This window comes from Vidua macroura, chromosome 15 (assembly GCF_024509145.1).
Source record: "Vidua macroura isolate BioBank_ID:100142 chromosome 15, ASM2450914v1, whole genome shotgun sequence".
In the NCBI taxonomy this organism is placed as follows: Eukaryota; Metazoa; Chordata; class Aves; order Passeriformes; family Viduidae; genus Vidua; species Vidua macroura.
This window is the reverse complement of record NC_071585.1, coordinates 7,228,870-7,373,048: the sequence shown is the minus strand read 5'-3', so window position 1 is coordinate 7,373,048 and position 144,179 is coordinate 7,228,870. Positions and strand designations below refer to the sequence as shown.

At 36.8% G+C, this 144,179-nt stretch overlaps 1 protein-coding gene across 2 annotated transcripts; it reads left to right on the top strand.

Annotated features, from left to right (window-relative positions):
* The first annotated feature begins 50,934 nt into the window (after positions 1 to 50,934).
* GABRG2 (gamma-aminobutyric acid type A receptor subunit gamma2) lies at positions 50,935 to 115,743 on the top strand. 2 transcript variants are annotated; one of them, XM_053991108.1, is made up of 10 exons: positions 50,935 to 51,041; positions 75,197 to 75,345; positions 76,948 to 77,015; positions 77,768 to 77,988; positions 79,484 to 79,566; positions 80,236 to 80,373; positions 108,592 to 108,744; positions 110,286 to 110,491; positions 112,277 to 112,300; positions 113,749 to 115,743. In XM_053991108.1, exons 1-10 carry the CDS (start codon positions 50,935 to 50,937, stop codon positions 114,022 to 114,024), a joined length of 1,425 nt encoding a protein of 474 aa, XP_053847083.1. In that variant the 3' UTR covers positions 114,025 to 115,743. The 2 variants fall into 2 exon arrangements, with proteins under 2 accessions (XP_053847083.1, XP_053847084.1); XM_053991109.1 differs by lacking the exon at positions 112,277 to 112,300 and having other exon boundaries at positions 50,949 to 51,041.
* The last annotated feature ends 28,436 nt before the right edge of the window (positions 115,744 to 144,179 follow it).

The window sequence follows — 144,179 nt, the reverse complement described above, 5'->3', positions numbered from 1 at the left end:
CAAGTCAGAAAAAAATCAGATTCTTCTTTTTTTTATTACTCCTAATTACTGTTTGCTTGAGTGGGAGGGAGGGGAGGATGGTAGAGTGTTTATCTCTATAAAATAATTTAAAATCATTTCTATGGCTAACATAACAGAAAGAGTGCAAAACCTGCTGACCCTTAGAGAAATTTGCATCAGCTCTGGGACTCTGCCAAAGGCACAAAGTCATTGAGGAAAAATAACTATGTGTTAAATATGTGTATTTAGAGCCTAAATTGTGGTATGATGAGGATGAACTCTTAAACTTAATGAAACAGTTCTAAACCTCTAATCAAATTATTAAAATGCTATCAAATTATTTTTAATTTATACACAAATATGAATTTTCACCCCAAATTCAATTGATTCTCCTATCTGCCATAGCTTTAGTGTTAACTTCCACTTCAAGTTTGATGTCTAGACATCTGCAGCACAACAGAATTCATGCACAGAATACCACACTGCATAATTTCCTGAGAAGCATGAACAGAACCACAGTTCCTCCTAAACTTTGTGAAAACAAATGGAAAATTTGGGGTTTGACACTCACTTCAAACTTTCTTTTTTACTTAAAGCCATATATAAAACATCACATGGTTTCAAATGAGCCAGAGCAATCCTCACGAGTGATGTCCATCTCAGTAACCCCCAAAATTTTGTTCCAATTTCCCATGGAGATAAATGGTGAGCTACTCAAATGTGTGAATGACATTGATGCACATAATTTGGAAATCTGATTCTAAATGGATATTTCAGTATCTACACAGAGGCAGAACTCTTCACTCATTTGCCACCTTTTTCTCCTCCTTTCTCCACAAATTCTTATTGTGTAGGCATAATTTGCTGTACAGTCTTGAAGTTTTCTACAAAGCTGTTTTTCAAGCTGTGTGTACCTAGACAGAGTTCTCGTGAGCTAGGAAAGTTAAGGTGGCCAAGTGTGATGACTGAGCATGTGATATACCTTAACCACAATTAACCGCTGAAATGTGGGTGCCTAAACCAATTTGAGGTCTTGGCCCATGTAGGCTGAAATGTGTTGAATTTCACTCTCAACAGATTTTGTTAAAATAATAAATGGATATTCTGTTCTCAGTGGTATTAACGGAACATTTGAGCTAGACTTCCCTTGCAGATTCCCTCAATTTTGCTAAACCTTCAATTACGTGCTTTTGTTTCACTCTTGCTTTTGCCAAGACTTGTTTAGGGCAAGATATAGGGAAGAAACTCAGGAAAAAAGTGAGATGACAGATTGTTTCATGCCACAAGGGACTGTGGGATTAAGAAACACAACAAGCTTGTAGAAAGATTTTGTGGCTGCAGGCAACCTATGTCAGAACTGGAGAGCAGTAGTCCTGGGACAGCAGTGCCCCAGAGCTGTGACTTGTAACAACTGTATATGGCCTAAATACCAAAACAAATCCCCATTTAGTCATTTCCAATCTAGTCAAAGGAGACAGTAAGACATAGAAAGGAATAACTAAGTAGTTGCTGCATTACAGTCCATTCTGAGACTCTTGTCCTAAACTAACACAGCCTTAGTATGCGATAAAAAATTAGCTTCTGGAGCAAAAGTGTATTGTTACTCTCTGTAAGATGATGAATCACCAAACTTGATCCTCTTCTATGGATACAAACCCCCTTTTGGTTTTTTTGATTTTTAAATATAATTTTCCTCCATATGATAAATGTATTTGGACTCAAAAAATAGAGAAATGAGTTTGACTCTAGTGAGTGTTAAACAAATACTGGAATTTACTTGGATTAGATGATACTTGATGAGCAGGTAAAATAACAACCTTTGTATAGTCCATTCTTAATGAATCAGTAACGTACCCTTTGAGAAACCTGAATTAGGAAGACCAATGTACAATTGTTCCATCTAAACTGTGCACAATCTGTGCAAGACTGAGCTATCAGTATAAAAAATAGCCTGGTAAATATAAAAACCATAAAATGTTACTGCCTGTGCTCCATAAGACTTTTTTTTTAAAAGAAACACTTATACTTTCTTTTGAGCAATATATTTTTGTTCTCAAAAAGAGTTTGATGAAATGATGTTGGTATTTTATTTCTAAGTTAATAGGCAATATAAGATGCTATTAAAAGAAATGTTGGTTTATATACCATCACTAAAATGCAAGGTTGAAATGTAGCAATGCTATTATTGTGTTATCAAATGATTCACATGAAATAGCCAGCAGACCAATACAATCCTGCTCAACTTCCATGAGTTAATAAAGGATATTATAAATGTTAGGTATATTCTGCTATATAAAACATTCTCATATCTGCAGTCTGTCTTGTATTTTATACTGAATAGTATAAAAAATGCATTCTGTACAAAAGACAAAAAGAGGAAGAAAAAAGCAGCCCAGATGATGGATTTCAGAGATTCAGCTGAAAAGCATTAAGAAGTAAAAAAGCCCTATGTACAATACTGGGAGATTCAAAGAAGCTAGAGCAGAAAAAAATAAGAGGGAATAAGCTTCCATCCACCAGTAATGAGGTTTGAGAATATTAAGCACATCCCAGTACTTTAGTTGAATTTGTGTTTCCACATTTTTGATTCACGTTAAGAAAGCAAGACCTAAGTAGTGGATTGACTTAGGATCCTCTCCAGCTACATTACAAAATTTTGCTAGTGTAGTAACTGAGCCAATATAAATATGATTAAAATGGGATTTAATTCCTGATTAATTTGGAGAAAAGTTATCCAAAAGGAAAAGAACAAGAAAAACATTCCTGCACCCTAATCAATATAATTGCCATGATCATTTCCTACCTGACCAAAATATCCAATGAGAAATTTCAGCCCTAATTAGAGGAATCAGTTTGAATCACCCAGCTCTAGACATGCACTCAGAGTTGACAATTAGGAGGGGTTTATCTGCGAGCTTTTTGCACCTCAACATTAAACAGAGATTTTAAAAATTTGATACAATTTGCAGGTTGTATGGTGCTGAGTCATGTGTGGAAAAAAGTGAGTGCCAGAATCAGGCTGTGATAAAATAAAAAGATTTTTAATCAAGTAACATGCTCAATTATGTAGAAATAGAGGATTCCAGAGAGATCCAGTGACCTTATTGACATCATGGGTGGCAGTTTTTAAGCAAAACTCCATCATCATAATCTTATGAGGTGATTAAAGACAAAGAGTCAATTAATAAGGATTGTTATAATGTGATTTGAAGTGGATTATAGTATCATTTTACTTCCTGGGCTTAGCAGATAGAAATAGCAGATGAGTGCAGGATCCTATTACCTAGCAATAAAATAAAAACCTATAAGCCCAAACTGGGAAAATAAAACAGAAAAACAAATTGTCAGTAAAACAAATGTCAGTAAAATTACTGACATGAGGTCTAGGTTTCTGCTGCTGCAAACTAACCAGGGCAGGGGTTTGAGAGCTGCTGCTGAAAATGTACAAATTTCAACCCAATACAATGCAGTCATGAAGTAGGAAAATGCAAATTGGAATCAGTGTTCCAAAGAGACTGAAATGGAACATAAATAAAAATAATTAGTGTTGGTATCTACTTTTTTTTTCATCTACAGTAATAGGATGTTAAATACAGAAATCCTATTCAATTCTGGATGAGAAAACTGAGACAAAAAACCAGATGAAGTGCCTGAGCAACACAACTAATGTACATCATATGACTTAATATAGATCAGAAAGATTTCTTAAAATATAATAAATTAAAAATTAAAAACTGTCTCTGGTAGAAGAGGTTAAGAAGAGATTAAAATATGTGGTATGAATAAGGAATCTGTGCAGTAGTTCGAGCAACTATACATAAAATGACATGCTACCTGTTTCATTAGGAAGCAGTAATCAAGCAAGTTGACTAAACCAATTAATATTATGCAGCAAAGTCAAATTAATTGCCCTACTGGGATATACTCTGTAAAGGTAGAATTATTATTTGTCAGAAAAGACAAATTCCCAGTCTGAAGTAAGGAAATTAATCTGCTTCATCACCAAATCCTACTGACATGTCAAGTGTAAGCCTCTAGGGCTAATTCTCCATCACAGCACACTGATGAGGAGCACATGAGCAGACCAGTCTGGGAGTCCTCCCTGTGTCATCTTGATTGATGACCAGTTCAAATGGATATTTGTAAATGTTTATTTGGCCCCCCATGAGTTTCAGTCAGCACAACAGACAGCTCAGAGTACCAGACAATACTGTGGCTTCCTTGAAAAAGGCACTTTTATATAAATGAGAGCTCTCTAGGAAATGACCATTAGCAAAGGAAGAGAAAGAAATGTTGATAAGGGACCCAGACACACAGATAAGAGCAGATCAGTATCAGAAAGAGAAGCAGTTCTTCCAAGTTTTGCCCAGTGTCACTTCCACACTATGCTATATCTTCATCAGGATATAAAAATTATATCTTAGACTCTTCCCCCTCACCCCTCTGCCTCATCCACCCCATCCCAATCACTGATTATTTCCATGTCCTTTCAGACACTGAAAGATGCTGAGACAACAGATTGGATGCTCACTTTCCAGCTCTGCTGGAACCATCCTCCAAAGATTTGAGAGAGATTGCATATAACCTCTTTATAAAATTAATCTCCATCCCCAACAGACCTCGCCACTCAAATACAAAATCAGTCTCTTCTAAATCACCATGATAATCAAAGTGCTATAGCCCTTGTAATAAATAGATTTAAGTGATCTTAGCTCACTTGTTCCGTCACTCTGCCATACAATCATGCTGTCACAAAAGGATTATCATAAATGACCTGGAAAATTTTGTTAACCCACAATGGTTCCAGAACAGTTATAGTGCAGGACACCTTAAAGCAGTTATTTCTGCCCTTAACCATTATTCATAAAAGAAAAACCTGTACTTGGGAGCACTCTTTTATCTACTTTTCTTTCTCCAGCTCTTACTTACCTTACAGAAAAACATTCTGAAAACAACAGACATGGTCCTAAAAAAACTCCAAAACCCCAAAAGAATGAAAATGCAAAAACTGAAATACATCTTTCCTTATTTTAGCTTTAAGATTCAAGAAGTCAAGGTTAGTTCTAAGGCATTTTCTTCAACATGTAACCGAATCCAAGCTCCTTGCACAGATACACTCCAATTAGCCTGTGATTGACAGCTGTCAGACTGGTTCATTATCAGGATTCTTTATAGTAGATATTCAAAGAGACTAAAGGAAAAAGTCATAGAAAATTGAATTTTGTTAGTGAGCTAGCACTAGTCAGATTACTGAGATTTTGTTGCTGCACGTTTTTTTATTCATTTCAAAGGCATTTAAAGACAAAGTCAGCTTTTCCATAGCAGAGACATCTACTGAGGTTTATAGATGAATGAAGTCATCCAGGAATGAAAAATTAAATGAGTTCACCTACACAGAATAACTCACTTCATGAATGTCTGTGCAATAGCTTAAACTAATGAACAAACATATGCAAAGAAAAACAAGCATATGCAAATAAGCAGCAAGCATACATGTACTATAATTTTACAAACTATAAAAAGGGAACTTACTACTGGAAATTAATATTTCTAAAATTAAGAATGCTTTCCTCTGCCAGACTTCTGATAATATTTTGTTCATTTAAACAAAGGCAAGATAGCAGGAATGGCCACCTGTTCCTCCTTAATGCCTCATAGTTAATGCCTGAGATTATTCATTCTCCCTGCCTTTATCATTATTCACATCATAAGCAGCGATAATACTGTGTTGTTCCAGGTACTTTACACATGTGGGCTAAAGAAAGTAGTGTGGCCTGACTTTTTAAAGCTAGTTTTCCTCACCAGCTCTTTGACACAAAAAAAAGGGCACTTTTCTGTTTAAGGATTGGTGTAGCTGGAAATCACCAAATCCATTTTCATGCCTTCTCTCATTCCCTGCCTTCAGCACGGGTCTCACTAGAACAGTAATGTTTAAATTGATAAATTCTAGGAATTTTGTGCACTGAATTTAACCACCAGTGACTAGTCCAGAGAACCAGCTTGGTACTCCCAGGAAACAACAGCAGCCATGAAGTGATAATTACAGATAAGATCACATCATTTTACACTGAGAACAATGGCCCTAATTACCACTCTCTTTGCTTAAAAATTACTTCTGTGTTTTTCTCCTCTTGCATGTATTCGTATGTGGACCAAGAAAAGAAACTAAGTATTCTGGAATGTAACAACTAGAAACAGTCTGGGAATGGCCTTGTCTTACTGTGCTGATTTCATTGTGCTCCTAATTGTAGCATCAGTGGTCGTAATTAAAACATCACCAAGAAATTAAAAATGTTCCTACTTTGCGACATAAGTAAAGCTCTGTTTATTCAACCAGGAGAAGGATTTGTGACACAAAATACCCTTCTACATTAATTTAATGAGATCATTTTCTGGGGAGGATTAACTGATAAGATGTTTAGATGGAACTTAATTATTCTTTGTGAGATAAAGTAACAAATTAGGGTATACTGTGTGGATTAGCAAATAAGTAATTTATTTTTCTATAATTAAGACCCAAGTTCAAGAACCAAGTAAGATGGGTCATGTTATCAAGAGACTGTATGCTACATTTTCCCAGCATTCCCGAGTTTCATCACGTTAGTTTATTATCCAGAATTGAAGGGCATTAAAAAAAAAAAAAAGAAGATACAGGGAGAAAATAAGTGAAAAAAAAGCTATAAGCTTTCATGATAAATATTTACATGTGAAGCACATTTTGCATTCAGATTTCAGAAGCATTTAAGCTATAAAGTCCAACTATTTTCAGAATCACAAGACGACAAATGGAGTCTTTTATGTCTGTTCTATTGTTTGTGTGAGGCTTTTTATGAATTAGCTATATCTATATAGTCACAGAAAGATTGTTAATGCAGATTGTGTAGTTATTCAGACACTTAACGCTCCAGTAGCATTATACATGCTCATTCAGTACTACATCACGAGGATAGAAGCCACAGACAAAAATCTGGATATTTTTCCATGGTTTTCTTGCTGTGATTTTTGAGTCTGAAGTTTCATAAAATACTTCAGATCAGTGAAAGCTCTTGTTTTAGATAAACTACCCATATTCAGCATGTTTAAACTGCATGTCTGTGGCTGGAATACAGAACCCATAGAATCACAGGACAAATGCCAAACCACTGTTAGGGTTTTGTGAGTTCTCCTTTTGGATTTTTTTTTTTTTTTTTCTCCCTCTTAAGAGGAGGTTACATACCTTCCTTAGCAGACACCTGTCATTCAAACCAAGACAATCACCTAAGAAAAGCTGGCATTTTTTTCAGTTTGGTTTCATTTGAATTGAAACAGGTCCATAATTTAAAGTCTTGTGCTCCATATCATCAAGAGAAGTGATACACCTGGGTCTCTTGAGCAATGCTCTAACTCAGGCTCATTCGGGACTTAAAGCAAACAGAGCGTCAGCATCCAAAGTGTCACTGTGCTCTTGGTAGAGAACCAGAGAGATACCAGTCAATAATACAAGTTCATAACCTCTTGAAACTCACTTTGTTCTTGTGTATTAGCATTTGCAATCAAGCTGTTAGCTGCAATTTCTGAAAACAAATGCATAAATAATGACTGATATGTAAATTAGGTCATCTATTAGAATGTCTCCTAGAACTCTCATTTAGAGTGTGCATGTACTCTCTAAAAATATCATAGGGTTCAGTCTACCCATGGCAGGAAGCTGGGGAAGGTCTTACCTTTCCCAGTGCCTTGAGCCATTAGAGTTTGAGGATCTGCAACAGTATGCATGTCATCCTTTACTGCCCAACAAGGGCCATGTCAAAGAGAACACCTGTGGATATTCTCAGCTCAGTCAGAGAGAAAGAGAAAGGTTTTCTAACCAGGCAAGAGCCTGGGAAACAGTTGAGAAAGAATGTAAAAATTCTCTAATCTATCTTGTTATTCACATTGTTTATAGATATGTCCTGCCACTGTGCGTCATTCACTGCACACCAATGGTGGGGGATGTTTTTACTCTAAGACCAATGAAATTAATCTTCTCGATGTTCTCTATATATAGAGCGGTACATTTGAAATAAAGGGAGAGTTCATTTTCTTAGCCTTCTGATCTGGAGTTCTTTGTTCCCGTCCTGCTCAACAGCGTCAAACACCCACTGCCTTTTGACATTCAGGAAGACCACAGAATTTACTCCAAGTGTTTTCTTGAATTCTCGGGGTTTTTAGCTTCAGATTCCTTCCTTTCTGGTATTTTTCTCAATAAACTCAACATTGCTAACAACTAACCAACTGGGTGCAATGATTAACACACAAAAATGGACAAAGAACATTAGCTACAAATGGTTTAAAGACAGAAGACATATTTGACTTCCACCTTTTCCACCTCAGTATCTAAATGATCACAAAACATAAATGTTGCTGCTCTGATATTTTCCTTCTTTGTCTCTAATGGTTTTCTGGGTTTAATCAACCTTGTTTGTTTTGCTCCCTACAAGAGGATGTGGTATCCTAAAAACAGGTACTCAGGTTTCCAGTCTGTTTGATTCTTCTAGGAGATGGCACAAAACCAGACAGACATCTTGTGTTCATATTAGACAAACTACTGGGCAATTTATTGACAACATGGGGGCAAAGAGGGAGGCAAAAAAGCCAACCTGGCTTCACACTGCTACCTTCCCTTCCACAGACAAAGAAATCTTACATGTCGTTAGTTATTTAGCTTAAATCAATGAGAATATTCTAATCATATTTGGATGTGTCCACCTGCAATTTTTTTTTGCCTTTCCTACAAGACAAGTATTTATCTTTTAGTGAAATACAGCTCCCCTACCACAAAATTTCATTTCAACAGCTGTTATTTTACAGATGTCTACTGCTTCTTTGCCCTTAAGCTTCAATACTCTTTCCTCAGAGTTAACTTCAGACACTCAAAACACCCCAATGTTTATACCCAGACACCTTGTTTTGTTTCTATTGCTCCATATTTGCCAACAGGAACAACAAATAAAGAGAGTACAATCTGGTAACCATGTGAAAAATACATTATGATACATTACTTTTTTTTTTTTCTGGCTACCATGTTACCCTCTTCAGTTTATAAACTACCACAACCCTTGAGCCAGAGGGACTTCTCAGAGACAGTCCCCCATTCTTTTAAAATTTAACCCATGTTATTAGCTATCTAAATCTAATGAAATGCTTATTGCTCTTTTTAAACATTCACCTAAAGAATTCAGGTGATTCTGTATCGGTGAGCTTTCCTTTCCCTTCATTTGCCACATGCATTTATGTTTTCACTAAAAACAGAACTTCCTCTAGGGTAACAAATGGTGTAACAGTGCCAGTGCAGTGATAACACAACTTTATAAAATTTATACAGCTTCCATGCTTGGCAATGCTGTATGTCTCATGGTGGGATTCTTGAGATTTTCCTGTGAAGGACCAGTAGCTGGATTTCAATGATCCTCGTGGGTCACAATCCATGATTCCCTGCAAAAATGTGCAGTTTCACCTGAGATAAAATTCAGTACAAGTTGCATTGCAGTAATGGTCATAAGAACTACTTAAAAAATTATCTTTTGCTCCGCTGGAAAATGGGACAGACAGAAAGGAGCTGTTTCAATCCAATTCATAAATAATCTGTCATCATCTATTCTGCTCAAGCCTAACAGTGTCACCATGTCCCTGTTTATTTTGAACTTGTCACTTAAGGCAACCAGACAAATTATTGATCTCTTCATCAAGCATCTCAGTGTAAACTTTGATTAATTGCTTATGTTTCTTTCTGAGAGTGAGGAAATTGCTGAACTGCAGTGGCAGATGAGAGGAAGCTGTGAGAGGCTGCTCCCAAAGTCACGAGTGTTCACCTGAAAGCCCTCAGAGCATGAACTCTGTGCTTGGGCACACTTGCACTTGTACCTCATTTGAAACATGAGCAACTGCTACAGCATTCAGGTCAAAGTCAACCCAAGGCCAAAAAGGCAAAACTTTGAGAATGCTTATAGATTTCAAAAGAAAATGCAGCTGAAGCAAAGCTTCCCACATCTCACTCACTGAACTAAAACAAGAGTGCTCAAAGAGCTTTTGCCAAAACAAAGTTTTATTCACAGAAAAAAGTTCAGAAAGCATGCATAGATTTTTTTTTTTTTTTTTTTTTGCTGCTTCTGGCTTTAGAAAAGTTTTTGCTAATACACACAGAAATTTTCAGTGAGACCTTTCTTTAACAAAAGGAATTACACCCCCTTGAATGATTTAAAAGGCCAGGACCCATAAGGAAAAATGAGAAACTCAGCTTGATGGGAGAGGACACAAAGCATCAGCCTCCCCTCCAAGGCCATTGTATTTTTGTGAAAAGGTGAGGAGCTGGAAATACCCTCAGTTTCCCTTTTATCATAATGAAAGGCCTGCTCTTCTCTGGGAGATGCTCTTAGATGTATTTTTTTTTTTTTGCCTTTTCCCTTTTTTTACCTCTTTTTGTTCTAGCCACTATTTTTTCTCTGCAGAAGAAATTGCTTTCCTTCCACTTTTACTTAGCTGCATGTCATGCAACAAAGCTATCATTGATAAGTGAATTGAAATAAATGCAGTGCTTCAGTTTGCAATTCACTAAGGCTCATGTGCCTGGGAGCCAACACTGTGCCCACTGAACATTAAGTTTCACAAAAGGTTCACAAAACCATGGCAGGCTCAGAAGTGGGAGACTGAAAGGTCTGAGGCTGAGTGGGTGGAGGTCAATGACCAAAAAGAAGAAACCTCAACCAATACATGAAACTTATTTGAGTATCAAATAGACACACAACGTTGTATTGTGTTTCTGTACCCTATGTTATTTCTGTAATGGTTTGCCTCTGTACCCCCCACTTTCCCCTATGGTTCTACCCTTACTCTGCTGATACTTGTCTGTTCCCTGCAAATTCCAATGCAGAAGTTTCTTTGACTTAAAGACCTTATTCAGCCTTATCTCTTGAATTAATATATCTGGACTCTGATTTTTCTATGAAAGGAACTTCTTAAAACATGGTTTATTGTCAGCTCCACTCAGGATGAAGGTACCTCATTGTCTCCCTTCCAGCTTGCTCAAGAACACCAGCTTGCAAGGTCATGTTGAACCTCACAATTACTGTCTCCACACTCTCTGATGGGCAGAAGAGAGTGAGAGAAGAGTTAACACATGGTGGGGATAGATGAACTGGAAAATGGTGGGAAACAGTCTGAGAGAAGAATAAGGAACTTCCAAAAAGCACTACAGTACATCTTATAAATGGGAAGTTTATTCATGCACACCACTTAATGACAACTTACCTAACATTTTGATTCATAAATGCTTTAATTTTCCAATTATTTCATTTGCAAATAATTTTTTAATTTTTTAAAACAACCATCGCAAATACCAGTGATCTCAGACAACATGACAAAAGCCTTGCTGGTTTCCTGATTGTAGCTGTGAAGTGTCATCCCCATCTCCCAAATGTGAGAGGGGGATGTTGGGGTCTAAAAGAAGAGAAGAAAAGAATTATTTTAAAAATGTGTTTGCCAATAGTTAATAAGTCAGTTGAGTAGGTAACCTTGCTAAATTGAAACTTCTCAGGAGTGGAGAAAAATCCTGTAAGATGACTGTGCCTTTTGCTACTTTTACCATTCTCCAACCAGATGTGACCTTTTCCAAAATATATTTTTTCTTTTAACTGATTTTGTCTTGTGATATTGCAAACACAGAGCAGAAGGAAGCCTCTTGTTCCTAACCAGTTCCCTTAAAGAACTGTGTACTAGAGAAGAGATCCAGCATGGCAATCCTGTGGAATTCAGCAGCTTATAGACATCACCAGCAAAATGCCTTTTCAGTTTTAGTCATTTTGAGCAAATGTAGATATTAATCATTGCAGAAAGACCAAAGTAACCAAGGTTCCAAACCATGCTGGGTTTTATCTAATGCTTAAATTATTATTTAAATAATTCATCTTCTTTAGTATAAAATACTGCTAGGTCCTTTTATTCCCCCACAGAGAATTGAGTGGGCTTTCCCTTACTCTCCCCATTTAATGGACCTTTTTTCAACTAGAAAGTTCATAAAGTGGATCAAATTGTGATTCTATTGAAGTCAGCTACAAATTATCATTGACTTTGAAAGGATTTCAGGCTTCAAAGATGATTACCTGCATATATGTAATGTTATCCCTGAATTTCCTGTATCTCTATAGGACTAGGAAGAAAGTATAAACAGGTAGGCTGATCTCCACATTTCTCAGATGGTCCTTCTTCAAAGATTCTTATATCTTTGAATTTTTAACTTTGAAGTGCTTAGATTCAAGGCAGCAAATATGATTATTCTCTGGGAGACTTTAACCATCTTAAGATTTTTTTTTTTTCTGGAAGTGTTCTACTTATAGCAGTAAACTAATTATATGCAATTAGAACACAGCAAAAGTCTCAGAAAATGAGAAGCTGATAGAAAGCTATAAAATCATAGTAAAATGAAAGCATAACTATTTTTGAATACAGAGTTCCATCTTTCAGTCTTAATCTTTTAAACCCTGCATTGTATAAAACAATTATATAATTTAACTTTGCCAAGTGAACATAAATGAATATACATGTATATTCTAAATTAATTAACTGACAACTTTGTGTTTGCTTTTCATGAATATTTTAGTAAATAGCCTAATAGGAGAAAAAATTGCAGAAGCTGCAATGCTAATATCAAAGTTAGAAAATATTAACAAAAATGCACTCATGAAAGCAAAGTCATATATATGAACATCTATTAAAATAAATTCTTTGTATTTTCCCCATTTAAAGAGAAACACCTATATTTAAGTATCTGGGGTTAAATCAGTTAGGTTAGAAAGTAAGCAGAACTCAAGTGACTTCAGAATGTTTGTGTAATTTTTTAGAAAACCACTATTCCTGTTCTTTTAAAATAAATCCTACCACAGTTTCATCTGAGCTCAGCTGAGATACTAAATAATGGTATAGATACTGTGTGAGGGACCCAAATGACCTAGTTAAGTGGCCAATACTGAAATAATGAAAATCACATAAGGGTATTAATCCACAAGCCACATTCCAGCCATTCACTTAACACCCAAAGCCTCATGATGTTTGCTATGCAAACACAAATATTATCAGCCTCCCTCAAAAAATTACAAAATACTTTACCAACATTCGCACAAGAGGGAAAAAAAAATTGCATTTGTATAGTTTCACTGATTTCAAATAAGAAAAACTCATTTACTCGCTCCTGTCTCTACTCCATCACTCCGTATCCAATAATGATAAGAATGGAACAGGAGAGGAGCAAATGGCACAGTAACACCCATTAGTTTGGCTGCTTTTGGTTGTTTTTAACATTGCATTTACAACTAATACTGTTCCTTAAAGTTTCTAAAACATATAATTATAGAAACACAATTTTTATACTCCCATTAAGGAAGAACCTTGGGAAACAAAACGGACCCTGCTGTTGGCAGACAATGTCTCTGCTGCTGCTCGCTCCTTGATGCAAAGGCTGGTATTGAAAAATGAAAACAGTAGCCTGGGGGCTGGGAACGTCATCTGTCTTCATTAACCACCATCTCCAGTGCTATGGACTCAGAGATAGCCTGAGGGGAAACAATGTGCCACAGAAAAATATCCTCCAAATAAATCACATTTTTAAAGAAACAAGTCAAGCACTCAAACAAATGGCAGCCAGCTGCTAGTGTTAAAAAAAGAAACCCAGCCTTTACTTTTTATGTATACTTTCCTAAGCTTGTAATGGGAAATTATTGCCATTTGAAAGGAAAAAGCAACCGGCAACAACCCTGTTTGGCACCATCCTACATTATATCACAAATCAGACTTTCTGGGGACAGGTAGATACTTTAATATTCTCATCCTAAATTTTAGACATGATAGGTGTGTGTGATAAAAGGATTTGCCTTCATGAGAACTAAGCAACAACATGGTTTCTCTTAGAAGTCTCCCTGTTCTGTTTGTCAAAATCTTCTTCCAAATATAAATCTTGGTGCAGTGACTGCATTTTTGCCATCTCAGTATTAGGTGTCTAACCCCACTGAAGTGCCAAATCAAATGCCAAATGCTTCTGCCTGCTCATGAGACTGAACAAACCTTTAGGATCCCTTTAGATCACTTCACTGATATTTCCACATTTGAGTGCCTGCACTCTTTCTACACTTTGGGGGAGCCATGGTAAAGGCCAGAACACACCTGAACTATAGCTCCTCCATTTAGAGAAGTGTTGACATGTTGCTCATGGTGAAAAATTATTATTCTCAGGACTTTCTGTTCTCTGGCATCCAGCAGGAGCATAGCTTGCCTCGAACAACAAACACCTGTTGTCTCACGGACCGAGAAAAGAGCGAGCTGTGCTAAAAAACCAGCAGTGACTAATCCTGATTTTGTGGGTTTTAGCTGATGTGACAGTCACCTCCATATGACTGTTTCAGTGCTCTGCACAGACACAGCACCTGCTCCCACGCCCAGCGTGACTGTGGGGCGCCTGCCCACGGCTTCAGCACGGCTGCTGCAGAGCTGGCCCTCAACAGCTCATCTCCCCTGTACAAACGGGCTGGGAGCTATCACCCCCTTCAGACACACAGCAGAGTCACCACTCGTGCTGCACTAATCTGTCCCTTTGAAGTATCTGAAACTGGCTGAAAAGACAGCAGTTTCTTTTGCTGAATGCAGTCTTGAAGTTAATTTTTAAAATAAGACTGGCTTCCTTAGCTTAGTGAAATGGAAGCAGAACCTGATGAAAATGCAGAATTTGGCAAAAAGGGGAAGTTTTTGCTTTTGCAAAAGAATAGAAGAGCTTCTAAAATACCATTCTTTTTGGATCACATACTCCAAACCCCCTAGATTAAACCAGGAATCTTACAGTGTGGCACTCCAGAAATAGCTATTGCTATAGCTTGCCAAAGATTTCCAGGACATACTTTTCTATAAGCATGCCTGGCTCTTTTGCAAACATGTCGTTTCTAAAACTAAGGAAGCTGGTCTGAGAAGGGGTATATTGATATAATTTGATCATATCTGCATTTATTTTACAAGCAGAAGTATCTGCTAAATCACATGTGAGCTGCTAACTGGGATCAACAACATGTTTGCCCTGGCAGTGGTGGTGAACAGAAGTGTTGAGAAAGCCCAAGGACAAGATCAAGTCACAAATGATTAAAATTCATTTCAAAATTATATTTCATATTTTAATATCAGTTGTACTTAATGTATAACCTTGCTTTGCAATTCATAGCTTTTCTTCAAGTTTCATTGCTACAAAACACTTTTATTTAAAATATGTGTGCATGGATATTTTGAGAAAATTCTTCCCAACATCTAAGTACAACAATGAAACAGAATTTTTGTATGGAGTAGCCCTAATCATCATGCATGGCTCTGCCTCTTGCAGGCCATACTTGTTCTTCAGTTACAAATTGCTGCTGTGTTTAGAGAAAACTGGCACACCATGATCTCCTTCCCAGCCAAGTGGTGGGATGGGTGTGGGACTGGCTTTAAGTCAGCTTGGTGCTGGTTTGAACTCTCGAGACTCAGAAAAAAAGGCTCAGTGACCTCAAAAGCTCAAAGCATGCCATGGAAAGAAAAGAACAGACACGTGGCCTACCTTTAAAGGGTTAGAATTTCCCTGGGGACCTAAGAGGAGACTGACAGAATTGCTTTAACCAAGAAAACCACTGATTTAGCAGTGTGAGTCTTATGAAGACATTTAAAGGAGATACAAGGGAGGGTGTGTGCAAAAAAGGATGTGCCATGCCTTACTCCAAGCTCTCAGTTTCCAAAAGAGCTATTCAGTATTCATAAATCTCTCTTTCAAAGCCCACACACCTTTTTGGACATTCCAAGTTTCTCACTGCAAAAGAAAGTCTAGGGACTCCCACTCAAGCTCTGCCCAAACTGAATCTTAGCACAGACACTTCCATCACAAAAACAAGGCAATCTTGTAAAGTTTAATGTTCATGAGACTTTCTGCTGTGGGATAACTGAGATATATCTATGGAAATATGGGGACATGTCATGCTTATGAAAGCACACCACAAACATCTAGAGAATAAATTAACTCCTAAAAACCGAAGCAAACTAAAATAACACACTACTTGCTAGCTAATCACATGGTTAAAGAGGTCCAGCTTGAGACTGTCTAAATAAGTAGGAGCAATGGGTGAGTCTGAACAGATGAACAGAAAACTGAGACATCTGGACAGGTCTCGGTATATCAAGTGACAAGTGATCAGTGTGTGGTGTCTTTATCACCATTCACTGCTCTTTAAACTATGCTGCCTTTTACACTATGGACAAAAAACAGCAGCAAAACCATGAAGTCTGACAGGCTGTCTCAAGCAACAACTTCAGCAGTTTCCTAGTATTCTTTTATTTCTCTATTTTTGGCATGTTCTGCTAGGGATAGGAAAAAAAATATTCAGCTGACAGTTCTGTAAAATCTCTGTCCTGTACACCTCACTTTTAGATAATTTTGGGCGAAGCAGGGCTTCTTTAAACAGGGCCAGGGTGTGAGAAGGGGTCATCTTCAAAAGTGAAAGAAGTAGAAAAAAATTATATTAAATAGTGCAAATTAATGTATATGATATGAGTATATGATAAACTGCAGATTCATGAAAAGAGTTGTTAACTCTTTTAAAGACCTGGAGTCTTTAAAAGGCTCACTGGTTTAGTCAAGCTAATAGCACACATTTTAAATAGAAGTGTTTTTATAGCAATGAAATTTGCAATTGCATTAATCAGCTTATGTTTTTTTGAGAATCAGTCAGATAATTTGATCTTTGTTCATATTTCTAAACCGGTAAAATTGCACTGCCCTTTATAAACCAAGCCCTCCTCAATTAGTTATTGCAGACATTTCCACTAAATTAAATGTGGAAAAGAAGGCATTTGGTAGAAATCACACTGCACAGAATCCTTTGGCAAAGATCTTCTGAGTCAAAATATGAAGCTTTATTTCTACTGTATTGAAAACTGAGACAACGACCAGCCTAATTCAAGCCACTATTTATAAAATGGCACAGCAGTGACTTTTATACATTAAATGTTGCTTATTGTCATGCAGGAAGTTATTATGCAGCACACCTTGTCTTGACACTGCTTGTGGGAATTGAAAGCTTTTGCTTGTCTCAGCTCCTTTCCAGTGGAATTCTATTCTTTAAAGAACAGAAAAGCCTAAAGCCAGTTCCTCTGCAATAGGACACCAGTTGAGACAAGACACCATCACCTACAGGTTGCACTGGAAAGGATCTTATTTTACTTCCAGAACGTTAGCTGTTGTTGGAACAGTCATCATCTGCTTTCTCTCCGTTATGCAGTTCTTAATGCAAAGTCTGGAGTGACATTTGCAGAAAATCAAACACTTGCCCCCAGAATTATGCTACAAGGGTCTAAGAATCAGTTGCACAAGTGCTTTGAAAATGGGGAGATATAATTAATGTTTGATGAAGAGGAACATGACAAAGGGAGAACAAAGACACAAACAAGTGAAAAGAGCAGACTAGAAAAATGTCCTTTGCCCAAACAGAGAACAGAATAGCATAAAGTAAACTATCCTAGCAGGAAATCGCAAAAAAAAAATACCCCTTAATTGTCATGCTGCTCAGTAGAAGATACCAAGTTCATATGATAAACTGGCAAGTGAGAAGCACATAGTAATTAAGTATTGATGGAAGTATGTAATTAGTAGGTCCTACTATATATGATTAGTTTAGAAATCAAAATAAGTCATCTCCTGCATCATTCTAGAATTGAAGTGACCCTTTGCAGTACTAGAATTGGACAAGTTAATTGTACCAAACATTAGTTTAATTCATTCTTTTAAATTATTTTAACAGACTAATTAGTTGAACTGACTTCTAAGCTATGCAAATTTGCTCATTTAAAATTATTTAGTGAATGATTTATGCACCATAATTATCCTGAATAAAGGTAAATATTTTAGTTCATCATCTAGATACCTTGAACATATTGACTGTGTAAACAGAATGACACAAACGTACCCTGACTGATGGAAGTGGCCTTCTCCTAAAATTACTAAAGAGGAAGATTATATATTTCGCAAACTGAGATAATTAAATAAATGAATTCTACACTAAGACCCTCTCTTCATGAATGAAGATTGAAGAATGAAGAGCTTTTCTCTTTATAGACAGCAGGTATGGGAGCTAACAAGTTGTAAGACCTAAAATTTTGTATGAATAAACATCCAGGAAATGCATATTAGTTGTAATACACCCCTGTTCAATGCCAGAAGAATGATACTTCGACTACCCTTTAAGTCACTTCTGACTGAGATTGTGAAGAATGTTTTACCACCACTTCTCAGAGACACAGCTGCTGAGCAGCCGTGTTCAGATGCAATGCTAAGGTCTGCCTGGTCTGGATTTAGTCCTCTTCTCACCTTGTCCTCTATTTTACTTATTTAAGTATTAGACCATTGGAGATCCTCATACACTGCTCTAGCTCAGTCAGTGCTTTGGATTTCAAAGAACACTGAAAATAGAAATGGGCCTACTGTGATTTAGCTCAAAATCACCAGCTGTCTTCAACTCTGACGTTAGGAACATATGCCATTTTTATTTATCACAGCCACCCTTCTGGACTATGTAAGAACCAAACATATGTACACATTTTGGCCAGGAAACTAAAAACACTCATGGAAGAAGTTAGTGAACAGATTTGGCTTGTGTTAAACCTGCTTTTTACCTTGCACTCCTCTCACTATGCAAATTAGATAGCGATTATCTAAATAATGATATACATCACAGGATTCCAAAGGGTGGAGAAACTCAATATAAAGCCATACATGGTTCTTTTGACAGCTTTCAGCAGAAAGACATCAGGTGTGAGCAGGCTTGTGATAGTGTCCATCTGTTAAATAGCCCCTCAGAGATTATCACAGCTGGATGTGAAACAGCAGTCACCAGGGAGCTCTTATTTACACCTGTGATTGAAGTGCCCAGCAGTAACATTGTGATAGAAAACTGCTTTTGCCGTAACTGCCATCTGTTTCTTTGCCAAATGTAGTCCCACTGATTCAAATGGCCCTAAAACTTACCACACGTTTTTTTACAAAATATGAGTCTTTAGTAACAGCTTGTAAAAATCACTTAATCATAATTCATTAGATTACAATAACTATTTATGTTAACAAGATGTGATTATTTCAAATTTGTTTCAAGGTGACTCTGCTCTATCTTAAAAAGAAATAAAACAAAGAAATAGAATAGAAGCCCAACAGTCTCTCCCTATCAACCAGCTCCAGGCTGTTGTACCCAGCCAGCCCATTCTTTTACTGGCAACAGCTTGAATTAAAACACATTCTCCATGTTTGTGGAGAACATTTTGTCATCTTAAATTAAGATTCTGTTTTGTCCTCCTTACCCAGACCAGTGAGTAGAGGCACACATTCAGCTGAAGTGAAAAAGCACTGGGATCTATATGACTGGAATTTAGAAGTCTTTATTATAAGCCAAATATTCGATTTAGTCCAGCCGTCTTTTCATTGTGTAAATGCTCCCTGCATACAGATTTGACTTTGCAAAAAGAGCAGCTTTGCACACAAGTTCCTGCATGCTAATGCAGGCACAGAGAGGATGCATTTGTTATCAGCTTAGTATGGCACTCAGTGTTTCCAGAGACACTCCCTCAAAAGAAAAATGCACCAGCTTTGGCACACACCTGAAGAGTATTAGAACACTTTTTTTTTTTTTTTTTTTTTTTCCCCAGTATCTACGCATGAATTTCACTGTAAAACAATCTTTAGAAGAAATGTGTACTTGGCTCTGAAACATTCCAAATGTCATTGTCTCAGACAAAGGTGTACCTAAGCCTTTCAGTGACATGGTGAGACCATTCAAATTAGGAGACACAGAGCAGCAAATGCAGGAAATTTTTCCCATATTCCTTTTCCAACATTTCTTCTTCCTCTTTTTTTTTTTCTTCCTCCCTCCTGTCCCCCCACTCCATACATCCCCCCCTCTCCCCGGCTTTGTTTTTATTTTTGTGTTCTCTTTCTGTTAGCTCCATTAGGAGGAGCTCTTGCAGTATTTGGGCTGGATGGGATTCTGGTTTATCTAGTATCATCCAAACTGATCATCACCCAGTAGGAAGGGACACACTGAGGTTTAAAATACAAAATACACTGCAAGAAGTATGACTTCAACCATACAACTTTCACTAACATTACCTAAAGACAGCAGACTGGTCAGTAAAATGCAAAAACCCAGTGCTAACATTTTTGTGTTTCAGGGCATATTCACACCTTCAGACATTCCCACAACATATCAGCCTTAAAGCAGCATCACATATATAATAGCATCCATTTATATATATTCTGGAAACATAGATAAATCATGAAATACAGAAACAGTCACTCATAAAACACACCCTTTGCATAACAACAGTGAAAATATATCTTCACAGAAAAGTAGCAAGACATTCTGGTATTGCAACAAACACTACAGCACTGTGTGGTCCAATTTCTGGTATATTTGCTAACTCTGTTGTACTCCTTGATGGCACTGAATTGGCAAAGCTCAATGGACCACATTCTGAAGGTGGTTCTGAGAGATGAAATGGAATTCATCCAGCTCCTACCACACAAAGACAAGGAACTAATGTGCAAACTGATTTCTGCACACACTAACCACAGAACACAGGATCTCTACATATTGATGTGTTGATGAGACAACATTCAGTTCCAAAACTGATGATTTCAGCACTACTGACTTCAGCAGACTTAAGTTGTTAAGTAATGTGTACCGCTACCCTGGGTGTGTGTTTCTACTTCTCTGACTAACACAGAATCTGACACTTCTTGAAGAAGGAAATACTCCTCCCCCTACAAAATATTCAGCAGCTGAGCACCTACTGCAAGTTTGCTTCAGATACAGAACTGTGTGTAAATCAAAGGAGAAAAGATGGGAGATAGGAGATATGTAAATGTCAAATCACATGCTTAGATGCTATTAAATATATTATCAGAGCAGTGTCTGCCTGAGTCCAACCTAGAAAATCTCTAGATGCAAGGGAACATAAAGGTAAATTTGATTTAATATTTTAACAGCAATTTTCATAAAAATTTCAGCTTTGGTTGTGCTTACATTCAATGACATGGTGATTCTTTTTATGTAACTCCACTTGACAGAGATGAACCATTAGCTTTTTCAGTAAAATAACATTTATTGTACTTTTTTGAGAAAGGTAGGATCCAGTGTGTCATAAACCTTTCTGTCTGATGAAAATATTTAATAAGGTGATGTTTAAGCTAGTGTTTGTTTTTTCAAAGTATCTCATTTGAAGAAGCTTACATTTTAAGTCTACCAAAATAAGGATCAAGAGTAAGGAAGAATAGTGTGAAATAAACATTTGTCAGTTCTGGAAGGCATTATAGAATTCTAACTACTCAAGCTTTTTCTTTTTCTCTTCCTCTTTTTTTTTTTTTTTTTTTTTCTTTTTTATTCAACCCTTATACTGTATCCAAGTCCATATAAAATTTTAAGGCCACAGACTGTTTCATTGCAGTTTCAGGATCAGGATTCTCTTTCCACATAATAAATACTGAAATATTGACTTCAGCTAAATTAGGAGAATGCTGCATAAGTGGGGAAAACTGAGAGTTAAATTTGATTTAGCAGTTCAGCAGCCTTAATGTGAGGGGTTCCCATTGGTAATATCTGATTCATTTGCACAACGTTTCTTTGTTATAATTCTACAGAAAAGACTTCTACTTTTATTCTTATTTCTCCCTAATTGCAAAAGTATAATCTGATAAAGAAAGAACTGCCACCTGATGAATGGACAAATACCTACAGCTACATGCTCTAGACATTTTCTTCTCAGAAGTTATTGGCTTAGACATCATAACATATCACCTTGGGATACATAAAATCCTTCTCTCTGTGCAATGCAGAAAGGTCTACTGTCCTTTATTCTTGCCAGCAGCCCTTCCACACCACCTCAAACTGATGTCTTACACAGTTTCTGGGAAAGATCTACAGGCTAAGCTAGAGAAGGAAAAATTAGATCAAGTGTCTCTCAGCAGTTTTCACCCTCTTCAGCTCTTGCCATCTGCTGTATTATACAAAACCTCCACAGATCTCACAAATTTCAATGCTTTAATTCAAAAAGAAATGTGATGGAGGGCAAAATTTGTGTCATCAGCTTCTCCCAATCTCTGACTATATTGTTCTTTTTTCTGATGGACATATGGGTATATAGTAAGAAAGTTGTGGGATTTTTTTTTCCTTCACCATATTTACACCATTTTAAAAGACATTTTAAACACATTTCTTCATCTTCTGCAGCCTAAAGAGAAAGTGACATTTACCTCAAGGAATTTGTAAAAAACAAAGTCTGCAATACTGCAGGTCTAATTTAAAAGGCTAGAGATTTCATAGTTTATCTCAAATACCTATAAACAACCCTGCAGAATACATACCAAAATTTGAAAAACAATAAAACAAAATCCTTTCCAAAGGTCAACAGATATTAGGCTAACAAGACAAAGAATGGTTTAAATTCTAGCTCTCGTAGTGAATTAATTTACTCCAGTTGGTTCAAAGCAAATTTTTTATGTAGTTGTGCCCTAAGTTTTTGTTACCTAATATAAGTAAATAACAACTATGTTAATTTTAACTTTCCAACATCCCATTCACTTTAAAAGCTCCAAATATATTGGCTAGACATATACATTAATGTAATTCAATAATCTGAACATCATTTCTTATATGACAATTTATGAGGAAAAGGAATTATCTAGCTGCTATTTTTCTCCTTGACTTCTGAAAACCCAGAGTAATTTTATGCTTGATATTTTTCAGAGACGCTGTTTTCATTAATTAAATAAACACTTCACAAAGAGAAGTCTAATGAGAGATTGTATCCTGTGAGTCAAACTTAAAGAACAGCCCAGTCATTTCTTCCATCAGGGCTGGGACTCTGCTGGTAAATAGTTCATGTAGTGCCATTGTCAAGTACTATGAAATAAAAGCTCCAGTCAGAGGGGCATTTGCATAGCAGTGCTTTGATTTACCAAAAACCCTCCAGAAGAAGAGGACAGTGATCCACTGCTGCCTCTCAGCAGTTAAAAGTTTTTGAAAGAGAATGTTAAAATATGGCATCCTGAGAACCTCCGCAGTGGTTTAGTGAAAACAATTTAGCAACTAACTGGAAATATTAGGACAATTCCTGTCTCAAAGAGCAAAGTGGAGATGGTTACAGACAATCTTCTGAAATGTAATTAAAAAAAAAAGTTAGCATAACTAATCATCATATTTCAGGGGATCTGAGTGTGAAATGCTGGAAGACAAACTAATAATGAGATAATATTACCCTGCAAGTTCATCAATAGCCACAGTGTTTTAGAAAACCATACCTGCTAAACATTTCCTGAAGAAAATTCAGAATATTTAGCCATGACAGTTTACTTTACAAAAGTTTTCATATCTCAGAGCTGTTCTGGTAAAATTTAAAAATGGATATATGACAGATAAGTTTGTAATGACCATTCTATAAAAAATTTGAAACATGGTGCAAACAAAAATCTGAGCTTAGAGGCATGAGATCCCCAGAAAGGTCTGCCTGAAGTAGACCTTGTGCAAATGTAATCACACCCAACAACCAATGGAGCATTTTCTTACTTGAACATGTAGATTAGAGGCTGACATCACAAGTGATTACTGATCTCTTGGTTCTGGCTGACTACTTATGGAAAAGTTGACTGTAAAATTAAAATAGAGATAAATAGATTGTTTTTGATGTAAGAGGGAAGGAAAGGCACATCAATAAAGTTACAGGGTAAAGAAAAACATTTGTGAGGCAAATTACTTTTCACAGTGGTATTCTGGATTACTCCATAAAGTGTTTTAGGCCAACAGTATTGTAAAATACAGCAACTAGAGGCCAGAAGAAGAGACTTGAGAAAAGCCTTACTGATTGCATAGATAAGAAAGCCTATCAAACAGATAACCATAACAACCCAGATGCAAATGCCTTGATAAAAGCCTGAGCAAAACAGTGATGCACAGGAGAAAAATCAAAGAGCTGCTGTCTTTGAGAAAGGAGACAGCCAAAGGAAAACATGTATGTTTTTGTCTAAAGAGGAGATAGAGTTGTGTGTGAGGACAAGTCAGAAAAACATGTCATGATTTTCCATCGAACAGGTGGAATCATGTCACACTGTCATTCTAGAGGTGGGTTGAAACATCTGTGCTTGTAAATAAGAACCTTCATAAATCTGGCATGAAGCTAGAAAATAAAATAGCAAAAGTTCTGGGAAACGTGAAAAAGACACAAAGGAAATGACTGGCAGCAGATCAAAGGTTAAGAAAAGAGGACAATGACAAATAGCATACACATTTTTAGTACACCAAATCCAGAAACAAATCAAAATTTTTCTCCAATGTTCCTTTCCTAAACTAGTAGGATGCTTACTTATGCTGACTATAAGACAAATTGCTCCTTACTGAGTGACTTAATTTTTCCACACTCTTTAATTATTACTAAATGACACTGATTCCAAGCCAGATCATCCAATTTCTGCAAAAATCTAATTAAAGGCTTTCACTTGACCTTCTTTTGTGACATTAAACATTTTATGCTGTTCTTTTACAGTAAACAGTGATGTAAAATGCATCATCAGTCCCTGTGTGAACATTCAGTATCAACATTTATTCTTTTAGATGTGTGTACAAGCTACTTAACACCTATATAAGCAGACATGTACATGAGAAATACATAGAAACCTTCAAACTAATTATTTAAAAACATTTCACTAATCCTAAACATTTATAAGAAATAATTGTCTGATCATTCTATGAAGTGTTTGTCTTCAAGTGGAAGTGAAGGGACATTGCCCAAGGGACATACATTGCAAATGAAATGGGAATGGCAGTGGCAGGCTGGGCTTTCAAAAAAACCCTCCAAATCTGTTCACCCAAAGGGATATTCACAGAGAGTATTAACATATATTCACTGATTTTACATTCCTTAAAAAAAAATCCCATATGACAAACTCAGCATCTGGTAGAAAGGTTTCATTAGTCCAATTAGATGAGAACTCAAGAACCAATTTTCATGAAAGTCTGTTACAGCACTTAATCCCTTGAAAAATATTTTTACACCCTAAGAGCTCTTTTTTTTTCTCCTTTAAAAACGATGTTGGTAAATTCAATTGCCAAGTTAAGCTAAAATAAAAGAGAAACTACTAACCTTTCAAAAAATTCTTATGACCAATTGAATCCCATTATAAAAAAAATACGAAAAGACAAATAAAGAGTACTTAAAACCACACAAAAACTTGAAATCTCCCAGCGATGCCTTTTGTTACAATCTTAGAGCAAGTCTATTTGAATTAGGTTTTAAAATGCTGATCTGACTCTTGAACATGAATATAGACTTCTTCAGACACTGAGATACTTTTGCAAAAGGATTGTTAAGTGTTCTGGTGGCAAAGCATAATCCTTTATAAACCTAAAGGAGACAAATGGGATCAGATCAGATGGAGCTGAGTTGCACTACTATCCTTAGACAACAGAGATGGATCAGTAGGAATTTGCTGACCCTGCCTGTATTATTTTGAATCTCCCTCATCCTAAGCTTGACTCTGACAGCAACACAAAGCTTTAGAAAGTGTAATTCCATGACACTGTGCAACTTGGAGACACAAATCTTACTGCAGAGTCCATCCTTCTTCTGGAATGTCATTGCAGGATTCCTTAAAATGCACAATGGCTTTCCAGTTTGGAGTCATTAGGAGATGTCTAGCTGAGAGTATGGAAAAGACTTGAGCTGGGCCAGCTGGTACAGAATTCAACAGCACATCATTCAGTATGTATTGACAAGAGCCCACGTTTGCAGTTCAATAAGGAAAATGTTCTTATTTGCAAGGACAGTAACAGTGCCCAGGTGACCATGGGAAGGATGGAGGGGGACAAAGAGGCTCTATCTGACAACTGGCCTTGCTTTTGCCTTCTGCCAACTTCCTCCTTTGTTTCCCTCATTTCACAGCTCTTGTTGTTGAAAATGTTTGTTTTAATTCCTAAGTATGGGACCAGCACTATTCTACAGATACCAGAGGTCTGACACAATGGTGTAGTAAAGGGTGACAGTTTGGAAAATTCACATAGCTGAGACTTGAAATCCTGGACTATGGATAAACTTGTGTACAGCTGTGACAGAACTGGCAAACCTCCTTAACTTTAATTGCTTCAGAGTTTACTCATGAGTTCTTTTTTAAAAATCCCACTCTACAGCAATAAACGAGTGAAATATACTACCTGAATATCCTGAGGTATTGTATTCCTTTAACTGGAGGGTTTGAAACAGAAATAGGAATTATTTGCACAATGCTCTCCGACAAGTCCAGCCTGGAGATCATGTAATTTCATCATACCCTACATTGTTTTTCTGTCTCTCTGCAATGTCCTTGTTGCCTGAATAACTTGCCCAGCTGTACTGCACTCACATGATCTTCTTCCTGGAACTTGGGAGGTGATGTACAAGGAAGGCAAATGTAGCTTTTGGTAATGGACTTTAAATTGCAGACAGTTTCTATTAACTGCTTGCTTTAGGATTCCACTGGGTAAATAATAATTCTTTTTCTCATTAAGAGGAAGAAGAGCGGGGGAAAGGAAAATACTAAAATGGTATTATCAGGATTAAAAAAAAAAAGCAGCTAACAAAATAAAAAGGAAGGCTGAGTAGTCAAGGGATAAGAGATAAGCCACATTAATGAGGAAGGTGAACCTGATTGATTTAGAGACATTATTTAGAGGGGAGGAAGGGAAATTAGAAATAGATCCTATTTTTATATCATTGCATAATAACCTCAATAAACAAAGTGATGCACTAGAAGTTACTTAGGAAATCTAAAAATTGGAGGCACTTCAAGCTCTTAAAGCCTAGTAAAGGTATTTCAGAGCATGCTAACTTCCTGTTAAGGCAGAACCTGTCTTTTGTTATGCACTACTTTGGACTTGAGATTAAGATTTGGCTCCAGGTCCCAGGTAGTAAGGTTATGTTATGAAAAAAATTAAAGAACTTAGAAAGTAACCACCTGCAACATTCACTGGGGCTCCAGAACTTGAATAAATTGTGTGTTTGGATGGGATGTACTGTCTGTCACAGGAAAAATGGGATTTTTTACATGTAAATCCATATTAATGGAGATATTATTAGCCTATTAATCTGTTAGTCTATTAATCTGTTGAAATCAATAGGAGCTAGACAACAGACTGGATTTTGGTGTCTATGTTTTGCCTTCAGTCACCAGTAAGTCAATCGCAGAGAATGTAGTTGAGATCAGGCTCCTCCTGAAAGAAACAAACTGACTGCCAGCCCCTTCCTCTGAATTTAAACAGCGACGCTGGAGGGAAGCAGTGTGAGAGAGATGCTACACACTGTTAGAACAAACACAACCTCTAAATATTCACGTGTGGTGGTTTATTTATCTTAGAGCCTGTTACTTGCTTCAGTGGGGCTGTCATTCCCTTGGACTCTTGTTGGGCTTGCACATGTGGCAGAAAGGGTAAGAAACCTGCTTATGCTCTAGAAAATTAAATCCTTACGTGGCACAATCAAGAACTAATGAAAAGTGGAATGGTTGAATTTGATGAGCTCCACTGAATGTTTCATATCTTGGTAGAAAAATACAAGTAACCAAAAGAAGAATCCTGAAACACTGAATTTCATAGAAAAAGAGGGGAAAATGCACTGTCTCTAAAATTATTTTTCTGAGGGCAGGGGGCATAAGTGGAAATTGTAGGGTGTTCCATAGCAATATCACATCCTGTGTGACAGTGTTGTGCTCAAGGTCAACAGGCACATACCATTCTTTAGATATGTGATTCATGGGACACACTGATAATGCTGATCTGTCTATCATATAGAAGGAAAAAAAATTTAAAATAAAGTTATTCAAATGAAATAAAAAAAATAAGTTTTAAAAAAATCAGCTTGGAATGATGTATTAATGTACCATTTTGTTTCATTTGTATTCTAATACTGGTCTTAGAAAAGCACTCTGCCAGTTTGGGGTATTTAGTGTAATATTTAATTTAAACCTGTGATTGAATCCTGGAAAATCTAACAAGCATTTAGGTTCATTTATTAATATCTAAAGATGCAGTATTCATCATCAGTGATTTTGATTAATGCTCCCCTTTAGCAACGATACACAACAGTGAGGTGACCTTGGTGAGAGAACATTCCATGCTATTAAGTAAGAGACATCCAAAAGATTATTTTGATTCCTGTATCTGCCTGATTCATTCATTCCTTTGGCAAAAGTTGTTCTTGGTAGAATAAAGCCATGCATGGAATGCGACAACTCTTTAAATTTTAATTTATTTTTCTTTAACTTTTAAATTGAAGTTTTACTTCCTTTGGGGGTCATCACCACTAGATATTAAAGGTCACTTGCTAAAGAATCTTTTTTTTTCCAGTGACTGGCTTATGCTTTGGATTTTTTCTTGCATTTTCCAGATAATTATCATAATATATAACCATAAATTTAAAATTATTAATTAAATATTACATATTTATAAGACAAGTTGCATAAGTGCTTCTCTAGGATAATTTGGATGTAATTATTCACAGAACTTAATGAAAAGACTTCAAGGAAAATATTTTTACCTGCCACTTAACATGGAAATGATCCAAAGGTAGGGAAAAGCTCAATAAGAATGGGAGTCAAGAAATATATTTTTATGGATTAGGGTTTGATTTAATAAATAACATTTAATAATATAGAACTTTGAGGTGGGGTAAATGATTAAGTATTATTAGAAGAAAATAATTTGTCTTGAAAATTTATTCTTCAGTGTTCTACAATTTCAGTGCAGGGTCAGTTGCAGTCATGAACAGTATGGGACAAGTTAAGTTTAGTTATGATTGCTGAGACAGTCACATGGAAGAGAGAAATCTTATTTGGACACAAATACATTGGGCATAACTTTCTTTGAGTGCACTCTCTTCTACATCTGAGTCCTTTGAAATGCATATAATAACAGTACCACACATGTATCACCCCCTCCTTCTCATTAAATAAGATCAATATAAGATAAACATGAGCTAGTTTTGTTTCTAAGGTCCTGAAAAGTACCTTTCATTAGTATCACTTGTCTGCAGTAAGCTGCACATCAGTCCTTGAATTTGCTGATGGCACCAGTAATCATGCACAGGTGAGGGGATGTGCTTTAGAAAGTGCACTAAATGTATATTTATGTTCAGCCTCCTAAATACCTTTGAAATCCAGCCTCTGGATTTCAAAACTAAATCCTGTAGACGTTTGGTTTATAGGAATACTTGTGGGAAAGGCAGAGACTCTCTCCTAAGGAGCAGTTTGCATTCAGGAGGTCACATCTGCAGATGGTTGATTGTGTCCTCAGTGAAAGTGGGCTCAGGTGTGGGCACTCTAGTGAACGACCAGAGTCTATAAAAGACTGGTACCAGAGCAAAGGGGTGGAAGATACATGAAAAAATGCTTGAAATACTCTTTCAAATGTCTCTTCTTTCTGTTTTCTTTACTGTTTGTCATCTACTGTGACTTTTGCTCCTCCAGCTTCATATGGAGGCACTCAGAGTATATCCAAATGCCTAGTGTCCCTCAGCCTTGAGAGATGGAGGCTGTTCAGGTCAGGATGCTGTTTTATAGCAAGTCTTTGCTCAGGAATGAATGTCCAGTTGGGTAATAATGGATAACAACTTCCTCTGAAATTCTTTAAATTTTTTTTCTTTTTAAATTTGTGATTAAATGCTTAAGAGCAAAACAGATAAGCTTTCGCATCAAGATAGTAAATCAAATAATGCTTAGAAAGGAAAATCACATTGGAGAATTCCTTATCTTGTGGTTGAAAAGAGAATAGTCAAACAGTTTTGCTAAAGAGAAGGGAAAAAGAAAAATATCATAGAAACCAATGCAAATTAGACTTATGAGGTTACTTCAGGGATTTAGCAGCACAATTTTGTAGGCACACAGTTTGTGGTAATTGGGCTAGGGCTGCAGCCCCATCTGACTTTTACAGGTGACTGGCTTTCCATGGTTGGTTTGAAATATCTCCTGTTCTGCTATAAGATTAATGATTTCTAGTTTTATTAACCTTTGCAGATTTGGTGAAATGCATTATATTGTAAATCCTTTTTCTTCTGCTTAAAAAAATTACAGAAAAAAAAAAGTTTACTGTAGGTTTAAGAATCCCTTGAACTCTAATGTCTGGAAACAGTCTAGCACTGGTGCTGTGTCTGTTATGCTGACTACCCTGAAGCCACCCAAATTTATGAATGTTGAAGTCACTCTGTAATTTTGCTGTCACTCTTAATGTAAACACCATGGGCGAGATTTCCTCCTAAACCAACACCCTTCCTGCTCCTGTTCCTATAATTGCACTCACTTTCAAGTATATCTTATTTGAGTGTAGGTATCACTAAGAAATGCTTAGAGTCCAGCCTTTTCACTGCCACAAGCTCTGAAGCTGGATGCTTGAAAGACATAGATGAGATTTTCTCTATCATAACTTACATACTTAGAAAACTTAAATAATTTTTGTACAGCACAAACTAACCATCCTTTTAAAGAAAATCTGAGAAAGAAAAGCAAACTTAGAAAATTTATCTTCTGATGAGTAGGTAATTTTTGAATTTTGTAAGTGATGTAGATTTGGAAACCATAGTTATTGAAAACTTGGTTCCCATATAGTGCTGTCTTCAAAATCTGCAGAACTGCACCTGTTTTCCTTTTTTACTGCTTTCTGCCCACGGTTTTGCTATCACTCTTAATTTCTTTCTCTGGATCCATAGGGTCCTTTCTGGACTCTGCAGTAAGATTTGTGTCTCCAAGTTGCACAGTCCAGAGTGAAAGTACCCCTGTGAATTCCTGCCTGAGGACGGGGCAAAGCAAGAAGGACATCTCTAATTTCTTCATTTCCTCACTCACTCCATAGGAAGAAAAAGAGTAAGACAGAAAAACCGTAAGTTGTTCCTAAATAAAAATTTGATAGAAATGAATGAATGTCATTATTGATACATTATCTGAGCCCTCAGATAAGTCACTGACCATCTGGCAGCTGGCAACGTAATAACTCATGAAACTACTTTGGGGAAGCTGTGGATTGAAATATGACATTCCTGATTTCTTTTGCTTTTAACTGACACATAAAGCTGAACATTTTACAGATTCCGTCACAACAAATGTAACAGCTCCTATCTTCTCCACCATCTTAAATTCATTTTTTAAATAGTACTTTTCAGCAATCCACAGTGACATGCTGTAGGTGGGCTAGTGGCTCAGAATAACTTTTACATACCTTCTGATTTCATGAAGCATTTGGAATAGAAGCCTGTAGGAGGGAAAACCCTTTGCTGATACATTATTTGCAGGTCATGATGTATATGCCCCTATATATTTTCAAGATGACAATGTTAACAGTGCTAAAATTAGGTATAACATTTAGAAAAAAAAATATGCATAAGCAGTTTAGCAGTTTCAGCTTTCCAGAATATCATGTGCTTGGCAGTTGATACCAAGAATACAGCAGATAATTTTAAACATAATCTAAAATTGAAATTGAGCTACAAAAAGAACAATCAAGTAACAGACTGCTGCAGACATTTGAACAACAATACTATGTTTTCAGCCAACAGAACAGAATTTTTAATATGTATATGTTTCTCTAGTTTTTAAAAGAACTGATGAAATTAGATATTGACTAGTCAGTTCTGAAGACACAGACATAATACAGCACTTAGAATTGATAGAAATTTTCTTTGATGAGTATGACAGTACTTGTCATTTTAGAAAATCCTTCCATAATTTTTGGAGTTTTCCAAAAGCTTGTGTTGAATAAAAATAAAATTTAATAGACTTTAAGGCAAAAAGCAACAAAGGCTGAGTAAGCAACAGAAATACAAACATATTGTAATTGAAATGTATAAACAGGAATGAAGATATTCAGACTAATGCATAATTCAGGATTACGTGATGTAAAAGCAAAATCTCACTGATAAATTGAATACATCACTTGTTTTCTTAAATTCATCCAATTTTATGTATTTACAGCGTGACATACATTTTTTTCTCTTCATACTCAGGCTGGCTGCACTGCTGCAATTTGTGTAAGGCTTTGACTAGGTAAAGCTGGAATTCCTCCTGGCTGCACCGGGCTAGGACTGCTCCACTCACAGCCTGCTGGTCCCTTTGCTTACCCACCCTCCAGTATGAGCACAGATCAACAGGGGAGCATCCTTGCAGCTCATGTTTTATTTCATTAAATTGTTGTTAAATAGTTCATTCTGTTATCCCCCAATGGTTTCCCTGAGTTGGTTTTTCCCAAAGTTGTACCCTCCCTTTGTTCTAGTCCCTTCTCTGCCTGTCAAGGTGACCCTGCCCATTTTTCCAGAATGTCCCCTGCCACTCACCCTCTGGGCCAATCCCTGATTGAAACACCCACTTAGAAATCCCCTAATCCACGACGCCCCATTGGCCCACGTGAAAGGTCTTTCCCTTTCCCTCTCCTCCCCATATCCTGATTGGTCCTACAGTGTTGATGTAATCCCCTTGCTCCACCCTTGACATCCCCCTGTTGGTTGATTTTCTGTCTCCACCCCCTGGTTTGTAGCTGTATTTAACCCCTTGCACTGAAGTGCTCAGGGCCTTTCTGCTTTACCCACTTTACCTGGAGTAAATGTCCCATGGAACCTCAAGACAAAGAGCCTCCTCCTTTGCCTGGTCCCTGCTGTGGCTGTAACAGTGTGCACTGCAGCTCTTGTGGTTCAGCTGTGGGCAAACCCCAGTTCCCAGCTGTTCCCCACTCCTGCCGTGGCTACCAGAGCGTTAAGAGCTAGCCCAGGTTCTGGTGGGCTTTGGCAGAGCATCTCACCCATCTTTCCTGGAGGATGCAGGAGCTGATGGGTTGGAAGCTCTGTGGCCACCAGCTGCAGGTGCTGGGAGTTCTGTTGTCATGATCACAACTGCCTTTGTAAATGTTCCTAGGAAAGAGGCAACAAATGTCATCAATGCCAGAATTTTCCTCCATGTGTTCCAGTATGAGGTTCCTTAGTAGGAATCTGAATTGAGAATTTGAAATAACTTCTTTTTATAAAACCAGAAATTCTAGCCTTTCTAGCAAAAATAAAAATAAAACCATACAAAACATAGAATATAGTGCTCAAATAATGTAAAGTGGTCACAGATTAAGCTGTTCTTTGTTCTCTGCTAATAAAATACATGTCTGGTTTCCTTCCTTCTATGATTAAATCTTACCTGTCAAATTAATAAAGAGAATTTATCATTGTAGCAGCTGCAGCTGTTTATTTGCAGTGAGTAAAATTCAACTCTCTAGCATTAGAGGAAAACAAATAAATTTGTGCTTGAAATGTCCTTCATAGTCTGAGTTGCTTCTATTTCTCATATGTGCCTGTTACTAAGAGGATTAAGAGACCATATATTTTGTGTTTAATTAAAATTAGTAATATAAAGACTTATTAGAGGTGACATAATATCTGATGTTTGCTTAAGATCTTCAATCAGATTGAACAAGAGGGGTAACAAGATAGATTTTTCTTGCACTGAATGGCATTTAATTTGGTGTGGGAAACATCTGAGTCTAAGACCTGAGTGAAAAGAATAATGCTACTGTTTGCTCACATGAAGCTTTTAGAGTAAAATTTTTAAAATTTAGATACCAGCTGATATCACAATGATGGTTGACAACTCCAAAAGGAACCAATATCACCAACTTTCTCAGCATATTCACCTTCATTTTTTTCTGGTCTGAATTGCAAAAATAATTATTTACATTTATTGTCAGAATTGCCTCTGTGAGCAGAATAATTCCTCCCTACAAAATAAAACCATAGAGAAACGCATACTACAAGTGATGGAAACATCCTTTTAGCAGGTAAAGAAGGAAGTAAAACTCCAGACCAATTTTCTTACACCTGCCATGGACGTGCCATGTGCAGAATATTATGTCTTGATTTGAAAGCTTCATGGAAAAAAGAAAATGACGTGCTTGTTGTGAAGAACAGCTCATTTAATCATCAAAATCACTTTTAAGTGTCACTTAATAATGCAACCAAACTAATAGAGGACATGGTGATTTGATTGTAAGTGGCAAACCTGCATACAGTAACTCCTGTCATGATGTCATAGTGTTATTAACAGGATCCAGCTTGGTTTTGAGCTTAAGGGAGAGCCAGTGTGATCCTCTGCACAGGAGGAAAACTCAAATGGCTAACAAAGATTTCTGTGGCATTTATAAGCCTAATCTGATTTAATTTTCTGCTGTTCAATTTATCTCTGTTCTAATAGGACTCACAATTGGCACGTGTAGTTCACATGTATATCACAAACTGAATATTCCTTCTGAGATCTTACAATATACTTTGTTCAAAGAAACAGATGTGATCTTTAACTGCCTTTACAGAGAGGGAAATGAGACACAGAAAGTTGGTGGCAGAAGAGGTAACCCAAATTATCTTTTGATGTAAAAGTACAGTATCTTTGTTTCTATTGATTAATAAACTGGTATTTACCATTTTACTGGTATTTACCAGATTCTTTCATAGGAAGTAGATAAAGTTATATTAATTTTTCATTTTATTTAGAATGGGGATTAGAAACAAAGAGCCTGATGGCAACACTACAGATCTGTTCTTCCTTATTTAAAAGAATATTCCACTTAACCCCACAATGTGCTGGACAGTAAGATTTTGGAGTTGTCATAGGTTGAGGTCCTTGAGATCCTCTTCTTTCTTTTTTTTTTTTTTTTTTTTTTTAGATTTTTATTCCTCCTTTTTTTTTGCCCCAAGAAGAGAGAGGAAGGGTCTTCCCTGTGCTTTTGGCAATTTGTGAATTGTTGCCTTGCTATTGCTTCAAGTGTTGGGTAATTAAAAAAAAAAAAAAAAAAAAGAAAGGAAACCTTTGGGTTATATGAAGGTTTGCACTAACTCACATTTCCTTTTTCTGTTAGATAGCTGAAATGAAACAATCATTTTTTATGCAGTTTTAATAAAAAAAAACCTGTATACAAAGGAGTTCTCCATTCACTGCTGGAGAAAAAGTGATGTTTAAAAAAACCATAAGCATAATGTGAAAGTAGAATAGATGAACATAGAAAAAAGTACTGTAAATTATTTAACAGATTAATGTTTTATATCAATGTACAGGTTCCCTTGTATTCATGGTGAATATTTCATGTTAATATTGATTTAGATTTGACTCATAAAGTATTCTGATGCCTAAAATCCTAGCAATAGGTAGGAATATTTTTTCTTGAAGCATATGACTTGTCATGAAAATTTCTGTAGCAAATTTCTCTTCCCATTCACAAAAAAAGTTTATTTATTACAAGTTTATTCACATTACTATTTTTTTAAATTGTGATTTAGTGTACTTTGAAATGTTTTGAAACTTTCCATTCTAACCCTCCTGCACAGAATCAGTCATTGGCATTGTAATTGCTAATGGAGTTCATGTGAGAATGGTAAGTTATCATGGGAAAAAATTGTGTTATTGCTAAGCTCTGTTATAGTTACCCAAAATTAAAAATCCTTGTAGTTAATTCATGTCTCCCTTGTTTTCATTATTGAAAATAACTATTCTAATTAGTGGAAAAGAAGCTATTTGTAACAAACCTGAATTATTACAAAAGAAATAAAAAATACACGAGTGAAAATAAAACTAAAATTCATGTTGGAATTCCAAAGCAACTAGAGAAGAAAAATGTAACCAGTGTTGTCCCACTGATATCCAACAATGTATAAAGACTCAATAAATCAGTCTCACTTTTCTTGCTGGTGTGGCCTGATCATGAAATAATAGATCTAGAGCTGTGCATATTTGTTGTCACTGTGTTACAAACCCTTTAACCATGACTGAAAAGAAGAAAGGAGTTCATTTGGCACAAGTTCCTGACTACAGCAGCTGTGTGAAGGATTTGCACACAGCAAAAAGTTTTAAAAGTTTCTAGAACCACAGGAACCAAATATGCTCAGTACTGAAAGCCTTCATGGCATGCTTTTTGCCCAGCTTTATTTCACCAGTTTTCTTGCAATGCCTATCCAATCAAAGGGAATAAACTTAACTAAAATTAAAGAATAGATTGTATGGTTCCTAAACTACAAGAGAGTTTCTAAAAGAACTTTGAATATTATTTTAATAACATGATATGAATGGTCTATGGCAGTGAAGCACTCTTCTCAAAAAGAAAAATACACCTACAATAACTAACACAATTCAGATGGCGGATGATAACTGACCAGTTAAAGCTCTTTTTCTTCTCAGACCCACTGCTGGATCAATAATATAATGGTAGAATCCTCACCTCGCCTTAAGGCTGGTTTATTGTATTTCCACAAGTGCTTTTCTCCCTCTGATAGGATTTACATATATTGCAGGCTCAGCAGAACCTGAGAAAAGTTTATGGGAACATTTAAATCAAAACCAGGTATATTTAACAGATAGTGTTAATTTGTTCAATTGCTATGGGAAAAATACTGATTTTCTCTTGACTTCAGTTTTTTTCCTCTACCGCTAGCTTAAATAGGAATTCTTTTGCAACAAATTAAAGTTGGCCTCCCTGTAAATAAATCATTACCATTATTATGGCCTTCTAGGAGGGGAGCACATGTAGATAAAAGAATAGTTGAAAATATATATATTTGTTTTAATTATGATATACTTCTCCTCTTAATGTTATGAAACAATATCAACAATAAAATAAATATGACACACAAATATAAATCAGGCCAGATGTGAAAATACATTTAATTCCTACAATAATTTATTATAGTCAGATTTGTTTATGGATTTTTCTAGCATTTGATTAAATTTGATCACTGAGACATCACTGATAAAGAAGAGATATTTAAATGCTACAGTACAGTACAGTACAGTATTGTCTAACAAAGTGTAACTGAGCGTAGAAAAAGAAGCTTTCCAAAAATCTGTAAGGAATAAACAACCTTTGGTTGAGTTTAGGTAGTGAGTGGTGTGCTTTGAAAGGTTAATTTCCTAAGGTCTTTCTTCATATGCCTCTGATGCAATGTAAATCCCCCCAAACATTAATGGTGTGCTGGATTTTATCTGGATGGCTATTTTTACAGATTCTTGCCTGGCCTTGAGACAGTAGAATATTCTGAAAAAGCTTTAATCTTACATATATATTGTTGTGTTCTAACGTGTTCTAATATGATAGTTTAACAATCCCCTGAGGAGGAATCCAGGTTCCACATACTCACACACATACAAAAAAAGCTTTTGTCTGGTTCCAGCCAGTATGTTGAACAACCTTTCCCTGCAAAAAAATAAAATATGCAAGTGAGTCTACTCTGTTTTTCTTTTCACACAATAAAATAAGAAGTGCTGCCATCATTCACCTGAAAGTTTCTTGGCAATGTTACAAAAATTTGGGTAGTAACTGAGCTCCTAAATAAAGAGTCAGGCATTGGAGAAGTCACACATGAAGTGTGGTAGACAGCTTCAAGCCAGAAACTGCAGACACTCCTTTGAAGACACGTTGTGGCACTGTCTCTGAAGAATATTACTGTGCACTTAATTTGCAAATCAGCTGTGCAGATCTGATCACATAAAACAATAAATGTTTCCTTTCAAAGAAATGCAAAAGTCTTAAAAAACCACAGGATACTCATAATTGTTGTAGGTATCCTTACAGTTCCAATTTAACCAATTAACCAGTTTAATGTTGAAACTTGTACTATTTAGCAGTGTGGTTTTCAGTTTTCATATCCATACAATACAGAGAGAGTATCAACAGAACACTTCCACTATTAAAAAGGTTGGTATTTACCTTTTTAGTTTCCCTCCTACTACTTTATGTAATATAATATCTAAAAATGCTAACATACACCATCTGTTCTTATTCCTATTTCCAGCCCACTCTTTTTTTTTTTTTTTTTCCTAGTTAAACTGATTTTAGCAGCACTGGAGCTCATTCTGTGACATTTTGCTACAGGGAAAATTCATGTTTATTTCCATACAATTTAATAGACCAAATCAAACAATGAATATGCAAATTCCAAAAATAGCAAGATTTTTGAAAAATAGTTGTGAAAAAAGAGAAAAATATTGAGTTATAAAAACAGAACCAAAATGTTAGCAAGCATTGTAATGGATGTTACAACATAGAACAAAAAGAGTATGAATAGGCTCTAGACCATACAAAGAACTGTGAGTCACTGCCCAGATCAATAAATAAAATCGAGAAGATATTATTTAGTTACACTAAAAAAAGTCCGAGAAAAGCAATAGAACTCTGTGAAGTTTTACATATTAATAGTTTTTTCACTGCCAAAAGGAGAACAGAAGTGAGGAGATATATTTGCATATATGGATGGCATTGAAAGCAAGAAAAGGGAAATTTCTCTCAACATTTTGCTTTCCATGTTAGAGATAAGGACAAGGAAAAGTGGAAAAAAAAAAATGGCATCACCTTGGCTGGCATTACCTTTGGGATCCTGATGCCAGGAATCCCCCAGCTGATTAAGCAAATTTCTGCCCATATTTTGAAACAGTGCAAAAGAACCAGGGCTGGGAATTTGATCTGACAGAACCCATCTGAAATTTCAGTTAAACCATCCATAAAGAAAATGGAAGGAAGTAACTAAGCAAATGTTGTTGCGCATAAATAACTTCGGGCAGTCATTTTCCTGTTTAAAAGAGCCTAATTTATTTGTTTTCCCAGGATTTCCTTTCACAGATGCTGCAGAGATTTTTTTTTCTCCTCCTTCTTTCTGCAGGATTGTCACTGCAATGTCCATTAGGGAGGATTATTTTGAGAAACAGTCTCCCCATCTGTTGGCTCTTTTAAATGCTGTTAAGTAGTATTTTACCTCCCTGGGAAAAACCTGTCCATGTATCCCATTCCTGCTGTTCAGCAGCAGCAGCCTGGGATGAGCACCTGGGAAATGCAACTGAGTGGAGCAGGTTCAAAGAACAGCATTTGTTGACTGAAGGTAAGAGTGCTCTTACGTTATAGAACATGATACAGAGCCAAAGTGCACTGAACCCTGTGCCTGCAATCCTTGCACACCCCAAGAGTGCACAACTCTGGGGTAGGTGCATCTTTCCCTTCCTGGGTATTTCAAAACCAAACTCTGTGCAGTGGAGTAAGCTCATCTATTTCAAGATGGCCAGTAGGATAATCAGCTTTAAAATTTCTGCATTTTTGATTTCCTATATCTCCTCTGAGGATGTCTATGAAATGTCAGTTTTCATTCTAAATGTGTAATATTCAGCACAGCTCTCTGCATTCCTGTAACCTGTAACATAGGCCCTGGTGAATAACACATAGATAAATGTTTTTCTTGTAATTATGCAAACTCGCTAACTCAGAGGCATAAAAAGCTGATTCAATTTTTTTCTCAGGATTGTGATGAAACAATACAAAACTTAGTTAAGTAGTATCTCTTAAAAACCCAATCAATTTAATCTCTATTTGACTTCTGGCTTAAATGATGGTACAGGTGCCCACTGCTAAACTTCAGGCAGAAAAGCAGCAGGCTAACCTCTATTTCTGGATTCACCCTGACATTCACTGCTGTTGACATCATCTGACAAAGATCAAAGTGTGCAGCCCATTAATTTCTTGGCTTGTTCTTTGGGAGAAGTATGAAAGATTAAATCAATATTTGCTGAATGGAAAAAGATCAAAAGTTTCAGCAAAATAAATCTTGGTTTACAGCTCCTGAGATACTATTCTAAATAAAGAGGAATGTGTAACATCTAACCAATAATTAAAAAGCACTTGAAAGCCTCCTTTGAATGGTCTCTTGCTGTATCAATTCACTTATGGATTCACTGCTATGTCAGAGAGGACACTTCATTTTCAAGTGGATATATTTTTGGATTCTCCTAATTAATTCCTACCTGGTTCTATGTATCTGACAGTGACAATAGGTAGAGGAATATTCAAAATGAAGCTATCTCATAGTATTTGATTTAGTTATTTTTTCTTAATTTGGTATGTTATTAATATACACATTCATATTTAGTTTAGTCCAAGCCCCTGGAATAATAGCACACACATCATTTCAAACTAGACAATGCTGCCTCATCATGATTATCACATGATAAACTTTAATAATAGCACAATTGTTAAATAATTATAATTGCAATAATAATACATAACTTTACCTGATTATGCATTACAATGTTTTATGTTTAAACTTCTTTGAACTTTTTTTTCAGTTATTTTTGCTTCAAAATGAAGTTTAATTTACTGAAGTGTTAATGGGATTGTGTTGAAAAATGAGCATGGTACTGTATGGTCTCATTAGTTGTAACAGCCCCTCTGATAATAAAGCCTTTAGTGTAAAAGAACCCGGAAACTAAATAAGCATCCTTTGAAAATAGAGGCATTTAAGATTAATTATTTAAAATAATTTTTCCAAGAGAAGATGCACAAACAGGTATCATTCAAAGGAGGCACAAATAAATAAACCAAAATATACTCCTGGGAAGCTTCCAGTGATGGTACTGTACAGTAATTATTTTAATTTTAATTTTTTAGTGTAAAAGGAAAATTAACATAGTTTTTATCCCTCTAGTTTAGCTAGAGCCTTTAGATTTTGCGTTTTGTTGTTTATAAAACTGGGCACTAAAAGAAACCGGATGCATCAAGTTTGTGGATGACAGCAGCTGGGGCATGGTGTCAATGTGCTTGTGAGTAGGGCTGACATTCAGAGAGGCTGCATTTGGCTGAAGGAATGAAATGAAATTCAGTAAGAATAGCTATAAAGTACTGCAATGGGATGGACTAATCCTTCCCCAGATAGTGCTGGGGACTGACTGGCAGGGGAACAGGAGTCATGGCAGGGATGAAGGCAAAGCTGAGGAAGTCATCACTCACCTTTACCTGGCCTTCATCAGACCACATCTGGACCACTGTGTCGTCTGGGGGCTTCAAGACAAGAAATTGTACAGTTATTCAACTGACAAACACGAGCGAGCCCCCAGAGAACCACGGAAGTGGCCGCAGATGGAGCAGCTCCCTGGGGTCAGAAGGGGGTCAGAAGGCAGTGCCAGAGATAAGGGTCGTTATCAAAGGGGGAGAACAATGATTCACTGTCAGCACAATTAAAGATTAGAATGAATTGCTCAGAGAGGCTGTGAAATCTCTAACCGTGATGCTTTTCTAGACCTGAGCGGCAAGGTCTGGTTTAAATTCAATCAGCACTGACAGCTCTTTTGAATAGGAGCTGGATGAGGGATATCATGCTGTCCCTTCCTGCCTGACTCCCTGTGTACCTCCCAACAATGTACCCAGACCTCAGGCTTCAGCCTGGTGATGTTACATTTTTCTATGACAGGCTTTTAGAGAGATTTTGTGTTCTCTGTCCCAGTTCTGAGAGCTTCATAGTACTGAAAAGGGTCAAATACTAAATTGCTACAATTTCTATACTTACTGTCACTGTATGGTCTCAGAGCAGCTTCTGAAGCCTTATTTCATCTGAAAAAATAAACTGTGGTAGCCAGTTAGGGGCAGAGAAGTGAGTGTAAGCCTTCACAGTTTCTTTCAATATGAGCTTGACTTATTAAGTGGAATATATGGAACTACATCACTTCAGCACTTTTCCCTTGATGTGTCACTGCTTATATTAGGAAATTTATATTTTGGGGCAATAGGATTCTTGAAAGCTTAAAACTATAGAGAAACATTGCAGCAAAAATCTGTTAATACAGGTAAAAGCTAGGATCTGGTCTGCAGTTGAGATCATCACACAATCTACATTTCAGAGGAGAAGGGATGATTCAGATCCATTTTTTATTGTCATGAGTATATGGGCCACGTCACTTAGAGATGCAAAAAAAATCCACTATATATGCAAACAGGAAAGAAGAATAAAAGACATGTCTCTTGTAGTCCAAGCAGTTTGAAGAGATTTTCAATGCAGTTACTGTTCTGAGTACGTTGTTAGTTATACAAGATCAAATACCAGGAGAAGTAAAAGGGTTCAAGTTATTCCTAAGTTCTTCTTAGGAATATTTTCCTGGAAGTCATTGCTTAGTGGTGAACTTTCATGTCACAAAACGGAACTTAAGAGAGAGAGATGGAAAGCAACAATGAACTTTATATAACATCTTTAGAAATCACTTTTTTCCCTTCCATTTTCTTTTGATCTTGCAAGCAATATACTTTTTTTTTCTCATCTAAATAATGAATATTGCATACCTTTATTTTTGTGGCAACAAAAGTTTTCATTGCCCCTATTAAATTAATTAATTTCCATTAGTTCTTTCAGATAAAAATATATGTACGAGACTGCCTTTTTTCTTTTTTGTTTAAAAGCTTATCTGAACAAGTCTCAGTTTAATTTCAGCCCATTATTTAGCTTATACAGAGCACTTACCTATCATCTGTAGAAAGCATCACTGAAGGAACCTCATATTTGATCTCAGAAAACTGTTTCAGTGCTCTGGGGTTCCCACCATAGGGCATTTTTTTGACTTATCCAAAGATAATTAATCTAAGAAGCTGTGATAAATCTCAATCACCCTACAAAGCAGAAACACCAGCTATTCATGAATCATTACACCTGCACATATTTCAATACTTGACATAATTCCTCTCAGACTAAACTGCATTTACCCCTTTTTCTCATGCAGCCTTTAACAACAGTTTTAAAGACCTCTGGTCACTCTTTCTGAATGTTCTGAATTAATTTTTTTTTTTTTTTTTTTTTTTTCTTTCAGATCAGCTTTTGTTTTTCAGGTCTAATCCTGTTCCCATCACTCTCCTGCCTGTGGCTTGGCATCCTTACTGAATATAGTAAGGATACTATTCATACTACCATCCAGATCATTATTTAATATATTTAGTACTAAAAAGAGTAATCCTATTCAGTACCCAACTGCACTGTAAAGCATACCACTGAAAACTACTGAGGAGAAATTTCTAGAACTAGATCAAATATCCTTAGCTTGCCCATAAGTATGTCATAGCACGGCATCAAAAGTCCAGCGTGAAAAAACATTCTCCTGCTAGCACACAGGAGCTGTTATCAGCTATCACTCCCAGAGTGCATTTGCATCCACTGCAAATCCATCACTGGAAAGTGATCCTTCCCAATGCTGAAAGATCAAAAAGCTTACTTTGAACAGAAACATGGCCAAACTATGAGATTTCTTCTTCAGCTTTATGTAAAGTGAAAAAGATTAAAGTAAGCCAGACTTACAGCTCAAATGCATACATGAAAAACAGATTTTGAATACTGTATTGAAAACTATACTCTTGCGTATCCTTACATTGCAGAATTAGTAAAATGAGTTAGCAGACTTTTTTTCCTGTTTTATCTTCTTTCTCAAACAGAGACAATGGGCTGCCTCCTTCTGCATGAAGAAAACATTCTTTATGGCCTTTTACTTCCATTACTTCCTGTTTTTTGGAGGAAGAATTGAAAACCATTTGCAATGATTATACAGAATGGACATAACATTCCCTTGGCAGGGCTAGCTGTAAGGCTTTCACAGACCTCAGCACCCTGGATCCATTCCCATGTAGCTATTCCTGCTCCACTCAGCCTATATGAAACCATATTTGTGTCCCAATGTGCACACAAATGGCAGGAAGATTTCCTCACAGTTACTTTGCTGCTGAAAATAGACTTTGAATATTGCAATCATATGAAATAATGACACACCAAAATAGGTCTTAAGATTATGTAAACTGTCTAAAGGAAATACCAAATCTGGCCTGGAAATACAGAGCTTTTGGATCAGTGTTAGTGAACACTCTGCAAAATGCCAGAAAAACAATACATATCAAATCAGATTTTCTGTACAAAAGGGATAACAACTACAGAAAGTCAGTGATGCTGTGTCTGATAGAAGGAGTGGCATCCCTGAGTGTGTGCTATCACACAGGCTTTGGAGACTGGTGTCTTAAAATATTCACTGCTGAACAAATTCAGGATTTATACTGCCAAATCTCACCTTCTTTACTTTTAGATCTCACTTTCTTGGTAAGAGAGAAAAACAGAAACAGTAAAAATATCTTTACTGAAAATATAGAGATTACAATTGTGAAAAGTGACATTCTGAGGCTTTTCTGTCAGGTAGTGGCCTTTTCTTGCAATAATGGAAAAGAAGGCTGCACCTCCTTGTGCAAAGCCCTGGGCTCAGACCGCAGTTCAATATACTCTTAAGTTGCATCAAGGTTTGTTGAGACTTCCTAAGCATGCATTTCAAACTGCTTCCTTTGGCCTCTTGTCAGGATTTCTAGACTACTCTTCTGAAAAAAATACATCTATTCATAGGAAAACTGATAATTCACTTCTTTTTGAAAGTAATCATTCCCTTAAAGTAGCCAAGCTATTTTTATCAGGCAGAAACCAAGCATCTGATTTTGATGTTCTTGTTGCATTATATATTGTGAAAAACTAATAAATGAATGAACCATGATTTCCTGGTCTATGAGAATTTTCATTCTTCATATGGGAATAAAAATAATACTGTAGATGTGCATAGCTTAAATAAACAGATGTAGCAGCCTCAAGAGTATTATTCCTTTGTAGTAGTAAATAAGAAAAATTGTATATACAATGACTTGGAACAAAAACATATAATTTACAGAACTCATTAATCCTGCCAAATGTGAGTATATACTGATGAAATTACATTTGCAAGCATATTGGTCCATGAAATGTGCTGTTTCATAGGTGGTTTGAAGAAGACCTGTTTCATTTCATTCCAATACACGTATATTCACGTAGTAGAACACAGTAATGGAAAAATACTCTTTCAAAATTTCAAATGTGTCTTTCCCTTTGGTATTTAGTGCTGACTGTGCACAGGGTATTTCTTCCTTTCTCATTGCTAAATAGCCAATATATACAATTACAAATTACATGCAGGTAAATATCCAAAACAAGATGCAAGTAGGTTGAGTGGTCATGGGTAATAATCATATTTATGAACAATAGAATTCAACTTGTCCCACTATGTAAAAAGGATTCCCTTGTACTTTCATGTAGAGATTCTGTCATCAACCCAGAGCAGAGCCCAGCATTCCCACCCTCTCTCAACCCCAGGAGTGAGAGGTGGACAACTCCAGCATTCTCCTTTCCCCTTTGGCTGGTACTTGAGTACAGGAAGCAGAGTCTGGCAGTTTTAAAGTGGTCTTAAACTTAGAGACTCAGCACAAGGCAAGCATGGAGGGGAAGCTGTAGTTTGAACACGGGGTTTAGATCTAAGCTCTTAGTATAAACATGTGAAATATTGTGCACAAGACTGATATATGTGAATACATAGCAATAAATGACTCCTCAAAATCGTGCTTCTTCAAAACTCTTGGGAACAAGAAACTTCTCCTAGGCATTAACAAAACTGTTCAGAAAAAAAACCCATTCACATATTCCTCAGGAAGTGCCTTAGCATGGTGATTTCTTCACATAAGAATTTAGTGTGAAGGAACTGGGCCCTCTAGGTAATGTTACAGGGTAAGGAAGCTTAATCAGGTCAGTGGCAGGGAGATGGGGAATGCAGTTTGCTCCAAGAGTTTGATGATAACAGTATCTTAGATGTTTGCAGCACAAAACAACATTTGGTAAGTCTGTTCTGGCAGGAGCTTGTACATCTAAGCACAGTGTGAGAGCTCTTAGCCAACAACTTGTTTTCTTTACTGTTTTAGCACAAGATCAAAGCACCTAAGCAAACAGAGTATTTTAGGGTTGTGCTTTGGTTGTATTAGGCGACCAGAATTCTTTATTTTAAGTATACTTGGAATACTTGGAAAGTGATTGCTTTGAATAGAAACCTGGTGATACAGATTGAATAATATCTACCTGTAAAAATGTTCACTTTGCATTAAATCCTGAAGTGTTTTAAGAAACACTTCTCAATTTTAATTGCTAAGCTTTAAAATAATTCTTTAAAAATAATTTCCCAAGCACCAGAAGATTTTGGCTTTTTAAAAAAATGCAGTAAGTTGAATACTCTAAGAAGGTGGCTTCAGCTCGAAGGGTTTCTTGAAAGAATTACTATTTTTAACCCATTTAGTCTCTTCTTTTCTTTTATTCTGACAGTTTAAGTGAATCATCTTCCAAATAAATAGGACTGAAACAATGCTTAAACAATACTTTTCCAGTTAAATAAGTAATTATACCTTAGAGCCCTACTTCAAAATTCTGTGGCATCCATATTCTACACAATGATAGGCAATATTTCTGACTCCAGCCAATATTTACCAGGGAAAAGCAGCAGCGAGATTCAATATTAAGATGGGACTATTTTTTAATATTACAACAAATAGTTATATTTAGGTTACACTTGGAAAAAGAGACAGAACTATGGTTGGATACACTGTGCACTATACTTCTGAGTTCACCTACTTGGTTCTGACATGAATGTATGTATTTGTGCAGATGCAATAATGGTGTTGGACTTGGATCACAAAGCTCATTGAAAGGTCCAGATTTTGTGTTGATTCAGTCAATAATCATCTCCAAACTATGATTTTAGTCTAGCACTTATCTAGTGCAGTTTTTGTTCAGCCCACCCCCATACCCCTCCTTCACAGACTCACTGTGTTTTGAGCACATGGATTAAAAGAGAACTAGGTGTCTGGGTGTTCTAAATGAAATCCTCCCATGCACAACCATGAACACACATGTACAGTAATAAATGCATAAAACCATGACCTGCCTCCTAGAAGTGTTTCAAGATTAATTTTTAGGTTTTCCATGTTTCAGAATGTATTTATACACCTGTTGATGACCAGAAAATGTGTTATAAGATAGACCACGGGGGAAAAAAATAGAGATTATATCAAATCCTAGAATTCCATCAAAAATATGCCTTATATTGGATACTATTTTCCTCTGGAGTTCAGTATTAAGATATTCACCCAGGGCTAAAATATGCTAGGAGAGTTTTTGAAGAAAGCAAAATGTTATCAATGTTATATATACTATTATAAAATATATATTTATATATAGCTTTATACAAGCTATTTTTAAAAATATGTGGATTCATGCAGTTCAAAAGTATTTTTATTTATAACTAGGATATTTTATTTCAGAATAAGAATAATTTAAAACAGTAGTTAATGTATTTTTCTAAGCATTAAAACATTATTTGATATGTAATAAATAGTCTCATAAAGCATAATAGAAAATTTAACTACCTAGATGTTTCCTTCTTATGCCTTTAAGAAAGCATCATCAACATGACCCATATAAACCAGTTACCTCTACCCAAATCATGTGTCCTTTGAGAGAGAGTGAAATTAGCAATTGATTTTTGGTGGTTTGCTTTGTTTTTGTCTAAAGCAACACAAGAAACAACAATCTGAAACAGAAAGAATTTCCAGATAGGAATGTGTGATGAAAAACAATCTGGCAAGATATTGACATTGACAGCATTCTTTTTGTTACTTTATGCATCTTTTGTAACACCTACTTTGCATTTGCTTTTTTACATGTATCTTTTTCGTCTTTCTTTCTGATGTATGATCTAATATTTGATACACAGAAAATAAATAATTTTAGGGTAAGGAAAAGCCCTGTTTTCCTTGGACACGTAGGGAAATCATAGGAGCTGAGAACCCCTTTGTAAACGAACAAGGTGTCTGCCAAATTGACTAAGATACTCTTATAATATTCTAGTCTGATACAAAATGCACCTTTTTGGAACAATGACTTCTGTGTTTAATTATTCTTCATAAGACAATTTTTTCAAAAACTTGAAATGATTTGTTGTGAAGATACCACATTTGTGCCCAGGGACAAGTTACTATGTGGGATTGGTTTATCACACAAAAGGTGGCAGGAAAACATTTCACACTAGGCAGTGTCCTCATGTAAATTTGATCCTTTGTGATAATTTATTATGATGGAATCCTAAAATATCAGCATCTGATAGAGTTTGTGGGTACAGAAAGAAGAACAGTGTGCTTCAAAGACAATGTGTGTTCAGAGAGAAAACAGCCTGGCACATTTTTGTTTTTCTATGGCAGTTCTATCTGCTACAGATAAACAAAGTTTTTCCTAGCAGAGGTTATCAGTATAATATAGTAATATTGAAAATCTTGAAGCATAAAATATGGGGTTACATTCCCTTCCTTCAGACCGAGGTTGCAAAAAATTGCAAGGACAAATTTGCATTTAAAATTACTTAGAACCAAATTGGTATTGCTTGATTATTGGTGGATAAGTATTATCTATTGGGATCAAATATTTTAGCATTGAAATAATCTTATCTAGGAGCACTCAAAAGCCTGACTTGGCCATTGTGTGGCCTACTGACTGTAACAGAGGCCAAAGATCCTAATTCCCAACCTATTACTACCTAAGTCCATGCCTAAATGTCAATTGCAGGCAGCTGAAATAAAAATTAAAGCTGATGTGTCTGCAATGAAAAATTGATCATAATATGGTGCTGCAAGTTTTAATCTGCAGAAAAATCACAATCTTCAGAGTATGCTTGGCTATCAAAACCCACTGATAACCAATTAACAATGTGAATAGAAGGCACAGCTAATAAAGTACCCACAAGAATAATACTATCAATGGTCTTCTGCATCTTTTACATCTCTGAGCAATCCAGGATTAGTATTACAGTACCCAATTCTTTTTGACTTACCATCTGTGTGATGGGAAGCCTGGAAAAATCTCTCAAGCTTTCACACCCATAGGTTTTTCTTCTATTGCAGACCCCTTGCCTCTCTTAGCAGGAATAATGAGGTGACCCTCTGGAATGAAAGTGCATAAGAATTTTGTAGGGATCCAGGAGCTCTTTTCAGACAAGAAGGCTTTGCTAATAGAACAAATTTTCAGTAAAAAAGGGCAGAGTAAAGCTGTCATACTTGTGCAGACATGGTTACTGTAGCCAAGACAATAAATAAGTGTTTGCACAGTTCAAATTCTTAGCTATCAACAATTTTGATTCCCTCACCAAAATATACACAGCATTTTCACCCTTCAAAGGAACGTTGTGATAACTGATGAGAGAGATTACAGCAATAAAATCACAGAAGTGTCGTGTTTACAGGTAGTGAATTGAACCATGAGCAAATGTTGATATTTGAACATGCATACATACATACATACATACATATATATAAACACTGAGAGGAAGAGAGATATGGGGAGAGTTTTAAAAATATTTTATAGCTTTCTATCACTGAAGAGGCTGTATTGCACAAGTTGGTGGAATAACTTAATTAACAATAAGATCATTGACTGGAAATATTAAGTGACAGGTTGGCAACTTGTTACTTTGTTTGTAAACACTGATAAAAATACAGTGACTGGGTTAGATATTGGCTCCAATAATCATCCAACTATCAGGAACCAAGATGTATTTAATTCAACTAATAACATTCATCTGTTGATTACTGTTAAAGTGAAGTGCATTGTGTTTGGAAACAGAAAAAATTAATTTGATGGCTGAAGGCTGGATCTGTGTTTTTAGACTCTGAGAAAGCCACTACCGTATCTAATTCTGATGGATAAATTTCATTCTGCATTTTGATATTGGGAAATAACAGATTGTCCAGGATAATAGAAGGTTTGAGCAGAATCCAAGTGTCAAATTTGGCTCAGACAAGACTAAGTCCAGTGGGAAATTTTGATGCTTCTATTTTATTTGGAACATTTCACTTTCCCATAATTTAAGTTTTCTTTAGGATAATTTTTCATTTATTTCTCCATGAAGTTTTACAAAAGTGGGCTTGGGATGGAAAAAAACATGTTCCTTGTGATTAAATTTGCCCAATCTCCCAGTTCATAAATGTCTTTGGATAGGCTTGTTATTGTCTATATTTACTTTGATCTAGACAGAAAAAATAGGAGAGGTAAAAATAATATCACAGATCGTAGTCCAAGTACCTATTTTAGACTGAAGTGCTCTTACTTTAGGAATCATGAGATTCCCTAATTTTTTTACTCCACTAGTAGTTGCTAAATTGCATTTTTGGACAACAGAATTTGGGATTCTGGTTCCAAAATTTGGCAGCATTCATCTTCCATAGTCTGTAGTGTTTCCCCTCTGGCCAGGAAGTGTTTCCTGTCTGTGTAACCTCTTTTATTACGGGGAGGGGAGATAAAAACCTTGCATACTCCCCCTGATCCTATCAGACACCAAATCACCTCATTCATACTGACTCCACCAATGCTGCTTTCCCCATTTCCTGTGTTACTTAGCAACAACCATCCCTCCCTTTTCCACTCCCCCATCCAACCTTTCATTTTTTTCCCCATTTGCAATCACGATTTCCACGCTGTTTAGAAAAATGAGGATGCTCCGCAGCATAGGGCAAGCTCTTCCTTCCAACCTCCTTTTTTATGCCTGCCAAATCCTTCTCAGCTCCAAAATGAAAATCCAGGCTGCCTGCATATGTGTAATCAAAGGTTAAAAAGCACCCTGGCTGACACCACGCATGTGTTAATCTGTGCTGCAGCAGAGTGCATCATTTCCACTTTGACCTCAGAGTTAATCTGCATTCAGGCAGAAGCTCCATTGCTTTATTCTTTCTTTTTTTTTTTTTTTTTTTTTTTCCCTCTCATTTACTCTTTGTTGCTTTATTGGATTTTCCTGTATGTGTGTCAGCAGCTCCGTAAATGTGTATGTGCTCCTTTCCTTGACTGTTTTTATTCTGTGAGTGTCTGTGATTTTCGTGTTTTGTTTGGGTTTCATTTTTTTCCTTTTCTCCCAATTATATTATTTCCCTAGATTTGGAAGCTGCTGCCTGCTGCCTGAGCTGACGTTTTCTGATTATATCTGCAAAGGGCTTGTGCAGATCTAATTTCTCTCCCCCTGCATATTAATTCCCGCAGCTGGGCGCAATGTCTCATCCCACTGACGGGACCTGGTAGGGAGGAGGGAGAACTACTACCAAAAAAAAAAAAAAAAAAAATTAAAGAAGGGGACGGATCCATCTGCAACCAAGAGGAAAGGGGGGAAAAAAGCTGGGGGGGGGGGTGGGGGGGGCTGGAATAGAGATGATTCCTCCAAATCCAACAAGCCTGGGGATCACTGCATTCTTGAATCCTGCATTTTCTCTCAGAATGATGGTGTGGGCACTTCTGTTCCTCTCTCTCATCCAGTGGTAAGATGTGCTTTCTGATTCTGTTTGGGAGGGTGGGGGGAGAGGGAGGGCTGGGGGGGGGGGGGTTGAAGAATCTGCGAATTTGCTGAGCTGTCGTGAGAATGCCAGAGGTTTGGATAGTGGCATTGCATCCATCTATCTCTAGCAGCTGAGATCTTAGAATGTTTTATTTCTCTTACAATTGTTGTCGCTCTGACATGGACAGAGGGAGGGTGAGCAGCGGGTGTGTGTGATGGTGGTACATGCCGGAGTGTTCATAGAATTTGGTGCCATATTAATGAAGCCTTTTATCTCTGAATTAATTGCTTGCTCCGGTGCACGGAGCTCTACGGCGGCTGTGTTTTGCGGGCAGAATGTCCGTGCATTCCTGCTTGTTTTCCCGGAGCGGGCAGCCCCATCATGGCTGTGCGGGGCTGCGCGGCGAGCGCGGCCAGGGCTGGGTACCAAGGACAGGGATACGGGTCCCGCACGGCTTCTCCGGCTCCGCACGGCTTCCCCGGGTCCGCACGGCTTCCCCGGGTCCCTCACAGCCCCCTTGGGTCCCTCACAGGCCCCTTGGGTCCCTCCCAGCCCGCGGCCCCACGCATCCCTCCCGTGCGGGCGGCCGCGGCTTCCCAGGGGATGGATGCGATAGTTCTGGGGTTCGCAGCAGCTGAATGTTTCCAACACACCCGACTCGTTCTGCTGGCAGACACGCTGTGCATGCTGCATGTGTGCATCATGCACCTAAACGGAAAGGGGTGAAAATCCCGACAGCACAGGAAGCAGGAGTTCATCTGTGGATGAGCAGAAAGTGGAGGGCGGGAGAATTGCTGCAGTGCCAAGCTTTGCGCTGGAGCAGACATTCCTGCAAAAATGTGTGGACTGTGCATTTAACAGGTTAGATGAGCAAAAATCTCTGCACGGCAAAGTGTGTGGCCTTCCAAGTGGCAGCAAACCCCTCCCCACAGCTGCACAAGGCATGTTGTCACTAGCATCTTCCAGAAGTTTGTGCCCACTCTCTTTGCTACTACTAACGCTGGATTCGTACAGGCTCCTCAAATTTACCTTCTTTCCCCTTCCTTCCTTTTACATGGACACTGCCAAACCAAAAAGTGGATTCTTTCTCTGTTTTTTTTTTTCTTTTTTTTCTTTTGTTTGTTTTTCTGTTAGTTTTTTGTTTTGTTTTGTTTTGTTTTGTTTTTTTTTTTAATTTAAGAAAAATCAGACTTCATACCTGCAATGGTAGGATCTTAGTTCTAAGCCAAATAAAAGGCCAAAAGGATTGGCTGGGGAAATGAAAAGTTGCAAGGTTTCCAAGTAACTTTTTTCACACAGAAAGAACTTTGTAAATAATTCCTGTGAGAAGAAACTAAAAATGGTTGAAAATTGAGTAGAAAATGAGATAAAACTCGATGAGCCTACCATGAGGGTACTTTGGTGTTGGGAGTAAGACAGGTGTAAGGTATTTTTGACCCTTATAGAACCAGTAATGATTACTACCTGAATACAGAAATGGAAAATTCAATTTTTACAGGATTTTATGATGGGCTCTCATATTATTTTGACATAAAACTTCCACTAAAATAATCCCAGATACTTATTTTAACACACTTCCCTCTTTTCACTCATCTTTCAGAAAAGCATTGCCTGAGAGGAATTTTGCCAAAATTATTTCATAAGCTTTAAAAGAAACCCTTCATAATGCAATTTATAGTTTTATCTCAACAAAAAGTTCTGTGTTCTGTTCACAGCTATCTGATAGCCAAGATGGTTTCTTCTGACAGCCTCCTGACCTCATAATTTTGAAAAATAAGTCATAGACCAAGAAATAATAGCTACAAGTAAAGGGAAAATTATTCTTAGTGCTTTACAGAAACATTTTAAATGAGTCAATATGCATATAAGATTTTAATTCTAACCAGCAGGACATTTTCCTCCTCCCATTGTGGAAGAAGCCTTGTTATTAGTTTTGGAAACTCAAGGACCAAGACAGAGTTATAAAAGTTGAACTTAGATACCAATTATTTATAGCCAAGATTAAAGGTTTTCTTTGTTAAATACTCATCAAACACTTCAGAATGAGGGGAATATTATTGTATTTTGCATCACTTTTCTTGGACACTGAAATTCTGAAAGGCCAACTGAACACTAACAAAGATGCTCCATGTTAAACATCTGAATAAATGTGTTGGCATCAATCAGAATACACAGAGGTTTAAGAATTTGCAGAATTTGATGAAAGTAATGATTAGCATTAATGTGCAGAAGTTTGAACCCTATTAATACAAAAAATTATTATAGAGAGAAATTTATGGTTGCAAAATCATTAATATTTAGAAGATTGAAGAAAGAAGAGGAATGTTAAGACATCACTCAGGCATTAATGGAAGTAGCTAAAATTCTAGCACTGACTTCAGTAAATCATGAATGAATTCAGAAAAAATGTCATTTTACAATAGTGTGGTATTTTATCTTTAGAGAATTTGTATCAGTTTTATCAAATGCACAAAGTACATCCTTACAACTGGGCACAGTAAAGTTTTAGGTAGTGCTTTTTTCCAGTTGGTTTCTTGACATTCATAACTGGATTGCAAATTCTTGCCCAAAGTTCTCTCCTCCTCTTACCCCTCAGATCAGTGTCACAGCAGTGTGCAATCCATCACATGGGCTTGGAACTATGTTCAGTGAAAATCAGTCTGATCAAGCTCCCAATTTCTGAAAATTGCACGTAAAAAATCTTCAGATCAAGAGACAATTTAAAATTATTTAAGGAAATACCTTTGTACACCTGATGTGGTTTAATCAGAACTAATTATTTAATGGTCCTTATTCAACATAAAACATGTGTTTAAGCCATTACATGTAATAGAACTCACCAGCAAAGTTTCAAAATTTTTTAAAGCTGTATTCTGCACACAATATATATGGGGTTTATCAGTTATTTTTTGTAGAGCTTTAACAAATTGCCAGCAAAAGCTACATAATACAGTGGAAAATAATGTTCAGATGGGAAATGTGGGACTTTTTTTCACTTTTTTGTGTCCAAGGAGTTTCGTGGCAATATTTTTATGCTGCAACTACATGCCTAAAATTGAAGACTGTCAAGACTGATCGAACAAACCCCATAAACAAAGCAATCACTTTAGCATCAAAATAGTCTGGTGACTAAGTGAATATATGCATTTTTATTAGTAAAGTAATGAACATGGGTATAAATAAAATTCTTTTGCTCTTGTAAAGTGATGTGATATAATAGCAAGGATGAAGAGAATATCCTTCAGATGGACAGTCACTTAGAATTACTGTAAAACTTGCCAATATCAGTTTGGTGTTAATCCTGCAAGCCATAGTTATTCATACATTTCCAATAATTTCACACAGTGTATATCACTAACGCTAAGCCAGAGGTCCCATCACTGGAATAAGGAGTTGCTCAGCAAGAGGCAATTTCTCACCTCACAAGGATTGGTCCCCTTTAAAGAAGTGTCATGATAGAAGATGTGGATCTAAATCCTTTTAAAATATGACTTTGTCTATGATACCATGAAAGGGAATATTCTTTGTACTCCAGTGCTTGTATCAGCAGAGCTAAAGCTGTGTGGACACAGGACCTGCACTACTTGAGCATGCCAGGGGGAGCAAGGCCTACCTATGAGTTTTTCATGGCCATGCTGCATTCCTGACTGCTGGGAACTGCAATGCTGGGACACAAACTTAGAACAGCTATTATTGTCATAAAAACAGTACCAAAACTACTGACCTAAAGTAGATTTGAAAATTAGATTAAATTCTATTATTAATAACTTGATGGGACAAAAAAAGATGACAGTCACTGTTTCCCTACTCGAAAATATATAATTTAGAAATAGGGATGAAACCCTTTGACTAACTTCTGCTGTAGTGAATAAACCACCTAAACATAACCTGCAAGCCAAAACTCATGTATTCCAAAATACTCCAGTGAGTATGGAAAACCATATTAGATTTCTTTCAGAAAGTTTGAATCTTTGAAAATCTAAAAAGTGGAAGCTGGTAGTAAAAAAACTATAGAAACTAACTACAGTAAAAATACCTTAGGAAAATAATCTGCTCTTTTAATATACTATTTCCCATATTAATCATATTATATGTCTTCTTCATGGCCATGCTTTAGGGTCTTTAGGGTTTAAAATATTAAAGATTAATGATAATATGGAAAAAGTATCTTGTTGACTTGGACTGTGATTGCATTGTTTTCATTTATGCTACATTCGTACTATTGACATATGTCATTAAATTCTATAACAGTTGCACAAAAATTTAAAAGGGAAGAAGAGGAGTGAATGGATGAAGGGAAAAGAAGCAAATGTTTGGTCAAAGGGAAGTCTTTCCAAGTCTCAATCCCAGTACAATTAAACTCCTATATGCTTAAGTAATGACCATCACTTTCTTGAATTGAATTGTGAATCGAATAATGAATTATTAAATTATTAGATAAAGCATTAGACACAGCTGACCAGTAACAGATGCACATACTTACAGGATGGATGATTTTTTTACAGTACCTTGCAGACATACATTCCAGTAAGCTGCAAAGCAGAGGCAGTTTTAAGGTCAATAGCTGTGCCTGGCACTGTCCTGCAGAGAGAGATGCACTGGCTCAGGGCCCTTCAGCCTTGCCCTTGTTACACTGAGTGTCAGCCACTCCAGCTGTAAAAGTTACATATATTCCTACATATATATTCCCACATTCTATTAGGCTGATCATTTGATTACTTACTTTTTAGCATTCGTGGGGATAATTGGAGTGTACTGGGGTTCTCTCTTGGTGCAGTCTGAACCATGGCACCTGCAGCTCCACTCACAGAAACCTTTAATCCAGAAAGAGAGGTGGCTTGTGTGAGGCTGGCAGTGACTTGTGTAAGACTGCAAGTGAAGAACAAAGTGGAAGCTGGAGGGTGAATTAATGTGAATTCAAGCTCAGAAAGTCACAGAATCACTGAATCTTTAGGGTTGGAAAGGTCCTCTGGAGATCATCCAATTCAACCCCCCCTGCCAAGGCAGGGTCACCTGGAGCAGGTGACACAGGAACGTGTCCAGGTGGGTTTGGGATGTCTCCAGAGAGAGAGACTCCAGCAACTGCCCTGGGCAGCTGTTCCAAGGCTCTGCCAACCTTAACATAAAGAAATTCTTCCTCATGTTGAGGTGGAACTTCTTGCATTTCTGTTTATGGCCATAACTCCTCGTCCTATTGCTGGGCACCACTGAAAAGAATCTGGACACATACATATAAACACAGAGATTAAGAAAAAAAACCCAAAACCTGATACAGGATGTCAGTGTTGAAGAAGGTGTTTTTTTTTTTTTGTCATGCTCCATAGCCTATTTAGTGTTCTACTTTTTATAACAGATTTATATTGCAATACAAATTTCTTTTAATATGAATAATAAGATACAATTTTCCATTTTCCCAGTTTTGCCTAGTAAGAAACCAACATCATATCTAACACCTAATGCTGAAAATCTCAGCAGTTCTGGGAATCTTCTCACATGACAGGCCTCATTTTATCCTCTCAGTAATTCCTGTTCCACTGAAGTCAGTCCATTGCTGAGAAAAGCCAGGGCATATCCAGTATAGATTCATACAGGTAGTTTTGTGCTTATCTAAGTAGTGGGAAAACACCCAAAGTTAAATTATAACTCAGTAAGGATCTTCAAAAAGTGTTTCTTACACTGCATAATGCTTTTGCAGAAAGCTCTCAACCTACATTCCAGCTGATTTACAATACCTCTAAATATTTTTTCCTTCATTTCTTCTTTTTTATTCTGTACAGATCATCAGCTAAAACGTCACACTCCATTTCAGACCACAGACTGTAATGTAAATTGATCTTAAGTGGCACATAAGTCTTTCCCTGGCCCTCTGGACTAAAAGGATTTTCTCCATTCTAGAAAACGATCTGTTTTCTGTGAATAGAACTTCTGAACAAGCACCAGGAAGGCTTTTTGAGAATATAGGTGAAAGAGATGTATTCATTCTCTTTTTAGAAAAGATATGACAGCTGATGATAGAAATGGGCATACAGATAACTTCACTGGAAGTAGATGTAAACTTTCTGGGCTCAAAGCAGGAAGCTGTCTACCTAGAACAAGATATGTTTCTTGTTCTTGTTTCTTATACAATTACTAAAAAGACTTCAGAAAGTACCAGGAAAGAATCATAAATTCCAGAAAAAAAGAGCCCACCACCATAGTCAGGTGTCTATAATTATTATTAGGTAAGGAAGATCCTGAGACTAAAACTCATTGAGCACCAATGAAATTAGGGACTACAACTGCCCCTAGGGAAAATAGCCAACACACAAAAACCAGGGTGAAGAGATATTTTAGGTGATGGAGAGATGAGAAAGAAACAGTATAAAGTGTCCATTCTAGATGCACTGATTTTTTTAGACTCAATTTGGTGACTTTTGATGACTTTAAACAGCATTCACTGCATGCTTCCTTGTGATAATGGATTGTGGCCTAGATTGTCATGATGCTGTAAGGAGCCGAGTGTGAGAGTCTGAATTCACCTAGAATGTATACTTTTGCAGGTGTAATGTCTTTACAGGCATTTTATTTAGGTGAGCACCTACCTCAGAAGAGCTTTGGTGCAGTAAGTAGGAGCTTTGCTGTTTGAATTGGGTCAGGTTTCCTATTTTAATGTCCAGAATAACCTGCTTATTTGATTCTTCTAATTAAGAAGAAATTTAGCTTTGCATTAAGCCAAGAAGCGAAGAAAACAGCAAAACAGAAAATAATATTACTTGCTTTTACATTTTGCATATGAAGTGGTTAGAACATAATTTATATCAGAATGTGTAACCATCTCCTTCAATGTGAGAGATTTACAAAAGGACTATACTTTTTTTTTTTTCATCCATATGAAAAAAGAGTGGGTAGAGGGAGATACATATTTTCACAAGTTCCAACACCTGCCAACTGGCTCAGACAAACTGAGGTAAAAGAGGGGTGATTGTGGTAGGTTGAAGAAAACTATAGAGAGAATAGTGAGGATTATATCTAGTGTCATTCTGGGGTATTTGTATAGTTGTGACGGAGAATTAATATGCGAGTCTTGTCAGACTGAATATTGGGTATTCAGTCTGACACACAGTGATATCCTCTTATTTATATAACAGTAATATTTTTAACACAACTGCTGTCAAAAAAGGAGGCTTTAATGCTGATGAAAACCACCAGTGACTGCATAAGCAGAAGAGAAATGTAACAAATACCTTCCCATGTAAATGACTACCTCAGCTGCATAATGTTTTTTCATGTGATGTCCTAAGCAACACAGAAAAAGTTGACTACAGCAGCTTTACTTGTTCTCTTATATAAAGGACATAGAACATGCAATGATATTATCCCTGGCTGAAAACTTATGAAAATGTTTTTCTTTTTAATAAGTGAGGTGATGCAGAGGCCAAATATTTATATAGATTCAAAGAGAAGAAAAATATTTTAAAAACCATTAAACTTAGTGATAGCGTTTCATTATAGGAAATCTCTAGCTGCTTGTTTCTGGAAGAGGAGAGATTTTACCAGGGATATTTCTGCCCTTATCTTTTGCTCTTATTCTCTGCTGTTGGCAGCTGCCAGATGTAAAATACATGGCACAAAATACCACTCGTTTGACCCAGAGTAGTGACTGCATTATGGTTACTCTAAAGTGATAGTAGGCAATAGAAATTCAGTAAATCATACAAGAATCTTAATGCAACAGTTGATTATGACTAAAAAAGAAAATCACTTCTGTTTAGAACAGATTTTTGTATCTTGAGGATCAGTTCTATTTTTTCAGATCTAGTGGAAGGGCATTTTCACACATGTTCAGTAAAGAACAACACAATGTGTAGGCTTAGCTATGAAGTCTGGCCATTGTGTATGAAACTAAATATTAGTCTTACAAGGTAGAACTTTCATCTGTTTGCAGACAGCCAGTAAAACATTAAAGAAATATCATTATTACCATACCTAAACCAACATACACAGATTATTACCAAAAATAGAAGACTGATATATGTAAAAAAGCTATTTAAAATAAATGAAGGATAATAATGATCTTTTGGAAGGGATGGAATAAGAAGTTATTTACTTTTTATGCTTGAATAAGCTCTTTTTAAATGATGCAAGTAGTCATGTATGAAATTGTATTTTTTACCGAATGTCATCTTGGATTTTGATGTGAACCCTTGAGATAAAGACTACCTTTCTTTCTGAGCTATTTATCTTCAACTTTTTAAATGCTCTGTGTTCTGCTAAAAAAGACTTCTGGTTCTATACATTGATGAGAAATGCACCTTAAAGGGGATCTCATACATACCCCTAATAATCTTCTGCCAGAATTCCTCCCCCCAAAAAAGTGTATGATATGTGGAAATGAGTGTTTTCCCTCAGTAGTTGCTCAATGTTATATTGTGTAACACAAATAGCATGTTCTGGTCATATGAAGCTTTTGTTAATCCACACGATCTCTTCAGATCCAAACAGAACTCTGCCTGCTGCAACCGATTGAGGATTAGCCACTAAATTCCACTTTCATTTAATTCCCTTAGATTATTTTCCAAGAGAGAGAAAAAGAGATAGCAGGAGGAAGAATGAGAAAGAAAACCATTAAGAGCAATTAATTAGATAATGCTAGAAAGCCCTACTAAACTAATCAATGTATTAGTCAATATGTTATTAAGTAATGCACTTCTGGGACCTACTGAACCACAAGTATGTTTGCTAGAGGTGGAGAAGGGTGTCACCAAAGCAGAATGAGATGTGCCCATGATAACCAGGCCCCAAGATCAGTCATCTCTTGGACATTTTGTGTACATCCCATGGAAGGGTAGTAGAGTTTGTACTCCGCTTTTCCTCTCCAAAAACTGGTGAAGACACAAGAGACTTCACACTACAAAGTAACGCTAAAAGGGCTGCAATCAGGTGGACAGCAGATGTGGAAGCAGGCAAGGGAAACCAGTTTATCAAGAAGTCTGCAATGACTTTTCCCCTCTGCTACCCTGATCAATGCCTCTGGTTTCTACTTTTATATCCCTAAGAGACATTCTTCTAAAATTTAAGCTTTTGAACTGACTCTCTGTGCAGAAAAATAATCACCTGACCCCCCAAAAATCAATAACATAATTCTATATGTAAACAATCAGCTCATTCCTAGTTTGTGAATGGACAATATTTTCAGGAGAACTGTGATGCCATGGTCCATACAGATAAAACAGGAAATGCAAACAGGCACACAAATGTCAGTGAATGAAGAATGCCAATAAATAATTGATATATAATTAAAATTACAGTCAGCTTGACCTTCTTAGATGAATTACTGATAGCCCTTAGAGTTACTTAATTCAAGGAATAAGGACTTCAGCTAAGAGTGGAGGAAGGTTGTACACTTGCTATGAATAAGAGACAGAACTGAACCTGGTCTGGAAGTGAATTGTGAAAACTGGAATTACACAACATTGATAATATAGTGACAAGAAGCCTGCTATGCTTCAAATAGGAAAGAAGTGCAGGGGTTGGGAAGATGAGTTATTATGGTCAAATTAACAAAGATGAGAAATGCAGAGCAACCATTTGCATGAAGTGAAGACAGCCTAGTATATGTTTTGGGAGTCAGAGCCATTCCACACTTGAAGAACACAAGTGAGGAAGCTGGTAGTGTCTTCAGAAGGAAGATGGGGTGTGTGACCCATGTAATAATATTTACACTGCCAAGAACTGTCTTAGTAGCTGAACTTGAATACTGAAAAGACACCTTTTGGCTTCTCTATATGTAACTTAAATGATGCATTCTGCCCCTCTAGCCTATGAGGGCTCAAATGTGTTTGAGTATTAAAATTTTGTTTTGTCATGGAGTAAAGAAGTCACTATTTTCTGGCAAGGTGAGGATTTGGAAGAGGGGAAGGTTACCAGCAGTAAAATACTTGGAGGCCCTTGGAATGCAATTACTAATATTACTACTCTTTTAATGAAGCCAAATAGTTGACCAGTATTCACAGACCACATTGTATTGAATAAACATATTGGATATTTGTAAGCTCTTTGGGGCAAGAACAATAAATTAACAATGACTTTTCTCATTTTATTTCCTGGTTTCTAAAGGAAATGCTAAAAAACCTCACTAAGCTGCTTTAAGGACTTATAGCATGCACTTAAAATTACTTAAAACCTTAATAAGGCTCTAATGTAGCACACGAGATTAAAGTCATGACAAATCTTTCAGGCCAAATTCCTGAATTCCATGTCCAGCTCAACTAACAAGGCTCTGAAACCCATATTTAAATGGTGAACAACATGAAAATATTCTTCTTTGCACTGGTTATTGTGATCCAGATCCACAGCTCCGCCTCCTTTATGTCAAAAGGCTGTAAATCTAAGGTACTGATATTTTGTCCAGGTGAGGACAGCGTATCTTTCCTCTCACCACATGCCAGCAGCACCTCCAGGGACAGTTCATTACTCTGAAATTAAATTAAGCAATTCCAAATTACCTGCTATTAATATCCGACCACTTTCAACCACTGTTTTACCCACTTAATGCATTTTAACCACTTAATAGCCAACCACTTTTACTCTGGTATACCTGTTAATAAGGATTATTTCTATAATGAGTTCCAAAATTTACTATTCTGTCATCTAGGAATTATATGTGTGAAAAAAACCCATATATAGATTTGATATTACAAGGAAATAGGAATAATTTTAGCCTTACTGATTTCAAAAAGTGGATTTTATTTCAGGCTTTGAAATAAAATTAATCTTTGGCCAGAAACCAAGAAATTCAGCTCTTGTGGTAACTTTGAAAAAGTTCTGAGTATGTGAAGGCTTATGGTGAATACTAGAAGGGAAAATTGTGAGCAGCTCTAATTATACAATTCATTAAGGAAGGGAAAAAATGAAAGAGGAAAGGTACTATATCTGTAGAGTAAATTATTCTGTTACCATCCCCAAGGCTCTATCTCTCTTAATCTCTCTATAGTAGATAAGTACAGACGTGATTAAATTCAATGCAACGTATATTCAGACTAAAAAATGAGAAACATTTGTTATCTGCAATCATTACCTGCATATGCAATGTTCTGAGCTCCTCAATAAAATAGTAATGAAAGGATTTAATGAAAAGCCCAGAAGTTTAATAGTCAAATTACCTCCAATCATAAATAGTGTATATTTTAAATCGGACCTCTCATTTTAGTTAACGAGCAGCAATTCCAAGTGGTAGGTAAACAATGTATTTCTTTAACAAAGATGTCATGTCTGCAGTGACACCTCGGAAAACAGGCTGAGGCAGCTAAGCTGGGCTTCAGTTTTGCAAGGTTTTAAGCATTCAAACCTTTATTCAGGAAAACACTTTCATTTGTGTTTAAATGTTTACCAACATGGATTTCTGCACAAAGATTGGAATACTGAGCAGCTGGCAGTATGGAAAGCATAATCCTGGAAAATCTGACAGATATAAGCTAAAAATGCAACATTTGCCAGCAAATATATTCCATTTATGTCCTCTCTTCTAAATGATTTCTTCGGTAATCTGTCCTGAAAAACTGTAGAGCTTAGAATAGCACCTGTTTTTTATTAAACAAATTATCCTGAGGGGTGTTTGCCAAATTCCCCAGGATCTCAGGAGGATAAATTGCATGCAGAGTTTTACTTCAGTGGCTTCCAGTGGAATTTCTTCTTATCAATACTCTGTCAGTTCTTCTGCATAAGTCTGTAGCTCATAAAAAGCTGCTGGATCGGTAGCAAGGGAAAACTGAAGATGGATTTATCCATGTGGGAGATATGCTATGATTAGTAAAACATCTTCATCCTTAGCTTCTGCTCATCTCCCATTAATTTTAGGGGTTTACAGGTGTCCATCCTTACCTGATGGTCCCATCAGCATCTGCTCAAGTCATGGGAAGACTCTTGTTTTTAAAGAGTTCCTGATTAAGTAGTTTGGGTAAGATCCACAAACAACCAACAAAATCTCTGAAGCCTCATGGTGCCTTCTCTGTATCATAGAAAATGGGGTCTGAAACCCTCTGCATTTTGCCAATGAGCCTGTTCTGAGTTGCCATGATGCTTTGGGCAGCTGCCCTAAATTCCTGTGTGGACCTTGCTTCAGTGCTCACAAGTACAATCTCCATAAATGACCCCACATGTAGCTGGTGCTTACATCTCTTCTGAGGAGACCACACAGCTGGTCATGGACTAATCCAAGGTGACCTGGTAATGCCAGATGGTAACATCTGCCTATCCCTGCCTGGTGTTTAAAGCTCCTTGCTGTCATGCCATAGTGGCTGCTCTGCAGAGCTCTGATGGAGCCAAGGAAGCCAGATGAGGACCTGGACATTGTGGCCTGAATATAAGGACACCTAGGTTTTCAACTGAAACAGTCTCTGCAGCACATTTAGTGGATCCTTTGACGTAGCCACAGTACAGAGCTGCAGGAGATGAGGAGACAAGGAGAAAAGAAAATCCTCTTATATAATCTCTCAAACTGAAGGAAATATTTTCATCACTGTATAATTTTCTGGACTTTGTATCATTCTCTGTAGCATCTTCAGCACCCTGTATTCCATTGCTAAACATATTTTGAAATGCTAGTTACATGAGTCTACATCTCTTTGACCTGAATATGATTTCTTCTCTTCAGAAATTTCAGAAATAAATTGGTAATAGTGCTGGATAAACTTGGCTCCCAATGCAGTGTTTCAAAATGATGCTCTTGGAATATGTCTATGGTTATAGCCATACCACTACTGACCCTTGTAGCCAGTTATACTCATTAATCAAACCCACTCATAGCTTCTGCTTTTACTTGGTTATTGTTCTTATTCTTGCTCTTTTCCAGTGATGAGGCATCCAGCTTTCTCTAGCCCTGCATAACATCTACTTATAAAATAAGTTTCTAGTATCTTTCTCTGTAAAATTTTCATTCCTTTTACAAGGAAAAGCTTCTTCAACCATAATCAGAGCAATGACAATTTATAAAGTAAAATTCTGTAATGCTGACGAGAGTAAAAAAAGGTATGCCAAAATATTTGTGGAGGAAAAAAAGAATTCTGGGAGATACATGTTTGTATGTGTATGGAATAGAAATTGCTCCTACTTTCCTGGTGTTTTGACGAGCCTTAATAGTCACATTGAAATGCAAGGGATGGGAAGATTGGCTTTGCAGTGATCATTATGCCTAGCCCACTCAAACGTCAAAAACTTCAGAGCTAGGTAGAATTTGCATGTTATGTGCCTTACATTTTACTTATTGGAGATTGATAAAAAAAAAGAAAAAAGATAAGACACTGAGTGAGCCCATACACAGTTTCTTCTCACTAAAATAAAATTACAGATTCACCATCATATTTATTAGTTAGGACCTTTAAAACAATTCACAATATTTTCAGAAAAATATTCAGAAATTCTTGCCTATCGAGCTGAATATAGTGAGATAGCTGAATCTAGTTGAATAGTGAGATTTTCTTTTTATGGACTACATATCCAAAGTAAGCTTTTTAGAGAATTTTCAGGACCCCAGCATTTCCTATTGAAATTGTCTCTGGAAAAGTGGGGCATAAATAGGCAAGTAAGATGTAACAGCTTTGCATCACAATTTATGTGATGATTTTTGGAAGCACCATGTGTGAATTGCAGCTGTGGCCCAACAACACACCACAGGCACTGCTTTGCACTGAGTCTGCACGGCCTCAGGACAGAGGCTTGTCAGGGTCTGAACTCCTCTTGACCTGCCCACAGCTCCCTTTTACTTGGTTTAGCTGCCACAGCCATTTATCTAATTGACCAGGCATCTATGGCTAATTTATCTGACTTTTTGTATGGTACAACTAGAGTTTTATTTAGACAATAATAACAAGCCATGACTCCATGGAGAATGAGTTACTGACATCACTGTGCAGTGCAGAGAAATACAAGGCTGTTACAACAGCAGAGGCATTGAGAAGTGGACTTGGAATACAGCATGGCAGGGTAGAGGCACAGGATCATGGAATCATTGAGGCTGGAATAGGCTTCAAAAATCATTGAGTCCTGTCATTAACCCCACACTGCCATGTTCCCCACCAAACTGTGTTCCCAAGTATCACATCCACATGGCTGGAATACTTGGGCTGGTGACTCCAGCACTTCCCTGGGCAGTCTGTTCCAATGCCCAACAACCCTTCCAGTGAAGAAATTTTTTGTAACATCCAACTTAAACCTCCCCAGCTGCAACCTGAGGCTGTTCTCTCTTGTGCTATCCCTTGTTACCTGGCAGAGGAGACTGACCCCCAGCTGACTACAACCTCCTGTTGGGGAGATAGATGTAGGGAGTGATAAGGTCTCCCCACAAGCCTCCTTTTCTCCAGGGTAAACAGGCATGGGGTGAGTTGTGAAACCCTGCCTGGGTGCATTTTAGAGCACAGGTGCTGGCAGTCCTTACCCAGAAGCTGGCATGCTTATATGTCCCATGGGATTAAGAAGACCCTGACATGAAGCTGTCCTGATAGTACCAACCACCAAAGTCCATCAAAACAAATGAATTTGACAGGGGAATTGCAGAACACTTGTTGATGATTTTCCTACTCAGCTGACATAGAGACATTAGTTTACCACTTACATTCTTAATGTATCACACATCTACCCTGTTATCAGAACTAAATTCCACATCCACCTCTGCACAGTCTGTTTTATGAGCATGAGTGCAAACAGCGTCTTGCATGATATAAGTTGGTTTATGTGGGAACACATGGGTTACTATTGGTTACCATGCATTAAAAATGAAGTTAAATCAGAAGCATTGTTTAAAAAAGAAACAACAAAAACCAGTTTAATTTTCACCATTTGCTTACTCTTATTTTGTGAATGAGTTAGCTACATCATGATGTAATTAAAGACATGTGTATTGAGCAGCTATTTTCTGTTCATTCAGCTCTTTCTTCAGATGTATTTCTATCTAAAAGCATTCCAGTAATGATACTTCCATGATCTAAGAGAAGTAAGAATTACTGATACACTCAGAATAAAACTATACTAGTTTCACATTTATCTTTGACTGGCTCCCTAAACATTGAGGACTTACCTGACCCACTTGCTTTACCAACAATAAGGGCTTTAATGTTGCTGGTAAGCACAATGCGAAGTCATTCCCTAAGTAATGGTTAGGGATTGTTTCCTCCTCCATCATGAGATGGTTTAGCATTGTACCCAGTCTTCATCAAACACAAATAATAAGGGACGTTTATGTGCTTATTAATGTTGTAAAAATGGCTTACACTTACATGCAGAGAAGATATCACTTGCATAGTGATATCTTGGCTTACCACAGCAAATAGGACACTAGTCTTTTAGCTGGGGTAAGCATTCCATGTTCCTGGCTTCCAGCCCAACACCAGGAACACTTCATTATAGAGCTCTTCTGTGTACTGAGATGGAGAAGATGAGAATGAAAACATTCCCTGATAGATTTAATTCTAATAAGGATTTATATTCAGCTTAACATGAGTTTATGTTCAGCCTAACTTGAATTTATAGCTCATGCTAGTAGACCAATTAAAAAAAAAGTATTTTAAATTTGAAAAAAAAAATGCTCAGGAGTGCTACTCAATAAGCAAAACTGCTGACATTTCTAGCACCTCACATGTTTGTTTTTAAACATTGACAGATAGTGATGAGAAGATGACTACATCATGAGTGCTTGATTCCAGAAGTGACTTCCTTCTGGGTGAAATTACCATGCAGACAAAATACAGAAAAAAATTGTGTAAGAATTTTGAAAAACCACAAATATGGGTGCCTCATGGGGTACTACAGAACAAGGACCTATTTTTTCCATTTCTCAAGTCTAATTGAGCAATAGGATTGGGGGTTTTGAGTTAATGTTTTTTAAAGAGATGGCTGGAGGGCATCCATGATTTCCTAATCTTACTCACTGAGAAGAGAATTGAGCTTTTTAATTTAAAGTGAGATTTTAGAGCAATCATTTATAAAAGCAATCACTGGGGAAGAGATATCACATGGAATATAAACAGATGACAATTATATACAATAAAACACAGGCAGAAAAAATGAAGTGAGCTCAAGCTAAAACCGACCTAGTCAAATAACATTTCAGTAATGGTTGTTTAGTCTTTCTCTTGAGATTTGTTAGCTAGAGCAGAAATCAACAGGAGCTGAGTAATAGCAACAGGCAAAAATCATGCTCCAAGTGCCTTAGATTTCACATTCAGAGATGCATAGAATGGTTAAAAAAATTAAAAAAGGAGAGAAGGGGATGGGACAGGAGAGGAGTGGCAAAAAATGAATGTAAAACAAAACAGAAACCTTCTAACATTCACATAATTCCAAGATTAAACCCTTTACACTTAGATATAGCTAGATACTTTCAAATAAATCAGATCAACTCAAGCTAACCCTATAACTGATGCAGAAGAATAGCTGTAGCTATTTCTCCCTTTTCTGTTTGTTTCTAATGCTTTTGCTCACTGCTAACACAAATATACATAACCAGAGTGAAAAAAGATACAGAAGTAGATTATATAACCTCCAGTAAATAAAATATAAAGAAACATAGTCATACAAAATTCCAGCTTAAAAAAAAAAAAAAAAAAAAGACAAACATTGAAATAATCATCTTAAGTTACAGAGGCTTATCTGAATCATCTGATCACATCTTAGACTCCTCCAGAGCTCTAGTAACTATAAATGTTGCACTTCAAGCCCAGGCTGTTCAAAATGAATGATGTATGCTTGTTTCTATAATTATCTTTCTTTTCCTTACTGGCCAAAAGTTTCCTTCATCTCTTTACACTTTGCTGTCCTCCCTCGGGCTATCATACAATTCTTCTCCATACCCACGAGTTTTTTTTATTTTTTTGTGGTGTAATTCAGCTTTGGTTAATAACACCAATCTATTCTGATAGACCTGGAGATGTATATCCACTATCAATTTATTTAACAATATTCCTCAATGATCTACTGAAGAAACAGATTCTAGACTGGGTGCTACATTTCAGCTTTTGGTTCTTTGCCTGAGCTGCTACCACTGGTCTCTGTTTCTGGTAATTTTTGTGACAACTGGCTGTGAGGCCATATTGTTGCAACTAGAAATATTTTAAAAAGGACAATAACCCTCATGGTCACTCACGACTTGAATCCAATCAGTTGTGTAATGCAAAAATTGCACTACAATTTTTCAGCACAGTGAACTAGAAAACAATGTAAATACTGCAAACCAGAAGGTTTATTGTTAGCACTCTCAATAAATGCACTCCAAAGGGCTTTTTTAAAAAGTGTTTTCATGAACAAAACACAGGAATGAAACAAAACATAAACCAAGTTAAATTTTTCATTTTAAACCTTTCCTTATAAACACTTGCTGTAGCCAAATTCAGCTGAATCTGAAAATACGGAAAATAGATGCTTTAACAATAGCTAAAAATAGCTAAAAATTATTACATCTTAAGCACAGTAGTGAATGTGAGTGCGTGTCTTGGGCAATATGTAGAAGGACTGGAAGCTAAACCAGTCTGCTGTGATTGACAGTTTTACAGACACTGATACAAAACCACCACTGCCATATAATATTTTAGAAGTCTGTGAAGAGGTTTAAGACCTGGACTGCTTTACTCAGAATGGCTGACAAGCACCTGTGAGGTTGCTGGGAGTTGCTGAATGACTGCAGGAAAGCTTGTAAAATCCACAGCATGATCCATAGGTGCTGTGCTGCCACGTAGCATCTCTTCAGGGGAACAGAGTGTAAATGTTCACAGGAATCCAGACAGCCTTTAAATCTCAGGGCAGGCAGAGTTTTCAGAAATGACTGATTGCTGGCAGTTTGGGGCCTTCATGTTCACTAAAGATGACTGAGAAGTCATTGGTGGGAGCATTCATCTGTGCTCCTCTAGTAATTTCTGGCTCTTAAAAAAACATTTTGAGACTTGTATGCTCAGTCCCATGATCTAAGTGTTTCAGCTGTACCTATTTCTTTATGAGAACTGTAATATTGTTTTAATAATTATTTTCATATGTGCTTCAGTCCCTCTGTGACTTAGGGATGACAGAAAAATTTAGCTTTGCTTTGTTTTAAATAATCATTTCATGCCAAGATTTTAACTATCTTACATAATTTGAGTAGTACATGGATAGATAGCTGCAGCAGAAGCAGTGCCTAGGAAATAAACTATCTTCCACAGGTGACCTACCTAAAACCCACCCCACCCAAACCACTGAACAGAGGTCAAAATTATTTTCTTTCCTCCTGTAAACTCAGCGTCCCTTGCTACATGACTACAACAAATGGCCAAAATACAGCTGATACACCCTTGTGACCTTCACTGAAAACTCTGGGAATCCAGGATTTCAGGCTCTTCTGGAACATTACAGCTTCATCCAGAATTGTAGCTGCAGCAGCACCACAAATCTAGGTGAAGGAAGTAGGACTACAAGACAGTTTCTCAGTGATTTGTTAGCCCAAATTTTTCAACTTCATTTTCCGTTATGAAGCTTCTGATAACTGACTGGATCTTCACCTCTCTAAGAAAAGCATCCAAGTTTCCATCTTTGATGTGGGAAATGAGTTGGGAAGAGATTAATATTTGTATTACATGATTTGTAGTCCTAATAAAATTGAACTTGGGTATTTCTGATGAACATTTAGTAGTAAAAGAGAAAATAGGTGCCATTTTTATGGCAAAAACAGAAACTCAGTCCTGTACATAGCCTTGGGATTTAAACAAAACAAATGGACAGAACAGAAACACAAACAGGACAAGAGAATCCACGGTGCAGCTTTGTGAAAACATTTTCTGCTTCAGTCAAGATACCTTTACTTAAAATGTGAGTCAGCAAGGGAGAATTTAGACACAGTTAGATGTCCAGAGACACTGTATTCTCTTCCACATCTGCTATTTCCACATCCTCATACGTCACATCTGCACACAGCATCTCTGTACCCACAGTGGGAACCTGGAATGCATCTTGCCTTCCCACTGACCCTGTTACCATCATGAATAATGTATGAGCTACAGATTAAGGTAATTTTTTATGCACATCAGAGAATGAATCGAACTTGACTCTTCATTAAATTAAACAGAGCTAGTTAAACTGCTAGGTGAACTGGCAAGCCTTGTTTCACTTCTTCCCTGAGAGGTAGAAAACATCGGTGTTTTCAATGGAAAACTCAGTTTATATTCAAGTAGTTTATTAAATCTTTGCTGAAAGTTCTATAGCTTACTTTTTATAAAAGATGAAGTTGCCCAGATTTTTTGATAAATAACTTACATTTTAAATTAGATTTAAATTATTTCATCATTCAATACTGCTATAGGTCTTTCCCTTTAAGCTCTTAGTGGCTACTCTGATTCTCCTTGTAAACAACAAGGCAATATTAGCAATTAACTCTTAGGTGAAGTTTCACAACAAAATTCTTGGTAATAGTTAAAATTAATTTTGTATATTCAGAAAAATTAGAGGACAGAACCACAGCAGGTACAAACTGGCATAACTCATTTAAAGTCACTGCAACTACGGAGATTTTGACGAGTTTAAATGACCTCATATCTGAAGGCTGAAAGACTGACCAGCCATGAAAGGTTTTTTTGCCAGAGAAGAGTATCCTTTCCCTTCTACTCCTTGTAATAAGTTGTGAAAATCATGTTCTTGTGGATTAGGAAATATCTTATTTCAAAGGGATATCCTTTGAGAGTTATTGCTCACTACTTAAATAAGATGTGCCCAATCTGTAGACTGTAAAATTACTGCTGCTGTCTATGATACTAAATAATGCATAGCCTATATCTACCAACACATGGTAGTGCCTTTCCAAGAAGCATTACATATGATTCTCCTGGAAATCACATTAGAGTGTCTCTGATACAGAGATGACAGCAGAGAGCATCCAAAATTATAGTGTTGACTTTGTTAGCAATTAACTAAAGCACAGTAGTTTTGAAATGGGTAACCTATGCTTTATATTAATTTTTGAACTAAAGATTTAAGCCAAAGTCTTGAAAGCATAATGTAAGACAGTTCTATACCATTAACATAATTATTTGTTAAGTTTTACTAAAGTGAATATTATTTTTACATGGGCATCAAACTAACTTCTAGGGAAATGAAAGCACAAAACAAAAGAAATCATGCTGAATTTAATTAAAAAAAAAAAAAAAAAAAAAAAAAAAGAAAAAAAAAAGATTCCCAAATGATAATGTGGCCTTCCATGGCTTTGGTCTGCTAAGAGAATGATGTATCAGCACATTAATGAAACATTTAAATAATAGGTTTCAGAAGACCATGTCTTCTGAAGAAGGATCAATAAAGATGGAAAAAAATTGTTTTCCTAATGTATCAGTGATTTCCCAGCAGAGATATCCTTTTCTACAATTTTAATGTATTTCCAGTATAGAAATAATGCCTTTAGTGCTAAGGGGCCCATAAAGGAAGCTGTAACAATGGAAGTGAGCATATTTTCATTAATTCTTTTTCTCTTGGTTGGTGATCCTAACTCCACCTGCAGTGAGTACCTCTGCCCACAGGGATTACACTTGCACCAAAAATGATTAAATGTTGCCCAGAGAGTATTGCAAACAAATGTATGGATCAAATGCACTGGCAAAGATCTGAAGAATAAGCTCCTGAACACTTAGTTTGCATCAAGCTCAGTTTGTGCTAAACTTACTCCTCACCAATGAGCACTCAAAAGAGCTTTATAAATGTTATAAATCAAATGTTATAACAACTTCAATGCAGGATTGGGATTAGTATGTGTTTATTTTAGGAAGGAAGACAAAAAACATTAGTTTAGCCCCTGACATGGTAAAAATCTCATTGGCAGAATGAGATTTTTATATAATTGTAGAGTGAGATACCATTTTATAGATCTTTGAATATATTATTAAGAAAATCAGATCTAAATTAATAAATGCTTATTAGCAACAATAATTTCTGCCCTCTTCCTGATTTGTGAAGATATATTTGAAATAAATTAAGACATACAAATATCCCCCTGCATATTAAACACTTGTGGTTACACACAGACACACACACATATATATAAACTTGTAAGTGATTACCATCAGAACCACATGCAGACTCAGCTGGCAAACTGAGAAGGAATTGGATCAGATGATCTCCAAAAGTGCCTTCAACTTTAATTACTATACAGCTTGAAGTTTCAAGCTTGGGTTGTGACCCTTTTAAGTAATCTCTTTTCTAGCAAGGAAATGTATGGATTTATGTAAAGCAGTGTTGCAGACATCTTGCAGTGGCACTAATATCACAGTGAGAATATCTCAAATGGTGAGATTTTGTATCAGTATCAGAAAGATGAACCTTCAAAAAATTAAAGTTTACTCTTCAAATAGGTAAATATGTGTTTCTCTTCATATCTATATTATTAGATTTGAAAATTTCTAGCAGTCAGAAAAATAAAAATAGATTTCAATATGCATTTTGGTATAATCTAGGCTTTAACAAATTTGGATTGGGCATTAAAAGCATTTGCAAAATTTCAGCCATATAATCAGAAAGACTGATCTGAAAGTCTTAAGGAGATGAAAAGGGCTTTGTCCTTATAATTTTCATTGTATTAATGGCATTGCATGGCTAAAGCTCTGCTCATTTTGATAGAGAAGCACCTCTGATTTTTCTGACAGGAATGCAGGTTTCCACAGAGAGACAATTGCATACCCATGCTCCCTTCTGATCCTCATGGAACTCTCATAAAAGCTGGAATTCAGTAGCATTTTCCCCCCGCTGCATTGGCTGTGTTTTCACTCTGTCTCCTATCAATTTCATAAAGTATTTGCTGGTTTTGGAGATGTGGAGTACCAAAATGGCTTGAGATGAGAGACAAGCAAACAAACATCTGTGTCTGTGATACAAATAATTTCCAAGAAGGAATAGTAGTTTCAGTTACTGTGGGCTGTTGTTCAGTTTAGGTTGTTCTAGATCTGAGAAAACTTCTAGACAAATGTACTTCTAATCTTGCACTGTTCTAGTGGACCAGACTCTGCTACTTAGCTGGTTTGAGTTTTGAAGCTTTCTCATTCCACTGATATTCAGTAACATGTTGCCTTTCTGAAAGAATGCATTTGATTTATTTTTCTTTTCCATTCAGAAAAAAAAGATATTCTTTTCAGAGAATGGTTGTTTAATTGGTTATAAAAGAGGAAAAAGTTTTTTTATAAATAAAGTTATTTTTCTTCATTCACTTTGCATAGTTTGAAAACATATAATCTAGTGCCTTCTGTTTGCAAAGATTTATTTAGAAGTATTTCCTTTCCTCCAGGAGAGAGAATTTGGCTTCAATTATGTTTCTTTGAATTACAATTAAATCTTTGAACTCCAGACAACCAAATTAAAAAAAAAAAAAAAAAAATTCTCCCAATTTAATTAAATTGGCCTATTTGTCAGTACCAACAGAATACTATGGACCATATTGCCAATTAAAACTTTGCTTTTGATTCCTAATAAAACATGACAGGTCCAGGATTGTGCAGCCAGAATGAAGAGGCTGCATTGCCAATTCTTGACCTGGGAAGCTCCCAGACACCCACGGCTGGGGCAGCGTGGGTGAGGTGGTGCCTGGAGGCTGCAGTCGGTGCCTGGTACCCAGCACACACAACAAAGGTGTAGATCAGATTCATTAGCAGCTCCCAAGCTCAACTCAGAGCAAGACTAGCTCTCTCTCCATGCTGCACATTCCTAGTTGCTACAGCCCTATGCAATCTTGAGCTGCTTCAAATGTCCCTGTGCCTTCAGCACCTCCTGGGAAGCAGCGTCCTACACTGAGAGGCAGAAAGAGCTACAGCTCTTCCCTGTTAGGCTGTGCCCAGGGGGAGAAAGAACCCAAAGCCTCATTCCTAACGAGATTGTATTTGTGCAGCTGGCTTACAGCTCCCAGACACCAACATGGGAAAGCCTTTGGGCCATGCACTCTGGGTGGTACAAGCTGGATGCAGCAGGAGAGCAGTGTAGGGAAGAGGGCGCACGACCTCAGCTGGGCGAGATCGCTGTTAACAAAATGACTCTGTCAGGCTCTGGGACAAGTCATCCCTTCCCTACTGCACCCATGGCCATGGCCAGCTGGGCTTCTTTCAATCTCCTGTGCCACGCAGAAGATCCAGCCCCCGTGAGAACCTGCTTCTCTGTGCTCTTTCCCACTCCAGATTCTGGCTGCAACTGGAAAATAATTTTTCTGCTTTTCAGCCTATCACTCTATCCACCAACTCAAGACATTTGTAGTATCATTAAGATTTTCCATATCTAGCCAGCAGGGTTTAAACTTTGTCACAGAAGCAGGGCAGGAAAGAAGGGCACTGGCATATTATGCAAAAAACCATGGCTAGCACTGTTCAGCTGATTACCACTAACATTCTGAAATGAAAATATCTGATTATGTCATATTCTAAAGTAGTTTCAATGTTCTCCTCTAGAACTGGAAGCACTGATTTTGGGAAAACCAAACATCCATTAAGACTAGTCTACACATTTCTGACTCCAAACTTGCTTTTTTTACTACACTAAACAGGTTGAATTAGATCTGCTGTCATAGTTCTGAGAAGCAGAAAAACCCCAGCAGACAGACTTTTTATCCTCTGTGGGTTGTGGTTAGCAAAAGTGAAAAGGAAAACCCTTGGCAAAAATTTGTACTCAACTTTCCAAATGCACAGTAAACTCAAGTTCATCAGAGTGGAGAAAAGCTGCAGGAGAAGTTTGTCTGAATAAATATAATTATTGGTCTTGTCAGTATTGTGTTTCATCAAATCATTCCCTCCAACAGAAGTAAAGCAACAACAATGTGTACATAATAAGTGATATTTTGGTGGAGAGTTACATAAGCTAAATGACAGATTTGTTTCATAACAGGTCCCACCTGAGTCAATGAGAGAAAAAATAGCCATGACAGAGGTGATAAGCACTGATGATCTTCTGAACAGACAGAATGTGATCTCAACCATACTAAAACAAAATGCTGATAAAGTGAACTGTAACCTCAACTGATACTTGGCATCTTTACTGGGAGTCTAATTTTGAAAATGGGAAATTTTTAAAATGTGTTTACAGTATCACTAAAATCTAAAATGTGTGTATGTTGTCTTTCAAAGAAGTTACCTTCAAATTTGTATTTTTCAAGGCTTTTCTTTTCTTCATTTTTGTTTCTTTAATAGTTCCACACAAAAGGGAGATGATGATTATGAAGATTACACTTCGAATAAGACTTGGGTTTTAACTCCCAAAGTCCATGAGAGCGATGTGACTCTTATTTTAAATGGTTTGCTGGAAGGATATGACAACAAATTGAGACCTGACATAGGAGGTAGGTTGGTTTTCCTTTTAGGCTACTTTGATTAAGCAGTGAAGAGAATTTTCATGTCATATTATGGTACTCAGGAAGCAGAATCCATTCAAAGTAGTTACGAGAATAAAATGCAATGCAGAAAAACATCAGAGGCATGTAAATTAGTTGTGATTTTGGAAGTTGACATAAATTAAGATGGCTAAACCTATCCTAAGACATCTAATAAGAATATTATAATTTGCTGAATCAGGCAGCTTGTGATGATTTACCTGCATATGATGTTCAGAATTTAACTTCTGGGGAAAGAAAAAACAAGTTTTTATCTTCCTTTTGTAGCTAAGAGATTCTGTCCGAGAATCACAAATAATACATTGGAAAGAAAGGCCAAAAAGAGGCTAATCCAGCCTAATCTTTGTATGATGTGATAGATACAGAGCCTCCAACAGCAGCAGCCCTGCACAGACTGATGCAGCCTGGGCCCTCACTTGCCCAGCAGGGCAGGAATGACAGAATAGGGCACGGAGGAGGAGGCTCACAAAAGATAACTGCAGTCAAGCAAAGCCAATCTGCCCAGATGATTCCCACAGCCAATGTAGGTAGATAGAGCCAAGGCTGGACTCAGAATGGAAGTCTTATTTGACTGAATCACCTTGTGGAGGGATCTTCCTCTCCACTGATTACTGAGGTAACTTGAAGGAAAAAATCTCCCTGTCTTGCTGAAAGTCAGTTTGAGAAGGCCCATGAGAGCCCAGAGCAGGCAGACAATACCTCTGCAGGAGAGGATACAGCAGTACTAAGATTATAGAAATAGGCACAGATTTCATGGATGAGGTAGACAGAGGAAAGCAGAGAGCAGCAAGGTTAATGAAGGAAGCTAACAAGTTTGTAGATACTTATAAACTAAGGAACTTTTCACAGTGAAGGATAACATGAGTCTTTGACCTTCATTGTATGCATACAGTGTAAATTAGCAGAGGAATTTGTCTTCACTTAAACCAAGACTTTAGAAACAGAAAAGAAGTAAAGCATTCCTAAAATCATCTGGGATAAAAGCAATCATGCTGTAGCCAAGATATATAAGAAGAATAAAGCTGAAATGGAGTAATTTCAAAATAAATTAATGTAACAACTATTCTTAATTTCTGCCTTAGAGCCTTAAGTATTTTGGCTTTGGGCTCACAAAATTATTACTTATCTACAGGCACCTATGCAGGCCACAGCAGTCACATTGCATTTGGCATTACAATGTAAAACAAGTGATGCAAGGCATCATAAGAGAAATAAGCTTGCTTTTGTTGATAGTTTTGATGCTCTGCTGTGACCTGTGACCTGACTCCTCTCAGTCAGACGAGCTTCTCTAAGTTATCAACATGGTTTCAGTATTTGTTCTCATAGCATTAGGGAATTTGTTTTGATAGAATAAATGATACAAGAATCTGTCCAAAGTGTCTCCAGCTAATTTTGAACTGAAGACGTTGTTGCAAATTTGTATTTATTTTATATGCACATTTAAATGCGAGGCAACCACAGAGGGGAGATGCCAGAGTAACATGCTCGTGCTTGACTTTCACATAGTTGATTTTGACCTTCATTGGTTACTGATTCTTGTTTCTCTTGCAGTTAAACCGACAATAATTCACACTGACATGTACGTAAATAGCATTGGCCCTGTGAATGCTATCAATATGGTAGGTAAAGGATTGCCCACTTTCCTTGTTACAAAGTCTCCATCATTTTGACATTACAAGGCTTCCATTAGTTCTTAATGTTGTGGCATACCTATATTATTTTTTAAATCTCATTTTAATTATGGATGGGAGGACTCTATGAGCTACAAATCTGTACAAGTCAGAAAACCGAGCTATATGCTGAAAATGCAAAAATAATTGTTTTAACATATCCTCACACTTTTATGTGCTCTGCTTTCAAATGCTTTGCAACAGTTTAACTCTGGTAAAACCAATCTTCCAGATTGCTACAAAATTGGGAAAACCATTCATGAGTGATATTACCACTCTTGCCACCCTGAGATAATAAGTAAAAGGCCTAGAACTTCACCAAAGACTTCACCATAATTGAGATCAACCAGGGGGCACAGGCAATTAGTCAGCTCAAGCTTTTCCTGTTCTAGATCCAAGGAAATAAATTATTCTCTGACCTGAGCAGGGGTGGGCTGAGATGTGGGGACACAGAATTACATAGGTGCATATAACACTCACTTGCACCTTAGTTTTACCGTCAATGGTAAAATAATAAATTGTTTTAAAACAATAATGTTTGGTAAAACATGCCTCAAAACTTCAGCAAAAGAGATCGGTTTTATCAGTTCTAGTATCACCTAGCTCACAGTTTGTTCATATGAAATTAAGGAAAGCATATCAGGAGTTATGTGGACTGCTGAGTGCTATGTTTTCATCAGTATTTCTGGTTAACACAACAGGAATATACAATTGATATATTTTTCGCCCAAACGTGGTATGACAGACGTCTGAAGTTCAACAGCACTATAAAAGTGCTCAGATTAAACAGCAACATGGTTGGGAAGATTTGGATACCAGACACTTTTTTCCGAAATTCCAAGAAGGCTGATGCTCATTGGATAACAACTCCTAATAGGATGCTCAGGATCTGGAATGATGGCAGAGTCTTGTACACATTGAGGTATTTATACCTAGCTTTAATTTCATTTTCTCTAAGGAAAGCCAAAAAGGCCATTTGACATTAACCTGAAGGGAAGAAATATTGAGTTGGTGTTGAAATCCAATGCAAATCAAAGTTAGTCTGATAAAGATGAGCCTAGATCAACCTTCTAAATGTTAAATTTGGACTTGGCTACACTACTGTCTGTTTGGGTTTTATTACCTTTCTCTTCAAATTCCTCGGTTTCTCTCACTAGGAAGAGATGTATCTGGTAGAACTTGGAATCAGGTATCTACTATGAATGTATATTTAGTTGTGCTGGTGAGTCACAGCAAGCACCAATGATTCAACCACGATTAACCCAGAAATGAAATGTGGTAGTATCACACTGCTGGGATTCTGTCCTCAAGAGGGATCCAGAAGGGCTGGTTTATTTTCCTCAGTCACCTCCCCCAGGTTTAAGAACCACTCTGCCCAACAGGAAATCAAGTATCTGTGGTACTAGAGATGATGAAAATGAAAAGAGGAAGGGAAATTAGATTTCTTCCTAAATCCCTAATGCAGAAAGGTTGCCTTTGGACTCCATTAACTTGGTGGTCCCAGCATTCCTTTGCATCCCACAGGATGAGACTCAGCATCATTTGCCCATAATACCTTCACTCAGGAACCTGGAGACAAACCAGGGCTCATCATTTAGACACACCAGAATCAGCAAAGACCAGAAACCTACAGCTTTCCTAGAGACATCTTGTGGAAAAAATATTTTACCCCACCCTTTTCCTTTTTCCATCTCTCACCCCACCTCTTCCCTCTCTTCCAAAGTCCAAGTATCCTGCAGCTTATGGCTGAGTTGGGAGTGAATGAAAAATGGAGTTTTTAGCAGGCACACCAGAGGGTACATTTCATCTTACCTGGGATTTCTGAAAGTAATTGTCTTTACCTGAGCTTAGCACCTACACTACCTGAGTTATCATGGAGACTCTCCTAATATTCAGTGGTGAGAAACACCTTTTGGTACATTTTTCTTCTGATTAAATTTGAATGTCTTATTTTAGAGTGAGAGGAAGTGTATCCTCAGAGTGCCTCTGCACTAGCTGTGAAGGGAGTCTAGATGGCTGTCTTGGATGCAGATGTCTAAATTTGGACTCCTATCCATCATTTCTGAAATAGATTCTTTGTCACATAAAATACATTTTCCTAATGCTTTATGGCATGTTGTGACACAAAGATTTGTCACTGCTCATGAGATGACCTGTATATCTACCTACCTATGGATTTGTCAGTCATGAGTAATGTTGCCATTTCAGATGCACAGGAACAGAACTTTAATACCTTCTTCCATTACACAGTCCAGAAAGTAGATGATCATGGAACCAAAAAAGAAATATTGCTTATCAGTGACCATGATGTCTTCCTATGCTTGGAATATTCCAGTAATTACATAGATAGCAATACTTTACACACACACACACACACACACATATATATATATATATCCTGATCTCTTTCTTCTCAGGCTGACAATTGATGCTGAGTGCCAATTACAGTTACACAACTTCCCAATGGATGTCCACTCCTGCCCACTGGAATTTTCAAGCTGTAAGTAACATGGTTAAAAATATTCCTTTTTCTGACCCACACTAAACTTCTTATTATAAATTTATTTTTATGTACTTAGAGTCAGTGAAGGTTGTTAGACATACTCCACTGGGGCTTACTTTTATTTTGATTTTTTTTGCAGTACATGTATCATATATGTTCACAAATATCATTAAGGACTGCTATAAAAAATTCTGGACCCTATGTGATTAATTTATGCTTATATCTGACCATAAAACAAGAAATTTTTACTTTCAGCATCAAGGTGTTCTTGCCTTCCACTTTCTCTTTGTGCATGGGTGTTTTACTATTGCACTGGTTGCAGTCAAAAGTTTGACATTTTGTGCTTAGATCAAGGTGTGAATTCCCAGTCCAGCTGCAGATGCATCTGGAGGATGGGCAAAATTGCATCCTATTAGGTCCACAAAAGTGGAAAACCTATTTTTGAAAAATTTATCTCAAGTGCTATTATAATTTATAATTAATAAAATGTGGCATTAAGTAAAAGGCACTAGTAAGTAACTTGAGAAAAACATATCTATAATTTACTTGCAATATGCCTCCCCAGTTTTTTCCAGAAATAGCTAGTAGTATTTTTACTCCCCAAAGCACCCTAAAGCCTAGCAGTGACTATGAAACCAAGCATTGTGTATTTTCCATTGCAATAAGATGGCTACCCCAGAGAAGAGATCATTTACCAGTGGAAGCGCAGCTCGGTGGAGGTGGGGGACACCCGGTCCTGGAGGCTTTACCAGTTCGCCTTCACAGGACTAAGAAACACAACTGAGGTGGTGAAGACTACTTCAGGTAAGACAACTGAAGGCTTTGCCTCCAGGTCCAGTTAGGATTTTATTAACAGAATTAAAGAAAGATAGCTCTGGTTAGAACTTAGCATTTACACTCTGCTGAACAATTAAAACCTTTTCAATATCTATGGAACTGTCCAGGCTTTGGCATTTCTCACAGCAAGAAAAAACAGTTGTTGTCTCTTGTCCATTCTCATCCTCCATATAAAACTTCTGACTCTCAGGAAAAAGCCACTACTACAAAGGGTGGATGGGTGAGGGAAATTACACTGCTTCAGTGCAGAAAACAGCAGAACTGAGCCACTAAAGGATGATCTGACACTGCACTGAATGTTTTACAATCCCCTTCCCACTACCAGACACAGAAAGTAAGCCTGCACAGAAGTGAAACTCAAAGTTCCAACCTCTTTACTACAAAGGTTCCAAGTTTGTTTTGTTCCCTAAAATAAGGCACATTCAACTTTCATTAAAGAGAACAGCCTTACAAATCAGAGTCTCAGATGGCCTTCCTTCATATTTCTATCTCCTTGGAAACCAGCAACGGAATTCAGAATGATAAATGAGGAAGTACTCAGTGTTTAATAAAAATACAATTTTAACCCTACTAACTAAACAGAAAAATATATTTTTCTAGACATATGTATTGTTTTATTTCTTGATGGAAAGAAAACCAGTGAGGAGGAATGTAAAGAGGAACTGCATATTAATATTCTTGTGAATGCATGATATCTCTTGTCTTTCATTTCTTACTTTCAAAAAGAACAATGAAATATAAGCAGGTTGGGGATTTTTCTGGCTGCTTCCAATTTTTACCTTACTTTATAGTTCTGGCAAGTATCTTAATTTAAATTCAGACATCTGTGTTTATTCTGACTTCGGAAATACCCCCACCCATTTTATTTCTAAAAGGCCATCATGGCTGTTTTATTCAAAAAGGAAAGTGAGATACACTAGAGTTGAGAGAAGCCTCCTGTATATTACACAGGAGAACAAGCAAAGAGATGGAGAATTAATTCAAGTTCCAGCTCCTTCATTTCTGGACATTAAGCACCAATGATGTGTTCAGTCTCATGAGCAGGGCAAAACCAGAATGCAGCAATGTATGCCTCATGGAGCCTTCTGCCATTTTAGCCAAGGAAGGTATTTAGTCAAGTACTGAAGAAAGCAGTTAACTTTTCTCATTTTCTCAGGAAAACAAACATAAAGGTGCAAAAGAAGACAGGAGAGCAGCATGTTTGAGAGCCACAGCTGCTAATAACCACCATTACACAGGGCTCTCAAAACAGAAATATAAGCAGCAATAAAAGCATCTCCCCTCAGACAGCACAAATGGCAGCATTGCACCCAAGTGTGCTTCCAGTCTCATCCTGCCCACATTGAAAACTATCTATATTTCAGCCTTAATTTGAGTTTCTTCTATTTGCTATTTTCTTTAATTTTCTGCTTGAGCCATTCTCTAATCAACTCTTTTTATTTTTGACCAGAGATAGAAAATAATAAAATCTGGACATGCTACAAGCTTCCTATGCCCTGAGTACACTGGTGACTCAAAAACATTCTCTAGTGCTCTGTTAAAGTGAACGAGGTGCATACTGGAAATAAACAGTAATACACAAAAGAGCAAAAAATCCCTTTCTCATGCAAAGAAAACCGTTATTTTTTCACTGTATATTCATTCAAGTTGTTAGTACTCACTGGAGTACTCCCATAATTTGACATCCATAGTTTTTAATATGATGACACACACCAGTCCATTTTATTTGCATTAAGATAAAATAATTAGCAGCTAGCATGCCCATGAAAGCAGCGAAAAGTTATCACTCAATTCCTAAGTTAAAAATCACATGAAAGCTACTCAGCCTGCTGCTGCTGCTTTCACTGGCCTGTTGTGTATAAACATTTGGAAAATCTCCTGTGTATGTATTTCCTCTGCTGCCTGTGTTTGTTTTTATAACCACAGATATGCAAACTAAATTTTATTTTGATCTAGTTGTGGCATCTAAATAATAGAAGGCAGGAAAAAAACCCAACAACATAGCAGTTGACATGAATCCGGTCTATTTCCTACAAATATTTTTTTAAAGCCAGCAGAGCCTAAAGGATCTTCATGGCTTCCTTAAGTGACTTATTATCATGCTGGCAACTGCATTAAGTCCAGTATTCCTCAGCCAAACCCACATTCTACCTATAATTACATCCTTAGCCCGTGCATGTTTTCAAAAGTTCTATGAACAGTAAAGACAAAAAAAAAAAAACATCCAAGTTTAACAGCAACCTAGGTGCAGCCAGAGTACCCTAGTTAAATGTTTGAGTACCCATACAGCTAAAATCATCTTGACACTTTATGCAATTACTTTCAGTGCAGAATTTCAGTACAAACTAATGCCAATGCTCTGGTAGAGATAGAATCTGAGGTACAGTGGAGGAGGCAATGGAAAAATTAATGAGATGTTAGAAAGAGGGCTATACTATATTCCCACAAACTCTTCCCCAAAATTAAATTTAGGTGGAAAAAACCCCAGAGAAACCAGAACAAAAGAAGGGATGTTAGAGAATACAAAATTGAACAGTTAGAGAGCAAAAGGATCTTGGGGCTAGTGTTAAAAGGCATTTGAAGCTAGAGTAAACCTTCTGTGTCTCTACCCAATTGGAAAACAAATTATTGTTTCCAGCTTCATACCTCCCAGAAAGCAACACCTGCTGTTGAGGGCTGTGCTTGCTTTGTGTCTGGAGAGAGAACCAGGATGGCTGAGATTTGGCCATTACAAACTCCACTACTCTTTCTGTCATGTCAAAACTGAACATTAGAGCTGTGGGCTGGGTTGTGGGCAGAGAAGGACAAGGCTTGTTTGAGTGTAAGCTTCCTAAGACTCTTGCTGAAATTAATAAATTTATCTGCTGCTTTTCCTTTGCACGCACTGCAGAAATACAAGATTAACTCAAAGGGCCAGATGTCAGAATTCTGTCCCTTAGTTAGCAAATCCCAGCAAATCCCAGCAACAGCTGAAAAAACCCAACTGGAATATTACAAACCATCCTTCTGTTTCTCTTATCTGAAGTCATCCTGCATCACCAGCTTGTTTCACTCCAAACTGAACATTTACATGCAACTTTAATTTTCTTAGAAAGTCACTGACCAAGCAATAAGAAATAAGTTAGCAAATGGAATCCAATTTTAGAGTCCAGTAATAGTGGGGACTCTTAAAAAAGTTAACTATAAACCTTCTGCCTTATGGACATTTCATTAAAATAACTAAATAGTCCATATACGTTATCTGTATTTTTTTTTTTTTGCTTTTTCACTAAAATCTACCTTGTATAAACAGCATTGGTTTAGTTTAGATTATTTCCAATAGAGTACATGTTGAGACTTAATATCATCTGTGTTATATAAACTATTACAGTTGGCTTCACACACTTAGAGACTGAGATGGGTTTAAAATATTTTGTACTATCGATGTATGTGAATAATCACTGCTCAAAGAGTGCATATCTTATTAAGAAAGTAGCATTTCTTGTGTGTCACCTTCTTGCTCACAGTGTAAGGCCCCACCCAGTGAATGGCAATGAGATTCTCCAATAAAAAAGGGATGAACTGATGGAAACGTCTTGAGAACAAAAATTCAGCAACTTGCAAAATTTGGATGCACACTGCTAAAACAAACCATTAGCTTATTAAAACTATATTAAACTATTATAAATATAAATATATACTATATATATTATATAGTATAAATATAATATAGTTTATTATAAACTATATAATAAAACTATATTAAAACAAAAATTCACCAACTTGCAAAATTTGGATGCACACTGCAAAAACAAACTATTAGTTTATTAGTTTAAATTAGTTTATTAACTAATGATTAATTCTTACAAAGAAAGCAACAAGTAATACAGAAGTATAAGATTTGTTAAATATAATGCATGCATGGACCATATCGAGAAGGACATGTTGCACTTTGGGAACAGGAAAATAGGACATTTCAAAATTTTTAATTACCTTAAGAGGGAAAGATTGCAGGAAGGAAATAATCAACTGCACAAATATAAAAACATAAATAGTTTTGCAAAAAAAAAAAAAAAATTGGGGGGCTGTACTGCAGTAGTCCACAAAGGACAGAGAATGTGGTATTATGGCAAAAACCTGCCCCTGGGATGTGTTACTCAGTATTGTGTGTAAACTTGGGAGAAATATTCACTGTGTTGCTCTGGGAAAGATTTACGCCAAATGGTTGCTGCATTCTGCTTGATTAATAAAAAAATCACTTTTAAGTGCAATATTTTGAGAAATGATGGTGCAAGGAAATATAACAAGGAAGGAGTTTAGAAAACATGACTTATAGAAATACTTGGAAATATGGAACTAGTCTGGAAGAAAATGTTATTGATGATCAAGGGAGTGAAACAATCATACTGTTTTTAAATCATAGCAATGATCAACACTGGTAGAGAGGAAAATAGTGGAAGCTCTAAAATCAGAGAGTTTATGAAATCATACCATAGACCAAGAGGAAAGAAGTAGCTTAAATCTTGAAATTCTAGCAATAGGTTTCCCATTAATTTCATACAACCCCACGATAAATAGCACTTCTACTCACCATTCCAGTTGTTTTGAACATATAAAATATTGTACTATGCAAAACCACTTGTAAATGTGTAATTATTCAGGACAGATGGAGTTTCTAGTATTCCCAGTTCATTTGTATGACTGGGTAGTTCCTTTTTTTAGGCCATAAATTGTCTACTGCTTATTTACAGAGCCTGTCCTGAATTTTTAATTAGATACAAAGGCATTAGAAGACTAATAAATAGCAATTCAACAAGCTGCACAGGAGCCACAAGACTGGTCAGGCAATATTTGTAAATACCTTTTATTTTCTTCCTTTTCTGTGCTTTAGAGAGCTAATGGGAACTATGCAATAGAGACAGTGCATTGTTCAGAATTGATGAATGGGTAATTAAATATTCCTCTTGCTATGCATCTGTTAAACCACATAAGTAAATCTGGGTCTGGTTTCTGTTTTATCTGGAAAATATGGTCAGGGCTATTATTTTGCGGAAGAGGATGTATTTTCAGGCTTTTATACTTTATTTCAATTTTGTACCCTAATGAATTGAACTGTTGGCAGATACGCAGTCCCCAGAGGTTTCATAATGGTGAAAAAACCCCAGGAGTCATCTTCTGTTTCTTTATTAAGACAAAATATGACAGCTACAATCAGATTTGTAGATCTGCATTGGGAAATAGTCCTGACATTAAAAATGGGCATAAGTAGATCTCCACTGCACCTAGAAATCCCTGCCAGCCCATGCACAGCCTCAGGCTCTAGCATGGCTTGACTGTAGCATATGGCATTGCCAGGAAGACCTGTCTGAGAACTCAAAATATTTCCAGTCTGAAGATGCTGATCTACTGAATGGGTACAAGGTACTACTACCTGCATCTTGCTTTTGGCAGAATTTAAACATGTTTGTATCCACTTTATAGAGGAGCAAATAATGACCTAAGCTGTAAGTCAGAAAACCCAGATGACTATTAAAGTGTGCTGTGTGTTGTTATTGTTCTCTTTATGGTATGGGAAGGTATTTATCTCAATAACCTTATTTTTGAAAAAGCTATATTAAATTATTCCTTAAACATGCTTGCTAAAAGAATACTGTCTCTGTAGGACAGTGAAACATTTAAAGCAGAAGGCAGGCACAATAAACTAAAAGGCCTATTTTTATGTTTGCTGCCTCAATGGAAAGGCTCAGTTCTAAGCCAATAACCTTAAGATAACCCTTAATAGTTACACCCTAAGATTTTACTCCCATTAGGAATAGCCATCTATCCTAGTAAGAGAGTCAATAGGGAATATTTTTGCTTATAAATTCTTGTTTTTTCAAACTGTCCCTTATTCAACTTGCATGAACCACCATATTACTACATCCAAATATCATCATTTGAAAGAAAGCCCAGGAGGAGTCAAATTATTTGACTTTCATATAATACCATTACAGACACTTCTATGAGCAGGAATTCAGCTATGGTGGCAGCTTACAACAGTTTGATCTTGCTCTTAGGGGATAAAAACCAGTCTAAGATAACTACACTTGCAAATTCTTTTGGAGAATAATGGGTAAGAGAGATTTCTAAAATAATCCACATTCTCCTGCTGGCCCATCATGATTCAAATCATATTAATTAATGAACATTTACTAAAGTTTAACTGTTGAATAATTGGCTCACTGAAAATAATCTATATTTCAGGATTGTTTCTTCAAAGAGTAAAACTGAAATACAATTCCCTTCATTCCCTGACTTTTGTATATTGTACATTTTTTCCAGTTGGTTAGTTGTGTGGCAAGTAAGAATTTACATTAAAATGCACATGATTGAATAAACAAACTCATTCAGTAAACAGGCATTTTGAATCCTCCTGATCATGCAGACTTCCAAGATCTATGTATATGGACTTTTTTAGAACTGCAAAATCAGAACTCCCTGGTACCACTTATCCTTATATCATCCCTGTAAAGACAGACAGGACTACAGGGACAAACCAAAGGCTTCCCCGGACACCAGAGAATGAAGAGCAGACAAGAAGGACAGAGGCCTGACTGGAATGGCTGGGAGGGACTCAGAATTTGGGTCTCTTCTGTCCTGGCTGCTTCAGCCCTTGGCTAAAAATCTACAGTTGCCTTCCCACTTCTTTAGTCATTCAAATGCCTCTCTGCTCATCCTCTGCTCTGTAGTTCCTTTTCAAATCACTATGGACCCATCCAGTAGCAGTAGAGCAATAGGAAAACCATCCTTACAGCACAGGCTGAGGCCATGGAATTTAACACAAATGCCATATCCAACAAAAACCCAGTGGCTCCAAGCAATCCAGATAATTAATAGCCAGGGTTTGCCTGGTTTCAGGTCTGTGTTCAGTTATGACCACAATAGAAATGATGCTGCCAGTTTGTGGCAGGGGTAGTGGCACAGTCACTGCCATCACCGTGCTGGCTGCTGTGGCACTCCTGGGGAAGGTCTGGATGGAGAGCAGGGAGATCTGGCCGTGGCACTGCAGGGACATCACCCTTGGAGGTAGTGCAAAAAGCACCCCGAGTCACAACTCCTTCACTTTGCCATCTCTTTCACACTGACAAGTTAGATCTTTTTGGTATAATAGGCAGGAAAAAAGCAAACACTACTCCTAGGGAATCAATAGGTTTAAAAATCTCAGAGACTGAGAGAATCTGACTTTTCTGTTCAGGTTTGTATCTATAGAGATTCAGGCATTGAAATCCACCTGCTTCTATCTAATCATACAAAGAGTTGAAAGGCTCTTTGATGATTACTTTTCATTTTTTGAGAGAGGTTAAAGCCTTTCTTCCAATTTCAGTGACATTAATTCAGCCTTTTTTTTTCTCTCAAATTTTCGTAGACTCAATGGCAACTGACTTGCCTCAGCAAAACAAAATCATGACTATCCTGAGGAAAAGGGTTGTTGGGGCCTGAAATCCTCCCTGTAATTACTCCCCAATTGAACAAAAATTCTTGAGGGTCAAGGTTTTATTCTGAGTCTGTCCTTCATAAGGTTTTCCATATCTAAAAGCATGGCCTGCTAGAGCTTAAACTGAGCTTCAGAAAGGTCAGATAAGGATAAAAAGAATTAATATACAAGTAACCAGAGAATAAGGGATAATGTGGGATCTGACAAGAATTTTCACCGAGCTTATTGCTGGGTAATTACAAAAACACAGATGTTACAAGCAAGATTGGTTTTGCATTAAATATACTTATGTAGATATGATAGAACATAGTCTTTAAATAATATTTGTTCATTTAATAGCAAGAAAATAATTAGATCTTTTAGGATATTTGAATTATTAAAAAGAAAGAAAAACCAGAATTTGGAATGTTTCTAATTTTATTATAAAATCAGCAAGTTAAGAGGGTGAGTCTATATCTTAAATCGCTTCCTGGACATAACCAAGTATAAAATTCTTGTGATGCCACTTATGCCCCTATGAATATATTTTCATAAGTCCTGGTGACTCCTTGAGGCAAAACATATTATCCCAACTCCCTCCTACAATTCCTGTTTGGCAATGAAATCATCCTACTCCAACCACTGTGTGACTTTGAGAAACATCACAAGAGAAAATCGTTGTAATGTCACTCTTGCCAGTTGCAGCTAGATCTAATTATAGTGAATTGCAGGGAGAAATCTTTGGCTCAAAAGGATCAGACCAGGTGATGTTGTACTGAAAGAACAACGTGCAGTCACAATTACTTTAGAATTAAAATAAGTCTGAGTATTAAGCCTTTTTGCAATAGGTAATGACCATGTTTAAATCACTGGTATAAATAAATACTTTTAGTGCACTGTTCAAATAACTAAAGTTCAAGCTGTCCTGTGGTAAATCACAAGGTTCCCGAGCATCTCATCCTTTCATCTGCAGAGTACTGGATAATCTCTGTAGCCTGTAAGCTGATCAGTGTAGTACTGATGGTCAATTTCTGTACTGATGTTTCACTTCCAGACCCTTTTTATGTCAAAAAAACATGTTTGTAGTACCATGATTATAAGATAATGTCTTGGACATTTTGTTCCCTTGGCCTGATTTAGTAATTCACCATCTTCCTCATTTCTCAGTGGAGAAAAATTAATTCATTAGGATGTGTGAAGATGAGGACAGCTTAGTGTTCATAATGTGTATAGAGTAGGGATAGTTCATTTGAAATAGGTTTAGTTTTGCCTGGGGCACGTATATGTCCTAAATAATAAACATATTCCTCTAAGGCTGTTCTTACACAGTTAAATCCCTTCACTTTGCAAGTGCAATTTCTAGTTTCTCAAACCCCTGTCATTACATTGCATTTTTAGTAACCTACTTAGCTAAGATGCTGTTTTGTTGTCACTGTATTTGAATAGATATAATTGAAAGGCTGGTTGGAAATGAGACATACAAGTCTGTGTCACATGTAGCAAGAGCCAGGCAGCATTCATGGGAGCTAATAATACTCAAATTCTGCCATATGTTAAAAAAAGACATAAAAAAAGGAAATAAAACTAAGTTAACATCACTAACTTTGAAGAGACCTTCACAGTGAGCTTTAATTGTTAATTATTTTTTTCAAATGAAATGGGAGAAGCAAAAAGAGAATACAATGAGGTGTTAAATGAAAATGTGTACATGATGTACAAACTACTGAAACTCTCTGCTGTACTTTGTGACCACAAAATATTCTACTTACATTTTTAGATAAATGTTACCTACAATTCCAAATCCCATCCTACAACACGTTCTCACAGAGGAATATAGTAGCCTAACACTAAGCATGGTGTAGTGTTCAAATAGCTGTCATCATCATTGTATATTTCTCAAACATTAGCTTAAAACAAATTCTGAATTGTAAATAATGTGTGTTTTAACATTGCCTTTTGAAACAAGGCATAATTGCCCTCATTTCAATGTACATTACAGAAGCTAAAAATACGCCACTTATCTCAAAAAGTGATACAGTCTATTAAGTGAGTTCTTTGCTACTTTCAAGAAGATTGCATAATTAAGGCTAAAGAGCTGCAGGATAAAATTTATGTAATAATACTTTCTTGTATCATGCCCTACATAGGAGAATTTGAAAATATTTTTCAAGATTTAATGCCCTTTGTGTATCTTAATGCTAGAGACTAGAAATGTTTATGAAACTGGTCAGTGATTGTTATTTTTTCTTTCTTGTCTATTGTTCCAAAAATTGAGAAAATTATGAAAAATTTTGACAAACGCAAATAATGTGTTCTTGTTGATTGGAGCTCAATTTCTTCTATTTTAATCTGAAAGCCTGACTTTGAAGAGGAAGTAAAGTCGTAGGTAACAACCCATCACACAAACTTGCTTCCATTCTCAGTGCACAGGTTAAAAATACCCCCAACGCATCACTTCCTCTGCCTTCCTCCAAAAGTCCTACAGTGAGTTCACACCCTACCAGTTCCAATCACAAAGAGCAACAATTATTTGACCTTACTTAACTGCTCTACCTATGCAAAATGGAAAAACACACAGTCAACAAAGAATAAGCATTGATTTGATTATCTTCTGCTGCTACCCAGTAATACTTATGCAAAACCAGAAGAAAACAAGTTGGAATGCTTTCAAACATTCTTGTAGGTCATCAAAATTTCCTCTCTTTTTTTACAGTAGCAAATGTCTGGTCTGAAACAGAGCTGGTGGACTGTCCCCACTACAAAATCCTAAGGTGAAACAGCAGAATCTTGGAACAGCATTTATTGGCGTTGGTTATACAAATGCAAGAGCAATAACCAGGGCACTCATGACAGCATACTGTCACTCCAGTTTGCTCTAGTGCTAAGGATTTGATCGAAGGACAAGCATTCTTGAGTAATTCTATTATTTGATTTCATCTTGGAAAAAGCAAAAATATTATTGAAAATGAAGAAAATTAATTAGCTTTCTTCCATTATTTTGAAAAGCAAGGATTGTCAACAACTCTATGACAATACTTAGAGAAAAACTAGCATACTTTCAAGTATAAGTATAGGAAAACCTTTGGATATCCTTCCATTCTGAGAGAAAAAAATGTACCTCTGGTGACAAGAAAAGTAAAAAATTTAATCAGAAGAATTTATTATTAGAGAATAGTGCAAAGAGTAAAAAGCCAAAATCAAAAATAAATGTATGATAATCATTAGTATGCCTATCTTAATGCAGTGCTGTAGAGACTACTCATGGGGAAAAACATCTTACCATACAACATAAAAATAAATTTAAAGGAAAAACTAGCTTTTTAGAAAAGGGCAATGATGAGTATTAATATTATGACATTTAATTCATTTACTCTGTAAAAATAAACTTGGGAGATACAAACTCTTTTTTCTTTGAGATAAATTTCCTATGATAGTGGAATTGTATTCCAAAATCAAGGTTGCTAGCTCAAGGTAATTCAAATGGACAATAGATAAATTGTTTCATGTTGAGAGCTGCTTGAAGAACTTTGTTAATTCCTGTATTCATGTTTTCCAACATTCATTTAGCTTAAAAATGCGTTCACATTTTTAGGATGGTAGGATCAAAAAACAAGGAGGAAACCACATCAGTAAAACATGTATTTTTCAAAAACTACCATCAGTCATCTTCTTTTAAACTTCTAGAAATAATAAAATGTTTAAAATTGATCTGGTTGGGAGCTGCTGGGATGCAATTTGAAAACACTACTATCATTGATACATTAAAAAGTGAAAGTCGTGTTACAAATTTAGCCTCTGAATTCAGTAGAGTGAAAGAGAGTAAAGCAGTGTTTCCAATGCTCTTTTGGTTACTCCTTCTCCCCCACCTGCAGTATGTGCACACGAACAGCAAAGTGTTTCCTAGGGAATGTGGCCAGCAGAGCTGAGCCAGGAGCAGCCCCTGCTGCTGGGCATGGCACCATGGAGGAGCACTGCTGCATTTGCTGGTGGGCATCTCTGTTTCCTGAAGAACACTGGATGGCATTTCCATACCTACATCACTTCCAGGAGACTCATGAGCCACTTCAAAGCAAATATTTGTTGGGTGTGAGAAGTTAATGTTTGCAATTTTATTGCTTTGCCTCTTGGGCTTTGAGTATCCTTCTCTCTTTATGGCATCTGAGGTGACATCATGACTGTCCCAGAGGGAGTGAATGACCACTGCATCATTTCTGCAGCCAGCCTCTCACCCCCCACCCTGAAGTCTGGCAACCTCTGTAGAAAGATAAATGCAAAACGCTTTGAAAGACTCTTTTAGTCTTTGACTCTTTTAGTCAAAGCTTATCAACCTTTTCTGATGGCTGTCACTTGTTGCAGCCTTACCACTCTTACAAACACAGCTCCCAAACTTCTAAACAAATAACATAGGAGACCCCGCAGAGATGTGGCTTCCAGGGCCATCACATCCCATTGCCATGTGAAGGGTGCAGCCCAGCCTACAAGGCACAGCTCAATCCCCAGCTCCCTCACCACTGGCCTGTGAGACTCCAAGTGCATCCTTCTCTGTCTGTCTGTCTCACAGTGCTTTGGATCCACAACTGCCACTTCATTTTTAAAAGCCTTCCAGGACATAATATTTTCAAATGTTAAAAGAAAAAAGCTTAAAAAGACATTACCCATTGGATTCACATTTTTGTAACCTCACTATTAAGAAGATATTAAGAGGTTGCACTTCTGGGCCTGAAAACATACAATGGGATGGCAGTACACACTGTGACATGGAATGGGGACTCCCAGGGGAACCAATTTTATAGTAGCTGTGGACTTTTATCCTGAATATGTCTCTTTGAGAAACAAATAGTTCTTCAAAGGTCTCCCCTTGAAAAGAGCAAGCCATTTAAATACCTTGAAGGATTTGGACTAGGGTGATTACATACACCTAGAAGATCTACCTCTATCTGTGAGGCTGCTAACTGAAGCTTCAAGATGATTATCTGTAGTCTTTAAAGATTTTTTTCATGTCCTAAGCTTGATCTGTTTGACTTCAAATGGCAATACTGGGTATAAATTATTCATGATTCATAGCTGTCTCTTTTGAGGCATGATCTTCAAACCAAGCATCCTCTTTATCTCTGTTCCTCCCTTCAGGCCTGTTGCATGCAGGTCTGTGGCCTTACTCTTGGTATTAAGCACAGTTTTAGAACATCATCTCATTGTTTGCCGTTTTTCATAGTTTCTCACTCTTAGTTTCTTGAACATCTTCTATGTTTTTTTAAACTCTACATTTATGTACTATTTTAACAATGACCTAATTCCTTCTACTTCAGTGTCTTTATTTTTTTTCTGATTAAAAAAAAAAAAAATCCTTTCTTTCCCCTTCTAGTAGCTGAAGAGATAATGGTTTTAAAGGCTTTTTCTTCCCTTCAACACTTTTACTTTCTACCTGATGTCAATAACATCCTCTTAGAAAGCTAAAGAGGTTAAAAACACCCAAACACATTTACCATCTCCTTTCTTAGCATATAAATAACTGTTCTATTAGTGCTTGGTTTTTTTCCATTTCATTTCCTCACCAATCACACCTAAGACAATTTTGCAACTCCTACTTTTACCAGCGGATGTTTCTGCTGCTACCTCTGATTGTGAACAAGATTGATTTGCACAATGCTGAAGGTTTCCACCTGACTTCTGCAAGACAAAATACTTAATAAACCAGAAACAATTTGGAATCTGCACACAGAGCAGGCCTTGTCCTCAGGCAAACTGATAGCAGGAGAATGAAAATCATGTTTGCTCTCAAATACTACTCCACAATATGCTCTTCTAGAAGAACTTCTTAAATTGAAAAATATATTTATCATATTTTTATCGAAAATTGTTCTAAGTAGTTCTAAACACCAACAATAAGAACATAATATTTTTAATAATTACAGATGTGAACTCTGAAGCACTTTCTTCTAGGAATCTGGTAATCTCTTTATATGTTATGATTTTAAAGTATGGTTTTAACAGATTTTAGAAAATTTTGCAAAATGTTGACAATAAATGAGTTACTCTCAAACAAGTCAACTTAAACACAGGCCCAGATGCTTCTAGTGAAAATATTTTTCCTTTCATTCTGAGCTTTTGTATGTCAGATTTGTGGTAATTTAAAAGCAGAAGTTATGTGTGTATGGCTGTACATAATATAGTAATATAGTATAATAATATAGTAATATATGTATCACTTGTTTCTGTGATACACGTGACTTCATGCAATTTATATATTCCTTATATTGAGCTCAGTTCATGGAAAAATCTAACTACATTAAATCCTACGAGGCAGGTACCCTTCTTGAACTATGCCTACTAATGGGAGCAGCCTGCTCCTGTGTGGCCTTTCCCATGCCCAGCAGGAGAAAAGCACAGCTCACGTGGGAGTGAGTGCACTTATGTGAGACTGCTCTGCTCACGAAGGAGCTAGCAACAGCTATGGAATCACTGAGACAGAAGGTTGCTCTTCACATGCCTTTAACAGACCATGCAAGTTGAAGCAAATAACTGTTCTTTTCAGCACTGTAATACTCCATTAGAGCTAAAAACAGTTACAGCTATCTCAGCATCAGTTTTAGGCAGCTACATATTAATAATTAGAGGAAAACAAGGGCACTTTCATCCACCTTTGAAAAAACTCTAAGATCATCTACACTGTCACCCATAAAGCATCCAGGGAGGAACTCAAAACTATAGGTGGCAGGCATAGGTGGGAAGCTTCCTTGTACTTGATAGTCCAAGAAATCAGTACTTTTGTCAGACAACTGTTTCTAAGGGTCATTCTATCAGTGTCTGTGTCTAAAGAAAAATAATCATTCCATTCCTAAACAGTCCCAAGATATCTAAGTGTAGAAGAGAGATAACCCAGCCAATAAAAGATCAGTAGCAATGCAGGGAATGCTGACAGCAGCTCTGTTGGGCAGTGTGTTCAGAACAAGGTCAGGTAATATCTTTCCTGTTTTACAAAGGGACCATACAATGCTCCACACAGGTATTGAGATTGCCATAGTAATGAAAATTATAATCAGAAACTAACAAGCGAAACAACAACAATACAACACCTCAACAAAACTATGAATATTGAAACTTGACAAAAAATGTATTATTCTTCTCCCTTCTTTCCCCTTGTATGAAATACACATACACAGAAATGTTTAAAACTCATTCGAACAGCAAATCCTCCTGATGCACCCAATTTCCACATCCACCTGCTAACGAAGAACGAAGATGACCACTAAGATATACACTGGAATTCCTACACAAGAAATTAGCATTAGAGCTCAGGAAGGTGCACAGACTTCTGCAGGCTTTTTAACATTGACAGCCTCTATGATAAACCCATGAATTTTTAAGCAACACAATTATCTTTGCTATGTAATTTCATTTTAAGCCAAGATTCAACAGAGGCAAGTAAAAAGTTAAAAATGCATTTATGTTTTGCTGCCAGCTGTATCTATCACTGAGAAAGGAAACAGAAAATTGTGGACTGTCTCAATGGCATAATCACTACCTGGTTTATGCACTTACTCAGATTGCAATTAACTAGAAAATGAAACATTTGGTTACTCTTCAACTTCATAAATACCCAGTAAGAATCAAGGGTACAAGGAGGTTCAGAATTACCACAGTCATTTGAGAAGCCATATCACTGAGTGTTTCGTCATATTCTGAATATGGAAACATTTTTTATTGAAAGGTTCAGGGATCCAATCCTACACATCAATGACATAATAAAACACTCATGCACTTCTCACCTTTATTTTTCTTATTTTTTTTCAAGGCCCAGAGTATGGCAATTTTCATTACTTACAAAATTCCGTTTTCTGAAGTTTCTTATGCTTTATAGGCATGATCTTGTTTCCATGCTGTATAAAAACTTTTTCAAAACATACAGTCTTTTTTCTGGCATCCCAGAACCATGACAAGGCATGAATACAAAACTGAATGAATTTTGGTTTTCCCTTGCTATTTAAGAAAAATGTATTTGGAAAACAGCAGAAAATTTCAGACCAAGTTCATAGCTCTGGTTTTAGATAGGAATATTTGTGAATATATCTTTGCTTCTTTGTATGAATATACTTACATTGTCACTTTTTGTATCAAAGGAAACAAAGTAATAGTAAACAAATATTTTTGAATTTTCTTTCATGTGAGAAGCCAGAGAAAAATTATTATACAAGTATAAAAATGCATAAATGTTATGAAATTACATAATTTTCTTGTTTTCCTTTTTCAACTACTCCTGCTAATTTTTCCCACATGAGTTTAGAGCAGAATCCCCAGATGTTGTTGGAATACCGTGTGCATGTGCTCCAAATGACTTTGGTGGGCTGAAACAGCTGTCCTACAGCTGCTCCATCAAAGTGGGACTACACCCGAGATCTCTTGCCTGCTGCTTCAGCATCCTGATCAATAATCAACACTGATTCTTTGACATGGTTTTTGCTACAGTGTTTTCCAACAGGACTATTTACATTTTATCATGTGTCTTTGTTGGGTTTTTGTGCTCAAAGACATTTTCTTTTCTTACTGAGCTCTCTGAAGCTCACAACATTTGGTAGGTGACTCCCCTGCTTTGGGTCTGGTCTGTATAACTGTTGTTCTTTGATGTTTTGCCTTCCAGGGTCTCATACTCAAAATTTAGTCTTTTCTTGGTTAGTTAAATTGGTTTTCTGGGGGTTTAAAACTAAATATCCGCTGATGAAGTATCCCAAAATATTTAACGGAAGCTAAAAATGAATGGAATTGAAACACTTAAGAAAAAAAGAAAAAAAAAAAAAAGCCTGTCTAATGCTGGAAGCTGAGCAATAAAGGCAGATGTATCCCTCCCTCCCAGCACCCCTTGGGCTCTTTGTTTATGGGACTGTCTTCCCAGTCATCTCCCTGTGCACCCACTGGAAGCGAGATGCTGGTGTTTGAGTGGTATTTCCTTGTATAAATATTTCTTCTGCTGGGGCGTTCAGACAGAATGAATCTGTGAAATCTCAAGCTCCCCTGCAGAACATTGCCTCCACACAGTCATGCCTTCTCTCCTCTGGAGAGGAAGTAGAAGGAAACAGCAAGTTTTATTGCAGCCTCAGGTTATGTACTACTGTCTCCTGGCCCTGAAAATAACAACTGGAAACATCAAAACCAAAGATTAAATGTACTGTATCCTCAAATTCCTCTTCTCCCCAAATGAAAGGCATTCAGAGGAATTAAAAAATGACCTCTGCCCTGCAAGACAGTTCACAAAGTTGTATATAAAAGCAAATCTGAGAAGGGGTGTTAACAAACTACATTAGTCATGTTCAGTTATTTCAGTAACCAGGACTTGCACAAAGCTCATGAAACAGTGATAATTTCAAGGGAGTTCTCCAATATGTTGTTATTTAGACCAAAATTATTAAATACTTGATTTTTTTTTCCTCATGGCACTCACCAAATAGGCCTGTATCTAATTTTTATTAGCAGTTTTTAACCTAGACTTCAAAGTGTCACATTTATTTAATTCTCATTTTTACATCATACATTTTTCTTATTACCCCTGGACTTGCCCAGACTCTCTTTTCAGACAAATCCTTTGCAGAGTTGCCTAGAAAGTCCAAATATGTAGACCCATGGTATGGTATCAATCTTGTGCTTTGCCACCCCATGAAACAAAAACAATCCCATAAAACAACCACCATTTTGTGCTCTCTTTCTCAGACACAAATTGCTGCAAATGTCAACATGATAAAATTTACATCGTTTTGACAATCCCTATTCCATGCCATTTCATAATTCTGATAGTGTGTTTGATCTAAAGTACCAGGGATATGTTGTACTTCATGCTTTGAAGTACAGAAACAGAAGTTATTTCCAGTTATCCCTGCAGCAGGCAGATTTGGATACTGTCAGAAAGTGGTTATACCATCTGGATACCTTGAAATGAATGAAATATTACATAGAAAATACATGTAATATATGTAATATAAAGTTTTAGTATATAAACAGATTTCTTAGTTGCTTACATTGATGACTACATTATATCAAAACCTGTATTATTATGGCAATAGATTAAATAATCAAAATTAAGCAAGACATTATTTTAAACATGCACAGAGCCCTGCTGTAGGTGCATAATTTTCTTGAAGCAGACAGCTTTTCTTGAGGTATTCAGACAGCAACCAGAATCCGAAAAAGCCAAGGACCCAGGATGTGTCAGGCACATCAAAATTCCTGACAGAACAGCACCCCAGCTGGTGCTGCTGCCTGGAAATGGTGACTCTCTACTTTCTCTCTTTACTTGATTTTTCCTGTAATCCTCACATTTTCTAACCTCTGAACTGGATGGACTTTTTATCACAGTGAGTCAAAGAGGTTCTTTAGAGCCTGAACTCCTGAGTATTCAGAGATGAGATGTTGAGCTCTCATCCTTGGTTGATGGAGGCAAGGAGGAAAGGGAAAGAGATCAGAAGGCACTATAACTTGAAGATTATTTGCACACTGGAGCATAATGGTTCACTCACAGAAGCTGCAACCTATTGCTGCTGTCACATCCGAATACTAATCCTGCACACTAGAAACTCTCTTGTGTTTGCTAATGCCAATGTCATAGCTTATTCACCTTCACAGACAAGCAAAAAAAAAAAAAAATGGTTTTAATTAGGTCACAAACTAGGAAAAAAATCATATCATGGGCAAACACACACGGTCAGTAATGTTCATTTTCCTTTCAGACTTCTGGCACTCACAGATAAAACCTTAGAAACAAACACACCTAAGTTTCCCTTCAATACATTTCCACATACTGACATTTTTCAGCAATGAAAAATTCTCAGGTTTAATCTTGTCTCTGTGATTTCAAAGAGAAGGTGCAGACAACAGTAATAGATTTTAATTACTGCCTAGTGTCATTACATTATTTCCTCCTATAATTAGAAACTAATGAGAAACGGAACACATTCTGTCAAATGAACTGAGAAAACAGCACTTCAAGTGGAATGAGTGGCCAAGGACCAAACAAAATCCAGAACTGTTGGGCAGAAAGTCATGTCATACATAAAGAAATTTCATTTGCTTGGATGAGTGTAATGATTCATCTCATTTTGCAGAAGTTTCATCAGCTGAGATTGTCATTTCATAAACATAAACTAATTGCAGCTCTCTTCTGCCTGCTCCCACAGGAAATCAAGGTCTTTAATGTCAGACATATTAACACAGAGACATACACCTTACTGCCTTACTTTTTAAAAACTGCACCAAAAAAAAAAAAAAAAAAATCAGATCTCCTCCCATCTCCTACCCTCCATCCAGCTGTGCAATGCAGTTAGGATTCATCCCTTGGAAAGTAAATTGAAAACCAGGCTTGCAGCTATCTGAATCCCAGAGATAATCTTATATAAATGGACTACAGTGCAAGCTTTGTCAAAATCTTAATATTGTTTTACCTCATTGCATAATCAAACTATAATCACAGCTTAGAAATGGATATTAGGAATTTCTATTATTGGATTTTTTGGGGAAATCACTGGGTACAGTTGCTGTGCTGTACCAGCAATGACAATGGCTCATCCCATTTTTATGTAATGCCAGCTGTCAGGTAGGGAATGTCACTGCTTCCATGTGCAAGTCTGTTAAAAGGAAATACCTGCAATGCCATGGCATATTTTCTTTCGTTGTCCTAAAGGGCAAATATTTATTTCATGTCACATTATGACTTCTCTATGACACAATTACTGGTATTTTGCAGCTAAACCTCAGAGGGAAAGAGATTATTGAGCATTTTTGGAAAGGAAGAGACTCAATTTTTTTAACTGTCTGACCCTTATGCAGTCTAAAAATCTGTCAATGAAAGAAGAAAAAGCTGTGAGGGACAGAACCAATGAATCGGGCATTTGGCAAAGAATGAGAAAAGGAGAAGGTCTCCAGGTCAGATCCTGGGAACACTGTTCCCTCTGGTTTTATCTTTTCCCCAGACTTTTCACTTCTGGCTGTGACAACAAATAAATCTCACACATATCAGCAGATAATTAGTACTGTGATCAAATTTCTGTCCTGTCTTTATGAAAATGAATTCAGTCATGTTCCCAGTGATCAAACACTTCAGTCAAAATATTTTTTGTGCCATATATGTAAAAACATTGCACTGTGACAAAAGACCAGTTTTAGAAGGACATGGTACTGAACTTGACAGACTTATGAACTTTCTGATCTGTTGCAAAGTGAAAGAAAAAAAAAACCCTAGGTCACTTTATGTTTCACACAAGATAACTACTGGAATAGGCTAAATCTGAATCCTCAAAGAAAACTGCATGTTTAGAACAAATATCCTATTTTCTTTATGCCACTGTAACAGTGCAAGACATCTCTCTGAACCATATCTGCAAGCTGACTCAGTACCCTCACCAAGACAGTAAATGCCAGCAAAACTCCAAATATAGACCCTGTCAAGGCAAGAAAAGAGATGGCCACAAAAGCCAAATGAAAATGCACCAGGACAAATACACCAACCTTAAGCTATTTACATGATTATTCATCCTAGATTAGAGCTGTACTGTACAATGTAATCCACATCTGATACTTGCTTGATTTGGTAGAGAGATCTGATTTCTGACTCCCATTCTCCCCTTTTACTGCCTTTTCTGGGGGCAGGGATATGCCTCAGCCACTGCTGAGAAGAACATACACCAGAGCTCTGGTACCAACACCTGATTTGACATTTGTCTGCATTCTTTTCTTTTTCTTTCATTTTCTCTCCACCTGCAGCAGCTTTTGGGTAACCTTGCTGCGCTCCAGCGTGCCAGGAGGACACACAGTGGGAAGGAAATCAGCTGCTTTACAGGCAATGCTCACAAGCTTACCAATTAGTCATTTTCTCTTATTGCAGAATATCTGTCTAAAGACAGCACCAAGCCTCTTTTAATGAAGAGGGATGCATTTTGAATCCTTTTGATGCCATTTACTATTATTTTTATAGTCTGTACTAATCCAGCAACTTTTTAAGAACCAGAGAGATTTAGAAGCTCCTACAGGAGATGCTCATAGACATCATGCACTGCTGTTTTAATGGTATTTCCAGGTACCATGAGTAAACCCAAGAAAACACATCTATTCCATCAAACTACCATTTACCATTCCTTCTTTTAAAATAAGCCAAGAGCACTAGCTGTGTTCTCTGCCTAACAGAAAAGGAGACTGCTGGCCATGCTAACAGCAAAAGAGAGCGAGAACAAGGATGTATCTATTAGCTATTTATGAGGAAAAGAAGATAAATTCTGCTGCCACAGTTGTTCTTCATTAACAATTGATTCAGTTTATATTCATTACTTGTAACACAAAGTTGATGCTACTTTGGGGATATTTCTATCACACAAGACTTTTTTGGTTTTTAAAAGTGCTCCTCTAATAACAAACCCACACAAGTCAGTTGTGCCATTTCCATGTTTGTATAAACACTCAATGGCAAGAATAATTAGAAATTTTTAAGATTCAGTTTTCCACTGGCAGACTTGCAAGCTTTTCTCATTTCTATTCTGAGGTGACAGTGCCCTCCTGTGGCACGAGATTTTGTTTTTGCTTTTTCCCCTATGCGTACTCCATCCAGAAAGCTGAACTGGATAGGGTTTCCCATCTAGAAGCATGTCATTTATTTATATAGCTGTTTACATGAAGTAATTTTGAGAAAAGGTTCCATTTGTATATCTATTTTCACATGTCTCTTTAAGCAAACATTTTAAAAAGTGCTTGCTCCTCTCTGTATGGTTTCTGTGTAAATTTAGGGGATAAAAGCCCATTGGGAATCTGGACAGTGGGCGCATCTCTGTCTGTAGGAACCAGGTGGTTGGTATTTGCTGCACTAACAAAACTGTGCCTATTACATACCATATAATCTGTAACCTACACCAATCCTAGTGTTTTATATTAGTCATTTAATCTGTCCTTATGGAGCAGATGATGGCTAGAAATTCCGGGAGACTTTGGATAATGCATTACTCTTCTCCTAGCTGACTTTTGTTTGGCAGTTTAACAAATTCTTGTAGTGGAGAAAAACTTCAGATTTTAAAAGGATATAATAAAGGTATTTGGTAGTTTTTGTTGGTAATTATTGATTCATTACCAATATTCTGCTATGTAATTTGTTTTCTCCACAGATTTAAAAATTTTAAACACATAAGACTCTACATTATAAACATTATTAGAATTACTGAAACAGACATTGATTTTTATACTACTAAACATTGACAAAAATATTTAAGGTAACTAAATACACAAAGAAAATCCCGTTCAGACCCTGGAGTAGAAGACTTGTCATTACTCAGGGAGAAGATCTCCACAATGAAACTCCTGATACCCTGGAGTCAGCATGAGAAGATGAGTTCATGTGCTGTAAACTCTCAGCAGCACAGAGGAACTCTGGAGATTTTAGGTAGTAGATTATATAAAGGAACAAACACAGTTTGAGAAGAGAGCCACTTTGCTTCTGCCATTCAGAATGGTGTGTAGCTTTGTAAGAAACAGAGAGAAATAAAGTCTTCTTATAAACTCTTAAAAGCCTTATCCATATGGACATGTCTATGTACAGTCACTGTCTTCCAAAGCTTTTAAGTTAGCCATGAATGACTTAATAATGTGAACCCATAACAAGGCCAGCCCTTCACCTAATTGAATTTCCCTGTTCAAAACCCCATATCCTTAACAGAAATGAAACACTGAATTTTCCCCAGTCAAAAACCATCTGAGAATGAAATGAAGCAACACATACAAGTAAATTGACTATGTGGCCAATATATGATTTTTGAAGCTCTTCTGCTGTTCTTTTAATAATTTAAATCCAGCAGTGTTTTAAACAACAAAAAGAATCCTCATAATACTAAGTGTGAGATAATCTTAGCTCTAAGTGTTGCTACCTGAACTATAATTAAGACACCAATTTCTTGTGATGTTATAAAGCTGTTCTTTTCTCTTGCATTTGCACTAGCTTCCAAATAATTTCTATGTACAAATTGGAGGCTTTTCTCCCAGTACCTTACATTTTGCACAGTCACTTAAGCATGCATAAAGAGAGCACTAATGGGTGTAATTCCCCATTTGCTTTGCACAGGTATAAACGACTCCTCAACCAGGGAGCAATGAAGGATCACACCCACTGAGCTGATTAAATCACTTAAGTACAGTGTACATTCCCCCTGGCTGTGCTTCCTGGCACGACTAATTCCTTCTATTGAACCTTTGGGACCTAGGCCAGCACACATGCACAGATGGTTCCTCAAATCAGGAATTCACTTCCCCTACTGTAGAACAGAATCCTGGTATTCAAATCATTATGTCACACAAGTGTAGGGTAGGAGGAAGACCACAATTTCCAAAGTTCATACAGACTGCTATGAGCCTGTGTAAATTAGGATGGAACAGGACTGTTAGAAATAAAACCTTTTGCAAGGTTTTACTAAGGTCACAAGCACTGAATACTGATGCATTAGTCAAATTATCTCCTACTCTGGAAATGACTTAAGGTTCATGCACTTCCTCTGTGTGCCCCAAGAGAAATATTCAACAGTGTGGCAGCACGAAGATGCTGTGTCTCAAGTCAGAACACTGCTCTGCATCTCTTGATCTTCCTAACATAATTGGGAGTAATATGCACATAGAAAATATGATATGAGCATTTATACCTGACGATAAATATGACCTGGATACCACTTTCCTGAGGGATTGCATTCTGGTTTAAATATATGTCATTGAAGAAACTGGTTAACTTGTATCTTCAGATGACAAAGACTATGTCTGTCTACATGCAGATACAAACACAGATTACTACAAAGGAAAAGGAGAAATGTGTATATTCAGAGAAAGAAAGGAAGGGTCCAAATACATGAAGGATCAGTTTTTATACTCCTCAGTGTAATAAGATTATTTTTTCCAAGGAAATATTGTATTTCTTTAAAAATTGAAAATTATGGAGGTGTTATTTTCTAGATACATGTAATAAAAATTTACCTCAGAACAGACGATAGGAAGGTAAGGTCTCTGGTGAAAGGCTAAGTAATCCAAAATCTTTTAATTACAATGTCAAAAGTTGAGTGCTTAAGCATGTTTTCTTACAAAGACACTGCCAGGTTGCATTATCATTAATTTCTAGAAAACTCCAGAAGTGTATTAGTGCTCCAAAAAGCAATCTGGCAGTCTGAGAAGCTTTCTTGCTGCAGCAGACAATATTGGACAAACAAGAGAGTGCTCAAGGAAAGAGGATGAAGTAATAATGAAAAGATTATAAATTTGCCAAGTGAGGACTAATAAATGATATTGTGCTAAGGATCAAGTCTGGCCATTTTTTACTAAACTAATGTCTTAGTTTGACAGCTTCATGCAGACATCACACCAGGAGTGAAAAATCACCTGAGGCACAGAGGTAATCTGAAAATAAAAGAGTATTTAAGCTGGTCTCAGCTAAAGAGCTGAGAAGTGCATGAATAGAGTCAGAAAATAAAGCAAATCTGGATAAAAACAGGGCAAGATTCCATCGTGAAAGGTGTGATTAAAGCAAAGCACTGTCAAGTACATGTTCCACAGGGGACTTAATGCATTTGAGGTTTTGGATGTATGTGTTGTGACACCTGAGACCGAGTCCTAAACTTCACATCTTAGGTCTTGCATTATTTTGTATGTTCAGAGTACTTTTGTTATTCAAAATGTCAGAAGACCTGCTGTTATATTGTTCCAACATCACTTTAGTAAACTTGGCAATCCCAGCAAGATACTTCTCTGAAGCATTCCACCACTTAGTCCTCTTTTCCTTATCTCATTATTGTCACAGTTTTCCCTGGCTGGCAATTGAGTATATGTGGCTTTTCACTCACTCCCCACCCACCACCCCTCCCCAGTGGGGAAGAGAATCAGAAAGAAAAGGTAAACCTCATGGGCTGAGATAGGAACAACTTAATAATTAAAACAAAATATTACTATTATTACAAATATGCAAATAACACGAATTATAACTTCACCAAAAAGGGGAGAAAGTGACAGAATCTAAGAGAAGTAGGTGATGCACGATGCAGTTGGTCACTACCAAACACTGATATGCCCAGCCCGTGCTCAAGCAGTGACTGGCAGCTCCCAGCCCACTCCCCCCGTTCATGTACTGGGCAAGACATCCCAGGGTGTGCAATATCCCTTTGGCCAGTTTGGGTCAGATGTCCTGGCTATGCACCCCCCCAGCTTTTTCTGCAGCTACTCACCTGCAGAGCATGAGACAGAAAATTCCTGAACTTGGGGTAAAAACAGCTTAGCACCAACAAACATCAGTGTGGCATCAACATCATTCTATGCTAAATGCAAACACAGCCCTGTGCCAGCGACTCACAAGAAAATGCATCCTGTCCCAGACAAAACCAGAACATATTATTTCAAGGCTAGAAGAGATATTAAGTACATTACAGAATTATTAACTTGCTTTGCCTTGGCAATTCCTAAATTCCATTTGTTTTTCTTACTTTTACCTAAAAAAAAAGTAATCTGTACATCCCACTTCCCAAAACCCCAAGAAAGCAAGGTAAAACATTAACATTATTCCTTTCTTTTGTAAGGATCTGAAACATACCATAACACAACAGTGTCTGCAGCATCAGCAGGCTTTCAGATTAGAAAGATTAGTAATTTAAAAGAATTTACACATCCTTGAGTGACTCTTCACATTGGTCAATTCCACACTGCCTCACAAGTTATAGTTGACACAGAAGTTTTTACTTCCCCTGATTTAACTTCTCCATTAGTAGAAACCTTAAAACTCATATAAAATACATATATAGTCTCTTATTTCCTTGAGCTTTCAGTTAAACATTTCCGATTCTGCAATGCATGAGAAGTAAGGGCTGTCAGAACAATGCTGCAGACTTTTAAATAACAGAAACTGATAGAGTTTCCTACAAATATAATTCTGGAGTAGTTTGGATTTTTTTATTGCAAGTATCAGTTAGGGAAGAAAGTCTTTGTTTGCATAAAGGAATGTGTAATAATATTTTTAAGGGTTGAAAAGTCCTACAACAATTATATTGCTTTTGAACCTTTGGAACCTGTTAGCAGCGAGATGTTCTTTTTAAACATATTTGCTTATGAAGCTGCACGTTAAAAAAAAATAGAAGGAAAAGTAAAAGAAAAAAGGAAAGCAGAAGGAATTTTGTTTGATTAGATATGAAACACTTGCACCTAGAATATCCCCAGCTTGTGTGGCCAGTGTTCGGTGGACACTGTCAATGCTCTATGGGAATGAACTGCCCTCTCAAGTACACCTTCAAGATGACAGAGAATTCAAAGTTCTGTTTCACTGCCAGTGACTGGACAAAGGCCTTTACAAGTTTGGTTTATGTTTTAAAAGTTCTTATGGATTATGTTATGAACAACAACGAAAAAAAAAATTAAAATAATGCATGCAATATTGTAAAACTACTACTGTATAAAAAGCATTCCTTGGGTTAAGGCTAAAATCCAGACAAGTCTCCATGGACACCAGAGGATCACCACTACAACCAAACAAAACAAAAAGCAGTATTTGGAAATAGTCTATAAAATAGAAGGGCTGAGGATGTTCTCTCTCTACACACAGAGATGTATGTTCATATGGTATCCACAGCACCCCTGGGCTGGGTTTGCACACACAGCTGCTGAACAAGGACAGCCTGTGAGGGAGGGCTTGCACTATGCCTTGGTCTAGATCATCTCTATTTAGCTCTTCTCAGCACAGGTGCTGAGTTTTGGATTTAACTCTAATGCCTGTAGGAAAGTTCTGGCTCTTGTACTGGAGTCTGATATTTTCAGGGCAGAAGGGCTACAGCTGCCAAACAGTTGGGCGAAAAGACCTGTGCAAGTATAGGACAAAACAGAAGGAGTAAGTAGTTGCCTGGGACCTGGTACATCACTCATCTACTCCAAAAGAGTAGACTCAATTCTGGGCCTTTGGTACCTTTTAATGTTCTAATCTGTATTTGGGTTCATATTTACTCTCTAACTTCTGGCAATTCTTTGTCCCATTAAATTGATATAATAACTGAACACAAAATCCTTCTCTTTAAAAATGTTTGCATGGAAGTAAACCAGTTACTGCTTAAAGTGATCTCTGCCATATCATAGCAGAATACAATTGAAATAGCAATGCTATTAATAGCATATATGAAGGTGAATGAATAAAAGGATAATTCCAAAAACTGAAAAAAAAAATCATTCCTTGGGAAGTTAATATATAATCCAGAGAGATGAAGAATGAATAATACTGTAATTTTATGGCTTCAGCTTTGCAGTGCTGCTGATGAGTGCTGGTTTTTTTGATGGGTTGGTTGGACGTTTTTGGTATATGAAGCACATGCACATGCAATGCAAAGTTATCCGTGACCTAAGGAAATCATCAGACTGTACTTATTACACTTGTTTGCTCATATTCAGATATATCACTTTTAAAACTGCATATCTAAAATTTGGGGGCTTTATGTTTTTGGTTTAATTATAACAGAATATAATTAAACTAAAGCCAGTCAATCCCAGAAATATGGACATTCAAGTTCAAAAAAAAAAAAAAAAAACAAAGATGCAAAATATCTCTGAAGTTTCTTCTGTGGTCAGGTTCAAAGGGATTATTCTGGGAGATATTTAAATTTTTTTTGCCAGAAAAGAAGGAACTCAATTTTAACTAAAGGTACTGATCTAAGCAGAACTTGCATTAGCCACAGAGACTCTTTGATAATACTGGAAAACTAGCTCACTGTATATTTGCCAATCATATCCTGTGTCCATTAGGCTCTCTAGGCTGCATTTCACTGAATTGCAATTAAGTCTTTGTACCCTGGGGTTCTGTAGCTCCTTGGCAATCACAATTTTTCCCAGGAGTGCTGTAATCTGAAGTAAAGATAAGAACTAGGGATTTTCTTTGTTTAGGAAAAAAATCCCACAAGCAAAAACAACAAAAGACCCCAACAAAAAGAAAACAAAAACCCCACAAAATAGTACCAATGAACCAAAAAACCAGAAACAAATAAAGACCAAAAACAAGCCAAAAAACCTCAAAAATAAAAAAAAAAAAACCCACACAACAAAAACTAAAGCTTTGCTGTGTCCCTGAACCCAGGTAGAATTGACTGAATTTGAGAGGGGAAAAGACAATCACAAACTACTGAATAAAAATGATGTGTTACGTACACCTGAGTAACTTCTAGCCCAGCTTTTGGGGTCACTTAGGAAATGTGGGTTCAAATCATTTTAAAGGAGAAAATACAAGAGAAGAGCAGCAGGAAAATAAAATAAAAAAAATACTGACACAGCATAGCCCTGAAGAATAGTTAAGAACATGAAAAATTTCAGAAGTACATCTGAAAGCATGTGACACTCGAGAGTGGAGCTGGGAGCACCCTGATGGGGACACAGACACTGGAGGAAGGTTAGGCCCCCACCACACCCTGGGCTGCTGCAAGTGGATCATAGCAGGCAGGTGTGGATATGAGGAATTACTTGCATAGAAGTCCTGCTCTGCAAGGCAGGCTACCCTTGAAATCACACAGCAAAGTTCCCTGAGTGAATCTGCATGACTACTAGTTTTCCTAGTGTGGAAAACACACTGGTTCTCGAGCTAGAGCTGTGTTGAAGTTGGATATGTGTATTTGCCATCAGTACATCCGGTGAATCACTTTTATATTTAGGCACACACAGCCAAGAATAGGAAGCCCCTAGCTCTTACATACAGATTTTATGTTGGTTTTCTAATATATTATTCTATTTGTTCTGCTTTTGTTTTACAGGAGACTATGTAGTCATGTCTGTCTTCTTTAACCTGAGCAGGAGAATGGGTTATTTCACTATTCAGACCTACATTCCCTGCACACTTATTGTTGTCTTGTCCTGGGTCTCTTTCTGGATTAATAAGGATGCAGTTCCAGCCAGAACATCACTGGGTGAGTTTATCTTTCCTGTTTTCTTCAAGCATTTTGATGTTTAATTGACACCTCTGCAGATCACCAGTTTGTAAATATGAGAGCAAGACAACTTCACACAAACTCTCCTCATTTAGAGGAATGCAGTAATTGCCAAGGAATAACACAGACTGAGCTATATTTGCATCTCTTCCTTTTCATCATGTCAGATTCTGACTATTGCAGATTGTCAACAATAAAAGCTTTCACATTTTTTCTGATTACAGCAGAATTTTTATAAACATCAAGAGGATGGGGACACACAGCTGGATTGGAGGCAGGATGCATTAGTTTCACTTGTTCTACTTCCATATCACCGTGACTGGCAACACAAATTAAATAATTACCTAGAAGGAATCCACCTTTCTGGCTGTGTGTCCAAGTGCTAACAAGGGGAGAATGTACCACCATGACCACTTTAGAAACCAACAATCAAGTATAGACTTCAGGCAAAAAAAAAAAAAAATCAACTGAATTTGGTGGTATCCAAAATCTTACACATGAAAATGTGACATGCAATTAATTAGAATTAGAAATTTCTACACATTTAGCAACTGCTCCACAAATAATCTAAGAGACCAAATTAATCTTGCATGTGCAAAGCAGCTGTAACAGTAAGAAATAAAGCAGAAACATTCAGCTAGAGAAGCTTTAACACATTTTCTACTTTTACATTAAATCTACACAAGTGAAAATTATTTCCGTTTTTCCTTCTGCATTTTCATTTCTTCACAGAACCACAGCAGAGAGCACACACTGGAGTGTAAAACAGTGTACACAATTCTCATTCCAGACTCCCTAGAAAGAACATAACAGAGGACCAGTGGCTTGCATAAAAGAAAGCTTTAAGCATTTTTTTCACATCCTCTTTAAAAAGAGATTATAAAAACTGATTTAAAGAAGTACAAAATTAATAAAGGCATTCAGCTATTATTTTAAATTTTACCTAGATACACAAAACAGACTTGTCCCTCTGTTGAGAATTAGTCAATTTGCACCAGTAAGGTAAAACCAACAATGTGAAATTTGCCATAAAACATGTGGGAGATTTTTAACTGTTCTGATGCATTTTTTATTTTTTAACATTTTTCACATCGCAGTCCACGCAATAATGTTCTGAAAGGGAAGGGATGGTTAGGCATGTCACACTACTTCTGTTTTGTAGATCTTTCTCTTGCTCTCTTTAATCACTTGAGCATACAAACCCTAAACTTCAATTTTCAATAAAAATAAAAACTCCCCAGAAGTAAACTACAAAACCAAAACCTTAAATTTAGAATTAATCTACCCAAAGTACTCTACAGAGCAACACTGGCAGTGACCATGCAGAAATGTTGCATTACCCCTGTTAATCCTCTCAGCTCCCATTGAATTGACATTTTACTGCTAGAATGTGATACTGAATACCTCTGCTGTGTGCTTGAACTCCAGGCACACTTCAAAACCAATCACAGAGAGATAACTGGCAAAATCAGTTTGTTACTTGAAGTAATGTTTTTTTCTGTTTTTTTTCTATCTACTAGGAATTACAACGGTGCTGACAATGACCACCCTAAGTACAATTGCTCGTAAATCTCTTCCCAAGGTCTCCTATGTGACAGCCATGGATCTTTTTGTGTCAGTGTGCTTTATTTTTGTGTTCTCTGCACTGGTGGAATATGGAACTTTGCATTACTTTGTCAGCAACAGAAAGCCAAGCAAGGATAAAGACAAAAAGAAGAAAAACCCAGTATGTATCTTTTGACCAGCAAGGCCTAAAATTTAATTAGTTTTTCTGAGAGAGTATTTAAATCCCTCTTTATTACTGTCCTTTTTTTGTCATACTTCTCTATTACCTATATACCCATGCTTCATAACAACAGGAATGCAAATATTCACTTTGAGAATCAAAAGCTCATATATTACAGCTTTCTGGATGCCAGAAGAACTAATTTCTTAGGATAAAGATCTTTTTAACCAAAGTGTTCTGCCAACCACAACTACCAAAGCCATTATTTATGCTATAAATAGATCTCTTTATAGAAAATAGCTCTGTTTCTCTATATTAGTATTAGTAATATTCTATGCCATTAGCTTATGTCCACATCATTGACATGATTACCTTGCTTACCAGGACTACATTTAAACTTTTATATTCAAACTTTGGTGTGATTTTTGCAGCTTCCATTCAGCATCCGTTTCCTTTCTATTGCTTCCTTAAATTCTTTTTCTTATATTTTTACCTTATTTATCTAATTCTCTGCTTTAGAAAGTGATTTTGCAGTAGTTTATAATGATGTTTGTGGATATATGCGACCCAATAGTAAAAATAATGGGTATAATAGCAATAATTTAAAAATCCTGGAAATACCCTCAGTAGTGATTTGGGCTTTTGCCCAGACAAGGAAAGAATTTGATGCTTGTTTTGTCCAGGACAGATTTCTCCTTGCCTTTGGGCAACTTAGCTGACAAATGTGTTGTTTAGAATCTCTAACACATTTAGCCTAATCATCTACCAAAAAAAAAAAATCCCAGAAAATAACAAAAATCCCCAAACCCAAAACACCCCCATAAAGCAAAAAAATAATGAAAACAAACAAACAAACAAACAAAAAAAACCCTTAAAACAACCAAAGAGTGAAAAATGTGAAGGAAAATTGTTTAACATTAATAAAGAGTATTTTCATCTCCATTTCAGGCATGTAGCAAAGAATAAAGTAATTTGTATTTGCTCTGCTAAAATGTCCAAGGACTTTTGAAGATATTCTGTTTTAGTTTTAAAATATATCACAAAAATGGAGATAGGAAAAAATAGCAGTTAAGGAACCTATCACTACATACTATTCCTATAATTTCAAGTTTTAAAGCTGCTGAGTGGTAGACTGTAAAAAAACGTAAAATGATAAAGTGATGTGTTAGATGGACATAGAATCCTGTGTTAGATGGACATAGAAGTGTCTGTGTGTGTGTGTCTTATGCAGTCAGGTAAAGGAGTAAAATTAAATGCACCTCAGATTTAACAGTTTCACTTTAAGGCATCCACATGAGAAGGAATAACTTGTTCTTTATATTGCTTATCTATGAGCATCTGGGAAGAAATAGAACTATAAATGCTTGCCAGAATCCTAATCACAGAGTCTAAAAACCATAAAAGTAGAGTATTCAGGGCACAATTTGCAGGTAAAAAATCTTTCCAAAAGATGCTTCTATAAATTGTGAATGGTCTCTTTCAAAACAGTTCAGCATAAAAGACTAGCATTCCCTCAGGATATGAAAATCTAACAGGAGTTTGATATCTTATGTCTTTGGCCCAGATGTAAACAAGACAGTGACAAGTGGAAAATGTGGGGGATTTTCTGTTACAGATACTTGTTTCAATTGCCCTAATCCAAATCTCTCTATAAATTTAGTTATTTTTGACTTACCGTGTTTTTTAGAAACATATTTTTAATTTACATTATTTTTGTCTCTTTCTTTCCTTTCTTTAATTTAAAACAAAACCCTCTGATTCTCTTTTCTGTCTACAAAATGAAAGCTTCTTCGGATGTTTTCCTTCAAGGTATAACATTTTTTGGAATGGAAATTCACTGCATGCGACTGCTGAATTTAACTATTAGAGCTTAGATGAGAGTGGTGTTTTGTTTGGTCTTGTAATTAATGAGAAAACTACTCAAGTTACTTCCTAATTAAGTAGAATGGTTACAAATTTCTAAACAATTTGTAGAGTTAATTCAGCAGCCCAAATACCACTACGGGTCTGAACTTACCTAAGTTCAGGAGTGACCAATATTATTGGATCACATGAATTAAGAGAGTTTAACGTTAACACATTTCTGCTCCTCTCTCTCAATTTGCCATGGGATTCAATAGCACCAGCTAGCCTAAAACCTGCAATGCACCCTTTTAGAACTCAACTCTGACCCTGGATTTTTAACCTTTGTGATTTCACTCCTAATTATAATGTCAAATCTATTCTGATATTGACCTGAAAAAAACTTCAATCAATTACTCAAATGCTGTTCACCACGCAAAAAAAAAAAAAAAAAAAAAAAAAAGTCAGAGTTTTGAAAGGGTTTAAGATGCATATAGATTTTTAATGTTGTCACTGGATCAAATGTGATCATCACACTTGGAAAATTAGCTAATATATCTAGCCGTGTTCCATATCGAAACCTTATGTCTATTCAGAAATGCAGAGATTTAATTAAAAAAAAAATTTAAAGGGTGGAGGGGTGGGGGTGGGGTGGAAGAAGCAGCATAAAATAAATAACATTGAATTTGCATACTTATGGAATGGAGTTATGTTTCCCTAATAACTATCAGCATGAAATTTCAATGCCTATCATCCCAGCATTCACCCAGTGAATGTGTTTTAAACACTTGCTCAATTCATTCTAATTATATGTATGTATATATACATGTACAGCTACTATATAAAATTCAGAACATGTTGAACCTTCTAGTTGGTGAACATTAGTAGGTGGTAAGCTGCAAATATTCAAATAATTGGAGAGTCTTATAAAGACTCTCTTAATCTTATTCAAAAAACCTAGGTTTTGCCTTTTTCCTGTGTATACATACTCTTTTTTCTCAACATGAACCACCCCTTTTAAAATCCTGCATTGCCAATTGATTCAATTCCTTTCATGTGCAATACACAAATTGCCTTCAGATATCAAGCAGCTACATAAACTATAAAACAAAAACTAAAAATACCTTCAGTTACATTCCTGGATGCTTCAATTAACCTCTCGTGTTTACTCAGTTTAGCTTTGAAGCTAATTTCCCATAGCTGCTAACTTTAGATTGGGTTGTGCTGCTTTCCTCTAAAGGGTATGAACTTTTAGTAAGTTCAAGATAATATCACCACTAGAACACCTCAGCAGTTTCCCATGTACCCCCAGAGAACCATCATGCACATGTTGACCATCATCCCCATCTGGTCTGGTGATAATAACAAAGTTTCTCCCTCTACCGTCTTTTTCTTCTTTTGCTACTGCACCCTAGGCACCTACTATTGACATCCGCCCCCGATCAGCTACTATTCAAATGAACAATGCTACACACCTCCAAGAAAGGGATGAGGAGTATGGGTATGAGTGTCTCGATGGCAAGGACTGTGCCAGTTTTTTTTGCTGCTTTGAGGATTGTCGGACGGGGGCGTGGAGGCACGGCAGAATACACATCCGCATTGCCAAAATGGACTCCTATGCCCGCATCTTCTTCCCAACTGCCTTCTGCTTGTTCAACCTGGTCTATTGGGTATCATATCTGTACCTTTAAAAGCAGTAGGAAATCAGTGATATGAGCCTTACTCACTGAATTTCTTAGAGAGATGGTTTCCTAAATCCACTTGAAGTATTTATGATGCGCTTTATAGTGATCCGAATTCTTTAGTGCCATAATCCCGTAAATATCAGTCATATCATTCATCCAGAAAATTGCCATCAGGTTATTGTGAATTACATGTCCATTCCACATGCCAAAATAATTTAAAAATAAAATCATGTCAATAGGTAATATACACCTATACCTGCTGGAATAGAGAGAAACAGGGCAGACAGGACAAGGGGAGCATAGCAACATCACTTAATAGTTGATACTGTGATTCCAAACAGGAGTGAGAGAGAGGAGAATTCCCAGGTAAAGTGCTGTACAGTTTGTTAACATTGGCTATAATTATGCTATAGCTTTATTCTCTGTGGGCTTTTCTTTTTGGAAGAGTCATCTCTCACTTTGAATAGGTATTATTAAGCTAGGAAAATTAACTTCTACTCCCACCAAGATGAAAACAGACCTTTCCCTTTGCCATCCCTTTAAGAGCACATGTACAATGCTGTAAATATTTCAATACCTTATAGTACATAAAGCCTAGTGCATGCATCTTTTGGGGGCCAAAATAAATGAAAAAAAGGTACTATAAAGTTTTGTCTTTTATTTTGTGTCTCTGGATGTGCTATTGTAATTGAAATGTGGACAAACTTAATTTTCTTTTTTCTTGAAAAATTGCCCCTCTCCCTCATGCATGGAAGATCCAAGCAGACAGCGCTGTCATGCAAGATATTAGAGAAGCCTTAAGGATTCAACTAAATAATATAGACAAATCTGTTTGGCCAATATAATAGCTCATAAAGTGTAATGTATGTGTCCTCTGCAGTTGTAGCCTTCATTTCCCATTGATAATGTTGCTATATTTCAACTGAATCTCCAGTAATTATACATTGCAAGATCAGCTTCTGAATTTAATCCACATGCTTCTATTGTTCTTTTCCCATGTTGAGCTCCACTTTTTTCCTTACACAAGTGTTTGTGGGGGTCTTTTGTTCTTTAATCCAGTACAGGAAATAGCTTTTATTCTAGATGTTATTTTTACATAAGAGCTTCAAGTTAATTTTGAAACATTAGTCCTTCTATTGTATATACACACACAATTCTCTGCCCATTCATGTCTTTGATCAGCTCTAGTTGTTGTCAGTGATGCTTTCTCTCAGTGAGTACCTTTACTAAAACAAACCTTTACCATGGCTAGCACAGAGTTTATAGATAGCCTCAAAAACAAAAGGGAACAGAGGGTGTCTCGGCTACTAAACCACATGTATGCAGTTATGTATGTATTTAAAACCTTCAACCCACCTGGGTGAATCTTGAAAACCATTGGTTTTCAGAACCTGTATGATGCTCAATTATGCAACCTTAAGCACATGTAAATATGACTGACAGTTTGGTTTTTTTTTAATTGTCAAAGATGCAAAATGTCACCTCCAGAAAAGTGGGCTTGCAGCTTGAAAAGGGAGACCTATAGCTTATCACTACAGAATTATTATTAATCGAAATGGAGGAAAAGGAAAGTTTTCCAATGTCTGTATAGTTTTGGAAATAAAAATGTATAAAAAAGGAATATCTCTTGACCATCAATTGCTCCTAGTCCAATGTATTTGAAAACATTTTAATAAAGGAATTGCACACACCTGTGGATTTTTTCAATAAAATTACTGCACTCAACTCCATTTCTTCTGTGATGAGTTTGTTAAAAGCATGCTTTGAGAACTAGACTACTTGACCAATTGGATTCATCAGCTGCTTAAATATAAGTGATTATAATCCTTATAACCCTCTGCATTGTCTCATTTTATAGTCAAATGGCTCACACATAACTTTAAAGAATGGAGACTAACTCTTTTGAAGGTTATCTTACTCTAATTTAAAAAAAAAATTAAAAATCACTGGATTGGAAGTACTCCAAAGAAAAATAACTTTCCTTTATCTACTTAGGGAGTCTTCACTATCTCAATGAGTGTGAATCACCTTTCACATGGCTACCAGAGTGATCTTGAATTTTTTTTTCCCCAGTAGTCAGTGGTTTAAGAACTTTCTTTTATTTTCTTGCAATTAATAAGAGTGACTGATGCTATACATTTAAAGTTTCAATCTTTCCCTGCTCCCATACAGGTTTTATACATAATCACTATGAAACTCAGCCCAGATCAGCCTTTTAATGCCCTCAGTCTAAGTGCATTTTGGTTAACATACACAGAATTATTTTTTTGTCATGATCTGTGGAATTAATGTGACACTAAGCACTTTACTCTAGTTCAGCCATCAGGTTACCTGTGCCTAAGAAAACCTGCAGTATTGATGAATCAGATGCAATAATGAGGAACAAATGATCTGATCCCTCACTTGTGCAAGTTTGGCTTCTCCTTCCAGCAAGGGAGGGGTTTAGAATTTATATATCCCCACCTCAATAAGGTAAACCACACAAACTGGAAAAGTGAGCCACATCTGCTCTAAGGAGGTGAATGAACTTTTCTCACCATATATCACAACACAATGTAAAGGAAATGAGACCCTAATCAGTCATTACCCATTACTCCCTCCTGCCACACTTACTGAAGGGATTTGTCATTTCCTTCTGGAGAAAATGGAAGACCTTCAAAAGGATTGTTCATGAAGAAAATGTAATTCCCAGCAAGAAATTGACAAAGTGCAATCTAAGTGTTCCTCTAATAGGGATTATTTTAGCTATTCAGTACAGAAAAAAAAACCTTTGTGTTGTAAAGCCAGATTGCCATAAAACATTGGGTGTGATAAGTGTTATTATTCAGAAGAAAACTGCCCAGAAACCTATCTATATAATCATGTTCATGTATACATACCATAGAAAACATTATGCTAATGTTTATACATTTACATTATACATACTAACTCTCCCAGTTGTATTCCAGGGAAGAAACTCACTCCTGATGCACCAGGTTTGCTGAGATGTTTTCAAGCTCACAACACAGCAAATTAATATTACTGCTCTGAGATGTGTCTGAGGATGTTCAGACTGGCATTGGAAATTTTATCAAGTATACTCTAGTGGCACAATTATTTACTTGCTATTTACAAGAGTATGCAACATCCTGAGACTGTTGTCCCAGGGATTATACCAAAACAGGACACCTTCAAAGCATTTATAATCTTTATACATTTATAACATTTACAAACCCAGATTGTAAATAAAGAGCTGGTATTTCGGAAGATCACATGACTCAACAATAGTTCTCCTATTTTTTATGTTAGCCAGCCCCCCCAAAAAAACATATTTTGTCAAGCATGTATGGAATAATCTTAGCCTCTGTACAATAAAAAAAAAAAAAAAAGCTAAAGATACACACACACTAAAAGGAGTCTTTTTTAAAATCCACTCTACTTCGTTTCTACCTAATTTCCCCACAGTTACATAAATCTCTAACATGGTTGGACTGGCCCAATAACAATGTATCAGTTTCAATGACACATATTACAGCAACTATTGGAGATCCAAATATTTAGACCTCCTGCCACCTGTGCCCCAAAGCCCTTCAGTATTAAAACGTGTAGAAAAAGAAAGTATACTAATAAAATAATTAGGCAAGTGAATAATGTCAGAAAAGGACAAAGAAAGCTCTGTTAACTGCACAAATTTTAGTGGAGAACATTTTATTTTCCAAAATATATTTTGTTCCATATAAAACAGTTTTGGATTATCTGCCTTACCACTAAATCTGAATTTTGTAGGACCATGGTAGAGCTGACCTGCAAAAAATGATTGGAAGACAATAAGCAAGGACTTTTCCAGGTTTGCTGAAGAGTTTCTCATGCTTCAGAGAAAAGGCAGGACAATGCGAAAAAAAGAATTTGTAGGAGAATTTGGTAGTTAAGGAGAGAAACTGAGGCTTGGATATGACCCAGAGGCTGAAGTCAATATTAAGCTGATCTGCTCTATCCAGGCTGCAGCTGAGAACAGAATTAGACAAGCAAAGCAAAAGAATTTGCACATTAATGGACTAAAGTGGCAGCCCAGAACAACATGTTAAGAAGGCAAATTAGAGGCAAAATGATCTACAGGAAATAATTTTCAAGGCTAAAATAATGAAGGTTGCAGTTCTCTGGACTTTTAATAGAATACCTTTGGGATTCAGGCTTCATCTACATGCATGAAGGACCACATTTAGGGTATCCATAGTAGAAAGGTAATGTTATTTGGAAATTAATAGTTGCAAGATGAGGTCTTAATGAAAAATAAAGCCTGTTTGTGGGTTTCTGCACTTGAGGGACTGAGGCCTCTTCTTTTAAACTAAGGGATCATCCAGGGCAGAACCCAGTAGTAAGAGTGAAGAAAAGAAAACTAACATATCAAGAATCCATCTAAATGCAACCTAATTACAGCCCAAGGGACAAAATAACATTTTAAAAAGCAAGTGTTGTCTTTCAAACAAAATTTCAGTCACTTTGCTGAGAATTTAATTAAATCTTATGAAAAGCTTCACAGATAAATCGGTTTATTATACCCATGAGAGATCTATTGTTCCATTTATAAAAATTAAGAGCCAGTGCCCTTTCCCCTCCTTATTTAGAAGGATTCTGTAGATGAAAAGATTTAGACTTCCTGCTTACACATTACTGCGGGGCTTTTTTTTAAAGACAAGATTTACAATGAGAAACATACCTATTCAATATGAAAAAGAAAGCTCATGACCTTTAAAAGATCTTGAATAACAGACATGAACTAAAAGCTTGCTTACAAGTCAGCAAACACATTTGAATAATTCATTCCAGAATGTCAATTTACTTCACAAAAATATATTAAAAAAGCTTGTCTTTCCTGTGAGAAAAATACCCAGACCACTGGATGTTAAACTGGGTAAGATATTCTCATTTGGATTCACATAAAATTCATATTGATTATCAAAATGAGCAAAGGGAAAAACAAAATAAGAAAATATGAATGTACCTTTAATTCAGACAATATTAAAAACATTAGAAATATTGATCTTTCCACCAGAAACATGCTTTTTAATACTGGTATATTGAAACCTATATCTGATGAGATTTAATCTGCCATCACTCTTTAGAATTTTCAGGTATATGCTATAAGGCTAACTATATATTCAGTTATTTTGCTGTGAGAAACCTCATTTACCCATAGGAAAAAAAAAAAAAAAAAGGAACAAAACCCAAAACCACACAAAAATGCCACCAACCTTCCCCAAAAAGGCTCCAAATCAAGACTTCTCATTTCATTCCTAAAATGAGACAAAGGCACAGAGACATCTACACAGCTAATATATTTACAAGAAGTCTATAAAAACAGCAAACCAGACTATGAATGCTTGAAGGTCAGACAGACCTGCTAGAGAAGATTTAGCATAGCTGGATACTTTGCTGTATTAAAGAACAAAATACTCCATGTTAATATACCATGCTTTTACTAAGATTAAAAAAAAGTCTCCATGTTTGTATTGACAAAACAATGCATATCCATCAACTCTCAGAATTCATTTTAGTGCTTCCCTTAGGACTAGAAAGACTAGACAGATAGTTTTAGCACTTCTACAATCTCACAAACCTATTCCGATTTCAAAAGCTTTTCTGCTTCTCATTCTTGTTCTACTTACATCACAACACTTTGATCTGCTGCCACAGTGAGATTTCTTATAGAAGAGAGCTCTTTCCTTGGGCTCTTTCCAATTCCTTTGCCCTAAGTTACATTCACCTGAATTTGATGGCTTCCTACTGATTTAGCAGTGCTGCATCTTTCTTGCACAAATGCTTCTGTCCCCAAAATCACCATCCCACAGTTTCACCTAAATCATTTCAACCCTGAAAAATTTTTGCAATTTGAAAACTATTACTTCTAAAGAAGCTGTAAGTGGAATAATAAAGTTAATGGACTTGATATCAGGAAACAAAGAACTGGACAGAGAAACCAATTAGAAACTTCAAGCTCACCTTTATCTTGCTTGCTTTCAGAACTGATGCCAGCTCATGTTAAGGCCCATCCCTCTCTGCTGAACTGCTCAGAGAGTGCTCACACTGGCACGATCTGCAGACCCTGACAACATGCAGGTGTGGCATAAATCTCACCCAAACCATCCCCTCCCCATCCAGGAGCTGTCCTGCTGCCCTCAAACACCTGAGGATGCTTCCTAGAGCTGCTGAAGACCAAGTATTTCTGGAAAGCCAAGACAATGGTCATGCCAAAGGAGACACCATTAATTCTTTCAAGCCTCAGGTAACACTGCCTTACATTTTTGGCTGGTTCCAATAGCTTTGCCAGTTTCTTAGGGGTCTTCAGCAGTTCTGTTGGATAATTACACACTGGCCAATCTACCCTGGATGGCCCTTGGGAGATTCTCAGCATCAAAGAATCACAGGTAGAGACTGTACAGGCATGACAGAAGGTAGTTGACTGTACATTATGTTTAAATGAAGATAAAACATTTGTTCTTATTTAGCATAGAGAAGAAATAAGTCTAAAAAATGAAAACACTCCACGAAATTAAACTGCAGAAAAACCCACTTAAACAGTCATGTAGTAATAAAAGGGTTTTCCCCCTATTTATTTATACAGACTGTTTTGCAAATATACTACAGCAAAAAGAAAAAAACACAACCAAAATTTATGAAAACAAACTACAAATAATTTTAAGTACACCTCTAATTGTGATTTGTTAAAATAATTTGTTTACTTCTAAATTTACTGTAGAAACATCCTAAATCAGGCTTTGTTACAAAGGGGAATTAGCACCAGAGAGTGTGACTTTGTTTTGCTCCCCTCCAGGTCCTACAGAACATTTGCACAGACAGGTCCAAAACACCTCATGGGTGGTTTGGAGAGAATGTCACATGGGAAACACATTAGCTCAAGCTACAAATCTATCAAAAATCTGTAAAACACAAAGCAAAATTATGCTAAAAAATCCACCTTGCAAACTCAGTATACCTGAAGGCATTTGTTTCCAACTACTCTGCATGATCTGCCATAACTGATGAGAACTCACTATATTTGAGGAGTCATCTCATTCTAGTACATTTGTCTGTGCTTTAACAAAATCACATTTTTAGGCATTGGAAACCTTTTCTGTCCTTTGGAGCACTCACTTTCAAGAAGAGGTAGGGCAGTTCCTCCTTCCAGCTGTTGTCAACCTCACACACCCAGCATTTGTGTGCAAAGAAACAAATCTGAGTGCCAAGTACATCTGAAAGTAGGACTGAACAGAACCCAAAAAATTGAGATTTTTTTTTTTTTTAACCAAAACCATGGCTTCCTTCCAAAACCCTCTAAAGAGCCTTCTCACCTGCCCATGAAGGAATTGGGTGTGCTAGAGCCCGTGCAAGCTGGCAGGTCCCACCCACTGCCTGGGTTATTACTCAAGTGCTGCTGGCATCTCCTCCCTCATCTCTCCTGGTCCGAACCCAGTGCACTAACACAAGTCTTGAACAGCATGAGACAGGACAATGTGGGAAAGGTAATATTTGAAAGGTTCAGCATCAATGATAAACAGGAAAATTTATCAGCTATTCAGTGTTATTACTTTGTAATAGTTAATCATAAAGTGATGTTTCTACATAAATTTTTTAAGAACCGTAAGTTTTTGTTCCTCTCTCTACATCACTTCCGACTGTTTCTTTTAGCATTGGTATCAGCAGCTGGTACCAAATATTGCCCAAGTGTAAATGATACATCTCTTCTATAATTGCATAACTTAGAGCTTTTGAGAAGTGACCAAAACTACAGGATGCCTGTCTGGTAAAGCAGTGAAGTGGTTGCTCTGTTCAAAATCTCTGAAATTTGATAATAATCTGATCCACTTTTTTCTTTTTTTTTTTCCTCTGTTGGCAATTTTGTCCTTTACAGGGAATTTAAAGATAAAACAGGTAATTTAAGAATAAAATCCATTCCAAATCTGAAATAAGATTTGCTATGGTAATGTTTCCTAAGGGATAAGCTGAATATAAGCTTACTGCATGAACATGCATTTTAGTCTCCAGAGGATATTTTTCCTACCTGTACCAAGGGGAAGAGCCAATAATGCTGAGTTAATGCAGACACACGAGTTTTGATTATATAAACAGGCTGAAGTTCACATCTCATGTACATCTGAGATAATTGTAAAAATTCTTCTGGGGATTTTGCCAAATAAACGCTAAGTACCCTGTTATTGCTCCTTCTAGCTTCCCTCCCACTCTCCTGGCATCCAGGCACAGAAGAAATGATATCTCAGTACTCTTGAATTCGTACATGGTGGAAAGGAAGTTACAAGGGGAAAAGATGCTCCTTTTCAAAGATGCCCTTATTTTACCCTGTCATCCAAAAAAACAAACAAACAAACAAACAAAAAAAACCAAAAAAAACCACATAGAACTGAAAAGCACTATTTGGGAGGAAGTTTTTAAAAATAAAAACTCTAAATTAACTTTGCAATAATCTTTTCTAGGTAAAGAAAGAGACAAGCATTGGCAGCTTATTTTTTGTTCCCCATTTGTCTTTCTCAACATCTTAGAAAAATTCAGACCATAACAATTTAGTAAATTAACGTTGGTAGACTAAGACCATCGTGACCTTCCTGTAAGAAGTACTACCAGATCCCTACATCATTTTGATTACTAGTACTATTAAATAATTTTATCCTATCTGAATCACTTATCACAGTTCCAATCAATGGATTGACATTCTGATGTTGCCTAGAAAATGTATTCAATGAAGATTTTGAAACAGAAAAGGAAAGCACCACTTTCTCAGGTTTAGTAATAAAAATCTTACTAACTTGAAAAGTTCTGCTTAATTCATAGGGAGCAAGCAAAATATTTATTAAAATGCTAATCAAAGTCATTCATGCCACAGTAGAACAGAATGCATTTTATTCTAAGCAGCTGAAGTTTCTCAAGACGTTCTGCTATTATTATGAGGAACATGCTTTTCAAAGAGTTAAAATACAAAAGGCATACTTTACTTACTAAGAGGAAAATTAAAATAATTACATAGGAAATGAAAGTGAAAAGAAAGCAGTCAAAAGAACTATATCCCTGAAAATATGGTAAAATAACGGAAACCATAAATTAAAAACTCATTAGATACATTTTAAGAATTAACATTCTTAAAGTTTGCACCTTTTTCCCCACTCATTTGGAATACATTATTATTCAAAAATCAGAACCATTGGAGAGTTATGTCACAACTAGCAATGAATACATCCCCACCTGAAAGTGAAGTCACCATCTGTAATTAGCTCTAGATGTGCATTTTTACTTAATTTCCTCCTGTTCAGCACAAGATACCAATTTTATTTCAAAAGACTTCTTTACAGGAGTTTTTTTTTTTTTAATTTAAATTTCATGTCACCTATCCTTCGTCTATTTAGACAATCAAAACCGAAGGAGAGAAGTTAGATCACCAAAAAAAAAGTAACTTGGCAAGTTACTTAGTCATCTGTGGGAACTTCTGAATTCACATCTTCACTTTTTCTCTAGGTCTTATACAGAGAAAAAGCTGACATTTCATTGGTGTATGCTGTAAAACAGAGGAAATGGGCTTTCAACTGACATGGGACAGAGCTGCTTCCTGTGAGGTGGAGGAACCAAAGAGGGACCAAAGAAATCCCTGCTGGGATCTCCTACACAAGCTCACAACTGCAGAACAATGTTCTAACCTGTGTTAAGAAAAATACCCCCCAAAACTGAGAACCATCTCTTGGGTGTGACTTGGCACATTTTGTCAGGGATTTTGCTGACTCTACCCACGTTCAGAGATTTATATAGGCCAACTGAGATCTACAGATTAGCATAAAAATACAAATGTAGGAGAAAGGTACAAGGTTCTTCACAAGTTAACAAACATTTTTTCCTCAGACTGTTGGACAGGTACATACAGAATTTTAAGAAGTCATCACTTCAGTGATACATACTTTGTAACACTTTTTTTTATATAAAGCTAAATATTAAGGTGCATAAAGAATGAATAACAGTCATTGCTGTGAATCTCATTCATACCTTTAATATGTTTGCTCTACCACTAAATGGTTAAAGCTGGGGATACCATCTTCATAGATAATCTTCAGATTAACATACTACACATTTTACAGTAAATATTGAAAACAAGAAAATGGACCATTTTATGATATTCATAAACATTACCCAAATATTCTTTGTGAAATATCATTCTGCCTGGAGAGTACGTGAAGCATTGCTTTGCATTTTCAATTTGTCTAGCAAACTGCACAAGCCCATTAAGGAGGGAAGCACTATGAATACCACCTCTAGACAGAAGCAGACCCCTTTGTCTCAAGGGGGATTTTTGGTTTGGGTGTTTTTGCAGGCTGGGGGAGGACTTATAAAGATTTACTGCATTACTCCTATTTTGAATCTAAAATGTCCCTTTACCTCAAGTTAACAAAGCCTATAGCAACCTATAGCCAACATTCAGGCTCTTTCAGCTTATTTATTAACCTTATGAAATTAATCATCCTAGTCCCTTACCAGCAGCAGGCAAATATGATCTCACATGTCAGCAGGACACTCATGGGCAGTGAAAATCCCAGAATTTAGTCTCTCTGTCCCCATACTGATTCCCTAATCATTGACTAATAATGTTACATAAAATTAAGATTTTCCAGTTTCAGGAAACCAGAATCCTCCTCTAGGTGATGACCCTTCAGTTGTACCTCATATTAACTCATGCAGGCAATCTTGGAAGAAATTCCATTTGCTACCATAGAAACCAAGGATGTGGACTCTACACCCATCCCTTGAGTTTAATCCATTTAAAACTGAAATACATATTAGGAGGCAATGAGGAACAGAAAATGTATTTCTGAAAGCAGCCTTTGAAGAAGAATAAAAGTAGGAAATGAATGTAAATCCAGTGGATGGTTTCTGCATTGTTTAGGACAAAATGACAAAGTCCCAGTGAGACAGACTGCAGCAATCCTGGACACCTGCACAGAACCTTCCACCTAGAGTGCTCTATAATCTCCATGATCTGCAAGCAAAACCAGGATAAACTGGCTCACACTGCCAAGCAATTATTCCTACCAAGAACTTTTCTGATGATACTGCTATTGGGAGAAGTGGTAAATGCAAGGGCCATTTGTTCAAGCCTCTTCTCCATTCTTTCCATTTTCCATTCTTTCAGTTGATTCTTTTCTTCCTTGACCTATTTTACAGACTCTGGAAAAAGAGAGAAAACTTCTAGAGACACAATGCGCCTGTCTTGTAAATTTTAAAATTGGAAGTAAAGGACATCAGATAGCTCTCAAGGAGCCATTTAAGGTTTCATAATGTGCAATTAAAAACCAGCTTCCTAGTTTCACTAATTGGAAAAAAAAATGTTTTGTTTGCCAAACCATCACAAATTCATTTCTTTTGTTGGTGTGGAAATCTTGGCTTGATTAATACTGTAAGTCTAAAAGATTGAATATAATATGAGGGGTCACACAGCTGCCCAATGCACAAAACTTAGGTTAAGATAAAATAAGGCACATTACTCTCAGGTGAAAATGAACCTGATTTCATGGTAAGATGAACAGCATACAAGATGAGATAAACACACAATAAATAAATGTGAACATAAAAATATATTGTCTTCATGTCAGTCAACATGAGTAAAAAGTAATAGCTTCCAATAAGACTGTTTTAAAATGTTGATATGCATTTCAAACTCTACTGCAGTTGCCCTTGAAATATCCGCTGCTGTCTGTGCAGCACCAAAAAGATGAATATTCATTTCTGCTTGTAGTGCAGAGTTAGCAATACACTGCAATATAAACATACCCCCAGCACTGAAATTTGCTGAACGTTTGTACTATGTAAATTTCATATGGCTAATAGATGCATTGTTTGGTACATTGAATTTCTCTGATATGTGTTTCTTCAGCATCATGTGAGTGTATGGAGACACACTGTTAGTCTGACTTCCCACAGGGATTAGGCACAAGCAAAACTGCATCCCTGAACTGGAGGCTTAAATTTCAGATTACAGCAAAGTTTAGAGTTCTACTGCAAAAGACAACATTTTTGATACTATGACATCTAAATAAACAGAATTGCTATCCTTACAGAGAAAAGGAAAAAAAAATAATACATTCAATGTGAATTCTAAACTGACACCCATACAAAGTTGATATCAAAAGATGTAAACTGAACTAGAATCCTTTGAGACCCAATCTATGCCTTAATCACAAATCTGTCCTTTCTATGCCATAAAATAGAAAATCTCCCCACCTGCCTGTCAGCCAGTGACAGCATTATAAGAGGATTAAAGATGAAAGGTTTACAGAGTTTTTTAAACTGCAGATCTTAGAGATTTTTTGCTTTCTCTCTCATGAAGATTTTATATTTGTTCTCACTTTGTATTTCAGTTTTCCTAATCTAAAATGAAAGTAATTGAGACTGAAATGTATGTTTTGTTCTTTATGCACTGAAAACACAGCAAAGCAAGCTGTCAGTGAAAATACAACTGTGAACAACAACAAACTGCATAGAGCAAAGAGAAGGTGAAAAGGATTCTTGCATAAGAAATAATTAAAAAGAGCAAAACCAGTATGCAACCAAGCAAGAAAAGCAGCCTATTATGCAAACACAGAAGTTTGCATTTTAATTAAAAACATGTGAAAAGTCTCACTATCCCTCACAGCGGATCAGTAAATATTTTCTGCAAATGCTCCTGAATAAATGAGTTGTTTATAACAAATTCTGCAGCCCTAGTAATTTTCCCTGGTACTACCCATAGAATAAAGAATGACACAGTGCAAGTCCTAAAGTTATTCAGAATGATATCAACTGGGCAAGTTAATTTGCCTTTTCTTAAAGACACACAGAACTCTAACAAATTTTGCAGGAGGAGAGAAGAGGGTTTCTATTGAGGATAAAAGTGCATTAGAACTTCAATGTCTGAATGTGCAAATCTGGAGAGGAAGTACCTTCATGGCAATGTGATACAGAGCCTTGCACCCCCAACTGGTGCACCCACAAACTGTGAGCATCTTCCCTATCTCTTAGACCCCACCAGAGCTCTGTCACAGTGCATGGAAACCCAAGTGCCCCTGCTGCCAGCAGTACCAATCCTGCTGATAGTGCAGTGCAGCCTTGCATGTTCCCCAGGTCAGAACAGAACCAGAACCGTGTCTCACTAACAGTGGAAAACTCATTGGTCATATCTTACATGCACCAGCCAAAATCCCTGACCTGTTTTTGTCTCAAAATCACTTTGAAGCTTGGAAGATGCAGCAGAACATTGGCACTTGTGTGCTGTGGCCACACAATACAAAAGATGAGCTCTTGTGAGCCAATGTTTTCTGTCTATGGTGAATTTAATTGATCAGTTCCCAAGCTGTGGGTCTTGTAGGTTGTTTCTTCATGTCAAAACAAAACTCCAGGGGTGATGAGAGGTAGCAAGACTGACTGTTTTGATTCTACTGCATCTCATGGCTATAGCTGTTGCCTGAGATTGCTTAGAACACTCCCTCATGTTTCTCCCACAGGAATTTGGAAAACATGTTTGGTGTCCACCTGCTTGGGGTGACAAACTCCCATAACTAGGAAAAAACCCTACGAGCCATCACTGTCTCAAATACTGCTTCCTTTTTTTAGGAATACAAAGGATCATTTTGAAAGTGACACTTCTAAAGACCCCAAGATCATACTGATTTGGTTTTACATCCTTCTCTCATTGTACTTCTGCAGCTCCCTGAAGCTTTGACAACAGTTTCTAGGACTTCATTATCAATCCCCAAACTGTAATTCTTCCCTAGTCCTCCTACCTTAACAGCTGTTTGGAAATTTAAGAACAAAAGGTGTAAAACTGTGGGGACTCTAAAAAGTTGTGAAACAAAATATTCCCCATTTTTAACATGAAGTTCTTAAAGAACAAGTACAACAAATAAACCCATTTTCTAAAAGCCAAGCAGTAATATTTTCCAACTTTTGTAATGAAGTAATTCGTCAAAATTCCAAAGATTAATTTTTTCCTTATGATTCAGGCTGAAATAGTGCCACTTCTATTGATAGCCCAATATAACAGAGATCAGTATTGTCTCTGCCTCTGAACTATTTAGACTAGGTTCTTTTGTGCAACGTGTAACTTTAGACCTTCAGTAAGTGTGACTATTAAACATTCTGTATATGTATTTTATCTTTTCTGAAGCACTACAGCACTAATAAAAAACCCTAATGTACATTTCAATTTTCCTCTGAAGAAAAAATTTGTAATGTTTAATTTTAAAACTGTTGATGTTTTAAAAGCTGTTGATGTTTTTCTATTTTCTCTTTATTTTTAGTTTCCTTAAGACAGAAAAATAGGACAAATTTTTTTCAAAAGAAAGAAAAAAATCTCAAATTTATTCGTGAATTAATTTAGGAAAAGCATCTGATCTCATTTGTAGGCTTTCTGTAATCCATTCTGCTCCTAGAGTCTCCTGATTATTAATTAATTCAGAAAAAATGGAATATCAGACTGATTTAGAGTGGAGAAGTTCAACACATGGACCTATTGAGAATTCATAATTCATAGCTTGATAGCAGCAGCATTGACTTACACTAAGATCATAAGATTATTCAAGGATTACACTCATTACTGGGGAAGAATTTATCCTGGGAAGATCTGTTTTCTGGCTCTCTCTGCAAATTGCTTGTTCCCACTGCAGAGATTTTTCAGGTGTTTATGAAACACCTGGTTGTCTGGGAATAGCCAGTTTGTTCTTCTCCAAAACCGTATCATATTATGACATTAAATACAATTGAATATGAATCTATTATTTTCTTCTTCTTTTTCAAGCAAAAAATTATATCTGAAAGGGCTTTAACCATGTACTCCCCTTGATTCATACTACAGACAGGTTTTGCTGACAAAAGATGCCTCTATAGTATTACCTCTGCCTGACCTCACACAATGGGAATATTTCAAACTCAAAGGCTACTTTTCACTGGAAATTTGAAAAAAATAGGTCTAGCTGAATCACAGAGTGTGACTCCTGAATGTCTGAAAGATAATGCAGCGCTTGGTAAGTGCTGCTGCAGGCAGCAGCTTTATTGGAATTTCCAGTGAGACTAAATCAGCACCATCATTAGAAAAAGTAGGACTCCAAAGCATAAGACATTTAATTAACATTTCACTCCAAAGGACTGATCTTCCACACCAGGGTTCATGTAAGCTGCTCCGATAGAAATTGGCATTGCCACCATCTGCTCTGTGGATGAACAGCAAACTTCACAGTTCTCACCTTTGGGGAGCAAGAAGTTCAGACACTTGCAGAAAAGTGGTTTTCAGAAAGCTTTACTCTGGCTGTAATCCAGGGAAATGGCCCTTTGTAATTAACATTAATTTGTATGAATCCATTAGAGAGGGACTGAAAATCACAAGTTCCAGGCTGTCAGTGACCTGGAAAAGGCAGGAGAGCATTGACAGCTCTGCTGGTCCTGCCTGGACCTCACACTGCAAAACAGACCATAGCCAGAGAGATCAGTCACTGCAGGGCTCTTCAGAGGCAAAACTGAAATTCTTTTTGCAACTAAAAGACCAAGACAACAATGTTCAAGTTACCTAGTTTTGTCTATTTTTTTTTTTTCTTCCCCATAGCTACTGAGCACTACAGCTCCTATTGCCTTCAGATTTAAAATTCAGGTCATTAGAAGTGACCAAAATCAGTTTTGGGCCAAGTGCCCAGTACCAGTTAGGTATTAAATATTACTGAAGCAGGACAGAAGAAATAGACCTGCTGGAGAAATTTTGACTAATAAGCACTGCCAAGTAAACCCAAAAGGTCTCTGGAAAGTTGCCCAAAATACTTTTAAAATGTAATGGATATGGCTGAAAAACAATTGTATTAAAAGAATAGGGTGTGATTTTGTGGGCAAAAGAAAAGAAGCAATAAGGATATTTAATGAAAAGAGTTTTTAAATGTCAGAAGTTTTGGTTCAACTTGTATTGCCTAAACTAAGTACAATGCCCTTAAACATCACCACAAACAAAAAAACACTACACACTGCTGACAAAAAAGGGCTTGTAGATCTAAATGGAAGCTGAAAAAAAACCATACTGGACTAGCAAAGAGTTTTCCTGTTTGCTTCTCCGCAGTCAGAACAACTGCAAAAAACATAGTAAGTCAATTTTCTTACTTGTTTTTCAAATTCTCCAGAGCTAGCACAAGCAAATGAAACAGATTAAAAACCAGGTCATGTGGAGTACACAATTCCAAAAGCTTGACTTTGAGGAGGGAGGTATCTTTAGATGTCTTCCTCATTGCACTGCTACAGTTGGAGTATTTTAAATTCAAGCATTGCTTCTTATTTCTGCTTTCATAGACAAAAATGCTGTGACATTACTCAAGAAATTACACTAAATTCAACTCAACCAAACATGATTATTTTACTAGAGCTACCTTCTCAAAAAGTACAGTTTGCTGCTCTGGACCTCTTCCTACTTGTTTCCTTGCCAACTTATATCTGCTCTGATTTTTAAGTTCCCTAAGTAAACAAATAAGAAAAAATATACCACTCTTCCAAATCCAACCCTTCTCCCTTTATTGCTTTTCCTGACTCATGAAAAGATTTTATTCTCTTGAAGGTGACAAACTACACAACGCAATCTAATTCTCAAAAGGTATTTTTTAGAGAGTCATTCAAACCAGAAATAAATGAAGTGGCAGCTGTGTAGGAGGAATGGTTGACAGAAAATATCTGAATGGTTGACTGAAACCCCTCTAAGTGAAGCATTCAGTAAGTGATACCAGGATTCTAGGAAGAGGTGCCCATTCTCAAACATTTCGTTCAACATTTTCCTATGGCACAGTCCTAAGGGACTTTCATTCCCTTCTATGTTTGCCAGGTTCTTGTTCCTCTGTGTGCCCAGACCTATTTTTCAAGCCCCTTGTCAGGGATTTAGGTCCTTTGATGTGCCTGGCTTGTTTTCAGTCCAGACAACTCCTCAGAAAGGCATTTTCCCAAGCTGTTACACTTCATTACCGTAAGAGAAAGCTCTCTGCCAGTGCTCTCACACGTCTCCCACCTCGTGCCAAGGTGACTGCAGCTGGCTCAGGGTGTGGACACACAGAGCAGCTGTGTTTGCCCTCAAATGCACCTACTGCCAACGTGCAGATCAGTAAGAAAGCCTAAGCATATTTTTTCCATTTTCTCAAACATGGCTATGCATTTCACAGACAGAGGGCATTGGGGAATGCCATTTGTCTCTTTTCAAACCATCTACATATCTTCATATAAGATAGAACCTGTTCAATGGCAGGCATTTAAAAACTTTATTGTTTGAACAAACACATTTTCATAACCCTTTTTGTAAAATTATAGCTTGATATTGATACTTCTGACAGATACCAAGCCTCTGTTAAACTTCAATAGAAATATGCCTCTGTTCACAAACAGAAAAAGCATTTCATTGTCTAGATTAAGCATACAGCAGAGCAAAGTAGAAAATGTTACACTGTCTTTCCTCTCATTCGAGCTGACCAAAATAAAGACAACAATGAATAAATCAACATTAGAGTCATAAAAAATAAAAAAGGTTTGGGAAGAAGTTATTCCTTTAAGTAATCTACTCTCCTGCCTCAAAGCAGGTTCAGATATGCCTAGCTACATATTCCCATGAATTTATCTAATTTTTCTGAAAGATTGGCAGTGTTGCAGAATCTGCATCCATTGATGTGAGCTGTTTTGAACTACATAGTCAGTTACTTTTTCCTCTTTTCATTCTCAGGCTGCCTGTGGTTCCCTTTATCAATTGAAATGTTCAATCCTATCCCTTAGCAGACAATTTGGAATCCATGAATATCATTTGGAGTAGTTATCACAAGTGTTTCATGTTCAAAATATGTATGAGGTGTTAATAAACTAAGTAATGCAATGTAATTTTTAAAATTTCTGATTAGGTGACTCATATAAATAAGCAATACTGCTTCAATTGAGAGCATTCTCTTTGCTGCAAATTACATTTCAATTGCAAATGTATTTCTGTGGACTTTTGGCTTAGCCTTTTAATCTAACAAGAACACAGTAAGTTTCTTACCTTGAATATTAGAGAAAAGTTAACAGAAAAAAAGAAACAGCATGTAATAATTTAAAATATGAGAAAAAATTCCTGGGTTTGTTTCTCTTTCAAGATAAGTTTTCAGTTCTTATTCAAGAATACAGAATGGTTAAAATCTAACAGTTTGTTGCTTAATATTTATTTAGCTTACTGACAGGGCTAGGGTGGCTTACTCAGTTCTTCCTTCCCACCCCTGCTTTGCTGCCTTCAGCTTATTGAAAAAAACACAAGTTTTCCAGTCATTCTTCATCTCCAAATATTGCACTACAATGGAGGTTCCTAACCTGGGTTTATGAAGAATTTTAGGAAATTAATTTATGAGGGCCTAGATAAAAATATCTGTTTTTTCTATAAAACAATGTAATGAAATGAAATAAAACAAAATTAGGCATTTATAACATACAACACTATCACTGGAATAAACTCAAGTAGAAAAAAAAAAAAAGGCAAAAACCATTAAAATATAGGAACTTCCTCGAAAGTTGCTAACTTTTCTGCTAGTGTAACTCTTTCAGTCAAGAACATATTTTTATTTTTTCCTAACTGAGATAATAGCAGTATAATCCCTAATTCCAGATAGAGTTGTGTTATTACAACATGTAATATGATTTATTCCCCTTCATCCTGTTATTCATAGCTGCTGGGTTTTGTTCCTTTGCTGTGGTGAAAAAGCTTCTCACCAAAACAACTGACTTGTGTGTGTTTTCTTGCCTATGGATGCTCACAGATCTGATTTCTAGCTTAGCTGGCAGAACCAGCATGGTGTTATTCCTAAATAATAACATTTCTTATTTCTCCTATCTATATATGTCAGTAAGAGATTCCAATCCCTCTCAGTACCCTCTTTAGGATGCAGTTTGTGGCTTTCCTTTTTTTTCTTTTCTCAGAAACCTATTTCCACTTAAGCTCCAGCTGTACAGCTGCCCCACAGACTCTTACTGCACATCACTGTGTCCCATTTTTTCTCTTCACTTGACTGCTTTCCTTATGCTCTATAGTTTATGGCTCAGCTCAGGTTTTAAAATGAGGAAGAAATGAGTCTCTGTGTATGCTTGGGAATAATCTTCAGTGCTGTGATATGAAAATTCTGGGCTTGGCCACTGTTACTGATACCCATTATGGAAATAAAAGAGGCAACTTCTTCACTTACCAAATATTTACTCTGATGTGAAGTTGCTAAGTTTCTAATTCCCTTTGTACACAGGAGGATCCTGGTAGAGCACCGTTCGCATAAACCTTACAAGATCATAAAATTATAAAATAATATTTTATAACAACCTTAAAGCATCTGGCATGTCTAGATATTCTTATCTTCATAAAATGCTTGCTCTCTGGAACTGTATTACAGTTAAATAAATCCATGCTGGTATTAAGGACTTACAGGAAAAACTGCCCTGAATAATGTCTGCAGGATCCAAAACACAATAAACCTTTAGTTACAAGATACGGAATGCAAAAAATTAAGATAGAAAAAGTTACAGAAAAATATTTTTGTGACATTTTGATCAGATCGAACCATAATACTCTGGTGTTCTCATGTACTGTCCCCTATTAAATAAAAATTAGGATAGAAAACTTATAATGGATTAGTACTTCTTATGTATAAGTAGATTTTGTCCAAATCTACTTAATATTATGCATTCTCTTCACATGAAGACTCCTGGGATATTCTTTGTATGTGTGTTTACTTCTGAGCTGCCTTGCAATGATCTAGCCCATGTAACTCAAGCTTCATTGCTTAAAACCCTGTATTTTTTTCTGTGTCATTTGGGAAAATAATATTAAAATATTTATTTCATTTTCTTTTTATTATTGTAGTCTATGAAACTTTATCCTTCCTGCGTACCATCCCTTCTAGTTCCCTATTTCTACCTGTGTTTCTTCCTCTCTGCTTTACTGAAGGGTGGAAAAAGTGTTTGCTGAATACTGGGGAAAAGCACAGTTCTTTAAAAATATCAATATAATTATATATTATATTATAATTATATATATTATAATTACTCTTGCTTTAACAGCTAGTAGAGATGCAACTTTACTTGTTCAAATATTCTGCTTTTCTCCTTATTTTCTCAACTTCATTGCTGAGCTGCAGCTCTTACCACATGACAAATCAAGGTTCCTGATCCATAATCAGAACAGCAACTCAGAGTGTAATTGTGAATAGAAGCAGATTTTTCATACTGCTAACTGGGAACAGACAAACAAACATTCTGTCACACAAAGAAATATTGTGCTTGGGAAACAGATCAGTAAAATCCAAATTAGAATTGCCTTGCAGTTTATGGATCACAAGCCTTAAACATTGCATTTTGTGGAACCTATGTGGTACCAATCTTGCATAAAATAAGAAAATGAATATTTGTGTGAGTTAAGAGATATCTACCCTATATTGGGCAGGATACATTTTTTTTTTTAATAGTGTTAAAATTTTAACATTGTTAAAACTGGCATGTAGCTCCAACCATTCAAATTTTCATTATTCTCTGTAAATTTCCACACAGTTTGCACATAACCCAGATAAAAAGTCTGCAATAGGTTTTCTTGTGAATAAAAATGTAAAACTAAACACTAAAATCCCCTCAATCTTTGAGATAACAGACAACCTCCCTCTGAAAGATACTTTTTACAAACAAGTATTGTTCTACTGTTTAGTCCTTGAAGCTGAAGACCATTTTAGGAGCATAGTCAGAAAATGAGCCAGACATGAGCTAAGCCTCACGAGGCACCAGCACCCTGCTGGTTCCAGGTGATGACTTGGTTCTCACATTACACTACGTTTTAAGGGTATTTCTGGACTGCTGTGCAATAGCATCCTTTGTGAAGATGCATAATTTGTTTCATTTTATGCTGCTTATTCAACGTGATTTATTTAATATTGATCTCTATAACTAGCTGAATATCTGGAGTCCTTTTCTAAATGAAAGAAATCTATTTCCATTGTTTATAAAAGCAATAACAAGAACAGAAGTGCTTGCTTGTTTTTCTTTAGATGATGCATAATAGGAAACAGTTCTGTTGCCATCCCAGCACCATAACTGAGGCATTATTAGACACTGAACAATTACTAGATCTAGCAGAATAACACATGATATGATATTTTAATATCTCCCTTACTTGTCCTGTTTGTAAAAAATATTGGAGAAATTAGAGGAAGATCATCACTTTTTGGTATGACCTCTATTCAGCTTCATTATCTTTCACAATGATAAAAAAAATTCTGTCTTTAAATTCATCCTCTTCTATGTTCCAAATGGAAAAAGGAGGTCACTGTGTTCTATGCTTACCAGACTGCTAGGTTACACCTGAGAAGTTTGGATTCTGCTTTCAGGTGTCTAATTTAAGTACAGTGGGACTCCCTGGAAGTCCAAGCAGATTTGGCTGCCAAAAGCTGCAGCATGACGTTCCTGTTGCCAGACTGAATGTCATCATAGCTCCTCTGGTCACTGCCAGCAAAAGGACACAACAAAGCTCTCAGGATTCCAAGGAAAACCTGCACAGTGCAGCTCCCTGCAAAATTGTTACAGCTTCACCCCAGCCAGCAGCCAAGGACCACACAGTCACTCCCTCACCCTCTCCCAGTGGGACAGGGGGGACGCTGGGAGAGTAAAAGTGAAAAAACTCAGTGATGAAAAGGAGAAAAAGCCCTGATGCTGTGCAAGAACTACTCAGCAGGATCTAATATATCCCTGTGCTAGCAACACTGTTTTCAGCACAAATCCAAAACACAGTTAAAATTTACTCTGTTCCAGCCAAAGCCAGTACAGCAATCCACATTCTTTCTGATCCATAAGGGGCAGTGGTGCCAGAAAAAGTTTCAGCAGACAATTTGCCAAAAGAAGCAAAGCAGAATATCCTACACTTCCTTAGCTGCTTTCTGAGGGTGCATAATGAAGCCACTGTGAAGAAAAGTAGATAATATCTGGATGAGCCAGATTAATTTTATGGGGTTGGAAAATATCTCATGATTTAACAATATGCAAATCAGTTGCCCTTGTCAGATACCAGTGATGCCCTGAGTTAGAATATCTGGGTGCTTCTTGCTTATAGAAACAGCCACTTGCAGGTTCTTTTAGAAGCATATGCAAATTCATATTTTGATCAATCAGTCAGATAAGTCATTTGATGTTGGTTTTCTTTAACTGAACTGCTTAGGGCAATTGAACTAGTGGCTGTGGTTGCCTGGCAGAAACCTGGCTGCCAACAAGGTTATCAATTGCAAACACTACAAAACACTCTCAAACCAATGCATGTTTTGCCCTCCTGGTCTTCCTGCTCTCTTTAAAAAGAGTAACAACTACGACTGATGAGGAAGGAAATTCTAGAATCTTCAATACTGGTCTTGTAATAGCTTTACACCTCTATTAACAACACTAAAATAACTTAAGAGGTAATGTGCACTAACATTGTGAGAACATCTGTACACTACCATTTATAATCCGTGTGGAAGTCAGAGCAATCTAGATAAGCACAATAAATTTCAAATGAGAAAGAAACTATTACAACATTTGTTGACCTTCTCAGCTATAAATCCTGCTTGGTCAGGACCATGCCTATTTTGCAATATATCTGCCACATGAAAACTCTGTGTCCATTTACATTCCAGTTCATTATTTCTGTAAAGAATTTAGGATTTTATTCTAGAAAGATGTAAGATAATGATATCTTAAAAATAAAATACAGTTCTTCCACTTTTTAAGAGTAAGGATTTGTCTATTCATGTATATAACTAACTCCCTAACAGAACTGCTCTCACTGCCAGATCACATCTACCTTTTCTTTCTCAACTGCCTTATAGAATGGTGAAGTTTATTTTTGACATCACAAGTTTTAAGGCTCTATTTTTCTTTTAATCTTCTTTGAAGAAACAAAAGATTCACTCTCTTCTCTAGCACCTTACATGAACACAACTTAAAAGACTATGTTTATCTCATTTCTCATTTAGCGTCTACATCCATCATTCTTTATCCTGTGATGGTACAGATGGAATGGAGTTGGTCTAAATCTATGCCTTGTGCAGTGTCCGTAGACATCACAAACTGGAATTTAACCTTACCGTAAGTCTCACTTGTAAGACTCATCTGTGTTATAAGCAGGTTCAATTCAAACATTTCACAATAAAATTAAAAACCATTCACACTTGAGAAATAAAATGGAATCATCTAATTTGAAATGTGTAAATATTCCTGGGCACACCTTATACTAGCACACAAGAAAACTACTTAAAAACTTATTTTAACTTACTTTAAAAGTCTTTCACTAAAATCAGGGGGCCACTGCTTCAGTCAGCACATTTTTTTTTTTTGATTGCAGGGCCAAGTTCCCATTTTCTCAGTAATGGAACTGAACTTTGTCACTACAAAAATCTCACTATGGAGCTTACAGTTTGTCTGCTTAATGGAATATTCCTTGTAGTAAGTTTGTGTCCAAGATGATTATTAAGAGGAAATGTTTTATAAAAACATTGAAGGCTTCCTGCCCACTATATTTCATTTTGAATTTAAAAAAAAAATCTCCTTGTTTAAAACTGATAGATGCTTTGGAACATGTTGGTTTATACTTTTTTTACCTCATCTACCCACATATATCTGTGAAGCATGTGCAGACAAGCTGTGGGACTTCTTACAAGTCATTTCATGATGTGCACAGGAGAAAGCAGAGACATGTCACTCACAGATTATGCTGTCCATACCAGGACAACATAGTTACTGCTGCTACATTTTCTCATCAATACAAAGTTTATATTTTCAAAAGGACTATCAATGTTGCATCTCAACGTTTGACTATTTAGGTGAGTCCAGTAGCCATTCCAGCTTGTATTCCTCCTTATTTGTAAGCAGACTTCACCCTATTCTCAAGAACTTGCAGATAAAAAAAATCCATCTACCAAAAAATGATAGAAAGCGTATCAATAAAAAAAATACAGTCAATCTCTTAATTGGGAATAAAATTTCACACAGATGTCATGTTGGTATCTGTATACTACTCATTAATTTATAAGGTCAAATTCATCCTGTTTTAGGCTGCCCTTTATGTCAAATGTCTTACTTCATCACATGTAACGAGCAACCATAAAGGTTACAGACCAGGAAACAGGATTTGACAGGACATGGTACAATCTCTCCCAAATCTAACAACTATGAGGTTTTTGTAATACTGCAAATGTAAATTGGCAAGTGAATTATGCAACACAGTACTCCTTCAAAAACAGAAACAAAAAGCATAAAACATTTTAAAGAGAAAATTGTCAACTGTGGGCCTGGAGAGGCTTTCTAAAATACCTTTCACAGTGATGAAATAAATATGCTAGTTCATCAGTTATGCTCTGCTATTCATCAACATGTAAGTACAATCTTAACATACTTCTGGGTTTGTATCACAAGTAAGATTGATTACTCAGCCACTGCATCCAGAAATGCCAAAGCCAGCTTGGTCAAACTCCACATACAAATGGACACTTGGATTCCAACAGAAAATTTCTCCAACCATCAAGTTTGTTTTTCATTCCTACCTGAACTGTTGTTTTGTGGGGGTTTTCTATTAATTCATCATGAAAAAAAAAAACACAACAAAAATGAAAAAAGTTCCACAGGCAACAATTTTTAGCAATCAGGACAGGAATAAAAAGCAATTAAGGACAAATTGTACAAAAAGGTCAAACACATCCTAGGAATGACCTGAAAGGAAAGCTAATTCTGTGGATATACTGGAAACCAGGAACAGCAGTCTATATTGTAAGAAGGAATTTTGGGCACCTAATTTCTTTTCATTCAAATATTCAGTATTGGCAGATATGAGTATTTGTGGCTCAGGTGCAGCTGAAGCCATACACATTGGGAGCTAGTGAATGCCCTTTTCTCAGTCATTGCATCATAAGACAACTGAAATATTTGTAAATATCCCAGGCATTAAAAGCAAATAAAGATGGTAACTTGTGGACATCTTCAGAAGATAAAATCCAGTTGGTCTTCACAAATCAAACAATTTTTAAAAATCCTTATTCCTAAACACTTTCCTGCATAAGCTAACAAAGTTTTCAATGTATTATTGGCTCTTTGAAGAGCCTCCAGTGAAATAAACATAACTGTAAAGTTAAGCCATCAGCCCTCCAGTTGAAAATCTGAATTTTTTTGGGAGCAAGCACAAAGGAGTCAAAAGGTCTTGTTGCAAATTTGTTCAGTGGAGGGGAATTGTCACAGAATATCAGGGTGCTTCCTTGAAAAACAAACCGTAGGCTCCTGCACAGAGGACTATGTATTCAGAAAGCCTTAAGTCAATTTTCTCAAAGTTGTGTAACAAACTGTACAAAAAGGTCATAAACTGCGAACATAGTGAGATTATTAATATCCTGAATTAAATACTTAGTTGAAAAGGTCAAGGTTAGAGTGAAAGAAGAGGAACAAATACGTAATGAAGTTTTGCCTCATAGGAAAGAAATTATGGCTTAGAAATAGGAGCTATCCCTCCTCTCTTCATTCTTGGGATTCTTCAGAATTAACCAAGATATCAAAAGTATGCATTTTTCAATGAGACAGTGAGGAATTAAGTCAATACTGTTTCAAGGCTGTTACAGGACATCTCAAGAGTACAAACTGAGCTGCCTGTGATTTAACTTTGCAGTCCACCCTATAGTATTTCTAAAGTGAAAACTGCAGATCACAGATATTTGTTAAAAGAATATGCTGAAATACTCTAGGAAGGAAAGGATTCTGGACAATTATTAAAGGGGCTACATTTTTTTCTTTATTAAAGGTTAAGACATTTTCAAATATATATATTGATTGAAATACTATTACTTAAGACAGTGAATCACAAAGTACAATGAATCTCCAACCAGCAGGTGCTGATGTGTCATCTCAGATTGCCACTTAAACACTCACCAGAAGATGACTACTTTCAGGACCTGATTTTTTTTCAAAGAAAACAACCCATTTATAGACACTGAGCTATATTTGCCAGTGTAGAAGGCAGCAACCAGCCAGAGGTAAACACAACAGCAGTAAGAGCAGTGGAAATAATAAACACTGGAAGAAGTGTCAGTCATAGTTAGAGCAAAGTAAAGACAGTTACAGTCCTCCCAACCAGTGTTCAATGTGAGTCCCTTCTCAAAGGCACAGGAATCCCAGCCTCAGTGGAACACCTTTCCTGACAGAGCCATTCCACCGAGTCAAGAATCTGCCCTCACACTTTTGAATTTGAATAGTTTAGTAAAACTACCAGGGATCTGCACAGTCCTTACTCTATGCATGATCCTACTTTTGTGTGCATTGTTTTAGTTCCTGTCTGGGGCACTGCAAACATGATGTCTTGCCTTGAGCATGCAAAAAAGTTTCTACCTATATTTGAGTCTACAAAGCAGTGTTCCAGTGTTCACTTTGAGCCTTTGCTCATTTCTATTCTGCAGCTCTTTCCCTCAGCACTTGCTACAAACTCAGGACATACTCAGCATATCAATTGCTGGGCTCAAAACCTACTGAAGAGCACACCAATACAGGCTACATTAGGGGTTTCTTTTACTGTTAGGATAAAAAAAATGAGGGTTGTTTCTGGTGGCATAAAATTCAATCTGAATAATTGGCAAGGATCTTTCTGGAAAAAGACAAAGTGTGTAACACATCTTGTACATTCACAAAGGCCTTTGAACCATTACCTTTTCTTCTAGATATTGTACCTGGTTTTGAGCTGGCACAAGGAGAGCTAAAAGTTCAGCCTTCTCCTGCTTGTAGAGTTTCAGAAAGGAGCCATACGCATTAACATGTTCTTTACAAGCACATTCATTGTATTTTTTTTAAAGGAATTGCTGGAAAATAATTTTAAGTTCAAATAAAGTAAAGCCCTTTTATGAAAAAACCCAGGAAATTAATACAGGAAGTACCAGTGAAACCAACAGGTGTAACAGGAATAATTTTATTTTGTATGGAAGGTCAAACAAGCATGTACACTGACAGCCACTTTTTCATGTACACCATTTAACAGTTATTTTCTTGCTGAGTTCAAAACAAAAATTAAGCCACTTAGAGGTAATGGTAAATCCTCAAATTTGACAGATTCTTGTCAGACCAAATCATATACTGAAGTTTTTATATACTACATTATTAAAGACTTCCTGCCTTATTCTCTCCTATCTTACCTCCTGCAAGCCTGAAATAATCTTTCAAGTGCACTCCTGTTCCAAGAAGTCTACCTGCAGTTCTTCCCAGGGCTCTGCACAGCTGAGGATTTTTCATCACAGCCTGCTCAGAGACAGCTGGAGAAACAGGACCTAGACTGTGAATGGTCACAGATCAAGATCAGTGCACTGCTCCTTGTTCCTCCTGCAGCTGCCAGCAGAATCCCTTTGCTCCTGATGCCACATGGGCAGCTGCTGGCAGCAGCCAACCCTCCAGCTCTGGGGAGAAGCTCTGGGTCCGGCTCTGTCCTGCAGCACCAGGACATGGGCAGTAGCTGGACAGTGTTTGGGCAGGTGACACTGCTGGAAGAGTCAGGTTCATTCTCCACAGAAAACCATCTTCCCCTCTCTGGCAGACTACCACTCTCAGTAGTGCTGCCCTTGTCCAGCCTTCCCTTTCCTTAAATCCTACACTGGAAACTAAGCTATCAGTGAATTCAGCTAAGCTGAATTGTGAGAGGCCACAATTCAGTTTGCAAAGGACTGTGTATTCTACCTGCATGGTTAAAGCTGGAAGGGCCACATGACTACAATTTGTGTGTTCACTGGAATCTTTATTGGAATCCTCATTCCCAATAAATGAGACAAAATTACTCTCTAGCTTCATGGTAGTAAAAAAGCTTAATTTATTGTTTATTTTTTGTTAGGAATAGGCCACCATTCTGTGAGACCTACACTTATCCTAAAGTCATAGCAGCTTTTGAAAGGAAGATTTTCTGTGAAAGGAGTTAAATGGACTGGATTTTTTCCCCAATTATTTTCAGTAAATTCATGCTGTTCCAGCATTAAATAAAATTCTGTATTAATGAATTCTGTCTGTAGGAGTCCAATTGCATTTGGTATCACATTCAAAAATTCACAAGCAAACATGTCTCTCCTTTAACCTCTCACCATCTTTTCTCCTCTAATCAATGTATAAGTGACAGCAGCTTTATAATGCAACAATCTAGAGCAGGGACTGTTTCTCAGGCTGCTGAAGTTATTACAGCTTTTTCCTTATGCCAAACATTAAACACAGACCTATTTTTTCCCCCCTTCACTCCCCCAGAAGAGTAGAACTCTCATATTCTGCTAACTCCTCCGGAAGACTGAATGCAGGATTTTGGAAGGCTCTCTAACCCTAAGCAGTAATACTGAACCAGAACAGCTGAAGAGCTTGCAGTATAGCTGTCTCTTGGCAGTAATCAGTTATTCCAGCTGAATGCTGACACCATTTACTCTGACTGCTAACAATCCTTTCTTGAGTCACAGTGCTGTTATCCTGCTACCTACTGCCTGCAGCAAAGTCAATACAGTGTTTCTAAACTTAATAATAATAGCAATAAACCTTTCTTTTTTAAAAAATTACATGCTGCAAGCTAGTTTAAACTTGGACATCTTGAGAGGTCAGGGAATTTAGTATGTGAAGGGCCATGTACTCCCATTCACATGGGTCTGAGCCTGAGCCAATACCCCTGAGTGCAGCTCAGTGGTTTCTGTCCCTGGCAAACCCAGGTTTTTACTGCATCACTGCTTGATGGATAAAGTTGGGTTTTGACCTGATAATGACAGTGCCTTTTTCTGCCTCCTCTGGCTTTTTAGGAAGACCTACTCTCAAGGACAAGACTACTCTAAACTGCATTGAGCTCTGGTGTCTTGTTGGTTCAAACTGAGATCCCTGGAGGTTTTCACAGACAGGGCTTGGAGCAACCTGATCTCATGGAAGGAGTCCCAGCCCATGTGAGGGGATTTGGAACTAGGTGATCCTACAGGTCCCTTGCAACCCAAACCATTCTGATCTCAAAGCTTCAGTGTATGCCAGCTATATCAACTCTTCAAGCAACAAGTTGATCAGGACAAACACAGGAAATTCCCATGACTAACCACCTCAGAGAATATTATCAGATTAAATGATGTACTTCATTACCCACTTTTAGTCCCAGGTACTTCTGAAAATTTGTGAAATGAATATACTAGCAAAATATTTCTTAGTCAGCACCATTACCCAGTAGAAGACAAATTAGAGCTGCAACTGTAAAAAAACAGTCAAACAAACCAATGAAGAAGCAAAGAAATATTTTCACATGAGTAAAGAAGAATTTTATATAAATGGTTAAGCAGCAATTTACCCCATTTCCAGGTTGAGCCATGGGTGCTGTAGGGCAGGTATAATAAATATAACATGACCCCCTATATATTCTGGTGCATTATCAGCGAGCCTTAACTGACTGATTCATTTATGAGGTGCAAAAGGAGTTTCCTGCCAGAAAACAAGTCACTGTGTTCTGCTCTACCCCTGCCCAAAACTAAATGTAGCTCATATTTGCTGTACCAATTAATCTATTTCTGCTATTGCCAGCTAAAAAACCCAATTCACAATCTGGACCACCTGAGAAAGAAATACATTTGTTCTTCTGTCTTTCTAAAATACAGTATGTTCTACACAGGGTGGTGCATAGCTCATTGCTCTGTTGACCATCCATGAACGTTGATATTTGTCAGAATTCCAGATAGGCAGCCAGCCATGCCTGGTTCAGAGAAGATTTGGAATAACATTGAGCAAATAAATGCAGCACTTCATAGAATATTAATGATTGTCATGACCAATAGAAAACATTAATACACAGAACAAAGCAATGCCCAGAGTTTAAAATGCCCAGAGAGAGAAATTCAACACCAGTTTCCTTTGCAAACTAAATGTGCTTTGAAGAGATATCTTAAAATGATTGGTAAAGCAAGAGGTTTGACACGGGGCCAAGTTAAGGCAGCCTTTTTTCAAGTTGTATCTGGCTGTGACCCAAGTAGGAAGTAGCCTGCTTCAGGGACAAGTGCTCACATGCAAGTGTTTTGCCTATGAATTTTAGTTAATGGTCAATAACAGGAATAAGATTTTCATAGTCATGGGTTAAGGTAAATGGAGGCATCTATTCTGATTCTAGAAAAAATAATTTCATT

Coding starts and splice junctions, on each gene's coding strand:
- GABRG2 (XM_053991108.1), top strand. CDS start 50,935: ATGATTCCTCCAAATCCAACAAGCCTGGGGATCACTGCATTCTTGAAT. Junction 108,745..110,285: donor TCCAGCCAGAACATCACTGG/GTGAGTTTATCT, acceptor TCTATCTACTAG/GAATTACAACGGTGCTGACA. Junction 110,492..112,276: donor ACAAAAAGAAGAAAAACCCA/GTATGTATCTTT, acceptor ACAAAATGAAAG/CTTCTTCGGATGTTTTCCTT.